General features: G+C 37.8%; 2 protein-coding genes, 1 long non-coding RNA gene and 1 other non-coding gene across 8 annotated transcripts; 2 read left to right on the forward strand and 2 right to left on the reverse strand.

The window, feature by feature from the left end:
• Positions 1-5,479: 5,479 nt before the first annotated feature.
• KLHL15 (kelch like family member 15) lies at positions 5,480-46,972 on the reverse strand. 4 transcript variants are annotated; one of them, XM_073227311.1, is made up of 5 exons: positions 46,521-46,971; positions 46,289-46,344; positions 41,776-41,884; positions 32,027-32,735; positions 5,480-10,766 (listed from the first exon to the last, which is right to left on the reverse strand). In XM_073227311.1, exons 4-5 carry the CDS (start codon positions 32,729-32,731, stop codon positions 9,657-9,659), a joined length of 1,815 nt encoding a protein of 604 aa, XP_073083412.1. In that variant the 5' UTR covers positions 32,732-32,735; positions 41,776-41,884; positions 46,289-46,344; positions 46,521-46,971; the 3' UTR covers positions 5,480-9,656. The 4 variants fall into 4 exon arrangements, with proteins under 4 accessions (XP_073083412.1, XP_036882278.1, XP_036882276.1 ...); XM_037026383.2 differs by lacking the exons at positions 41,776-41,884; positions 46,289-46,344 and having other exon boundaries at positions 5,480-9,372; positions 9,675-10,766; positions 46,521-46,972; XM_037026381.2 differs by lacking the exon at positions 41,776-41,884.
• Positions 46,973-56,127: 9,155 nt separating this feature from the next.
• On the forward strand, positions 56,128-70,148 carry EIF2S3 (eukaryotic translation initiation factor 2 subunit gamma). Its single transcript, XM_037026398.2, has 12 exons — positions 56,128-56,277; positions 56,748-56,811; positions 57,762-57,889; positions 57,974-58,095; positions 59,763-59,857; positions 61,104-61,262; positions 62,278-62,412; positions 63,675-63,769; positions 64,174-64,318; positions 65,612-65,781; positions 66,161-66,333; positions 69,711-70,148. The coding sequence occupies exons 1-12, from the start codon at positions 56,209-56,211 to the stop codon at positions 69,772-69,774; spliced, it is 1,419 nt and encodes a 472-aa protein (XP_036882293.1). The 5' UTR covers positions 56,128-56,208; the 3' UTR covers positions 69,775-70,148.
• A 1,662-nt stretch (positions 70,149-71,810) lies between these two features.
• On the forward strand, positions 71,811-111,024 carry LOC118973893 (uncharacterized). 2 transcript variants are annotated; one of them, XR_005063414.2, is made up of 4 exons: positions 71,811-73,896; positions 106,235-106,337; positions 107,215-107,327; positions 107,869-111,024. It is a non-coding gene; the product is annotated as an uncharacterized lncRNA (long non-coding RNA). The 2 variants fall into 2 exon arrangements; XR_012127431.1 differs by having other exon boundaries at positions 107,215-111,024.
• On the reverse strand, positions 106,624-106,729 carry LOC118973912 (U6 spliceosomal RNA). Its single transcript, XR_005063436.2, has one exon. It is a non-coding gene; the product is annotated as a U6 spliceosomal RNA (small nuclear RNA).
• Positions 111,025-136,518: the final 25,494 nt, after the last annotated feature.

The raw sequence follows: 136,518 nt of genomic DNA on the forward strand, positions 1-136,518 counted from the left end.
TTTCTCTCAGCTGGACCCCTTGGGCCAGAAGTGCTGGGGAGTTAACGTGCCTGACAACAGCCCTAAGCCAATGACAGAGGGCAGTTGGAGGATAAATAGCCCAGATTCCCCATCCTCTGGTGGGATGAGTCTGAGGTAAGTTCTACAGTTTTTCCCAGTTCCCCAGGGAGGGAGAGCAGTGGACCTCAGTCACGCCCAGTGGAAAACTGCTTGATGATGTGCCCTTTGCTGGCTCACCCCCATCCCTCTTACTTTCCCCACTCCTACTGATGCTTTCTGTAATGATCTCCCAAATAAATCACTGGTATTCTCATTCTCATCTTGCCGTGGGCATCCAGGGAACCCAACTTCACACTACAAAGGTCATTGCATAAAGTTTTTGCCATTATCAGTTTTACTGTGTTGATTATTTTTACAGTCTGAATTTTCCATGGTCATTCTTTCAAGTTCTCAGAGTTAAACATTTGTTAATGAGTTAAAATGGGTCTTTAGCCATTATTTTCTTTTGAAACAAATTTTACTAGATACTATTTTATGTTGATTATTTCTACCAGTACGAGAATCTCCTTAAGTAGAAGCCTGATAGATTGAGTCTGGGTGCATGCGTGGGTCAGAACTTTCTGCCCCATGTGACCTTCTGGGTTTTTTTTTTACACATCCTTTCTTGAAAACCCTGTTCTATATTCTCCACTTAAGAGAACTCCTACTTAATCTTCATGACCAAGTAGAGAGGCCAATTCCTCCATGAACCTTTTCCTGATCCTTACCAGTAGTAACTTTGAGCTCCCTTAGCATCCTTTTCCCTCTATTTAGCACCTTTTCTTGCCTAAGGTGATTTTTTGTTGTTTCCTCATTAGATTGAGAACAGAGTGGATCTTGTTTTTTTCACTCCCACCTAACTTTGCTCTAGAACACATAGCAGGTATTCTATAAATGTTGAATGTGTTTCCATTATAGAAGATGGAACCCTACAAAGAAATTTCTCATACCCCAGATCCAAGGAGAATGTTGTTAACTTTTGAATAGGGTTTCTTTTGAATCTATAATGTATACCATGCCTTTTCAATAGCTTTATCAGCTTGTCCTCTCAAATATATTTGATTCGTAGTCATTTTACTTCATCAGTATAATTCCCATCACTTTCGTTTTCTCTAAATTCTTTCATTTGCTTTTCACATTTAATGAAATTTGATATGATTTTTAAAAAAATCACCCCAATAATTAAAGATATCTAGTCATGTTTGGTTTAGTATACTGAAGTGTGACGAAGCATAATTGATGAGAAATCCTTCCAAACCCATAATGAAAAACCAAAATACGGTTGAAAATGCATAAATGACATGAACAGGAATCCACAGAACATATACATATGGCAAATAGATGGGAAAAAATTACTCAACACTCACTATAAATAAAAAATAGAAATTACAGTGTTTACCTATTAGATTGTTAATGATTTCTTAAAGTATAGAGTGTGGTAATAAAACATATTCACTGTGAATGCACATATAATATTGTATAACTTTTCTGGAGCTTAATCTAGCAATATTTGTCAGGGACTTTAAATAGTTCATTTAAAAAATTTTATCTTTAGAAAACTACATTAAGGAAATAATCAGAAGTACATATATATATATATATATATATATATCAAATGAAAGAACTTTGAAAATGTAGTTATATCTCATAGTGGGAGCATGGTTAGGTAAATTATGATATAGCTGTATTATGAAACACTAAGCAATCACTACAAATATTATTCCCAAAGAAATTTTAATGACTTGTGAAATTGCTTCTAATAAAATTTTATGAGAAATGGGATACAAAACTGTAATTATGCTGATTTCCATAACACTCTGATCCCTCAGAGTTTTCTATAGACCCCTTATTTTCCTGGCTATGGGTCACACTTTCCTGTTTCTTTGCATGTCTTGTAATTTTTGGTTGGAAACCTGACATTTTAGATAATATATTGTAGCAATTCTGAACTGTGTGGTTATTTTGCTATTTTTTTGCTTATTGTGTGTTGATTTAGTGATTTGCCTGGATGAATTCTGTGGAGTATATTCCCCACTCACTTCCCTTCTCCCCCAACCCCAGTGTATAGTCTCTGTGTCTTTGCTCAATTTGGGTTTTTAAAAATTTTTTTAAAGCTTGGATACCCAGGGATTGCCCAAGTCAACATAGTTTAGCGGCCAGCTAGCACTGGTCAGAAATACACTTAAACACGTTATGCCAGTAAGGCTTCAACCCTTTGCTAAGGAATCTGTGTGTGAGAGCTGGGGAATCCATTCAAAGTTGGAGCAGTTTTCAGCTTGTATTTTCTGTGTTTGGAAGGCCTCACATCCAGCCAGGGACAAGTAGCTTTCTAGGGCCCTCTTAGTTCTCCCCTTAGGTGCACCAGCCTTGTCCATGAGCACAACCTTCTGGATCACCAGGGATAAAGTAGGCTGTCTCATTCCAAAGATCTGTTAAATTTCTGGCTGTTCTTTCTGCCAGTTTCTTGCTAAACCCAAACACTACTGAGACCTCAGGCTAGCTGCAGTGTTGGTCACAATGACATATGGGATTCTCCACAGTCCACTCCAAATAAGGGCAGGGCCCTCCGACGGCCCTGGTAAAACTCCTGTGTAACAGAGTTGGGTGGGGGGAGGTATTGGGATGGGAGCAGCCCCAGGCTGAAGTGTCATATAGATTCCCAAAGTTCTTAACTGCAGTTCAGTACATTTTGTTGAATAAACACTTTGCAGTTTGTTGTATACCTTTGGTCAATTTCCAGAGTGTCTGCATTTTTTTTTACAAGCTTGTCCAGTTTTATCTTGCTTTTTAGGGAATTTGCTGAGCTCCTTACTTGGCTATTCTGGATGTTCTGCTCCTTAAATACTAGTTGAGTAAATTAATTGTACAAATTCATCCTACTCCTGGGGGGAGAAGGTGGAACCTTATTTGGGGTGTGAAATCCCCGGGGTAATGTCACCTTGGCGAAGTATCAACTTCAGCCTGAAAACTAACTGAACCTGCAGGAGGAAGTCCTATTTTATAGACCAGAGTACCTGAATTAGTGGTACCTCTGTACTTGTTTTACTCCTTAGCCCTGCTTTCTCAAGAGCATTCATGGATCATATATATTCCACAAAAAAACAGAACTCAGTGGTCAAATATTTGGTTTACACTGAGCTATACAAAATCAAATTAACATCAGGACTTCTCAGAGCCTTTATTATGCTGCTTTGTTGAGATTCTCTAAGAAAACGATGTGTAGTGTTCCTCAAGATTATTGTAACCACCTTACATTTTCTCCCCCTCCAGAGCATTTCATGGGATTAATGATCTGCAAAACACCCTTTGGTTTGTTCTACTGAAATTTTCAGCCCGGATCAGAAATACCTGCTGTTAACGGAAGAAGTTTCTGTTGACAACTGATAGCTATATGCATCACCTTCTAGACATGCGAGCAGTGGTAGTGGAAATGGAGGGAAATTCCTCAGGGAGGTCAATTTTGGCAGACAATCAAGCTAATACAGCTGCCCCTACACACTGGAGAATTTCATTGGTGACCTTCCAAGTTTCTGCATTCTATTTTTATTGAGGAGGACTTACCATGTATCAGACATTAAGTTAGACACTTGGAAAATAAAGATTAAAAGATATAGCATCTGTCCTCAAGGAGTATAGTTAAGGGTAGGAGAAGACAGTTTTAATCAGGGTCAAAGGGGGTGGAGTCTAGGTATCCACAAGGTGATATGGTTAAGACCAAGGGTACAGTTTACCTGGCCTGAGGGCTAAAGAAGACTTGACAGAGGCATGATGTCCGGGTTGGTTCTTGAAGGCTAAGAAAGGCTTAGCCAGGAAAGGAAAAGGGAAAGAGCATGTGCAAAGGCAGAGAGGCTGGAGTAAACATAGTATATGCACAGAACTCCAAGTAGCTTGCATAGCTGGATTATGGAATATAGAAGAGACTGACAGATACAAAGGGAGCATAACACGATGGCCTAGTGTGACATGCTCAGGAGTTTGGGTCTTATTCTCAGGGTGAAGGGAGAATAAAGGCTGTTGAATCTCAGGATCGGATTTACCTTTTAAAAGCTCCCTCTGGAAGCAGTGTAGAAAATGGACTCTGGAGGAAAAAGATCAGAAAGCAAGCTCCAGGAGGCCACCAAGAATGATGAGAGCCTGAACAAGGGAAGAATGGATAGACAGGAGAGAGCAGCTGAGCATTTAACCTGATAGGACTGGATGAACTAAGATGCTCAGGTGAGGAGGTGAGAGGCACTAGGAGACAATTCCCGGGTTGCTGACTTGAACAATCACAGCAGGCAATGGTAGAGCCACATAATACAGAGAATAAGAACAAAGGGTAGGGTTTTTTGGAGGAGATAATGTATTCAGGTTTGCACTTGTTCAGTTTGAAATTCTGATAAACCATGTAAGAGATGTTTACGAGATGGCTGGAACTCTAGGTTGAGATATACAGATTTGGCAGGTATCAGAAGAAAAGTTGTAGGTAAAGGCACAGGTGTGGATGAGATTGGGCAGTGAGTGTGTGGGCTAAGAAAGCAGAGACAAAATCCCTGGGGAACTGTATTATCTCACTCTTTACGCCTATAGCATCTAACTTGTCACATACTACAATAAACATTTAGCTCAGTGCATATTGTGTATAAAAAAGTATCACACTAAATATGGAGGTACGGAGAGGAATGTAAGAAGGTCTTTTCATCGAAGGAGACTATGATGTAGTTGTGGAGTAAAAAGTAGACCCAAATATTATGCAAAATGAGATGAAAAAAGAGCTATAAATGTGTTGAATGTAGAAGCAGCATTTAATTCAATGGAGAAAAGAAAACAGGCTTCAGCAGGAGAAGAGAACATTTGACTTGGGCTTTGTAAAGTAAGTGGACTTTTGCAAGCAGGGAAGGGGAAAGAAAACAAAGTAATTTGAGGCTGGAAGTTGACATACAAAGATCACAACAGAATGGTGTGCAGGAAGTGATGGAGAGAAAGGGCTGGAAAGGTGGCCTGAGGCCAGGATCCAGGGAATCCTGCAGAAGTTTTTCTTAAGAGTTCATTTTTAAAAAGGTACACAAGTTCCTAAGTATATCCAAGATTCATTTTTGCCTATTCCCTAATTTCACAAATGCCTTTAAGAATAATGAATCAAAAATGCTAAAGGAAATCTAAGAATCACCAAACCAAGGCTTGTCAATGCTTTTCCTCAATTCTGTATTTCCATTCTGCAAAAAACTGTGTTAGTGGAACTTCAATTACTTGGCTTCATTATATAATTTCCATTGCATGTAAGTATAAATATTTTCACTCTAATGCTCTCATTTTAATCTGTGGCTGAAAGCATCAGTAGAAATCACCTTTTTGTGGTATTTCTTTGGCACATTGGAAGAAACAAAATGTATGCTGCTAATCAAGTCATGAGTGACTTTGAAAGTGGATTACATAAGATAGTAAGCAATAAGAGATGAAGTATATTTTAAAGATTAAAAATATTTTATTTAAACTTTTCTTCATAAACACTTTTAACATTTTTTTCAATTTAAAAACAGAATGGGTAGCATAAACATGTTTGAATAGATTATATTCACGGCTTGGGAAAAATTACCTGACAAAAATGTAAAGGCTTTCAAAACAGGTATAAAAGGCAAACCTTAAATTATTCTAAGATTTTTAAATCGGTCCTAGGATTATTTGACTACTGGCCCGAAATGTACCTTTAGGTCAAAATATTTTTCTATAGACAAAGTATGCCCAAGACGTATAGGGCATATACAAATTAGGTAGAAAATAACCTCTCCATTTACCTCACTGGAACATTCCTTCAGAAAGTAAAACCTAATCCTGACTGATACTGATTAATAAGGTTTTCAATGTAGTTGTTCCCAAAGATGTAAAAAGAAAATCCAGGGCTTTAGGGGGAACAAAGCTGATGGCATTCTTTCAATATTAGTTGTATAATATTGAAGTTATACTGGTATACTGAAAGGATATGATTTCCATGAGTTTACCTATTCCAGTCTATGTCTACCAAATATTTGACTTTATAAACTCTCAATAAATGAATTTTTCAGGATTTTCATTTTTAAGATAAATCTCTTTTTAGAAGATATTTATTCCCAAACCAACTCTAATCTGATTGAACATATGATCCCTAAAAATGCTCAGAGTACAAAAAAAAATCAAAAACGTATAAACAAGAAAAATGGCACTAGTAGCTTTACTGCCACATAGCCCTCAATTATATCTAATTTACATTATTATCTATGTTGTGTTTTACTTCAGTCTAAAACTTTAAATTATGTATTCTCAAAAGAGCTAGTCTTTTCTGAGAGATAGCTTATAAACTGAAATAACAACTTATATTATAAACTGAAATGTTATGACCTACAACCACATATACATATATAAAAATAGTCCCACTGAACGTTTGACATGATTAGATTATGCAGCTCAAATAATTTGTTATAAAATATTTTAAAGCTTAGTTTCATGTAATTAAGACAAAACTCTCTATTTTTACCACTTCTCCCCACACAAATGTGTGTGTCCTTTACTATGACTCGAGCAGGCTTCCCAGAATGAGGTGTCCAAAGGTGCTGCTTTAGAAAAGATACGTGAAGGGCTCAGTCAGTATTTCACAAATTATAGTAACACTCACACAGAGCGGAGTGACGAGGACACAGAGAAAGCTCTCTAAGAAAAGCTAATAGTTCTACTAATTAAGCTTTGCTTTTTTAAAAACCAGTAGTATTTCTTTCAATACAAAACCTTCAATGTGAGAATCTTGACTTTTATGAAAAGGTTGTAGTGCAAGGTTTTTCTTTAAGCAGATTAAAGTCAAAACTTAGGTCAAAGACATCGAAGAAAACAAACGTTTCTCAATAAGATGCAATTAATGAACATCAGCTATTCTTATAAAGTCTGGCATTTAAAATGGGAAGTGAAAATTACATTAAGATCACAACAATTACACTGTATAGTTTCAAATCTCTTACTGAATTTTTAAAAAACTACTATTTTGAGCACATACAATGTATATAAACAAAAATGGTTCCAAAGGAAGCACACAAAAATAACTTGAAAAAAATTTTACGAAAAATTTTTCCATAGTTTAGTATAACAAAAATAAATCTCTTTCAGCAATTAAACCATAATTTTAAAAGGGAATGTATGTTAATCATGGATTTAAAATAATCTAAATTAGCACTACATATAAACGGAAGAGTTTTCTCATACATTCAGAACCCAAACAATAGCCACTATTCTTAAAGCTCAAAACTGATTACAGCTAACATCAGGTCAGATATGATTTACGTGTGAAGCTAAACTCAGAGTTAGTCAGAGTTAGTTCAAGTTAAGATTTCACAAATTTTCCAAAACACAAACTTTGACCTTGACATTGTGTCTTTAGGAGGAGGAACAAGAATATTCAATTGTTTGCCCAGACCTTACCTTAACTAGGGCTCTGAAATCATATCTAAGCAATTAAAGAGAACCACCACTGGAGTGTAAAAGCCTGATAGGGGTACCCTGTTCTCAGTCTTTTTTAGCACAAGACAACAATGAGTACAATAATGAAGATGTTATTGTTATTTTAAAGTAAGGCAGCACACATAAAAAAACATGAAACCACTACTATACTACAAAAAGATTTAAATGGCTACCCTACGTCCTAATTTTCAAAAGTAAAGTGATTAAAAATGGGTTTTAGGATGTACAGAAAGATTTTTATCCATAGTACCATGGGAAACAAGGTATCGATTTAATTTTTAGAAACTGAAGGTAATTGATAGGACCACTTAATAAAAATTTAAGTCTCGTATACAAAAGAATATTATTAACTGGATTTTTAAAACCACTGCCAATGTTTTTCTTTTTCAGAAATTGTGTGCCTATTCTTAAACTCAATTAATTGACTCTAGTTTTTGAGTTTTAAAATCAGGGTCTTTTTTCCCATTAGTTTTTATTTTTCAATTAGTTGTCTAATTTGATTGCAAAAAACAAAAAGTCTTCACATCTCTATGACTTCACTCTTCCATTTTATGTTCAGTGGTGGCAGCAGCAAACAAACTGAAACTAGAAAATTTATACAACAGCCATATAGAAGGCATTGCAATATTGCACCAATATCATAAGCTCTGGCAGATTTTGCCAGTGTAGATCTAGTCTGTATCAGATATAGACTTTATTCAGGAGAAAATGGCATCAATCTGAATGATCCACCCCCCGGTCATTCTAACTCTTGTCAACTACATGTTTATCCTTTGAGTTTGAAGAGTTGAAATGTGCAGCTAATCCTCAAACACTTACTATAAATGCTTTTAAACAGTCACGCTTGATTCATCCTGAACTTTGAGGTTACTGTCCTTCATGCTAGTAGCTTTAAGTAAATAAAACAAAAGCTGAGGGCTTAGATCCCCAGTGCCACTATTTTGTACTAAACAAGTAGATAGGACTAGTTAAGATTATAATTCTATTCCTTACCTCTAAATCAAAAACTGAGCTCAAATTTTCCACGAGTTGCTACTTCCCATTCAATAACAGATGTAGCAGCCTTATTGAATGTAAAGAATGGGAGTTGCACTTACTTTTAAGGGGCCTTTATTTAGGAGTCTGGTATTACCTAAATTCTCTTTAAAAGTGCTTGCACGCTGCAGGGCCAGGGCTTGTCACACACCACTCCAATTCTCACTAAAACCAGGGTAACATTAAACATACTGCAAAGAAAAACACTTTCAAAAACAAGACATACATTGATAAGGAACACTAAAGGTGTACTTTCAAAAGTAAAATGTAAAATGCTAGTTTTCATAAATCCATACCTGTTTCAGGAATACAAAGAGTTCAAATATTACTGAACAAGTACGGACTAAAGACGGACTACTTGATACCAAATGAGGACTCCAGTTATTTTAACTTCCTAAAAATGTTAGTACATGAAAAGATGTTACATCTAAAATTCAACAAGTATGGCAAACCGTGTGTGTGCAAGTACACTAGCTTAAAAATACAGAATCATAACCACGCATAAAAGGAGATGTGCCTTATATACTCATAAGGTGTACGCAAGTACGGATACGCTATCACTAATACAATGCAGATAAGAGAAGGCAGCTTAGAAATAGTGTTTTGAATATAAAAAAGTTAACTTTGTAGAAAATTTATATTTTTTGCATTTTCAGCAAAAAGCCATGCAAAAAGGTCAAGTTTTAAACGTAAATACAGAAACCAAAAGGTCTAACAGACTGAAATACACTGAAATAAATGTTCAAAAAGATTTCAGCTAGAGATAGGAACTGAAATTACATCCAGTGACACTTACTGGGTCTTCTCTTAGAAGGTGCATGACTCCTACGCTGACATCTGAAAGAAATATTCAAAGCATAAAATCAACTTCTCAGATAAGTGGATGATTTTATTAAACTGCTTCTGGAAGTAGTTTCAAGAGCTAGCGCTTAGAATTAACTTATTGCATGAGTTTGAGGCCACTAAAAAGGAAAAAGGATGCTAGCACAGAATGAAAAATTTTCATGACATTAGACCAATGGCTTTGATAGTATAACTGGTGAGGTTTCTCTTTATGTTTTTTAATTTACTGCTCTGTAATAAATTTTTTGTTTGGCTTTTTTTAAGGGAGAAAGATGTTATTAGTTGCAACGTCTGACCTCGTCCAGTATATACTCCGGAAAATGCAGGTTGCATACTTGCAAACCATCGAGTTTGCAGGGCATCCGCGGGTACTCATCTTCCTTCCATTTGTTTTCTTCCGGGTCAAAGGTAAGAATGGAATCGCTGTAATGACCATTGTAGCAAAGGCCTCCAAGAACCATTATTTGTTTGTCCAGCACAGTCACACCATGGCCACTTCTACCAATTGGCATGGATGCCAAGATAGTCCACTGATCAGTCTCAGGGTTGTACACTTCTGTAGAAGGGCATCCCTGAGATTCAAAAGAGGCCCTCAAGATCACACAGACTCCACCAAAGACATAAAGCTTGCCATTGTAAGAAATCATCTTGTGAAAGCATCTTGCATAATTCATTTTGCTCTTATTCTCCCAACAGTTGGTAACAACTTGGGTTCTCCTGGTCCGCTGCTCTATGGTCCCTTCTTTACTGGGGTCAAACACGCACACTTGTTTGGAGGTGGAAGATGATGTGATTCCACCAGTGATAAACAACTTGTTATTGAGCACTGTCCCCTCATGTCCATATTTGTTAACTGGATAAGGATCCACGAATTCCCATTTATCATTGGTGATGTCATATCTCTCCGTTGAATAGAAAGTCTCATCTCTGGTTCTGCCTGCTACAGCATAAATAAACTTCCCAATAACACCAACTGCAAATTCTGAACGTGGTACAGACATGTCTGCCATTCGGAGCCAAGAGTTTTGTCTCGGGTCATACCTGAACACTTTAGAAGAAGCATGGAATTCACCGTCTGGACCCAGTTCTTCCCCGCCCAGCAAGAACACAAAGTTATTGACGATAGCAAGGCAGTCCGGGCGCAGAGGTACTTGTGGGCCCTCCAGTTCCCACCAGACTCTTGGTTTCTTTAAGAGAAGGATTTTACTGTTAACCATGCTATGTCCAATCATTCCTCGGAATACTGTAGTTTGGGGTTTGGCAGAGCGGATGCGGCTTGATTTCATGTCTAACAAAGGCTGCTGGTGAACGTTCTGAAAGTAATTCAGTGCTTGATCAACTTCATAGCGCAGCTGTCGGGAGTATCTATAAAATTCTGATGTCTTAACCTAAGAATACAAGTAAAAGAATTTAACAAGAACATCAATGGCAAACAAATAGCAAAGCTCACTAAGATGATTAGTCTATGACTGTAAGCTTGCTTTACTAAATGTGCTTTTCCTGTTAAGATCACACACTTTCTTTTTTTTACAAAGCTTTTATCATATTTGCTTTTGTAACTTGTATTTCTAATAGTCTATGCACATTCCCTAGCTTTTTAAGGTAAACAAGTTATTTTCCAGGCACAAGCTAAATTCCTCTAACAAAATGTACTGTCACTTATTATATGTCAGGCCCTTGGCTACAAATGGTAGCCGTGAGCACAAATAGAGGTTTCACAGTAGAGGAAATCATGGCCAAGGTTTTCTTAACCACAAGAACACTGTAAGAACCCTAACTGAGTAACTTGGGGAATTGAGTTAGTGAGTTAGTAAAACTTCAAATATACACAAAATTCACTATTTTTGACATAAAGACTTGGTCTAATATCATCAACTCCCACAGTAATAATTCAGTCAACTTTTTCCTTTTTGTTTTTAGAGCTGGAACTACCTAATATAATGATTACTAAGATCTTATGAAGCACTTTTAATTATTGTGCTAAGTGCTATGGGGAGATATAAAAAAAAGATGTCTGTTTCTTTAAAGAACTTTAAATGAAATGAAATGAAAATACACATTTACCAATGAGTAAACGAGGCAGCTGACAGGGGTGAAGCTACACAGTGTATTTGAGTGCTGTTAGAACTTTAGATATAGAACATACCAATTGGCCTGAAACACTCAAAGGGATACTTTGTGAAAGAGGTAAGACGTTGGAGACCAAGCAGAAAAAGCCTGTATCATGACAAGGATGAGATAAGAGGGTCTTAAATTTAGATGACAGAAACCAGATACTGTAGATATAAAATTGATAGAATTGCTTGACTGACTTGAAGTTGACAGAACTGCTTGACTGATTTGAAGTTGCAAGAGGGTGAAAAAGTTAAGACCCAAATGTGATTTGAGGATTTAGATCTAAGGTCACAGGGAGAGTGGTGTTAATAAGGGACATAGGGAGGCAAGCTGGTTTGGGAGGCATTCTACTTCACTGATGAACTACAATTGCTGGTAGGATGCTGAAGTGGAAATGTCTAGGATCCTGCTGGAAATCTGAAATGACAGCTTGGGAAGGAGTCAAAACCAGGCATAGATGTTATAACCTTTTTTATGACCTTCCTTCCATCTCTTTTCTTCCCTCCTTATCTTCCTCATTCACTCCCCACCATAGTCCAAAAAAACTATTTGAAACAGAAAGCACCACAAGTATTCTTCTTAAGTATTTTAATAACTGTATTTCAATAAAATTGGTTTCCTTTGTATTCCCAGGCATTTTATCTTTTTTTTTATACTGTTTGTAGTCCCTGTTGACCTGATTTATTTATTACAGGCATTTTATCTTATGCATTTAAAATCATTATTCTGAATAAGGGTCCTTCAAGGGATTTTAGACTAGACTAGCAAAGGGGTAAATGGCACAAAAAAGGTTGAGACTTCTTTGTCTATTTCAGAGAGAAAACTGACACTATAACTGCATCAGGTATTTGAAAATAAGAAAAGATACAGAGGCATTAAACAATGGATTAGAACAGATGGACCTAACGGACATCTACGGAACACTCCATCCAAAAGCAGCAGGATGCACATTCTTCTCAAGTGCACATGGAACATTTTCCAGAATAGACCACATAGTAGGCCACAAAAAGAGCCTCAGTAAATTCAAAAAGATAGAAATTGTACCAACCAGCTTCTCAGATCACAAAGGTATGAAACTAGAAATAAATCACCCAAAGAAAATGAAAAAGCCCACAAACACATGGAGGCTTAATAACATGCTCCTAAATAATCAATGAATCAATGGCCAAATAAAAACAGAGATCTAGCAATATATGGAGACAAATGACAACAATAATTCAACACTGTAAAAATCTGTGGGATGCAGCAAAAGCCATGCTAAGAGGGAAATACATTGCAATACAGGCCTACCTCAGGAAAGAACAATCCCATATGAACAGTCTAAACTCACAATTAACAAAACCAGAAAAAGAAGAACAAATGAGACCCAAAGTCAGTAGGAGGGACATAATAAAGATTAGAGCAGAAATAAATAAAATCGAGAAGAATAAAACAATAGAATCAATGAAAGAAGGAACTCATTTTTCAAGAAAATAAAATATATATTTGGTAAAAATTAGTATCTTTTCATATTCCTTTTTTCTATAAATTGCCTAACAGTGTACTTCACCCATTTTTCTCATCTTTTCTTATTGCTTTGTAAGAGCTAAAAGGCAATACCCTGGAAATCAACAAGAAACATACACCTCAAGTTAACAATTTAAGTGCCTACTGTGCACAGCCAGTGGTCTGAGAGCTACAAAGGTTTTGAAGAAATAGGATCTTGTCCAGCATAGTTATTAGGCACCACATCAAACAGCACACTATGGTAATTAAGAATCCAATTTAGGAAATACCCAACTTTGATTCTCACAAGATGTATGATCTTGCGCAAGTAACTGCACATCCTTAAGCCTGTTTCCTCATCTGTATTATTGGGATAACAATATCATCTACACCTCATAACCCTAAGGTAGGAAACAAACAAGATAATCTCCGTGAAAAGGACTTTGTATGGTGCCTGTCATGTGGCAGTGTACAAAAAATACTAGCTGTTATTAGCTATTATTACTGACCAGCAGGCATCTGTGGAAGTGTCACTCAGCTTAAATCAATGCATATGGTGATGTGCTTTCAGTCCGTGTAAAAATTTAGAAAGTACAGGATAAATGAGAGAAACTGTTACTTTGGACTTAATCCTCACCAATAAAACATAATTGGTGGGAGGAAGCTTTAGAGAAAGCAGCCATGTTGTTTTGAGATAAGGAAGGAAGGAAGGAAGGGGATATTGCTGCACATACTGGGTAGGCAGATTTCAAGATTTTCAAAAGAAAATCAGGATCAATTCTAGATCAGAAACAATAAAGAAGTGTGAGAAGGCTTGGGGCTCTCAAAGGCATAAAGCTGACTGTCTAATTGCAAAATAACTGATGAGGGGAAGAAAAGGGGAAAGTATCTAAAAAATCTGATGTGCTGTACTGCACAGAGAGCTTTCTGGAATTTAGATGTTAAAAACCCACTTACAACAGATGGTAAAAGACAGGCTAGTAAAACAACTATTTATAAAGAGTAAAATGAAGCTCTAAGAATATTGTGACCAAGGCTAAAGCCTCAGGATGAACTGTGACTTTACAAAGTGCCAGATACTGAATAAATGGCATTTCAGAGGTTAAAGCGAAATGAAGCAAAGGAAGAAGTGAAGTTCACCCTGGATGGGTTGGTTAATGCAATATTAACAAGGACAAAAAGAAACAGCCCTACTCCTATTTTCTTTCCTTTCTTAGCTAAGAATGTTTTATTCTTTCCAATCTGAAGAACAAATACAATGACTAAGAAACTTAAATCCAAGATGGTTGAGAACATAAAGAAAAATAGCTAGATATTCTCACCAAGTTCAAGTCATTCAATCACACAAATCACATTCCAGGATCCTGAGAGGCTTTGCAGGTAAGTCTGCTTAACTGCTTTCTGTAACCTGTGTAGAATCATGAAGAATGGGAAAGGACAAGAAGCCAGACAGATTCCTGAACTACAGACTGTTTTTAGTTTCAGGCTGATCCCGGATTGCTAAAAAACAGTAACTATTTGCAAATAAGAAATCACTACACACTAGGAAGCAACATAGTCTCACCAAATAATGCCCAGGTTGACCATTTCCGGTTTAATTTTTTGACGATGTAATAGCATGTGTAGAGGATGAGAGAACCTATGACTTCCACAAAGTAATTAACAAAGTCTAATCATAAAGAAATGAGAAACACGGGGGACCCGGGGACCATCTAAAATTGAAGCAACAACTGTTAATGCATTTGGAAGGTAGGGTGAGGTGATGGGAAGTCCACAATCCTTATCAGATGCTCCAGAGATCCATGAACTCCAAATGTAAAGCTTTAACTGACTATCCTCAATATGAACTAACAATGTGATATGGCAGGCTGAAAAGCTAATAACATCATGGCCTAAATTAAAAGAATAGTCAATGCTACCCTCTCCATTCAGATGAAACCACGACTAAGACAGTGTTCAGTTCCATCACTACAATTTGGACATAGACAAAGTAGATCATGACCAGAAGACAGCAAAAGGATCTAATCATAGGAAGAATGGTCAAACAGATGAGAAATGTTTCAACTCAAGAGAAGACTCAGGAGAAAGCAACTGTTTTCAGAACTGACAAATGGAAGCTCAGAGGAAGACTTAGGCCAATATAAGGAAATCAGAACAGTCAAGACAATGATAATGGATGTTTTTTGCATTATTTGCAAGAGCACAATAACTGTAAACTCAAATATCTATCAGTAAGACATTGGTTGAATAAACTCTGGTATATACCATATGCAGTCATTAAAAAAGAATGGGGTTAATTCATAGGTACCAATGCAGATGTTCAAAATGTCAAATGATAAAAACTGTATAAGAGTATATATAATACTCTCAAGAAATAAAAATGGACCGTTTTATACAGTTGGCATAAACAGGGGAGAACATATATATATATATACATACAACATATGGTTATCATTGAGCTTTAGGGGGGGTTTTCTCTTTCTAGGTTCTATATAGCTCGGTATTTGGCTTTTTTACAGGGACTACAGTAAAAAGGGTATGGGTACATATTTTCCCCAAGTCAGGGACTATCTATGTCTGGAATCAGTGAGCATCCCACCACTGGACATAGTCCAGGTGTGACCACCTAGCAGGACCATTGGAGAGGGATTCCTAGCATGAGCACTGGAGAGGCATCCTGCCACTTGACGTAGTCCAGGTGTGGCCACCTAGCAGGAGCACTGTAGAGAGAGAGCATTCTGCCTAGCATCACACAAGAACTAGGCAGAATGCACTAACAGCCTTCCACCTTCCAACCCTAGATTCTTGCAGGCCCCAACAAACTGGGCCAGCCTAACTGCTTCTCAGTCATTTTCCTGCCTTTCATTTTATACCCAATCGTCTTGACCCTTTGTCCTCTTCTCCATTAATTCAACTGCGATCCTTTGAAATCTGGGCTCCAAAGAGTTTACAAGAGTTACTTCAACTCTTAAAATCCAAATAAAAGCTATGTATCTTTATCTTATTTGCTGTACCTCTAAGCCCCCAATAATGGTAGCTGTGCTTTTTGATAGCTGATTATACCATAAAAATATCTACTAACCAAAGAAACTTAATTCCATCTTCCCTTGGCCAAGGCTGGAAGTTCTAGATTTACCTTGCCCTTTTCCCAGAGCTACTTACTGATGCAATTTTCCTCTAAAACCACACAATATCAATAAGCAGAACTAGTTTAATGCCTCTGATAATCCTGGACAAAGTAATTACAATATATTGCTTTTAAACAGAAAGTGTCAGGCTGAAACCTTCTATGTGAATGGAATCACTGAAAATGCATTAATGAAGGGAGCTATCCAAAAAGAAAAGCAGAGCTCATTTTTTCAGAGAAAGCATTTCTCTCATCACTAGCTCCTCATGTAACAGGTTCACTCTGTATATCAGGGGCTCTCAAAAGATATGGACAGAATGACACATTTCTTTCATGTTCTGAACTACTTTCCTTATCCTTTCATAGGATTAAAAAGCTGTCTTGTTTTAACATTTGGAAAGAATATATTCATTATCACTTTTCTTGCTTTGATACTTTAAAAAATTGTATTATGAAAAGTATGTCTTATTCTGAATACAAAATTAAAGCATATATTACCTCTTAAAAACAGTGATCTGAAAATTTTAAGTTAACCATTTCCTCTTCTAACCTTCTTTTAGTTTAACTATGTGTGGCACATATACATGTAGTTAAAGGACAAAATAGGAGAAATTAATTGTAAATGTGACTCCTGTAAATATATATTAAGTCAAAGAAATAATAGCTAGCCATTACCACTGGGGAAAAATTCCATGTTTTTCCCTTCACTGTCAAAATGTTACATAATCCATTTATTAAAATTTTAGCTTTTACAGGTAATTTGTATATACTATTAATTTTGAAAATTAAAATGGAACTGGCAATATAATTAAAATAGGCATTTCTACAGAGCTTATTACCTTTATTTGATTAAAAATCTGCAATTTAAAAATACCCAAAACTGGCTACAGTCTAAAGTTATTTTAGACTTTCAGCCAGCCAATTTAAGCTATCAGCTGTTTCACCTTTCAAAATGATTTTTTAAATGCCCAATATACTAAACCAAAGAAACAAAATGCATTTTATTAGTTTATGGGGTGGGGGTGGGGGAGCATGCTGGGAGTTGGAATGATCCCTGAACTCAAAATCCCAGGTCTGATTATGGAGTAAAGATGGCAGCGTGAGAGGTGAGACACAAACCTCCTCCTAAAACCACATATAATACGAAAATAAAAAACAACTAATCCTGAAAGAACAACAGGAAAGAAAGCTGTGCCAGATTGCATACACCTGGAGAAAAGAACAGACCTCAGGGAACAGGGTAACATGCCAAAGCCCTGACCCAGCAAGACCCAAGCCCTTCCCCCACCCCAGCTCACTGGCAAGAGGAAGAGAAATGGAGTGGGGAGGGAGTGGAGGACTGGGACTGCTGAACACTTAGCCCTAGAGATCTGCTCTGGGAGCACGAACCTATATTGCATGGTGCTCTGGTAATTAGTGGGGTTGGAAAACTAAGGCAGAATACCTGGAGAGACTGACATTCCAGCTGCTTGTGGAAAACAAGGGATCTGTATCTGGCTGCTCTGGGCAGGCAGTGTGAGAGACTTCCTAACAGCAAGAGGGCTGCTAAAGGGGCAAGAACTGACAAAAATGTCTGGGCGCATGCTGCCCAGCAGGTTGGGAAATTTCAGGATCTTCAGGTGCTCAATCCCTGACTGGCTATGCAGCTCCAATGCCCCCCACAGTAATACGCAGCCTGCTGTGCCTTCCTCCCAGCCAGCCAATACCTGGCTAGCAAACCGGCAACCACTGCCCTGGCGTCAGGACAGAGGGAAGCTCTGCCTACAGCAGCTACAAGCACAAAGAATAGAGGCTTATACGTGTGTGTTCGGCCCACTGGTTCTGGCAGTGGAGACAGGCATAGCAGCTGGGAAGCAGGAAACAGCTCTTTCCTCCCCCAGGCACCAGCACTGCTCCCCTAAGAACCCTGACATCACTCCAGGGGCTGAGCAGCTTCAGAGAGTAGAGCTTCTGGGCACTAGAGGGCACCACACACAAATATGAAATGTCAAAGGAACCTGGTTCAAACAAAAATCTTACAAACACCAGAAAAAGGGTCAAGTGAGACTAAACTAATCAATCTTCCTGAAAGAGACTTCAAAATAAATCATAAACATGCTCACGGAGGTACACAAAAATATTCAAGAACTCAGGAACAAATATAGAGGGGAGATCCAATCGTTAAGGAACACAATGGAGGGTTTTAAAAGCAGATTAGATATGGTGAAGGAGACGATAAATGAAATAGAAATTATAGAAGAGGAATACAAAGAAGCTGAGGCACAGAGAGAAAAAAGGATCTCTATGAATGAAAGAATATTAAGAGAACTGTGTGACCAATCCAAATAGAACAATATTCACACTATAGGGGTACCAGAAGAAGAAGACAGAGAATAAAGTATAGAAAGTGTCTATGAGGAGGTAATTGCTGAAAACTTCCCCAATCTGGGATTAGGAGATAGTCTCTCAGGCCATGAAGGTACACAGATCTCCCAACACAAGGGACCCAAGGAAGACAACACCAAGACATATAATAATTAAAATGGCAAAGATCAAGGATAAGGAGAGACTATTAAAAGCAACCAGAAAGAGAAATAAGATCACATACAAAGGAAAGCCCATTAGGCTATCATCAGACTTCTCAGCACAAACCTTACAGGTCAGAAGGAACTGGCATGATGTATTTAATGCAATGAAGCAGAAGGGCCTTGAAACAAGAATACTTTATCTGGCAAGATTATCATTTAAATTTGAAGGAGGGATTAAACAATTTCCAGATAAGCAAAAGCTGACAGAATTTACCTCCCACAAACTGTCCCTACAGTGTATTTTGGAAGGACTGCTATAGATGGAAGTGTTCCTAAGGCTAAAAGCCTGTCACAAGAGGTAATAAAACCACAGTAAAGAAAGTAGAACAGCTGATTACTAAGCAAATGCAAAATTATATCAACTACCCCCAAAGACAGTCAAGGGATCGACAAAGAGTACAGAACATGATACCTAATATATAAAGAATGGAGGAGGAAGAAAAAGGAGAAAAAAAAACACCTTCAGACTGTTTGTAATACCACATTAAGTGAGTTAAGTTAGATTCTTAGATAGTAAGGAAGTTACACTTGAACCTTTAGTAACTGTGAATCTAAAGCCTGCAATGGCAATAAGTAAATACCTATTGATAATCACCCTAAATGTAAATGATCTGAATGTACCAATCAAGAGACATAGAGTCACTGAATGGATAAAAAAACAAGACCCGTCTATATGCTGCCTACAAGGGACCCACCTCAAACCCCAAGACATATACAGACTAAAAGTGAAGGGATTGAAAAAGATATTTCATGCAACTAATAGGGAGGAAAAAGCAGGAGTTGCAGCACTTGTAACAGACAAAATAGACTTCAAAACAAAGAAAATCACAAGAGACAAAGAAGGACATTACATAATGATAAAGGGGTCAATCCAACAAAAGGATATAACCATTATAAATATATATGCACCCAACACAGGAGCACATATGTGAAACAAATACTAACAGAATTAAAGGGGAAACAGAATGCAATGCATTCATTCTAGGAGACTTCAACACTCCACTCACTCCAAAGGACAGACAAACGAGACAGAAAATAAGGAGACAGAGGCACTGAACAACACATTAGAATAGATGGACCTATCAGACATCTACAGAACTCTACAGCCAAATGCAGCAGAATACACATTCTTCTCAAGTGCACATGGAACATGTTCAAGAACAGACCACATACTAGGCCACCAAAAGAGCCTTGGTAAATTCCAAAAGAGCCTTGGTAAATTCAAAAAGATTGAAATTGTGCCAACCAGCTTCTAAGACCACAAGGGTATGAAACTAGAAATAAATTACACAAAGAAAACAAAAAATCCCACAAACACATAGAGGCTTCACAACATGCTCCTAAAAAACCAATGGATCAATGACCAAATAAAAACAGAGATCAAGCAATATATGCAGACAAATGACAACAATAATTCAACACTGCAAAATCTGTGGGACGCAGCGAAGGCCATGCTAAGAGGGAAGTAAATTGCAATACAGGCTTACCTCAGGAAAGAAGAACAACCCCATATAAACAGCCTAAACTCACAATTAATGAAACTAGAAAAAGAAAAACAAATTAGACCCAAAGTAAATAGAAGGAGGGACATAATAAAGATTAGAGCAGAAATAAATAAAATCGAGAAGAATAAAACAATTTAAAGAATCAATGAAAGCAAGAGCTGGTTCTTCAAGAAAATAAACAAAATACATAAACCCCTAGCCAGACTTATCAAGAAAAAAAGAGAGTCTACACACAAACAGAAACAGAAATGAGAAAGGAAAAATCACTACAGACACCACAGAAATACAAAGAATTATTAGAGAATACTATGAAAACTTATATGCTAATGAACTGGATAACCTAGAAGAAACAGACTTCTTAGAAAAATACAACCTTCCAAGGCTGACCCAGAAAGAAACAGAAAATCTGAACAGACCAATTACCAGCAATGAAATTAAATTGGTAATCAAAAAATTACCTAAGAACAAAACCCCTGGGGCAGATGGCTTCGCTGCTGAATTTTATCAAACATTTAGTGAAGACCTAATACTCATCCTCCTTAAAGTTTTCCAAAAAGTACAACAAGAGGGAACATTTCCAAACTCATTCTATGAAGCCAGCATCACTCTAATACAAAAACAAGGCAATGACACCAGAAAAAAAGAAAACTACAGACCAATAACCCTGATGAACATACATGCAAGAATAGTCAAAAAAATATTAGCAAACTGAATTCAAAAATACATCAGAAAGATCATCCACCATGATCATGTAGGATTTATTCCAGGGATAAAAGGATGGTACAATATTAGAAAATTCATCAACATCACCCACTACATCAACAAAAAGGACAAAAACCACACAATCATCTCCATAGATGCCAAAAAAGCATTTCACAAAATTCAACATCCATTCATGACAAAAACTCTCAACAAAATGGGTATAGAGGGCAAGTACCTCAACATAACAAAGGCCATACATGACATACCCACAGCCAACATCATACTTAACAGGGAGAAGCTGAAAGCCTTTCCTTTAAGATCGGGAACAAGACAAGGATGCCCACTCTCACCACTTTTATTCAACATAGTTCTGGAGGTCCTAGCCATGGCAATCAGACAATACAAAGAAATAAAGGGCACCCAGACTGGTAAGGAAGAAGCCAAACTGTCACTGTTTGCAGATGACATGATACTGTACATAAAAAACCCTAAAGACTCCACTCCAATACTACTAGAACTAATATGTGAATTCAGCAAAGCTGCAGAATACAAAATTAATACACAGAAATCTGTTGCATTCCTATACACTAACAATAAAGTTGCAGAAAGAGAAATCAGGAAAACAATTCCAGTCACAATTGCATCAAAAAGAATAAAATACCTAGGAATAAACCTAACCAAAGAAGTGAAAGACCTATACCCTGAAAACTACAAGACACTCTTAAGAGAAATTAAAGAGGACACTAATAAAGGGAAATTCATCCCATGCTCTTAGCTAGGAAGAATTAATATTGTCAAAATGGCCACTCTGCCTGTAGCAATCTACAGATTCAATGTAATCCCTATCAAAATACCAACAGCATTCTTCAATGAACTGGAACAAATAGTTCTAAAATACATACAGAATCACAAAAGGTTCCGAATAGCCAAAGCAATCCTGACGAGGAAGAATAAAGCAAGGGGGATCTTGCTTCCCAACTTCAAGCTCTACGACAAAGCAACAGTAATCAAGACAATTTGGTACTGGCATAAGAACAGACCCACAGACCAGTGGAACAGAACAGAGAGTCCAGATGTTAACCTAAGCATATATGGTCAATTAATATATGATAAAGGAGCCATGGATTTACAATAGGGAAATGACAGCCTTTTCAACTGCTGGTGTTGCCCAAACTGCACAGCTACATGTAAGAGAATGAAACTGGATCATTGTCTAACCCCATACAAAATTTACAATTTACAAAAGTAAATTCAAAATGGATCAAAGACCTAAATGTAAGTCATGAAACCATAAAACACTTAGAAAAAAATACAGGCAAAACTCTCCTGAATATAAACATGAGCGAATTCTTCATGAACATATCTCCCCAGGCAAGGGAAACAAAAGCAAAAATGAACAAGTGGGACTATATCAAACTAAAAAGCTTCTGTACAGCAAAGGACACCATCAGTAGAACAAAAAGGCATCCTACAGTATGGGAAAATATATTCATAAATGACATATCCAATAAGGGGTTGACATCCAAAATATATAAAGAGCTCACACACCTCAACAAACAAAAAGCAAATAATCCAATTAAAAAATGGGCAGAGGATCTGAAAAGACCCTTCTCCAAAGAAGAAATTCAGATGGGAAACAGGCACATGAAAAGATGCTACACATCACTAATTATCAGGGAAATGCAAATAAAAACCACAATGAGATATCACCTCACACCAGTTAGGATGGCCAACATCCAAAAGACAAACAACAACAAATGCTGGTGAGGATGCGGAGAAAGGGGAACCCTCCTACACTGCTGGTGGGAATGTAAGTTAGTTCAACCATTGTGGAAAGCAGTATGGAGGTTCCTCAAAAAACTAAAAATAGAAATACCATTTGACCCAGGAATTCCACTCCTAGGAATTTTCCAAAAAAATATAATTTCTCAGACTCAAAAAGACATATGCACCCCTATGTTTATTGCAGTACTATTTACAATAGCTAAGATATGGAAGCAACCTAAGTGTCCATCAGTAGATGAATGGATAAAGATGTGGTCCATATACACAATGGAATACTATTCAGCCATAAGAAACAAATTCTGCAATTTGCAACAACATGGATGGAGCTGGAGGATATTATGCTCAGTGAAATAAGCCAGGCGGAGAAAGACAAGTACCAAATGATTTCCCTCATTTGTGGAGTATAACAACGAAGCAAAACTGAAGGAACAAAACAGAAATAGACTCACACACTCCAAGAAGGGACTAGCAGTTGCCAAAGGAGGGGTAGGGGAGGGCAGGTGGGGATGGAAGGAGAGGGCAATTGAGGGGTATTATAATTAGCACAGATGGTGTGGGGGTGATCATGAGGAAGACAGTGTAGTACAGAGAAGGCAAGTAGTGACTGCAATGAGGTGTTGGGGGGACACGATAATATGGGGGAATGTAATAACCACATTGTTTCTTCATGTGAAACCTTCATAAGAGTGTATATCAATGATACCTTAGTAAAAAAAAATCCCAGGTCTTAGACTTTGATACTGTCCCCTAGACACTGTGTGACCATGGACCAGCCTCCAGCTTAGATCTTTTCCTTTTATAAAAAGTTAACTGCATGAACAGACACTTCTGTGGCCCTTCCTACATCTAAAAATGCTAACTTAATTTTCAGAATGATGAATGTGAGGTATGTCATGTGGGAGAAAGACAGAGTCCTAGCTATCAGTGTTATCATCCCTTCTCCATGATCCAATCTTCTTAAAAGAATTATCCAGAAACAAAGCAATTACTAACATAGAACTTTAGGGCTAAAACAAATTATATCTTTGGGACCCACAGCTACCATTTGATATTTTTGCTGTTCAATAAAATCTGGAGTAGTCGTTACATGTGGTATATAGGTAAGCATCTACCCTGGTATGAGATATCTATTTATAAAGTCATGCTCAGAATTGAAGTGGTATTATTTGAAACAAAATCATCACAAAAAAATCCAGGGGTAAAAAGCCTTTAATTAATCCCCTTGTCCTGAAAAACTGAGTTAATGACCAGGGATAAGGCTATAAAAAAATCAGTTCCGGCTAAGCACAAATCCTCTTGGTAATACTACAATTGCAGTCGAATACCAGGTGGTAAAGACAAGTTTTAATAAAGATTTACCCATACTCTATTCTCCAAGCAGGCCAAGAGTCTAAAGTGTTGACTAGAATTTCAGAAGTCATGTGACCAGAGTAAATGGGGTTAGGGAGAGCACCCCTCAGGACAATGTTAGAATAACAGTTTCTGCACAATTTGGTCCTCTATCTCCTTCAACTTTTCTAAAGTGAAAAATATTTAACTCAAAATAAATGTACTTAGAAAATCTAATTTCCTTCCAATTTCAGTGCATCAGTAATAGAGCCACCACTAGAAATTACAGTACACAAGCCTAAAAGGTAGAAAATGATGTAATTTTTAAAAAGACTTAAGACCAAGCTAAACAGAAGGAACAAAACAGCAGTGACTCACAGACATTAAGAAGTGACTAGTGGTTACCATGGGGATGGGGGAGGGGGATAAAGGGGCACAAAAATTCTCAATCATAATATAAGTTGGTCACGGGGATAGCAGTAAAGCATGAAGAATATAGTCAAGGATTCTGTAACATCTTTCTCTATTGACAGATAGTAACCGCACTAGTGGAGGTGAGGATTTAATATGGGTACCTGTTAAACCACTGTGTTCTTATATTTGAGACCAACATAAAATTGTATATCAATACTTCAATAAAAAAAGACTTAAGACCATTTAGAGGGCATAAGTAAGTTCTAGAATTCACAATTTAGGAGGAATATTTTCCTATCTGTGGAAACAATCTCAAGTATGTAAACATTCTATTTTCATTTATAAATATGGTAGAGCAGAAGGAAAGCCAAATAAAAGATTTAATCCTAAACTTAACTTTTCAATGAGCAAGACTTACCTATGACACATGTAGCACATCCTGGGTAAATAGTAAACTTGAGAATTTAAACTTTAAAGCCTAAAATCTTAATATTTCCCCTTGTTCTTTTCTGTTAACCTTTTCTGTAGTTTTTTATTTCTCTGATTATTTTCAATTTCCGCTTATCATTTGGAGTCTCTCCCTTTTTTTTTCAATTTATTAATAAAGAGGATTTCTCCTTTTACAAGTTAATATAGCTGTGCCCATTCCATGTCTTCCTTTCCTTTTATTCCAGTTAATTTCCAATTCTATGCTTTTGTTTTCACCTCCGTTTATTAAGGAAAATCAGCAAAATTGAACTTTTTAATTCCCATTTTCAATAGGTTCCTGTCTGCTTAATACCCCCTCTAAGATAATTTCTTCCCCAAGAGATCTAACAGCAGTCAACAATCTGGACTGCCAGCACTCTCCAGGAACCTGGAGTGAATGCAAGTCAAAGGCAGAAAATAAGAGCACTGTATACCTATACATAAAGGCAGAAGACACACAAGAGGGGAAAAACACCTTGGGCAACTTTTAAACTGCAGACATGTCTATGGGGCTGGGGGAAGAGGTCGGCAAAAAGGAGACTGATGCAGAAAAAGACAGTAGGTTAACTGAGAAAGTATGCTTAACCTATTGACCTAGTTTCCAACAGAAAACCTAATCTCTGTGCTTTCACTCCAAGGTGCAAGTGAGCTGATTATTAATTTAAGCAATTTCAAGTGTATAGCTATTTAAGTACTATTTAATATAAAGGAGATATTAAACTTTACAAAAAACTCAAACTTATTGGAAATTCTAATCAAATTTCACATTTGAAATCCAGGTTACTGTCTTTTTAAAAAATATTTTGATTGCCAAATACAGCACTGCTTATGTTTCTCATAGACTTCTAAAATGAGTGTTAGAGGGAAATTTCTGTTTTTTTCCTCTAGATTTGTCTGGCTGTAGCTGAAGTCATTAGAAACAATTACTTCTTCGAGTTTTTGGCTAAACTCTGATAACATTACAACTAATGGTTTGGTTGCTGGACAGTAATTTTGGATCAGTCAAAACATGTCACATAGCCAAAGTGAAGAAATTCTGAAGGGTAGAATGCCTACACTTGACATAGATGCATCCTTGCCCAGTCAATTTCATTACCAAGGGGGTTGTGCCTCTATTAATCAGAATATCATACCACCCAAGCAAAACATTAAGAACACTAAATTTCCTGATGTGTCACAGTCCACTGCTATGCTATATAAATCAACTGCGCTGATACAGAAAGTATTTGGAAAATTATCAGTGTTTTGTGAAGACCAGTTCTGACAGCTACTATGTTCTAAGTATCCACACTAAATTTGTAATCCTTGAATTCTATCAGTTGCAGTCCAGGACACCTTATCCCCATTTTAAAATGTAGCTTTTAAAGCCACAAATTCTGTTCCTTAAAGTAAAAATACTTTTTTTTTAAGTGTTAGAAAGCTCTTCTGAAGCTTTCTTTAAACTCTGATCTGAGGATTAATGTTCACTAGTAATGAAGTTATCTTTCTTCAGCAATTAAAATCATCTCAAAGTTGTAAATATTCTCATAGCAAACTTTTATGAAATACAGATATGATTTGTTAAATCCAAATATATTCTCAGTGAAAGAGAATTAATATTCTTATTAAAACATTAGCTTTGCTCTTATTAGGGAGTCTGAGTATCATGACCTACTTTACAAAACAAAGTATCTGTAATAAAGCAGAGTAAATCTATATAGTCTGCTTCCTTAATAATTAGCCAATGAAAAACAACTGGAAAATCCTAAATACAAGCTAAACAAATGCTAAATACACTTTTCTTTATCTTTACATGATTTAAAACAGATTTTCTTTCCTTTTGAAAACTGAAAGATTTTATGATTACGATTAATGCAAATTTCTAAGGGGTTCACTGGAATGCTGAATCCTACCCTTATGCATATTGATGATACTAAAGATGACCTAGGTTCAAAAATACTAAAATGTCACTGTACTAAAGAATCAACCAGGGGGTATTTTTAATAAATAATTCAACAATTTTGCTAAGAAGATCTTTTCTGTACAAGAAAATCAAGTATAATATGAAGTTTGCCAAATATACATTTACTTCATAAAATGTTTTCGATAAAGCAGTAACTATTTTTTAAAAACCAAAAGACCAGAGAGCAAAGTTTTAACTACTTAAAGCTTCACACCACTGAAATTCAGAATGACAAATGTCAGGCCTTATCTCTGTTAACATGCAAAGACCATCAGAACTAGTAAAAATACATTCTACAGACATTTGCATAGGTAAAAACTGAAATTGAAGTAAAGTTTTAAAACTGGGAACCCACTATAGATAAAAAGAATCATAAGAACTCTTTTTAACAACTATGTCAAAAGGACAAGATCCTTATTTTCAGCTTTCTTTGATTACATAGTCAAAACCCCTGAATTATGCTTTCACATCTTAAAGTTTTCCCACATCTTATACTTTTTTCGGTGCCATTAAATTTCTAAGGATATATTTCATTCATGCAAGCATGTTAGAATTTTCATAACTCTAACAATTTCTGAACGACCTAAGCTGGGCCACAGGGTGAACTGCATGCTTCGTGCAATTCAAGGTCCTCTCCCTGCTCTAGCAGCTGTAATAGGAAGCCATTGGATTAGGAAGTGAGTAAACCTAGTTTCCAGTTTGAACAGAGCCACTTGTCGTGGGATAGGATTCCTAACTCTTTTGAGCCTGTTTTCTTCCCTGTAAAATAGAGATAATCTGTACACTCTACCTATGCATAGAGTACGTGGTGCCTGGCCTGGCATATATAAGGTTTGTGGAATCACTGTCTCTAAGAACTCTGAGAATACTTGGAAGTCTTGCTCTCTTTGGTGATTGGTCCCACAGAGCACTCAGCACAAAAGCAGAGGCAGTCTGTTTTCATCTGGGGAGAAAATCCAGTAGAGGACTAGGAGAAAGGATACTGAAGAAGAATAAACCCAAAGGTTTCAGCACAGCAAGAAAGCACGATTCAGGTCTCTGAAGTAAGCGGGGACTATTCCCTGAGGAGAGGCAAAACACCCCCTTCCCTCACTATAAGCCACTGCTTGTGTCTGATCGTTACCACCAAAGCAAGAATTAAAATTTCCACGGGTTCCTTCAAGCTTTGTTTAATCGCTTTTTATTCTCCTGAAGCCAAGGAAAGGATTCTGACAGAGATGCTACCCTCAAGTTATACTCATCAGCCACTCCACAGAATAGTTAGGTAAGTTCATCTAACACTAAACTGTACAGAACATTCCTGGGAATCCAGGACAGGAGTTAAATATATGAGAAAGGCTGTTTATTGTATGCCCATTCAGAGAGTTTCTAATGAACTCACTTCAACTTCTAGACCAGCACTGTGCAACAGAAATATAATCTGAGCATCGGAGTCACAAATGCAAGCTAAAGATGCAATTTTACAATTTCTAGTAGCCACATTTAAAAAAACAAAAGGGTGAAATTTATTTTAATATATATTTTATTTAACCCAGTATATCCAAAAATATTATTTCAACATGTAATATAAAAATTAGTAGAGGTAATTTATATCCTTTTTGTCTTTTAATCTTTGAAACCTCAATTCAGACTTATCACATTTTAAGTGTTCAATAGCCATAAGCTATGATATTGAACAACATAGTTCTTGAGTCATAGATATACACTTTTTTTAAAAGAAAATAATTTTGACACCTTAGCTAGTTTTAATTCCAATAAATTGAATGGAAGGACTCTAAACTTAAAAAAAAGGGAGGGGAATTCTATGAATCTAAAAGAAAGCTAACACAGAATAGCATGAATAAAATTCTTGATGATTTTAGTCATAAAATAGTGTTACTTAGTCTTTAATACAAAAAACGAATGGTAAATTCTAAGTTTGCCCAGAGTTGCTAAGTGCTTTTCTAAGACTTTCTCTGGCATTACAACAATATTTTACTGTAATTGTCCCTTGAAAAAACACAATGCTAAGAAGTACATGTGTCTTAAGAAGGAATGAATTAACACCAAAACAAGAAAATAACCTGATAAATCCAGAATGTAGGACACTCTTAGACAATTGGTGAGCTTTCTCAAAAAAAGAAAACAAGAAGGTAAGGGGCTTAGTTTAAGAAAGATTAGACTGAAACATGACAACCAAAAACCATGCATAAATCGTGACTGGATTTTAGGACGTCTGGGGGACAACAGGTAAAATTTGAAAATGGACTAGCAGCTATAAGATGACATTTGGGTCTTATTGTTAATTTTCCTAGGTAGAATTGGTATTGAGGAGGAAAAAGTCCTTATTCTTAGGAGAGTCACGTTAAGCATTCATGTTAAGTATTCAGGGATGAGATGTCATGATGTTTTCAACTTACTTTCTAAGGTTCAGCAAAGAAAAAAGAAATTTGTATTAAACAAATATGGTAAAATGTTAACAGTTCTTGAATCTTGGTGATAGCTCTACAGGAATTCATTATGCTACCCTTTCATCTTTTTGTATGTTTGAACATTCTCATCATAAATAGGAAAAGTAGGGACAATTTTAGATTAAGAGACATAATAACCAAATGTGCTGCACGAACCTTGATTAAATCCTAAAGTGGAGTGGATATTACATGATTATTAAGGATTGTTAATTTCAACAATGGTATAATGATTATATAGGAGAATATCCTTACTCTTGAGAGATGAGATGCTTGCTGAAGTAGCTAGAGATGAAGTGTCATAATGTCTACAACTTTCTTTGAAATGGTTTAGCAAAAAAACAAAAATTTTACATAAAGGCATATACACATCCTCTAGATATCTAGCTGCTACCTAAAGCCAACGTAACAAAATGATACTTACTAACCTACAAGATATGTTTATGGGTGATCATCCTACTATGCTTTCAGATTTTCTACATGTTTAGACAAAGTTTTAAAAAATTTAAAGCTAAAAATAAAAAGTACTATCAATATTCCATTTTCCTACATTTGAGCTAATAGGATAAAACCACAAATGAAAACTACCCACACTTTTCCCCATGTAGATTCTCATACTAAAAAGGGACAAGCACAGATACAACATGCCTTTTTTCTGTGCCCTTTCTGGTGCCATGTATATATAATAGATATTAAAATGGCCTTTGAGGCCTGCAGTGTGCTGAGTACAGGAAAAATAGATGGGCCCTATTTTTAAGGAGCTCAAAATAGTATGGTGTAAAATAGTTCAAATTTTTGTTTCCCAACCAAACTGTCCATTTTAGTTTGGTTTCTGAAGTTTTATTTCTAAAGATAAGGTCTCAAATCTAACTAACTTGGTGTTTCTCAACATTTAGAAAGCCACAGATTCCTTTCATGAACATTAACTCACACACACTGCTAAGAAAAGAATCAGTGACTACCTTCCATTTATCTTACCAATATTACTAAAATAAAACTGTAAGATCTATACTGTATAACAGAAAGCTGAAAGATTTCTCTGCAGCCAGGGCCTTATGAAGTTTTCCCCAGAAGTTAATTCAAGAAGAAAGCCTGAATGAACATTTTATTCTGTTGATATTCCCAATACCTAACCAATGGGTAATAACCACCTCTTATGCTATATACTAACAGATCTATCAGAAGGTACAAGTGATGTTTTATAAAATTTACAAAACTACCCAATGGTATTAACTTTCAGCCACTGTCACTATTGACCACTATGGACTGATAATTGGAATATTAAAAAGACTCTGCAGCTCAGCACTTAAAAATCATTTACTGCTATCAATTATCCATCATATTGTCCCACAAGAGAGGAAATTTTATTTTCTATTTTATAGTAAGTACTTCCATCTAGACTGAAGTTGGAGGGTTTTTGTTTTAGTACTGGGAAAGCATTTGCATGTAACATATAAAAGATCAAACAGGATTCCCCAGGGAAAGACAACAATAGAAATATATTAAGAAAAAAATCAAAACATCAGAGACAAATGATTTACATAGTTGATGTGGGCCTGATTATCACCCAGTGAAAAATAATTTTAAAAAGTATTGTTTAGCTTCAATTTCTTCTGCCATATCAGTACATTCTGAGAACAAAATAAAAATCCCATAAATGGGTTCTCTATTAAAAGAGTAAGTTAATGACAGTTCACAGCATTTCAGAGGGGGGATAAAAAAACATGCCAGGCTGCTGAATGTTATTTGAAGGTGCAAATTTGTTTATTTTTCAAATAGTATAAACAGCCCTCTTTTGCAAATATTATATTTTTTATCACCAGGTCTGGTAACTAAAACTGGGGAACTATTTAACATGAAGGGTGTCGACCAAAGCTTTTAAGGGTGCTTTCTAGAAAGAAGATGCAAGATGTAAACAGAGCCCCAGAGGTAACCATGTGATTAGAAACCAATTAAGTTAAGCAATTACTGAAACTGCTTTCTCTCCTCTGGGCAAGAAAGGATCACAAGTGAGACCCTGATATAAAAATGAAAAATGCTTACATGCAAAAAGGCCAAGGCTGGTTTAGAGAAAGACTATTTTTAAGATAGCACAACTATTACGTGGCAAACTGTGCACAGAGATGTTTGATCAATGTAGAAAAGGATTTACAGTCTATTTGTTCAGAAATGCCAAAATGTTAGACATACACATAATGTTTTTGTGGTTAAATTTAGTTAGTATTCTCAGTGTAACAGGAAGAAAAACAGAATGAGGTAAGAGTAAAGAAGAAAAGCACCACTAGGGCCTATTGGTTTTCAAGAGCTATTTTATGTTTCCTTACTACATTGTAGAGGAATATGAAACCATACTAACACACATCATTCAAAGCTACAGAACTCAACTCTAATTCCAGCATGTATTATTTAAGAATAATTTCTAAAATAGAGAGCTAGCCTGACCCAGTTGATTTACTTTGTGAAAAGAAAAACTTAAAGCAAACTTCAATATCTTGGGTTAAATAATAATGCTTCAATTTTAAAAGTACTTTTACAACAAAACTACTCTACTGCCTACATGGTTCATCTCTCACCCACAAAATGTTACTTTAAAGACCCTAAATGCACAAGCTACAACAAATTAAGACTTCTTAGACATGAACTATTCTTATAAACTATTCATTCTCTTTTTGGCTCCTAACCGAGCCTAGGAATATTATCTATCAAGACATACTGTCTTAACTAAATGATGAGTCCTGTCTATTGCTTTCAAATGCACTAACCTTCTCAAAAACACTGGATGAAGTCATCAGACAAAATCTGACGTTCTGAATGATGGTATCGGTATGTCTCCAGCGTCTTCTATCATGCCGCAGCCAAGACTGCACAGCCTCGTACAGCTCTATCTCTGGGAACCTGCTCAGATGATCATTATCCAAATAAGACATAAGTTTCTCAAAGCTCAGGTAAGATAGGAAGTCAGGCCTAGACATAAGTGGAACAAAATTGTCTAGCAGGAAAGTATCCAGTTTCTCCCTGACTCCCTCGATGTTTACACCAAAGTCATCTAGAAGTCTCATAATTTCTGCACAATTTTCTAAGCAGATTTTTGCTAATAGGAAAGAGCAGCAGAACTTCACCACTTCTATAAGTTGAACATACATGGCAGCCTGAAGAATCTCATGAACAGTATTCATACTCAGTTCTATAGTTCCATAGTACATAAATTGAAGGACATGGCTGAAACCAGTAGCAGTTAGACCTTTTAAATGAATTTTGTCCTGATCTCGCTCCCTCATGTCTGCAGTAAACATAATTCGGAAGTAATCACTCTGGGTGGCCAAGAGTGCTTTATGGGCCTGGAACTGATGATCTTCAATAACCAGAGTGACATCAAGAAGCAATCCTTCCTCATACAGTGCTCTGAACCCAGCAGAGACACTGGTGTCATGGATGGAGGAACAGAATCCTTCCACGTCCCCTGCCATGAATCTGGAAAAAAAGTAATCAAAGAAAACTGTGTTAATCATTTCCATGCATTCTCAAGATGTTATTAACTCAGAGCTTAAATTTTATAATTATCTCAATTCCACTGCCTAAGTCCTAAATGTACAAGTCCTTCGGGAGAAGACAACCTGAAGGTTTATTCCAAATAAACCTCTGTTTTGGCTTCCCCACCTGGGGAAAAAATATCTGTTAAATATCTATCAATGGTAAATTGTTAACTTTTAACAATATGCCTATCCCACTGATTTTACGTTTTTCACCAAATATATTTAGTTATGTCTCCAAATTATCAACACAAAATGGATTTCTCAGCCAAATACTAAATTATGAGAGACAAAAAAAAAAGGAATTAAACCAAGAGCACACTGTTGACCCTGAAAACTTCTAGAAACTTACCCAAAGGAAATAATCAGATAAATATGTCAAGTTGTACAAACAAGGTTTTTCTTTCTAGCCGTATTTATAATAGAAAATTGGAAAGCATTCAAAAGTCCAACAATAGATTATTAAATAAATATGGTGCAGTCCTATAATGGATTACTATAATAGCTAAAAATGATGGCAGTAATCTACCTATTCTGACAAAGGATATTTATTAGGTATTGTTCTGTGAAAAAAAGCAGGCAACTACAGTATTCTCAGTATATTTTCAAAAATTAAATACACATGTATATGTTTAGATGAGAAAAAGCCTGGAGGAATAAGTACCAAAATGATGTCCCTGAGTAGTGGGATTTCAAGAAATTTTGAGGTTTACTTTTTTCTTTTTACTTACCCCATTAACCTTATCTTTTAAAAAAAGATTATGTATTGCTTATATATTTAAAATAAAAATATTAACTTGTAGAAGAAATTAAACCACATTTTTGCATATCAGAGAAATGAAGCCAAGATAGTGGAATTATAATTAAATCTCTTAGGTAAAGCAGAATAAACTAATTCAGTGTATTAGACATTTATGAAGCAAATTAACTTTCTCCTTTTCATACACAACCTGCCTAGGCCTTCTAACCTCTCCTGAACTCTCATTCCCATGGTGCTGAGCTTCCTCCCATTCCTCAATTCCCTCTCAAGCTTTTACACTGCACCAGAATCTTGCTTCAATGTAAATAAATTTCCCTACAGCCTCATGCTAGTCACAGAAAAGTTTCCACTGAAATCTGATTTAAATAGGAAAAAATACTCTTCTATATTCTTGTTAGAACAAAATATTCTTCTATAGCTTACAAGCCTACCTTCTAAGGCTTCTCTTAGCTTTCTTTTTTCTAAAACATGGCCTTTTGCTCAGATAAAATCCATTTTCTATTGCTCTCTGTCACTTATCCTATACCCACAGCTGGATCACTCTCCCCCACCCACTTTCACTGACGACTTTGGCACCTAGCTAAGAATCATCTTCTCTACCACTTCAATACTCACATACAATCACTCATCCAAAAACCAAAGTTCCCTGACCACCTCAGCTCCTACAGCCTTCTCCCTTACTCCATTTTAAAACCTTATTCTCAAACCTGTTGGACTCACCACAATCCAGAATGATCTACTTCAAAATCTGTCAACTTCCCACTCTCTGGCTAACCTTCTCTTTCACTTGGTCCATCATCTCCAAACTTTACCTTGGTCCTTCTCCAGCTTAGACCTTCTGGTATCTGACCCAGTCTCCCAAGCCCCTTCCTTTTCCTGGTTGGGTGTTTGGATGGACCACGAGCACTCCAGTGAAGCAACTGGCACCACAGTCACTGCTGTCACCTGCTCTACCTCTTCCTTCAGGGAGGCTGTCACTGCCAATTTTACCACATTATTAGTAATGCCTCCCCCTTTATTTACTAAAAGGAAGAGCACCTCCATGTGCCAGGCATTATGGGGCAGGTGGTGCCTTTCAGGAATCCCCTCTGCACCCTGGATTTTGTGGAGTCCTCAGTAGCTGACAGTGAAAAGGCAGCTTCCATGGACATGCTAAAGGTACTACACTCCACCACTCTTGTGAGTAGGCTATCACTAGATTTTACTACTTTGTTTCATCAATATGTTGTCTATAACACTCTGTACTTAACTGCGTTACCCAATTCGTCATTTACTCATTATTCAATAATTTACTTCCTAGTTACTTCAGTCTGAGATCATCTCAAAAAGAAAAAAAACCTTGTTAATAAATAAGAAAACAACATGGATGGAGCTAGAGGGTACTATGCTCAGTGAAATAAGCCAAGCAGAGAAAGACAAGTACCAAATGATTTCACTCATCTGTGGAGCATAAGAACAAAGCAAAACCTGAAGGAACAAAAGAGCAGCAGACTCGCAAAACCCAAGAATGGACTAACAGTTGCCAAAGGGAAAGGGCCTGAGGGGGCATGGGGAGGGAGGGAGAAGGGGAATAAGGGCATTAGAATTAGCACACATAATGTAGGGGGAAGGCAGTATAGCACAGAGAAGACAAGTAGTGATTCTATAACATCTTACGCTGATGGACAGTGACTGTAATGGGGTATCTGGTGGGGACTTGATAATGGAAGCAATCTAGTAACCACAATGTTGCTCATATAATTGTATATTAATGATACCAAAATAAAAAATAAATAAATAAGAAAAAAATCTGAAAGGATAATATACCACAATGTTAAAAATGGTCATCTTGGGATGGTAGAGTATCAGGCAGTTTCTGCTTTTTTGTTTCCTTTTTGTTAATCTATGTTTTCTAATCTATCTGCATTGAAGGTGTATTAATAAGTTATTTAAAATTTCATTTTAAAAATCTTCCCCCAAAACCCCTAACTGCCAAATCCAGTGGTTACATCCAGTCCTTTTCGCTCAGGATCCTTCTGCAGCATAACTTACTCCCTTGGCTCACCATCTGCTCAGCTTTGTGACACTATTTTCCTGATTCTCTTCGTATTCTTGGGCTGCTTATTTCTCAATATCCTTCCTGGGCTCATTTTTCTTGAGCTACTCCTTAAACATTAGTGTTCCCCAGGATTCTACTCTTGTAGCTTTCTCTTTTCTTCTAAACCCATGGTTTCTACTAATACCTACCTCGACCATCTCTGTCCAACTCTCTCCTTACGGAAGCATGTAGACAGTAAATCACCTAGACACCTCTTCTGGGTGCCCCACAGGGATCTTAAAATCATCAGGTCTAAACAGAATAATTCTAACTCCCCCCCAGTCAGTTCTTTCTTTTGTATTCCCCACTTTATCAAGAGGTATTGTAGGCATTCTTTCTCCCCCTTTACCCTAGATAACCTTTAAGTCTTATTGACTATACCACATACGTTCACTTACATGAGACAGCAAAGTATGCACAAGATGAAATTAACACCAAGTTTTTTATTAGTAGTTCATTATTCCAAAAGCTATATACTTTCATTTGGTCTGTCTATAATTTGGAAAATAGATATAAAATATTTGATACTGTAATCAGTGCTACTTTGAACTACTTTGAAGATTAAAGTTAAGCTATCAGGTTTTTCTCCTGAATTATTTTTAAAGGTAAATTAATGAGCTTAGAATTTTCCCAGTGAAGGAAGGCATATGCACACAAATGTGTACTGGGAACAAAAGGAACACCACACAGTGTAGTGACTGAATAATCAAACATTCTGGATAGTGGAAGGCTATCATCATCATACTAATTATCAGTTTTCAAAATAATAACAAAACACAACAAATTAAACTGGAAGAAAAAAATTGAGATCTACTTATCATTCTCATAATCATATGGATACCAGTTATCACTGACTTGTCCAAATGTACTGGTTACATTTAATGGAGATTTAATAACAGAAGGCTACAGATCAGCATTCATATATTTTGGAGTAAACTGCTTTGTGTTTAATTTACCTATTATTTTGACATTGCCTAAACTACTATGCATTTCATTTCTTATCAAAGTAACCCTCTCTATTCAATAGTTATCACTACCTGATAAGGTCTCAAATAGCTAATATTCACCTTTCTGCAAAAAGTTCCAGCTGAAGGAAATATTTAAAAGAAGATACTACAGTTTTCTCAAAAAAGCAATCTAAGCTCCAGATACAGGAGACTATTAAGGTGTGCAACAAAAGACCCTGAAGATGTAAGGCTACTACCCACTCTCTGGACAGCCAGCCCACTGAGGGAGATTCCTAGTAGGCAGCCTTCTACTCTGTGATTCTGTCTGCAGTCACACATGGTCAAGGGTGGGAAATATGAATCAACATGAACACTCTTTTGTCAAGGATTTAGAAAAAGGAAAAACAGAGATGTGCACTGACTGTGTATGCCTGGAACTAGAACATGTCGAAGGGCAGCTGTGGGCAACAACTTCTGCCTGCCATGTGGGCTGAGCAGCAGAGAAAGCCAGTTAACTGAGAAAGAAGCAGGAAGCCAGGACAAGAGGACAGGGAGTGCTCCCTAATGCCTTCATTTCCTCCAATTCCTAGGCCCAGCTCTAGTCCTGCCCTTGGGTTCTAACAGAAATCTTTACATGCTTAGAATAAATTTTACTAAACTACCTTAAGTGGGTTTTACCTATGTATAACCAAGGTGCCCAACTAACACAGTATTAGAGCAGAAATAGAACTCTAAGTTTCTCAAACTTTCTTGGTCTACACTCTGCATCTGTAAAATGACACCATTCAACATTTCTAAAAAATTTTAGTAATAAAATTCTCATTTATTCTTTTTATATGCATTTACAGATATGTAATGTACTTATACAGATATGCTGAGTAAATAGACTGTAGCTATTTTTTTTTATTTTTTAAAAATTTTATCATTAATCTACAATTACATGAAGGACATTATGTTTACTAGGCTCTCCCCTACCCCAAGTCCTCCCCACAAACCCCATTACAGTCACTGTCCATCAGCATAGCAAGATGCTGTAGAATCACTACTTGTCTTCTGTGCTGCAAAGCCCTCCCCTTTCCCCCACCCCCCACATTATACATGCTAATCATAATACCCCCTTTCTTCTTCCCTGCCCTTATCCCTCCCTACCCTCCCATTCTCCCCAGTCTCTTTCCCTTTGGTAACTGTTAGTCCATTCTTGGGTTCTGTGATTCTGCTGCTGTTTTGTTCCTTCAGTTTTTCTTTCGTTCTTATACTCCACAGATGAGTGAAATCATTTGGTATTTGTCTTTCTCTGCTTGGCTTATTTCACTGAGCATAATACCCTCTTCTCCATCCATGTTGTTGCAAATGATAGATTTGTTTTCTTCTTATGGCTGAATAATATTCCATTGTGTATATGTACCACATATTCTTTATCTATTTATCTACTGATGAACACTTAGGTTGCTTCCATTGCTTGGCTATTGTAAATAGTGCAGTGATAAACATAGGGGTACATCTGTCTTTTTCAAACTGGAGTGCTGCATCCTTAGGGTAAATTCCTAGAAGTGGAATTCCTGGGTCAAATGGTAAGTCTATTTTCAGCATTTTGAGGAACCTCCATATTGCTTTCCACAATGGCTGAACTAATTTACATTCCCACCAGCAGTGTAGGAGGGTTCCCCTTTCTCCACAACCTTGCCAACATTTGTTGTTGTTTGTCTTTTGGATGGTAGCCATCCTTACTGGTGTGAGGTGATATCTCATTGTGGTTTTAATTTGCATTTCTCTGATAACTAGCGATGTGGAGCATCTTTTCATGTGTCTGTTGGCCATCTGAATTTCTTCTTTGGAGAACTGTCTGTTCAGCTCCTCTGCCCATTTTTAATTGGATTATTTGCTTTTTGTTTGTTGAGGTGCGTGAGCTCTTTATATATTTTGGATGTCAAGCCTTTATTGGATCTGTCATTTACGAAAATATTCTCCCATACTGTAGGGTACCTTTTTGTTCTATTGATGGTGTCCTTTGATGTACAGAAGCTTTTCAGCTTGATATAGTCCCACTTGTTCATTTTTGCTTTTGTTTTCCTTGCCTGGGGAGATATGTTCATGAAGAAGTCGCTAATGTTTATGTCCAAGAGATTTCTGCCTATGTTTTTTTCTGAGAGTTTTATGGTTTCATGACTTACATTCAGGTCTTTGATCCATTTCGTATTTACTTTTGTGTATGGGGTTAAACAGTGATCCAGTTTCATTCTCTTACATGTAGCTGTCCAGTTTTGTCAGCACCATCTGTTGAATAGACTGTCATTTCCCCATTGTATGTCCATGGCTCCTTTATAGAATATTAATTGACCATATATGTTTGGGTTAATGTCTGGAGTCTCTAATCTGTTCTAATGGTCTGTGGCTCTGTTCTTGTGCCAGTACCAAATTGTCTTGATTACTATGGCTTTGTAGTAGAGCTTGAAGTTGGGGAGTGAGATCCCCCCCACCTTTATTCTTCTTTCTCAGGATTGCTTTGGCTATTCGGGGTCTTTGGTGTTTCCATATGAATTTTTGAACTATTTGTTCCAGTTCGTTGAAGAATGTTGTTGATTATTTGATAGGGATTGCATCAAATCTGTATATTGCTTTGGGCAGGATGGCCATTTTGACAATATTAATTCTTCCTAGCCAGGAGCATGGGATGAGTTTCCATTCGTTAGTGTCCTCTTTAATTTCTCTTAAGAGTGTCTTATAGTTTTCAGGGTATAGTTCTTTCACTTCTTTGGTTAGGTTTATTCCTAGGTATTTTATTCTTTTTGATGCAATTGTGAATGGAATTGTTTTCCTGATTTCTCTTTCTATTGGCTCATTGTTAGTGTATAGGAAAGCTGACTGTAGCTATTTTTATCTAATCTAAACTGCCTTCTAAAACTAACTTATGATAGTTACTGATATAGTAACTTCTTTTCTACATGAAAAAGCTTGGCACATCTAAAAATAAGATTTAACAGTTTAGAGCAGCAGCATTTTACACTTTTATGGGAAGAAAATAACAAAATACTCAGTGACCAACATGATACAGTCTCTAAATGAAAGTAAGTTAAGAGTATGGGTCTGGAGTCAGATGCCTACATTTGAATCCTGATTTTACCTCTTATTAACTCTGTGACCCTGGGGCAAGCTACTTAGCCTCTTTGTGCTCTACCCTTATCTGCAAAAAGGGGTTACTAATATTAATGGGACCTACTTCATAGGTTGAGTGAAGATTAAATGAGTTCATATATGTAAAGACTTAGAACAGTAATTGGCCCTTAAGTATACCATAATATTAGGGATTATTATTATGTCCCTTCACTTGGTGCTATTAGAACCAATATACTAAACCTGACCCGTTAGTAGTCCAGTCAACTCTGGAGAAATTCTTCTCCCTAGCAACAGCACTTGGAACCCCAGCCCACCTTCTCAGTAACATCTCTCAGGACCCAGGCTAACTCTGCTAAATTGATAAATGAAGACACTAAGGGCCATGGATGAAATTTTTCTCCAAGGTCATACAACTAGTTAAAGAGCTAAGACTAGAATCTGATTTACAAAAAATACAAAATAGTATGTTTAGAAGGAGCAAAACCTTTGAAATCAGAGTGCTTACTAGTACTTACCATCTGTGGACCTGGAGAAATTTAACTTCCTGACCTCAGTTTGCAGCCATATGTTAGGAATCATCATCATCATCACCTTATTATGGAGTTGGAATGCCCAGAGCAAGGCTCCCCACCAGAGGTTGATTAATGGTGACTTCTCTTGTCCAACTCTTGCCTAATGCTCCTTTATCACCCATAAAACCATAGGAACTTGACACCTCTCAAACTCCCCTCTAAAGACCCCATACCTCCTCTGGGTTTGTTACAATGCAAATTTGGAAGAGATCAGGAGATGTACTGGTAGTCAAAACACTGGGCCTCATTTTACAATGGCATTGTTCTCCATTTTATTCTTACCACCCAAGTCTAATTTTCTAGCTTTTCTGGACTCCTTTGGTGTGTCTGCCCTGACCAGAGTAGCTACTCTCTATTATATCTGCACTGTTCAATTTGGAAGCCACTAGCTATGGGGCTATTGAGCACCTGAAGTGCAGCTAGTCCAAATTGAGATGTGCTATAAATGTAAAATGAGCACCAGATTTTGAAAGCTTGTACAATTTCAAAAAAGAAGACTTGAAAAAAGTACAAAAATGTAAAAAAAAGTTTTAAATATTGTGTATAAATTTTTATACTGATTATATGTTGAAATGTTTTGGATTTATTGGGTTAAGGAATATATTAAAATTAATCTCATTTTTTTCACTCTTTTTTAAACTGTGGCTTTAAGAAAACTTAAAATCACTATTTGTTTTGCATTGTATTCTATTGGACAGCATGGATCTACAACATCCATGTTTAAGGCACCCAACAACCAAACTTACAAACGAACACGAGAAACAAAATCAAGTTGTTCACAATCCATACCCTGGAAACTACAGAGGAAAGAAAAAAAAGCAAAGCTTAAAGTAAAATAAAAACAACACAGAAACACATGTATAAGCAAATAAAAAATAATAACCAGAAAAAGGAAAGTATAAGAATACAGAGAAAAATACACAAGGTATAAGAATTGTCTAAATAAAGAATTATGGCAGTTTAGGGAATAAATTAATAATTATAAGAACTAATTATTGTAAATTAAACTGAAGTAAGAATTCTACAAATCAATGGGTGCTGATGAAAAAAATCCATTAAGGGACTTAGAGAGAAAAGTTATTTACCGACATACAAAATGTTCAAAGTACAGAAATTCTGTATCCTCACTTTTCAAAAGGACCATTAGATTAAGAGAAATCATGGTTTATAAACCCATATATGTATTTCACACTTGGCCTTCAGAATTTCAAATGGTAGGTTTTTCCAAAAGGGGAATCAAATGAAACAAGGCATACTTATACTTTTAGGAAAGAAATATTGAAGAATTTGTCTTGTTTCATAAACTTGGCATTGAAAAGAAAAAAGAAAGCCTTATATTTTCTGTGCAGAAGAATTAGTATAGCCATTCTCAAAGTGTGGTCCAGGACAACTGGGGTCCTAGTCCCCTAAAAGGACTTCACAAGGTCAAAACTATTTTCTTTTTTTTCTTTTTATTAAAGTATCATTGATATAAAACTACTTTCATAATAATAATTTAACAAGTTATTTACCTTCTTCACTGTGTGTTTTCCAGAGGCTGCATGTGTGATATCAGAACAGACCAAATGCGAAAGCCGAAAAGAAGCTATTGTCTTTCATTAAGCCAGACATTAAAGAGATCTGCAAAAATGTAAAACAATGCCACTCCTCACCTTGTTTTCTGTTTCGTAAAATTTTTTCATAAAAAATGTTATTTAATGTGTCATTTAAAAATGAATTACAATGTATTTTTAAAATTTCCCAGTTTTCATTTCTATTATGGTAAATATAAACAAAAGCTATTCAGGATCCCAATAAGTTTTAAGAGTATAACGAGAACCTGAGACCAAAAAGTTTGGGTACCACTGTACAATAAGAAATAAGTGCTCACACACACACACACACACACACACACACACACACACACACACACACACACACTGTACAATAAGAAATAAGTGCTCACACACACACACACACACACACACACACACACACACACACACACACACACACGCTCACACACACACACACACACACACACACACACACACACACACACACACACACACACACACACACACACACACACACACACACACACACACACACACACCCCTCTTCCTACCTCTGCCTTTGAAAACTATTACTGCTATTTATATCACAGAAATTTCTAACAGTTGAAACTCTCTAGTGACCAGTAAAGAAAAAAGTCTGGTGGGGATAAAATTGACAGGAAATTAAAGGAAAAGAAATTAAATGCTTCCTTTTCAGTTAGAAGGCTGCCATTATGATTTGAGGGCAAGATTCTAGGCAATTAAATAGAAGATGTTTCAAAATTAACCTCCATATTTATTCCATAAGCAATAATTTAATGTTTTCACATTCTTCCCATAGCTGCTTGAAAATTCATACAAAAAAACTGAAGGTATTCACCAGACAAGCTAGATTCCCAGGTTTACATACTTCGACGAAAATTTTAAATAATTTCATACTACCTTTATCCTTAAACTGTTAGCCCACCAGTTGATGCATATGCAGAAAATGCCATACTTGCATACTAGAAAGAAAATGGAAGGCTTACTATGGATAAAAATAGAATTAATTTCTGAGTCATAATATTTCTTATGATTTCTGTAATCTATAAAGTAAAAATCTTAAATTCCAACAATCTCAAGGTGGCCAACTTCTCAATCTAAAAGGAAAGAAATGTTGAAAACAAACTAACTTTATTATCAGTCATTTTACCCTTAGAGGAAGGGCTGCGTAAGTCAACCTGAATTTGTTTAATACTGGAAATTCTTTCTTGTCCATCAAAAAGTTTTTATAACTCAGTACCAAATTGCAAATGACAGCTTTTAGGAAGGCTCTGGTCTTCCAGCCTCCAGGTTGGCACCTATTATCCAAATTACTTCACTTTTCAGGTATGTTTAGCATTTAGTCAACCTATAATACAAGAAACAAGAGCACTCCTGCTTCAATGCCATTTTTTCATCAGAAGATTTTAATTTAATGCTCCTCTGCTTATTTCTCACTACAAGTAGAAGTAGTCCAAGAGTGATGTCATGGAAAGCAGATTCCCTAGCCTTCAGAGATTGGATACAGTGAGAATTCTAGGAAAATCCTCTATTGGGGAATAAAGCCCCAAATCTTCTAAGTTACATCCTACCATGAAATCACTGATACTGTAGTGTTCACATTTTAGTTATCCACAAGAATTATACAACTAAATATTTTGAAAGGTGTTGATGTTATACAGATTTCCTACAAATCTTCAAATGATGCACAATCACAATCACTAACTAAATTCAATGATCTTATCAGAGACAAAGAATAAATTTCCTATTCAGTCTTATTTGCTTCAATGATTCAACCAGATGAGCTTTAAAGGTCTTATATTAAAGACAGAAAATCTGAGGAAATAGCTTGCCTTTTCAATTTTACTCCAAGATTAAAATTTCTAATTCTCAAAAGGCCTTCCACTTTTGGACCAGCAACAGTACAACATAAACCCACAGCAAAGATAAACTGTGAGAGCCTCTCCACCAATTCCTAAAACAGCAATAATAATTATCTCCTATGACTCTCATTGCTGTTCACCCTTCCCCACATACACTAACCTCTTGCTGTTTCTTGAAAACCAGCCTCACACCCACTGTAAGGCCTCATCACTTGCCTTCCCCTCTGCATGGATCACTCACTCCCGATATATATACGGTTCCCTTCAGTTCTTCACTCCGGTGTCATCTCAGTGACATCTTTCCCAAATCCCCTCTTTAAAACCGAAACCCCCACCAGTGCCATCAACTAGAAAATCCCCCCTTTCTTTAGTGCTTTATTTTTCTCTGTAGTTTATTAAGTGGAGATATGAGCTATTTTCCTTAATTTAGTTTACTTTTTTTTGTTTTCTTCTTTTGGTTTTATTTTATTCCTGGTGTGTTGCCAGAACCTAGAAAGAACAGCACCTGGCACATAATAAGTGCTTAATAAAAATCTGTTGGATAAATAGATCCATTTAGACGTCACAACCCTCCAAGTTCTGTAACCATCCCACATTTAACCATGAGAAAAATCAAAGCTCACAAGGGTTAAGTAACTTGCTCAAGGCTATGATTCTTAGTAAGTCATAGAGTTGGGGTCTGTCTGACTTCAGAACCTTCACGTTTAACCACTACCCTACTGTGCTTCACCAGAGACACTCTCACTTATTTCTCAATAAAACACCCACACGAGCTACAGCATTCCAATTCACAAGAAATATATGCTAATAAATTAACCCAACCCCTCATAAACTAAAGATTCATTCTCCTCACAGTCAATATTATTCACTCTCAAAACATTTCCAACTGGGAAAGGGCAAGCTTGACAACAGGTCAGCTACATAATTTTCAGGATCAAGGGCAAAATAAAAATGGGGGACCCCTTGTTCAAAAGCAGGAAAAAATTGTCACTAAAGGTGCTAAAATATAAAGCTTTCTCCTTTCTTCTGAGGTTTCTCTAGACATGTAGTGTTTTCTATTTGCTGTTTAATGTGTTCTAGGTAAAGAAAAATTAAAAATTTAAATTAGCATGAATTTTACCATTCACCTTTATAATGTACAATGCCAGTTTTACACACCACCTATTAAACCAAGTTCCGGCCCTTTTGAACACCCATGATGCCAAATCAGCCCTGGTTCCAAGATTTTTAGCCCCAGACAACCCAAATCAAAGCAGAGAAAAGGTCAAACCTTGAAATTCCCAATAAAACAGTGATTTGCCAAAATTTCATCTTCAGGACAAGTGATAAACCCAAGAACACATTAAAGTAGGTTCTTCCTTTTGCTAATTTAATCCTGCCCGCCTTTTATTATTATTCCTTTTTATAAAATACAAAAGCATATTTTGAAAGGCAACTGGTATTGGATTATAAATTTAATAGGACATCTCAAGAAAAAATTCAGAAAACCATGTTAGCTAAAAATAATATACTAAAAAAAAATGCTTCTCTTTCACTTTTTGTGGGCCATTTTTCTTAAGCCAAACCACACTAGTTTTTTGATGTGCCGAATAAGAATGATTCCATACTGATGTTACACATATGTATAAATTCCGACAGATTAATTTTCAAACCACAAATATTTACTATCCTATTATTACCCCCAAGTCAACAAATTAATATCCTTTACCACTGAAAAGCTGGTCCCAAGCACCTACTAAGTGTTGTGATAAAAAAGAGAATTAAATTACATAAATATTATTAGATTGAGTTAAAAAGTTGAAATTTTCTATACATTTCTAGATCTATGAGGATGAGGATTTACAGAAATCTGAATGCATGTATAAGCTCCTCATCAACAATTTTCAAATTAGTAGAGATATTCAGGCATTTTGTTCCCTAGATATGAAAAATAGGCATCAAAATTAGGGTATATGTCTTAATAGCATTCCCTAAATTACAATTTAATCAGATTAACATGAGAACATAAATTCGGAAAATATAAAAGACTAAACATAAGGTGTTAACCATTTAACTCCAAGTAAGAAAAAGGGCATAAGCGGCCTAGAAAAATGAAAAGCAAACCATTAACGTTAAATTTGAATTAAATACCGTTATTTAAATAAGCAGTTAGCATTTCGTAGGAAGGCCAAGCAACGTGACTATTATACATCTAGTTGATTCAGAGCACTGCTTCGCTATTTCGTACTTATTGCTTATACTTACATTATAGAAATAAAGAGGCAGCAACAGTTAGCCACTACAGCATTAACCATTCCAGCAAAGGTTACTTAAAAAATCGCCTTGCATTTTTACAACACTTTCCAGCTATAGACTTTCACATATATGACCTCATATAGTCCTCACTACCCTCTGATGTGGCTATTACTAACTAGATTTTATAGATAAGAAACCGAGGCTCGGTACGCGATTTTTTTCGGTCACCCAGTCTAACCCAGACCACCTGATTCCGCGTTTTATGCCTCGCATTTCGCATAGTTCTATTTCAGGCAGAAATATAATTTTTAAAGGGAAGGGACGGGTTCGGAAGAAAATAATCATGGTACCTGCAGTTGTGTGCTGCAAAAAATGGCTGAATTATGCTTCTTCCTTTTTTTTCCTCCTTGAAAAAATTAAATTTTAAACAATTTAAGTAAACTCAAAGACAAATTAGGTCCCAGCGCCTACCAAATGTTTGACTCGGCGCTGTGCAAAAAGGGCTACCGAATCCGTGCCTAGCGCGGGATCGCGGACGAAGCCCGGGCCCTGCAGGACAGAGGGCCAGGGGCGGCTACGCACCTCGGGGGTCTGTCCAGCCTCTAGTGGACGGCAGTCTGCATCAGGAAGAAGCGGGCCGGTGGGCCAAGAAGTGGGCGGTCGGGCACCGGGACGGCACTCGGCAGGCTCTCGAAACGTCTACAAGGGGCCGCTCCCGGGCCGGGCCGGGGCGCTCCGGCGGGGGGCGAGTCTGCGCGCCTGCGGCCCCCTCAGAACCAGTCCTGGGAAAGAAGACAGCGCCGAGTCGCAAGTCGAGACAGTCGGGCTTGGCGCGAGGCGGCGCGGCGTCGGGGCCCGGCCCGGCCTTGCCAACGCCAGGGGCGTCACAGCGCCCGGCGGGGCTCGGCGGGAGGCCCGACTGGGGCCGCGAGCGGGGGAAGGGGCTGGGGGGCCTCGGGCAACGGCAGAAGCACCGATTGTGACGGCGTCGACGACGGCGTCTCGGAGATTCTACCCCGAAGCGCGCCGAGCCTCAGGATCACCCACGCCGGGGGTGGAGGAAGGCGGGCAAGGGGCGGGCAAGGGGCGGGGTCTGCGGGGCCACGAGCCAGGGGCCGCTCCGGGCCGTGCGCCCCCTGCGGGCCGCGGGAGCCGCCCGGGGCCCGCCCAGGGAGGCGGGGCCCGCCGGCAAGGGGCCCCGTGCGCTGTCGTCGCAACGCGGAAACCTGACACGCAGGTAGTGCGGTCGAAGTGTGGGAAGCCAAGAGTTGGACAGCAGGCCCGGGAGGCGGCCTTGGCCCCCACTGGCGCCTCGAGGGGGCCCGCACTGGGGCTGCGGCCCTGAGGGTGTTTACCTTCCCCCTGGTCGAGCGCCAATGCCGCCATCTTTCAGTCAGCGCGCGTCACTTCCTGCGCCGCGGGTGTGGGAGTGGGTTGGGGGCAGGGCCGTCCCACGCCCGCGGGGCCCGAAGTTGCGCCTGGCCACGCCACCCGGCCCCACCAAGGGCATAGGGTGCCCGGCGCTGCGGCCGCGAGCTCGGCCCGATGCGGTTTTCCCTCTGGCGCGGCCGTCGGGGCTAGAAACGCTCACTGATGCTAGTCCCCTCCCGGCGGTCCCTCTTAGTCTGCATAAGTGGTGGGCTCGAGCCGCTGCGCTGCTGAGGTTGAGGGTTAGGAAGCCCTGAAAATGTCTTTGCATCTACTCACGGTGGGGGTGGGAGAATTAGGGACGACGTGGAGGAAGCTTTGCCGTTTCTACCTGTGTTATAAAAGTGACCACAACTGCGCCAAATGATATAATTTTTGCGAGGCAACTTTCAGGGCATTATTGCGTCATAGTTCCAGTTGGCTTATTGCCCAACAATTACACGGGTTTCAGAAAGACATTTCCCAAAGGTGGGAAAATTAATAGAAAACGGCATGTCTGCACCACACCGAGAAATGTCGGCTCTAAAAACGCCGTTCTGTTTCTATTTGCGTCAAAATAGGATGCGAAAAAAGCTTTCAGGAGGGCAGTGTTTTGGGGTGGTGGTTCGTTTTTAACAAATCGGCTATACAATTCTAGCTAATGATTTTTAAATATCGCCTTTTCTTGATTTAAGAATATAAAACTACACTGTAGGACTTTTGTAAATTTACTTTTGTGACATCTCTTTGTGATAAAAGTATAGGTGACAGAAATGCACAGTTGGAAGTCAGTGGTTTCACAACTAACCATAAATTAAGTCAGCCATTGCCCAGTTCTGATCCTAAACTGAGGAATTTCTTCTACTCCACCCCCACCTTTACCCCCTGCCGCCATTTTCTCTCTAGACCAATATTCCTATGAACTTACAGTGAGGTGTGTGACTAAAAGCAATCATTATCTCTTTCTAGCAAATTTGACCATGTTTCCCAAGAGGCCAAAATATCACATGGTGTATGTACAGTTTTGCTGAAGTAAACTACTTAATAGGAAAAAACAATCACCCTTTGGAACTAGGTTAAATAAGCTTACCTTTTCCAATTTAAACTATAAAACAATCTTTCAAAAACTGTAAGCTATAAAATAAACTTTAAACTAGCATACATTCAACTTTGAATATTTGAGTTTTCATATATTATTCCTGAACACCTAAAAGCGCTGAATTTTGATTTTTGTTCATTAGCTAACATGTATTTTGAGCTATACATTACATAGTGTGGCACTGACCTGTCTAGAAAGAGACATGTCAGACTTATAGCCTCTTTCACTCTCGTTTTTTAAAAGAGGAGTGTTTTATAGAAAGGTTTAGTACAGTAAGAAGTGTTCTGCTTCTCCAAGACCAAGTAAAACTACGTCATTTAAACTACTACTCCAACTAATTCCTGTCTTCAGTTACTTTTCCCACCAATTACTGGAAAGTAATGGGAGCTCCTAAATAATTTAAGGGCATCCTTTCATACTGGCAGCCCCACGGGGCAAATGGAAGCTGTCTTTTCTTAGCCTTCTAGCTTAAGTACTTGAGAGTAGAGTCCTCAGATCTGCTCTCTAACAGTGGGAGATATCCAGAGGCGTGCTGGAGGCTTGGGACTGGGAGTGGTGGAGGAGTCAGAAGGAAGTTCCTACCCAGGGAATCTGAGGATTTAGGATACTGTATGCTCCCCATCCCCTCGTTTTAAAAAAAGAAGTTCAGCCTTTTCAGAAATCCAGAGTCTACAGTCGTCATTTTGGTAATCACTTTTCATGTAACTACCTCCCACCCCAATCTCTGGGAATCAAATAGTTTTATTTACAGTGAAGTCTAATAAAACTGCATATGCATTCTCTTCCTCTTGAAAAGTGTTCATCAAGCACTCTAGCTGTTCAAGGTCTTACAGGCATCTTGTTGGGTCTAGATCATCTGTCCCTCAGAGTCCACCAGTGTCTCCAAATAAGTACCAACTTCTTATGCAGGTCCACATGAAGACCAGTATGCTGACACATTCCAACAGGATGGTGGCTGTTGACCTAAACATTATTTCCTGGTCTCTATCCCGGTTGGAACCTTCAAAATGCAATCTGAGGGTCCCTAAATTTTCCAGCCGGGTTTTTTAACAGCCAGATACAGTAACTTGAGCCTTTATATTGCATGACTAATAGGAAATCAGTGTCTTGGTGAATGTTGGAAGATTCCTGTCTAATGTTTTCACATCTTGGCCATTGCTGGTCACCTGTCACTTCAGATAGCTCCTCTTAGCTTCTCTCCTACTACCTTTGGCCTTCTGGTCTGTTAACCACTTCTCTGCATTTCTCCAGCTCTCTCTCTGCACTTCCCAACTCACAAACTTGACTCTTTCTCTATACTTCACTAGCAAAGCAAAAACCCTAAAGCTTTCACAAAGAAACTTCAATCTCATGGTTTCTAAAGAGCCCTCCCTACACAGGGATGTCCTCTCTGGTCATCTCTAAATCAGATCTTAGTCAAATCATTTGGTGGGAACCCTTTCCTAAGCATATCAATTGTTTCATCCCATCTTCCCCCACTGCATGAGCCCCCAAACACTAACCAAATCCCTGAACATCCAAAAGGGATGTGGGCACAACAAACAAGCCAAAAAGCCTTCAAAGGGCACTCCCCGCATGAAGCAGTGTGGCAGAAGTATTTTCATTTGTGTTATTTCACCACCGTCGGGAGCTACCTCAAGGAAAATGAATTGATAACCTGTCTTATAGCTGCATGGCCAAGAGGACTCAACAAAAAATGTGATTCTTCCTGGAACAAAATGCTTAGTAAGCAATTCCTTGCTGGAAGTTGTTAGAGTAACTGCTTTGCACTTTCAGCCAGCCAAAAAGGGTTCGGAAACATTCAGGTTTGGTCTGAGTCCCCAGCACATTGTGATAGGTTTAGACCATATGGGGATGCTATGTGAGTGAGTACAAAGTTGGGGGGATGTAATCCAGGCTTGGGAGGGTCAAGCAAGGCTTCTCAGAGAAGTGATCTGTAAGTTCAGGCCAAAGGGAAAAAGGAGAGAGGACAAGGAAGTGTAAAGGACACCCACAGGGCAGTGCGTTACAGGCCTGGGAGAGACAGCAAGGCACCTTTATTTAGAGAACTGCTGATAATTTCGTGGGGTTATAGTATTGGACACATGGAGGGGAGAGGGGAAAGAAGCAAAAATCAGGAAGGCTGCAGAGTATAGACCAAGTATAGACCATGGTATTCAGGGCTTCTCCCCTTCTGTGTTGCCTCTCTCACCTCCAGCTCTTTCAACTACACAATATTATTATACTGGTTAACATATCAAATGTTTTACTCCTACTAATTTCCATTAAGTTTTTCATTTTTAATCTTCCACAATTTAGTTATCCATGCCATAAATATTTATAAGTGCCTACTATGTGTCAAATCCTGTTCTAAGCACTGGGGATCTATCAGTGACCAAAACATGTAAAAATCCTTGCCGTCTTACAGATTAAAGAAGTCAGGTAGTGAACAAAATGAATAAGCAAATTATATGGCCTGTTAGAATGTGAAGAGTACTGTGGAAAATAATAGAGGGGGGCAAAGAGATTCAGAGTGCTGAGGGGGAGAGGTGTTCCAGTTCTAACTGGTATGATCAGGGTGAGAGATGTCATTTGAGCCTTGATTTGAAGGAGATGAAGACTGTGTAAGGCCATTGTAAGGTCTTTGGCCTTTGAGAAATTGGGAACCTTGGAAACTTTTGAAGAGGAGCAAAATGATTAATAGTCAGACTACTGTGTAAATAATAGAATTTAGGCAATGTGATGTACAACATGATGACTATAGCTAACACTGCTATATGGTATATTTGAAAATTGCTAAGAGAGTAAATCCTAAAAATTCTCATCACAAGGAAAAAAACATTTTTCCTTTTTCTCTTCTTTTTTCCCCCTTCTATCTGTATGAGGAGTTTACCACAGTAAATTAAAGTTACTGTGGTAATCATTTAATTATATATATATATGCCCAGTCATTATGCTGTACACCTCTAACTTACACAGTGCTTTATGTCAATTTCAATTACACCTCAATAAAACTGAAGGAAAAAAAACACTGGAAATAAAACACACCAAAAAAGTAAATAACAAAATGGTTTGTTAAAAAATAATTTAGGCAGACAAACGTGGAAGATGGGAGATGGGTAAGGAGACCATTCCAACAATGAAATGGAATGAAGATTACAGTAGAGACAGTGAGAAGTGGCCAGGCTCTGCAACTGTTCTGCAGGTAGAGCCCACAGGGTTTCCGGGATATAGGGATAAAGGAAAGAAAGCAATCAACAATGTCATCAAGGTTTGTGGCTTGAGGGAGTAGAAGGATGGAATTGTCATTTCCTGAGACTGGGAGGACTTCAAGAGGAGCAGGTTTGCACAGAGTGAGGGAGAAAGGAGAAGATGCAAGGCCTGGGCCCTGGGGCATGCCAAGGGGCATGAGTTGACCAGGAAACAAAGGGAACTGGTCTTGGAGACAACAGTGTGGTATGCTACAAGCTTGAGAGACAGGCACTACAAGCTGTTAAACATCCATCCTCAATAAAAGAGGCAGTGAATGTTGCCATTTTAACTGAATATATTTACCTTAAAATACAGTGTAGACAATGCCCTTATGAAAATGTTTAAACATTGTTTTAAGTTAATAATTTTGGTGCTTCTTATGAACTAATGAAAAAATAACACAATACTTCAGAAACCTCAACATGCAGGCCACATATTCATGAGGTGTTTGTGAGATTACCAAGGGGCTGAGTGTGAGTAGGTAAGGCAAGGACTGGGTCCTGGTCATGCCAACGTTAGGGAGTCATCCGGGAGAAGATAGAGAACTGCGGGGCTACAGAGGAACAGCCAGTGAGATAAGAGTGAAACCAGGAGTGTGGTTAAGCCGGTTAGAAAACTAATGTAAGTTGTTAAACGTCCACTATCAGCACAAGATGAAACTAAGATCACCATTTTAATGGGATATATTTATTTACTTTGATACACTATGCAGACAATGCCCTCTTGTAAATGAAAATGTTATAAAGAGCAAATACCTTTCAAAGTTAGTAATTTTTATGTTCTTTATGAACCAATGAAAAGCAACACTATACTTTAGTTGCCTCAAGATACAAGCCACATATTCATAAGCACTGCATTTCAGTAGATGTGCATGCAAACACACACACATACTAAGTGTGAGCGCCAGAGCTGAGGTTAGTGGGAGCAGTGAAGAGCTGCTATATGGTGTTTACTCTGTGAAAGAAGTCAAAAAAAGCCTCCAGTAATTACTGTTGCCAGAAGCACAGCCTTAGGGTTTGGGGACTGTGGTTAAGGATAGAGATGGGATTGAATCTGGGCTCTGAGGTTATTTATTAGTTCTAAAACTAAGTCCTTAGAAAAACAGTGATCGCATAGCTCTCTCGGGACAAAATGTCTTTGTTGGTACAGGGCAAAGAGGGTCTGTAGGTAAGTCAGTTCTGGCCGCCTCAGCTTGGGGCAGAGTAGCTGAAGTGGAAGGAGGGGAAGCACACTTGCACACCAGGCTACAGGCCTGGCTGAAAGGACGGCAGAGCTTCACTCTGCCCAGTGGCTTGGAGAAGAGCAGCACTGTTTGGTGAGGGGCGTTAGACTGCAGAGCATAATTGAGGCAGGATGGCCCTCTGGGATTGGAAGTCTCAATATTGTCAAGATGGTGATTGTCCCTAAATTGAACTACAAATTCAAAACAATCCTTATAAAAAAAAACCCAGTTTTTTTTGGCAGAAATTCATAAACTAGCTGATCCTAAAATATATGGAAATGCAAAAACTCTAGAAGATCCAAAACAGTTCTGAAAAAGAACATAGTTAAGGGACTTAGATTTTTCAATTTCCAAATGTACGATAAAACTAAAAAAATTAAGACAGCACAGTACTGGCATAAAGATAGACATACAGATCAATGAAACAGAACTGAGAGTCTAGCAGTAAAGCCTCTTATGGTCAATTTATGTTCTACAAAGATGCCAAGGCAATTCAATAGGGAAAGAATTTTTTTAAACAAATAGTGCTGGGACAATTGGATATCCACATGCAACATGATGTTGTTAAACCCTTACCTCTTACTATACATAAAACTTAACTCAAAATAGATCATAAGCCTCAATATAAGAGCTAAAATGATGAACCTTTAAGAAGAAAACATAGGAGTAAGTCTTTGTGACCCTAGATTGGGCAAAGCATTCTCAAAAGCATGATTCATAAAAAAGAAATAAACTGGACTTCATCAAAATTTAAAACTTGCTTTTCAAAGACACCATTAAGAAAATGAAAAGACAAGCTACAGACTGGGAGAAAACATCTGCAAATCATGTTTCTGATCAAGACTTGTATCCACAATATATAAAGAACTTTTGCAACTCACAAAAAGATAAACAACTCTATTTAAAAATGGGTTTGAATAGCTCTTTTACCAAAGAAGAGAGATGAATGGCTAATAAGTGCATGAAAAGATGAGCAATATCATAGCCATGAGAGAAATACAAATTAAAACCATATCTACTAGAATGTCTATAATAAAAAGAAGAGGCAATATCAAGAATTGGTGAAGCTGTGGAGAAACTGGAGCCCTCATACATTGCTGGTGGGAATGTAAAATGGTGCAGCCACTTTGGAAAAGTCTGGCTGTTCCCCAAAATGTTGAATGTAGATTTACCATAGGAATCAGCGATTGTACAACTAGGTATTTACCAAGAGTACTGAAAACATGTTTTCATAAAAACTTGTACATGAATGTTCACAGCAGCATTATTTACAAGAGCCAAAAAGTGGCAACAGTCCAAATATCCATCAACTGGTGAGTGGATCAACAAAATGTGGTATGTCCATACAATGGAAGTACATTCAGCAATAAAAAGGAATGAACTCCTATTAATAGATGCTACAACATGGATGAACTTCAAAACCATTATGCTAAGGGAAAGAAGCCAGATGTAAAATACTGCATATTTTATGATTCCATTTATATAAAATGTCCAGAAAAGATGAATCTGTAGAGACAGTAAGACCAGTAGTGGTTGCCTGGGACCAGAGATGGAAATGGGGTTTGACTACAAATGGACACAAGGGATCTCTTTGGGGTGATGGAAATACTCAAAATTTGGACTGTGGTGGTGACTGCACAACTCTGTAAATTTATGAAAAATTACTGCATTGTATACTAAAAATGGGTGAATTTTATGGTATGCAAATTTACCTCAATGAAGCTGATTTTCTTCAAAAAATATGCTTGTAATTGTCTATGAATTCCAGCTCTGCTGCTTACTAGCTGTGGAATTGTGGGCATGTTACCTAATCTTTTTAGGACTTACATCACTTGTAAAATGGGAATAATAAGTATATACCTCATCAGATTGTTGTGAGGATTAATACTTACGTTGGTGCCAGTATTTATTAACTACTATTATTTATAACATTACCTGTGACATTTCTACTTCCAATAAGTTTCTGACAGTGAAGCATGTTATGTTCCATTTGTTATCAATGAATTTTTTATTGATATAATTCACAAAGGATCACCCTTTTAAACTGTAGTTCACTGGTTTTTAGTATATTCACAAAGTTGTGCAATCATCACCGCTAATTCCACATTTTAAATAGCAGAGTCGACATTGTATCAGTCTTAGGTGTACAACAGTGATTCAACATTTTTATCATCTCGATGGGTTTTCTGAATTGGTGGGTATAACTAGAAAGATAAATTCTAAATTCATAAACTTACAAATTTACAAGTTCCTAAATTTAGGATTAGCACCTCCACCCAAATACAATATTTTGTAGAGTTTCTACTCTCACTCAACTAATGAATGCATTTAGTGAAACATAACTTCCTGTTTTAGGTAAACTGTTGTACCTAAAACTTGTGTGATAGAAAACATGTTAATTAATCTTAAGTACACAGTGAACACAGATAACCAAAACTCGTGGTTTCGTGTGATTAAAATTAACATGTCTTCCATCACACAAATTTTAGGTACAACAGTTTACCTAAAATAGGAAGTTACGTTTATATTTAGTGGTAATCTTTACATTAAAGCATTGAGTTTGCTCGGGTTGACTTTTTAGAAAAAGTTCTTTGGGCGTTCATGCGACACCTCGCGTCTATCCACTGTGAATGCAGTCTAGCGCCACCACGGACCACCTTCCTGCCTCTAGAAACCTCTCTTCTAGAACAAGTTACTGATTTCGCTCTTGCCATCCCTGGGCTGCTGAGAACTTCACCAAACCTCCGCGGGAGGGCGCCCTCTCCGCCGGCCGCCCGGTGACGCGCCACGCAGTGAGTGCTGCTAGTTCGGCGCGCAGCCTCCTCGGGGTCAAGGGCCCCGTCACAGATGAGCCGGAACCGATCTCGCCTTATTAAATTATGGCAATCGGTAAAGGACATTCCCACTATCTGTCCTCACACTAGGAAAGATCCCCAGGTTCCAGGACACTCTCTGGGCCATCACCAAAGGAAGCGGAAATGACTTTCCCTCGTCAGCGCGCTCCGCGGTTGCATCACCCACCTAGCGAGGGGCCTTTTCTGGGGCTGCCCTCAGCATTGCCTGACCAGTATTCCAATAGGTCTGCGACGAATGGATCCCCAAAGTTTGCCTCGTGTTTTTTAGTCAGCCTGCCTGCAAGCATCGAATAAACCCAAGCGAAGAGCTGTCCGAGTAGTGAGGCCCCTGCTGCACCAGTCATCCTTTCCCGGGCTAAGGCCCTAGTCGGCCTTCCCGCCTCCGCTTCCCTGCCCCCGAGGGGACCTGAGTGTGAACAGGCAGTGACCGGGCCACTTCCTTCCTCTGTGGGCGAGATGGCGGGAGGTGAGGCTGGAGTGACACTGGGGCAGCCGCATCTTTCTCGCCAGGATCTCGCCACCTTGGTAAGGTTTCGCTCTGGTGGACGGAGGGAGAGTGAGCTCCGGAGAGGATGACCGAGCCTTCCCGGGGGGCTTTGAGACGAGGCACTGCCGGGCTGTCACGAGCATGGGTTAGGAGCCCGCTCGCGCCGCCGCATGCAGCGGGAAGTCACGGTGTTAAATGTCATTAAGGCTTTCGTGTCTTCAGGCCTGGCGAGGGAGTGTCTACGCTGTCCTCAGCACTAATGCTGTCAATGTTAGGGGGCCTCGGGCCTCCATATCTCCCATAGTGAGTTGGAGATGTAGTCTTGTGTAACGATGAAGGACTCTTAGGGTTTCCCAGTCATCAGAGTCTAAGGTTGCGTATACAGGAAAAACCCTTTAGAAGTAGAAGAGAACTGTTCAGATGGTGGTGAGCTGTATGTAGCAAATATAAAGTCGAAGATGTGGTTTAATGTATAGCGATTTAAAATAAAAACAATATTTGATTGCAGGATGTTACCAAGTTGACTCCACTTTCACACGAAGTTATCAGCAGACAAGCCACAATTAATATAGGTAAGATAAGAATAACTTGGAAACCTGACTTCTTTGATCTCAAGCAAGTAATTTTAATCTCTCCTGTTGTGTGATTACCTGAATTATATGAGGATGCAGATATTCAAGAAATAGACGTTGAGCCTTTGTGAGCAAAGCACCTGCTAGGTTTTTTGGGAAGCACATGTTGTCCATAGGTAGCTTATAGATTAGGTGAAGAGGAAAGGTGGAGATATATGAAAAGTTTAATAGCATAAGGCAATATGTAGTCACATGTAGTTGAGGTGAAAATGCGGCTGTATTTGCCATACAAGGTTATTGCAAGGGCAGAATTTTTGAAAGTTTTATTTTGATAGATAAACTGTTAAGTAGGGTATATTACTTTTCTTAATTGACACCTAGAACTCTAGCGAAATTATGTTGATGGAGTGTAAATTTTGGATATTTAGGAGTCTGTACAAACAGCACAATAAGGCCTAGTTAAAAGTAAGTCTCTACTATCAGGCTATTAAAAAGCTGTAAAATAACATGCTACCCTTGACAGCATTACCATAATTAAACCTCGGTTTTCCTGTTTTCAGGGATTCCTTTTGGGTGTGTCAGGGTTCATCATACCCATATTCTTCACTCTGGATATGGTGGGAAGTTTCTCAATACACCAGAGTTTATATGCTTTTTATTGAGTGCTTACTTTAAGTGAAGTCAGTCTTTTCTGTGGTTAAAAACATAAGATGAATAGCTTTTAGTACACAATTTTTTTTTTAACAAGGTAGTCTGTACATGGGAAGATCTCTTAAGTCCTGTGTTAGTTTTTAGTAGGAAGGAAAGCATAGGAGGAAAAATTGTTGAAGCCACTGTTGGTTTTGCATTGATATTGTAGTGAGTTACAGCTTTGGGTTTCTACTCAATTTGAAAAAAATATTTGCTGTAATTGAATGCATATGAATTAATTTTTTGTTCTTTGTCTATAGGTACAATTGGTCATGTAGCCCATGGGAAATCCACAGTTGTAAAAGCTATTTCTGGAGTTCACACTGTCAGGTTCAAAAATGAACTAGAAAGAAATATTACAATCAAGCTTGGATATGCTAATGCCAAGGTGAGCTATGTGCTGTGAAACTAGAAACTAATTGTTGAATGTGCAGATAACAAATCCAAATCTTTTTTTCATTGGAACTTGTAGATTTATAAACTTGACGACCCAAGCTGTCCTCGGCCAGAATGTTACAGATCCTGTGGAAGTAGTACACCTGATGAGTTTCCTACAGACATTCCAGGGACCAAAGGGAACTTCAAATTAGTCAGGTGACTTCATTCACGCTAAAAACACTTTATGCATCATATTCTATTGTCTTCTGATTTATGTTTTGTGAAATATTTAACAAACATTAAACAATGAATTAATGGTTTTATTTTCCCATTATTTATTTATTTATTTGTCTATGATGACAGTAATTTGAAAAGTCAACTATTTAAGCCTAAGTTAGATACTTACATGCAATTTCTCCATAGGAAAAGTATCGTGTAAGCAGAATGGAATGGGGGGAAACACAGTTCATTGGCTTTGGGGGAATTCTTTTTGCCAGGCTTCCCAAATTAATTTTAAACAGTGTTTCTGTCTTTTAGGGGAGGAACAAAGCCATTTTTAATTACCCCTCTTAAATACATGAACTTGTTACCCAGTTATTTCCTGAATATGACTATATAGTCTGGTTCTTTATCAGAGGATACCAACATCTACCTAATGATGTTTATAGGAGTTGGGGATACCCCACAAGGAAATTTTAGATCTGGGCAGGGCTGGGACTTGGGAAAGGTGAGTGAGGCTCTTGGGCCAAAAATTTAAGGGGTGGAGGGATGCTAAAAGAGAAACTCAATAATTAAGATAAATAGTATTTTTAGACAATGTTTTTTTTTAATTAATGCAAAGAAATTGTGATAAAACAACTTTTAAAAATAAAAACAGTCTCAAAGTTACAGATTTTTTTTTTTTTTAGTATCACTGGTGTTTTGCTTTTTGGCTCAGCATAGCATTATTCCTAATCTTGTTTTATTTTAAAATTTTGATAGTTGTTCATCATGGATTTTTTTTTTTTTTTGCAGTTTGGTTTTTTAAACTATTAAATTGAAATATTATTTATCTTGACTACTGAGTTTTTTTGGCACCCCCTTCAGTTTTGCATCTGAGGTGAGTGCCTCACTTGCCACATGCTAGTTCTGGCCCTGATCAGAAATCAGCAAACTTTTTCTACTAAGGACCAGACAGTAAGTATTTTCGGCTTTGCAGGCCATAAGTTCTCTTCTATAGCTGCTCATCTCTGCTCTTGTATATGAAAGCAGACATAAACAATATGTGCATGAGTGGGTATGGGAGAGGGCCAGATTTAGCCTAAGGGCGAGAGTTTGCTAACTCCTGTTTTCTATCATGACAATAAGAGCATACACTTTTTAAAAATAATGGTTCTGAATGAGTAGCATAGTTTTGTTAAGATAGTGCTGCCATCTCCACTTGAGATTGGTGGTTCCAGCCTTTCAAGGTCTAGAGAAATTTTTGGCTGATTAATTTTTCAGATGACAATGCCCATTCTGCTATCAATGTTACTTAGGTTTCAAATCGATGACATTCCCTATATATACTCTATGCCATATTCTATACCATATTCACTTTGATTGCATTTGTGAGTTTCTGTCTCTTCAGTTATTTCCACACATAGCTAATTTCATATGCTTTGTAATGATCTGCAGTGATTCTACTCTTAGCCAGTAGGTAATCTTATTTCCAAGGTCCAGAAACACCAGGTCCTATAACCACTTGACTTTAAGGCAATGAGAATTATTTCCATATTTTTATTCTACATTCATATGTAATATTCATATTCCATATTTAAAGTGATTTAATTTTAGGAAAACTATAACTTCCATGTTGAGGTATGGCTTGATCTTAGAACTGATTGTTATTTCTCAATTGTTAGACATGTTTCCTTTGTTGACTGTCCTGGCCATGATATTTTGATGGCTACTATGCTGAACGGTGCAGCTGTGATGGACGCAGCTCTTCTGTTGATAGGTAAATTTATCAGAATTTGTTTGGACAAACCAATGTAAAACACATCCAGGATGAAATATTTAATGGGGAACTAATGCCTTTGAGGGTCATATGCCAAATTTGTTGACACAAATGGAACCTAACATGTCATCCAGAATGTCATGCCTGCCTACTAGTTATCACAAGACTCTAAACAAGATAGACCTGGGGCTGATGATGTGAGAAATCTCATGGTAGTATATATTTTTTAAAAATCAGTGCACTTTTCCACTTAGAGCATACAAAATGATTTGTTAAATTTTAAATTTATATGTAAACATACATGTATTTTTTGTCTCTGAGCTATCCACTGCAACACTGACATATAATGGTTTTATTTAAATGCAAGTCTCATTCATAATAAGTGTTGAAATGTAGACTGGAATTGGGGTTTTCAAGGCTATAGTCTTCCTTGTGTGAGCTGTTAAGAGACTCCGTTGCTATGGGATATGATTTTTAAAAGCATGCCAAGAAGATAATAGTACAGGACACCTGAATATCACCATTTGGGGAGGATGATCATTGGACTGCCCAACAAAACATGGCTCTTTCTTTATAATGCTCTGTTGGTTATTTTCACATTAAGTGGCCTCCCCTTTGTTAGGGAGTAGCCTCTGATAGTAGTTGAAATACATGGACTGTATTAAGTATCTTCCCCTCTTAATTACTGTCTGCCTCTCAGGAGCTTGACTAGCCCGGAACATCTCTAAAACTGGATAGAGCCTGAGGACTATACCTTGTGCCTGAGGAAAAGCTGAGGGAAAACCCTGAGATGCCAGATTTGTTGATACCAGGCTTCTTGCTTAGGACCAGGAATGGTAGCCAAAAGATTGGGAAGCTCCAGTGAACGCAGGCACAGAGGGTGAGGCAGAGACAAAAAGCAGATACTTGTCAATGATATTCGGGACTTTTGCCTGGAATAAGGCTAGGATATTCAAAAGTTTCCTTTATTAGATGCCAGCTAATTTTTTTTTTTGTAGTAAAATACACATAATATAGAAAATACCATCTTAGCCATTTAAAGTGTAGCTTTGAGTACATTCACAGTGTTGTATTAGCATTACCATTTTTATTGCCACAAAAGGAAACCCCATGCCCATTAAGCAGTCACTCTATCCCCGCTTTCCTCCAGCCTCTAGCAACCTTAATCTGCTTTCTGTCTCTGGATTTACCTATTCTGGACATTTCCAGCTAATTGTCACACACTTTTTATTTTTCTCTCTTCTAGCTGGTAATGAGTCTTGTCCTCAACCTCAGACTTCTGAACACCTGGCTGCTATAGAAATCATGAAACTGAAGCATATTTTGATTCTACAAAATAAAATAGATTTGGTAAAAGAAAGTCAGGCTAAAGAACAGTATGAACAGATTCTTGCGTTTGTACAAGGTAAGAAGCCATAATATCTAATAAGCCTTTGAATAATTTTGAGAGGCATTTAATCCAGATACCAGATGTTAATTTCTAATAGATTATCTAAAACGGTAAATTTGTGGGTCTTAAACCTTATTTCTCTACACCTACTACTTGTTAGCCTACTGATAAAACTAGTAAAATCTGTTTCTGAATTTGATCAACTAAAGTATATTTTTGAAAGCTGAAGTTAGACTTGAAGTTATATTTGAAAACTAAATTCGATTTTTTAAAAATCCTCAGTGATAGTAAAGTGAACAAAAGCATTTTTTTTTAACTTAAGTCTTACACTATTCTTACTGAGTAGTTACTTTGTGAATTAGAACTGACAGTGATTTATTTAATCTTTATAGTGTTGCTCTCTCTAAGAGTATAATGTTTCTCATTTCAGGGAAGACATGATGTGTCTCATTGTTGACATTTGATTCTTTCTTAGCCTTGTTTTTCTTGTTAGAAAAGTTGACTTCCTCCTGTGAACCCAGTTCTACTATAATGAAAAAGAATAAGTCATTTTGATTAAAACCTAATTATGTTTGGTTCATTTCTTTGACCAACCTGTTTAACATATAATTAATAAGGAACAGATATTGTATGTGTCAGCAGTGTTTGAGTAGCAGAGAACCTGTAATTTTACCTTGACGTTTATTGGGAGGTTAATTACATGTTAATAGAAATCTTTGAACTAGTAAAAGTCCCAGGAGTGTTAGCATGTTGTTTGTTTGAACAGTTTTATGAGTTTAATATATCAAAGATATCTGGTGATATAGTTTAACAAATTTTTTCTTAAAGGGAGTAGTACTCATTTTCAGAAGTAAAAATAAACATAGAATACTGCTACCTTTCTAAATAGAATCGTCACTTTTTACCTGTTGCTGGCATTTGTGTGGGGATGTTTAGGCATATATTTTAGTAATCTTAACTGTTTCATGTAACATGTATAGAACAAATTCTATAAAACAGGAATTTTGATCTTCCTGGTATTGTCATGTAGGTACAGTAGCAGAAGGGGCTCCTATCATTCCAATTTCTGCTCAGCTGAAATACAACATTGAAGTTGTCTGTGAGTACATAGTAAAGAAAATTCCAGTACCCCCAAGGGACTTTACTTCAGAGCCCCGACTTATTGGTAAGTGATAGGATTTGTCTTTAACCCTTAATTGATGTTTTTTCACATTGGTGATTCCCCTTTAAGGGCGTTACTAATACTTCCTTTTCTGCAGAGGTGGTAATAAATTACAGTCTCCATAAACTTTTTTAAAAATTAATTCTGAGTTTGTATTGGCAGTGCTAGATCACACTGCTGGATGAGGGACAAATTTCTGAATACAGAAGGAAGTTTTAACCTTCTTGTACTCTGTATACAGTATGTTATGTAATCAGGATGGAGTCATACAGTATTCTCTATGGAATTTTAAAGGTTTAGTCAGGAACAGAATATTAAAACTTCTGTGCAAATGACTTGATTGTACCATTAATGAGGATTGTCATGTTCCTTTATTTTTATTTAAATTCATAGTATCAATATTAGTAAAATCTCCAAGCCTGTAGTTCAGCACAAAGATGTAGGTGCCTTTTCAAAACAGACATTTGAGTCCCTCTGGGCCTCCACCTGAGACCTTCCTGTGTGTTGTGGGAAGTGTTCTCTTGTGTGATTATGATGCATACTCCTTGTTAAGGGTCACAGCTCTTAGGACGTAAGTGTAGCTCACATAGTCCTAGAGTTGTTTTGTAGTTTTAAAACAATTTTTATTTCCAAAGTCACATAATATAGGAGTTTATAAAGAAAAAGTCCACTCCCTGCCTCCCACTTCCAGCCTCTTAGCCCTGAAGTATCCAGACGTAATAGTTGGTGTGTATTATTCCCACACCTTTCTCTTTGTTCATATGGTCGTATATAATGTTTCCTGTTCTCGTTTTTCTTTGTGGAAGAGGGATCATACTATATGTGTTATTTTCATAACTAATTTTCTCCTTAACAGTATATGAGGGTTATCCTTCCAGATCATTATGTATAGATCTAACGTTCTTTTTTGTTAGCTGCATGATATTCCATAGTATGGATGTATCATTACATACAGATCTAACATTCTTTTTTGTTAGCTGCATGAAATTCCACAGTATGGATGTATCATACTAAACCTATCAATGAACTTTCAAGTTATTTCCACTTTTTCCATTATAAAGCAAGGCTGCAGTAAATGTTGGAATAATAATAATAGAGTAGGTAATATAACACCCCTATGTTACAGATTTTAGGTAATATTAGGTAGCACAGCACCCCATGGTATAAATCTTCTGGGGTAACTATTTTAGAAAAGTTAATTTAGAAAAGAATATGTCTTCTCAAGTTAAAATAAACAGAACTGGTTTTAATTTGTTTGCTTTTAGTTATCCGGTCCTTTGATGTCAATAAACCTGGCTGTGAAGTTGATGACCTTAAGGGTGGTGTGGCTGGTGGTAGTATTCTAAAAGGAGTTTTAAAGGTAAGCTGGTTTTGGTTATTGTGTGTTTGTTTTGTTTGTTTTTTCCTTGTCTCAATCATAAGGAGAATAGTATGGACACTCCAAATTGAAAAATAAAATTTTTTTCGTGGTGTCTAGTACTTGATAGAGACTTCTTGAGTGTGTCTGACCTCTAACTTTATAGGCTTGTTTTGAGTATGGAGTACATTTTTTATGGTGATGGATTGTGTGGTAGGTAGTTAGCTATGGTTGGATGGTTCTGGTTTTAAAGTTCTCTTCGACATCTTTTTTTCGTTTTTTAATAGTGATCGTTGAAATAGAGAAAGGGTTGTCTTTTCAGTTTTGTGGTCTTCTTGTTAGGACTTTTGATGTGTAAAATGCTAATCATGTTGTCCTGCAGTAATTAATAATGTTTATATTTACAGGTGGGCCAGGAGATTGAAGTCAGACCTGGCATTGTTTCCAAAGACAGTGAAGGAAAACTCATGTGTAAACCAATCTTTTCCAAAATTGTGTCCCTTTTCGCTGAGCATAATGATCTCCAGTATGCTGCTCCAGGAGGTCTTATTGGTAAAGATTTTCTTCTCATCACTATGCTTCTAATTTGTGGTATTTTTCATGGGAAATTGATTACTCAAAAAGATATATTGTAGATTTTTAATTGGATATTTTAATAATTGAATGGGGCTGGGGACATTTATGTGGTTAAGCTGTTGATTTTAGGTCATAAGATGGTTTCATGTGTTTGTAAAAATTACTTTTAAAGAATACATTTTGGTTGAGTATATAAAGTAACTCCTTTTTAGCAATAATAAAATAAGTTTTGTGACCTAACATTTAAAATACCTAAGTATGCTTTTATTTTGAAGTCCACAAGTTTTTGGGGTAGAGAGTGTTTGTTTTTTATGTGTGTTTTGCAAATGGAAAGTTACTCATAAATGTCAGTTGAATCACATCATATCATATTTACACTGAGGTGAGAATAAAAGGATAACTTCCATTTTGTAGGAATTACTGAGTTAATTTATGGATTTTCTGGTCACTTACACTTTACTGTCTACCAGATACCCAGAGAAAGGCAGGATTTGTTGAAAATTAGAGGTGCTGTACCTTTGGATTAAAGAAGAGAATATTTGGTAAAGAAGGAGTTTTATCTCTTGGTTCTCTGGTTTTAGGCTATATAACATATTTTTCTGTTCTAGCCTGTAATTAAGAGTTTACTATGTATGATTTTATCTGTTTTTGTTGTTTGTTCTTTATAAACAAGGAAATTCCAGAAAAATTGGTAAAATTTACCTTCTGGAATTTTCAAGATAGAAGAATAGTGTAATGATAATCCTCATGTAGCCACCACCCAGCAGCAACTGGCAGTACTTTACCAATCTTGTTTCATTTTTATATCTTCTTCCCTCTCCCCAAAAGTCACACAGGTAAAATGTTTTTAAGTAGATCCCAGGAATTATATAAAAAGCCTTTAAGTTGTCTTTTTGGTCAGCTTTTCAGGGGAGAAATGGCAGACAAATAGTCTATAAACTGCTTATTATGAATTTTGTATCTTTTCAACCTTCATTAAGCATATTCACACTCATTTTTGAGTTAGGCTGTTATCTCATTTTGCCCTTTGCTTAGAATTTAAATCAAGAGAATCTTCTGTTCTCAAATGCACAACTAACCCATGAATTTACAATTCTGTTTCTTCGATTAAAACAGGTATTTTTCATGCCTTTGTAGCTATTACATAAGTATGAGAATATAAATGTGTAATAAAATGTATAAGTGTATGCTGTAATTGTTTAAGTTTTTTGGTAAATAGCCTTATAGGCAATAAAAAGCTGGATTTTGTATATCTTTATTTCATATCAGGAGTTGGAACAAAAATTGACCCCACTTTGTGCCGGGCTGACAGAATGGTAGGGCAGGTACTTGGTGCAGTTGGAGCTTTACCTGAGATCTTCACCGAGTTGGAAATCTCCTATTTCCTACTTAGACGCCTTCTAGGTGTACGCACTGAAGGAGATAAGAAAGCAGCAAAGGTAAGTGCTTTCTATAATTCCTGTTTCCAGAAAATGATAGTGATACTAAGACCAGTTTTGAGGTTTGTTCTTTTATAGCTAACATGGGATTAAGAAAAAAGAAAAGGTGGATAAGTTTGGCTTCTTGAAAGTTGAGAACTTCTATGTGGTAATCAGTTTAAAGTATTAAACAAAATGGGAAAAAGTATGTCACATAGGGCAATGACATGATATTCCTGTAATCCATATGATTTTTTAGAAAGTGTCAGTGAGATTAGGTTGGCAGAGATGGAAAATTGCTGCTATCTGTTGTTGGCAAGGATGCAGAAAAATAAGCAGTCATTTTTGGAAAGCCTTTTCTAGATTTTGGAGTTTATTTTTCCCCAATTTATTTCCCTAGGTGCAAAAGCTGTCTAAGAACGAAGTGCTCATGGTGAACATAGGATCCCTGTCGACAGGAGGAAGAGTTAGTGCAGTCAAGGCTGATTTGGGCAAAATCGTATTGACTAATCCTGTGTGCACCGAAGTGGGAGAAAAAATTGCCCTTAGCCGAAGAGTTGAAAAACACTGGCGGTAAGTTTATTAGCCCTTGTCACTAAAAAAAGACACAGTTTCATTAAGTTCTTAGTGTACATGCGCACACACTTTTTTCCTTAAATTCAGTACTTATTGAGACTTTAAATCTCAAGTATTTATTTGGATGACTTTGAAATGTGTATTTCTAGCCCTGATTTGTGAGAGAGACAGCCTGTGTAAAAACTAATGAATTTAAGTTAGTATTTTCCTTGTTCTGGCTTTTTAAAGCTTTATTTGGAAATAATTTTAAACTTAACAGGAAAATTACAAGAATTGCACACAAAACTCCTGTTTTCCCTTTTCCCAAATACACAGTTCATTTTTATGTGTGTGTGTGTACATATATATATACACAAACTTTTTTCTGAACTATTTGAGGAATAGGTTGTATATATCATGCCCCTTGATTCTTTTTTCTTTTTATTAAGGTATCATTGATATACAATCTTTTAAAGGTTTCACATGAGCAACATCATGGTTACTATATTCACCCATATTATCAAGTTCCCCCCACTCACCCCATTGCAGTCACTGTCCATCAACGTAGTAAAGTGCTATAGAGTCACTACTTCTCTGTGCTGTATTGCCTTCCCCATGACCCACCTACATTATGTATGCTAATCATAATGCCCCATAATCCCCTTTTCCCTCTCTCCCCACCTATCCTCCCTTCCCTTTGGTAACTGCTAGTCCCTTCTTGTCATCTGTGAGTCTGCTCCTGTTTGTTTGTTTTTTTTCTATCCAGGTTTTGTGTGCTCCTGTTTTGTTCCTTCAGTTTTGCTTTGTTGTTATGCTCTACAAATGAGTGAAATCATTTGGTACTTGTCTTTCTCTGCCTGTGCTCCTTATTTCTTAATACTTCGGTGTATATTTCCTAAAAACAAGGATATTCTCTTATATAGCCACTTCATGAAGTTTAACATTGGTAAAATATTGAAATCTACAGTCTATATTCCAGTCTTATAGCTTGTCCCAATCATGTCCTCTACATCCCTCAGTCTAGGATCATGTGTTGCATTTAGTTTTCATGTCTCTTTGATCGCTAATCTAGAACTTCCTTAGCCTTTCTTTTTCTTATTGACATTGACAGTTTTGAAGAATACAAGCTAGTTACTTTATAGATGGTTCCTCAGTTTGAGTTTATCTGATGGTTCCTAAGATTAGATTCAGGTTGTGTATTTATGGCTAGAATACTTTTATAGGTGGTAATGTCTCCTTAGGAAATCAGTCAGAGGCACATGATATCTGACTGCTCTTCCTTGTTGAGGTTAATTTTAATTATGCACTTTAGGTGTTGTCCAGTCTCTCTACTATATAGTTACTTTTTTTATCCTCGTAACTAGTAAGCAGTCTGTTGGGGAGACTCTTTGAGACTATGCAGGTAGCTTTCTGCTCATCAAATCCCCACACTCCGTCCCCACTTCCCCCCCTCATCAATTTGGCATCTGCTGATTGGTCTTGTCTGAAGTGAACTTAACTATAGTGATTGCAGAATGCCCCCCCACCCCAACTCCACTACTCCTCATTTATCATTTGACATTCTTTCTTCCCCATTGTTTACTTATCTAGTATAATATGGCCTCATGGAGTCCTATTTTACTCAGTATGTTATGGTTCATTACTGTCCTTATTTTGATGTCCAAATCGTTCAGGATTCATCCAGTAGAGACCCTTCAAGTTGGCTCCTGTGTCCTTTTGACATGTCCCAGTTGTTCCTTACTTTCTGGCACAAGATGTTCCAGGCGTATGTTGTACCTCCCCTGCTCCAGTTTTAGAATTGGCCATTTCTCCAAGAAACCCTGGTTCCTTTTAGTAGGAGATAGTGTTTAGAAATGAAGATCAGGGTGTTATGTGTGCTTATTGCTCCTAGCATACTATTGCTTCTAGACTTTTTGAGTGGGTAGAGCTAGGAAGTGTACACACGTCTTTGTCTCCTGCTCATTCCCTGGTTAGTTACTGAATCTACCTTTTACATTTCTATTCCATGTAACCTCATCATAGCTCACACCACCATCATTTCCCACTTAAAAGTTATTGCAAAAGATTCCTAGTTTGCCTCTTCCTTTGTTACTGAAGAGCTCAAAGTTAATCTTCCTAAAACCTATTTTTCATGCCTTCCTCAAATTCTAGTACCTTCTCACTACTCTGATATTCAGGACCTTTCTGTCAGACTGCTTCAATGCAATTTAGATTTCCTTCTGCTTTGTCTCATATAAACTCTCTAAATTAGACTATTCTGTATCCAGATTGTCCTCATAATTCTTCAAATCACACTTGGTTCTGTGTTCTTTCCTCACTACCTGCTCCCCTTATTAAGGCTTCCCTGATACTGTGCCTCATAATGGTCTCTGATCACATTTCTCAGAAGATTAATCTGAATTATACTAATCTCTAATTTAGAGAGAGTTAAACTTTCTGTTGTCTTTTAAGTAAATAATCCTGCTTTGTGGTGTTTGTTATTTGACTTTACTCTTTTGTGTGTTTACTATTAACTATATTATAGACATACTGATTTCCACTGTATTATAAAATAAGCTTAAATAATAAACTGTTAAAAACTCACAACAACATGGAATTATTCGCACTTAGAATGATTAGAACAGATTTTATAACAAAAGTTCTTTTTCTGCCTGCCCACTAATATTAAAAGAGTCATCTATCCAAATGAAAATTTAGATTTTGCTTAAAAATTAGTAAATAATGTTAAAATTGTTAAGAGAAATGACAGCATCTGAATGATCCTTGCATTCTTTATAATTGTGGTTCTAACCCATGCTCAAGAGGGTTTTCTTCTAAAAGTTACAGTTAAGGTAGCAATCTGGCCTGGTTATTGATTAAAGCACATGAAAGAGGGAGCATAGGTCCCTCTGCTGTTGAGAGTAATCTGCTTATAGATTATAACTTCCTCTGCTTCTTCTCTTAATTCCCTTTATTGCTAAGGTCATGCTAAATCTGTTGTCATCTATTGAGGTGCTGTGAATGGTAAAAAAGCATTTTTCCAAGGAGAGAAGGAAAAAGAATGAGATTTTTAAAAAAAAAATCAGATTGAGGTTGTTTGTATATCAGCATGGTTCCTTAAGTGGACTGGAAGGGTCCTTGGGAGTTCTGAAGGGATAGGTATATTCTGATAGAGTGAAGACAGACATATTTATAGTAGAAACTTTTTATTTGCTTTTCCTGTCACTCATTCTGGCCAGAGCCCATCTGGGTCTAAGAATCTAAGAAGATAGTGTGAGCTTTCTTTATGGAGGAGCAGGTTTTGGAAACAAATTCAAATTTAGCAGGCAAGTAAAACTAGTTTTGTCATATGATTGTGTGGTAATGATAATGAAAAGGATGCAAAATTCATGATTTCTTTTATTTTCATTTTGCAGTTTAATTGGTTGGGGTCAAATAAGAAGAGGAGTGACAATCAAGCCAACAGTAGATGATGACTGAAGAATTCCTGTTAAATAATACATTTGGATGAATTTTGAATTTCTTTTAACCTAGGGGTATGTATTCATAGCAATATTGAGGAATTAATTTCACAGCTGATTACCTTAGTAGTAGCTATAAGGTTATTCTCATTTTTTGGTGATTAAATTTAACCTTTAGTATTAAAATAGGATCTACAATAAATGTAAATTGTCATAATGTTGGGTTGAATCTACATTTTAGCAGAAATTAAACATTGTCAAATAATGTCTAATTTATATATCAGTTTTGAAATGAAATATGTACAGCAGGTTTGAAATGAAACTGCTATAACCAGCCTTTGCTGTAGTATGCATATCACTGAACCTGTCTGAAATAAAAATTTTCTTCCTATTTTTCATGATTGTCTTTGAGTAGCTCCAGGCTTGAAGAACTGTTATACCAGTAAAAATTTGAAGATACAAATTCTCGAAAATCAGCTTTCCTTGGCCTCACATTTTTATATTGCTTTATCTTTGAAATTTTGAGTGAAAAGTAGATTAATAAACACTATCCTTTAGAGCAAGAGTGCTTGTTCCCATGGACACACCTTTCCCTCCCCTTCCTCTCATTTCTTGGACTAGAATGCAGGAAATTAGACCCAGAAGTGCTCACTCTTTACCTGTGGGGTCCTGTGATTGTTTCTGCATTGGTTTATGTGTGAAACCCAACAAGCTTCCCTCATTGGAAAATACTGTTACACCAGATGATTCTAGATAAGTAACAGATCTTTGTAGGCCTTGTTTTATGTTTTTTCTTAACTGCTTAATGGATACAGTAAATGATGTAAGTTCTAATATTAGTAAACTTTGGACTTTTTAAGAGGTAAATGACATTAGAAAGCAAAGGGAGAGCCCTTTGATTTTTAATTTAATCTCCATGTTCCTGTACTTTACTTGTGTTATGCATTTTAACCTATATTTTTTGTTTCATAAGAGTGTTAGAGCAGTGATTCCCAACTCTGGCTGACCTTAGAATTGCCGGAGAAACTTAAAAAAAATGTCCTGCATGAACATATCTCCCCAGGCAAGGGAAACAAAAGCAAAAATGAACAAGTGGGACTACATCAAACTGAAAAGCTGTACAGCAAAGAACACCACCTATAGAACAAAAAGGCATCCTACAGTATGGGAGAATATATTCGTAAATGACAGATCTGATAAAGGGTTGACATCCAAAATATATAATGAGCTCACACACCTCAACAAACAAAAAGCAAATAATCCAATCAAAAAATGGTCAGAGGAACTGAACAGACAGTTCTCCAAAGAACAAATTCAGATGGCCAACAGACACATGAAAAGATGCTCCACATCACTAGTCATCAAAGAAATGCAAATTAAAACCACAATGAGATATCACCTCACACCAGTAAGCATCGCCACCATCCAAAAGACAAACAACAAATGTTGGTGAGGATGTGGAGAAAGGGGAACCCTCCTACACTGCTGGTGCTAATATAATGTAATACAACCATTGTGGAAAGCAGTATGGAGGTTCCTCAAAAAACTTAGAAATACCATTTGACCCAGGAATTCCACTCCTAGGATTTTACCCAAAGGAAACCAGATCCCTGATTCAAAAAGACATATACACCCCTATGTTTATCGCAGCACTATTTACAATAGCCAAGAAATGGAAGCAACCTAAGTGTCCATCAGTAGATGAATGGATAAAGAAGAAGTTGTACATATATGCAATGGAATATTATTCAGCCATAAGAAAACAAATCCTACCATTTGCAACAACATGGATGGAGTTAGAGGGTCTTATGTTCAGTGAAATAATCCAGGCAGAGAAAGACAAGTATCAAATTATTTCACTCATCTGTGGAGTATAAGAACAAAGAAAAAACTGAAGAAGCGAAACAGCAGAGTCACAGAACCCAAGAATGGACTAACAGTTACCGAAGGGAAAGGGACCAGGGAACATGGGTGGGAAGGGGGGTATAAGGGGGTGGGGTGAGGAAAGGGGGCATTACGATTAGCATGCATAATGTGTGGGGGGGTGGGGGGGCACGGGGAGGGCCGTACAACACAGAGAAGACAAGTAATGATTCTACAGCATCTTACTACGCTGATGGACAGTGACTGCAATGGGGTATGTGGGGGGAACTTGGTGATGGGGACAGTTTAGTAAACATAATGTTCCTCATGTAATTGTAGATTAAGGATACCAAAATAAAAAAAAAATGCCCTGCAGAGATTCAGATTTCATTGGCTTGGGGTGGGGCCCAGGTGTTGATATTTTTATTGAGAAACAAGTTTAGAGAGTGGAGAAGTAGGTGTATCAAATAACATAGAATCAGTGAGTTTTGGTAGTCTTGGTGATACTCTCCAGTTTGCTTTTTCTTAAGTTTGCATTTAATGTGAGACTTGGTGCCGCATTTATAATAATGGTGTTCTTTTGGGCATTGAAGCTGCCTTGTAGAAGTTGAGAAGGTGTGGCTGTGAGTTATTTAAATTTACAAGTTTCTAGGAAGCATATTAATGTTAAATACTTGATTGGCTTTGAAGGATTGTGTTGTAGCCTGAAGAACACATTTAAATAAAGGAAGTTTCTAATCCAAACATTAATTTTACATCTAACATGTCCCCATGTGTTTTGTAAGCACCTTCTACGAGAAGTTCTAGAATAACAAAAGACTCAAAGCTTTGCAATAGTTGACTAATTTATCGTCGGTAATCTTATGTCAAAACTGAAATCAAAGTCTGTTTCAAACATCCACATGGACTTCAACAGATTTGCAAAGCACTCTGCTTAGTGTAAATGGGTATACACAAATATGAAAACTGGGGTTTATTTTCAAAGAACTCGAAGTCAGTGCAGTGATTCTCAGCAAAAATATACCTGGTTGAGAATCTGCCTGTAATGTGATGTTACTGACACAAGTACACTGCACATGTAAATTCTGTTGGCTGTCCTGTCATATTTTCAGAATGTAACCAGTTCTCACCACTTCCCTTGCTATCATCCTAGTTGAAGCTACCAGTGGCTCTTGCCTTGTAACTCCTCCCTGCTTCCACTCTTGCCCTACTGCAGTCTGTTTTCAACACAGCCAGAGTTACCCTTTTTGTAAGAGAGTGCTATGTACAACTCTGAGAAGTTGTAAGGTTAGTCTCACAGAAGTGAGGAGCATGAGGACAGTCTAGCTGGGATGTCATCCAAATGATTTCCAAGCTGATCTAGAAAACTCTCCTCACTATTTCACTCTTTGTATGTAACCTCCAAAGATGGTGTGTGTGTGTTTCTAGTATAAGTGTGCAAATAGCTGCACTCTTGTAAAACTTTTGAAATCCTATTTCTAGAAACTATCATGAAACTTCCAGTGAAATGGGTGCTGTTCTGGAAATACATAAATTTTGTAAAATTTTTAATCAAGTGACGGAGAAGGTTATTAAATTGTCTCTGCAAAAGTTTCCGTAAACTTCAATATACATTCTGCCAAATTTCAAGGAATAGGTAATTTCCCTTAATTTGTTCTAGAATATGGAGAATGGAAAGGGGACCAAAAAAAGAGACATCCTAACTCTTTGTTGAAAATTACTATATCCCTGCTGCCCAAGCATGGAGAGAATACTACCAAAAACAAACTGCTAGGGAACATTTTCACAAAGTTAAGTCCAGCAATATACAAAAGGATAATGTATTCTTGTATAAACACGTTTTCTAGGTTGAAAGAAAAAAGCGTACCCTAAGGATATATTTGGTACAGTTCAAAATAATTTTTAAGACTGAGGTGATGTAGGGAAGGAAATAATTTGATGTAGTGTACTTAGCAGAGAACTATCAGAATCATCGTTTTTAATTATGAAACATTGGCATACAGTAACTTCCTTCCATAATGCCATAGTTGGAGTAAAAAGTTTCAGTTGGGTAAAATGTAGGGTTGTGAGGTTAATGAATAAATAACTAGGGTGAACTTCAGAGGATGGGAAGCAGTCAGTTGCATTGTATCAGAATTAATGTTATTGTTTGGTTTATCTATTTAAGGTCTGGAACAAGTCAAGAATGTCAGCTGCCACTTCAGTCTACAGCATTGTTCTCTGGGGTTTAGCAAATGAGAAATATTAGGAATGGAAGCAACAGAACATTACTTACAAGGTATAAAATTGTCTACTTAGAAAATACAACCCAGAAACTGAAAAACTTGAACTGCTAAGAGAGTTCAGTGAGGTGACATTTCAAGATAAACATGCAAAAATGAGTTTACTAAAAGTTAGTTTACTAATTGGTTTATACAACACACACACAAATCAGAAAAAGAAATGAGTATAAACTACAGAGGTATAAATTTAACAAGAATATGAAAGATATATTTGAATAGAACTAACATTTGCTGAAGGACAAAAAAAGGTAATGAATAATGAGAAAAAAGTATTCTTGGATGAGAATACTCAATATGGATGACTGCTTGTCTTTTTTCTATAAATTCAGTGCAATCCAGATAAAAATTTTACTAAAACTTTTTAAAGAACTTGTCCAGCTGATATTAAACATTTGGAAAAGCAAATTCTCAAGAATAGTAAACTTTTGAAAAAGAATTATGATGGGAGAGTTTACTTACATTTTAGAACATATAAAACTACAATATAGGAAGTGTGATATTCATGCAGAAATAGATCAATCACTGGAACAAACTTTATAGCCAAATATAAAATTTAGTAATACATGAGTGAGAAGGATAGGCTTCTTTAGTCCAAGTGGCTAGCCGTTTCAGGTAAAAAATCTTATACTGAGACAAAATTATGAACACAGAAAATAGGTTATTTTAATAATTCAGACGAGGAAGGCAAAACAAGCCCAAAAGCCATACAGGAAAAGTTGACAGTTATAAAAGTTCAAAACTTACAGCCACAGGTATGACAGATTTGAAAGATGACAGATTGCAAGTACTTGAAACTTACATGACATGAAAGATTAATGTATTGGTAGTAAGATAAAAACTAGAAATGGGACCAAATATATATTGCTTCAGTGTAGGTAAGCTAAAGACTGGCAGGAAGAGAACTCGGGCTCATGAGCGCCCTGAATGCCACTGATTTGATTTGGGCAAAGAGAAGTTAGTGGCAGAGAAGTGATACCACAGGCAGGAGCAGATGTAGCATCTCACCTGCATAAAGTTTTTTATTCCTCAGATCATAGCAGGGAGGGACTGTGCTACTGTCAGTGACTTTCTGGTAAGGCACAGTCTTGCTGGATCATAGAAAATGAGTTTGGCTGGGCCATTCTACTTTTACTCAGAGCTCATATCACTGTTCGGGAAGAACTTAGACGAATATTCTCTTGGATGCTTTCATTTAAGGAAACATTTGCAAACACTGAGCATCAGGGAAATCACACTATTCTGCGGGGGTAAAGCACCACTATTGAATAATATGTCTGACCAGCATTTTGGCAGCAGGGAAAATCTCACAATATGTATATCTCGCAAATAATGTATAGGCTATTTATAGAAGAAATACAAGTACCCAATACACATTTGTAAGTCTGATAATATGAAACATGAAAGCAAACAATTTGATTTAGCTCACTTACTAAAATAGGCAAAAATTAAAAAGATTCATAGCAGTCATTGTTGGTGAGGATATACTGTTGGTGAGAAGTATAAACTAGTACATTATTTAAAGAGGACACTTTGATTATATCTATTAAGACTTAAAATATCTCACCTTTTGATACAGAATTCCATATCTGGGAATGTATCATAGAGAAATATTTGCTTGTGTTCACAAAGATCTATATAGCTTGTTTATTCTATTCCAGCATTGTTTATTAGAGCAACAAGTGTAAGACACCTAAATTTTACTCAAAAGGGAATGATTAAGTACATTTTGTGGTATGTTTTTTATGAAATAAAACTATAAGCCACTTTTGATTCAGCCCTGGTTAAAACTAAAGATGAAAAAGTATTTTATGAAAATCCTTGAGAGGAAATAACCTCTTATATCTAAAGTGCTTTGAGAAGTCATAATATAATATTGGCTGTTGCTCACCTCAGCAAAAAGAATGAAGAGGACTGTTCAAAGGAAAAAGCTCCATGTTGGTGTTACCAGTGAATCTGTTAGAATCACTAGATTATTTTCTCAAACAAGTTTATAAGGAGAAAGCCAAGACCAGGAAGTTAATTCATGCCACTTACACAGTCATGAAATTATATATTGAAGTTTATCACTATCAGGCTGGTATATCCATTACAATCTCTATTACTACAATAAATACTTTTTGTCAAATGTAATTTCCTCTTACAAGCATACAGTAATGTATTTCTTACAACAAATATATAAAAAGACTTAGCAGGAATCATAACTTTAAGTATTACATTCCAAAATAGTGAATAATAAATCTCATAAATAATACACATGTCAAAGTTTTCACACACAATAGGAGCTTCAACTAACCAGGAACACGTTTTAGTGATGTAAAGAGACAGAGTATGTACAGCTCGGACTTAAATGAGACCTTTATCCCTTGTGAATTCTCTTAAATCTTAGGGACTTTATGACTTCTAAATCATCTTTCAACCTTCTCCAAAGGGTTGGAAAAATATACCAAAACCCAGTTAGTCCAGTGGTTTACATTCTCAAAAACATTAATTCAGCAAACTTTTGTTTGTCTAAAAGGTTTGCATCAACTACTATTTGGACTCATGACCTATTTTTTTAAAAATTGTATTACCTTTCAAAAGACCAATTTTTGACCTTTTGGGTATTATACTTATTTCATTGATTTACCTTTATTATTTCCTTTCTTCTACTTTGTATGGACTTACTATCCTGTTCTTCACTAAGTACTTGCTAATTTTCTTTTAGCCTTTCTGCTTTCTAATATGAATATTGAAGGGCAAACATATCCCACTTGGGACTTTCATGGCAGAATTAAACAAGCTTTTATTTGTTTAGATATAATCTACATTCAATAAATTGCACAAATCTTGAGCATTCAGTTTGAGTTTTGATTATTTTCTACATGCATATATTCATCAGCCCAAACAAGATACACATTTCCATCACCCCAGGAAATTCTCTCATGCTCCTACAATAAGTAATCTTTTGAAAATCTGCCACTTAGGATATTTTTGAGATTCATTTGTAGCATGTATCAATAGTTTATTTCTTTTTATTGCTGAGTAGTATTCCACTGTAGAGATATCCCACATTTTGTTTATTCATTTATCAGTTAATGGACATTTGGATTGTTTCTGCTTTTTGTGTATTAGTAATGCTGCTATGAATATTAGTGTTTAAGTGTGTAGAAACTTCATTTCTCTTGAGTAGATTCCTAGGAGTGGAATGTTAAGTTGTATGCTTAGCCTGTGTTCTGCTTTCTAAGAAACTGGCAAATAGTCTTCCAAAGTGGCTGCACCGTTTTTCATTCCCACCAGCAATACATGAGGGTTCCAGTTTCTCTATATCCTTTCCAACACTTTAGGTATTGTCTTTTTTAAATTTATAGCCCTTTTTTTGGATATGTACTGGTATCTCATTGTGGTTTTAGTTTACATTTTCCTAAGGACTAATGATATTAAGCATCTTTTCATGTGCTTATAAGCCATTCATATTTCTTTGGTGAAATGTGTGCTCAGATCTTTTGCCCATTTTTTAGCTGGGTTGTTTGCTTTATTATTGAGCTGTAAGAGTTCTTTATATATTCTTGATACAAGTCCCTTATCAGATAAATGATTTGCAAATATTTTCTATTCTGTGGCTTGTCTTTTCATTTTCTCAATTGGATCTTTTGAAGTGCAGTTTTTAATTTTGATGAAGTCCAATTTATCTTTTCTTTCCCCTTTATGGATTATGCTTTTGGTGTTGTATCTAAGAATTCTTTGCCTACCCCAGGGTTTTACATTTAGATCTATGATTTTTACATTTAGGTCTATGATCTATTTTTTTTCCTTTTTTTCTTTCTGTATTCTTTTTCTATGATCTATTTTGAGTTCATATTTTTATGGTGTGAGATAAAGGTCTAAGTTCATTTTTTCCTGTATGGAAAAATTTGTTGTTCCAAACTATTTGTTGAAAAGACTATCCTTTCTTCAGTGGATTGTCTTGGCACCTATGTTGAAAATCTATCCAACATAGGTATAAAAGTTGATTTCTTAAATTCTTTTCTGTTTATCTTTATACCACAGTATCTTGATTACTGTGGCTTTACAAAAAGTTTTTAAATTGAGTAATGTAAATCCTCCAACTTTGTTTTTTTCTTCTAAATTGTTCCCTATTCTATGTCCTTTGAATTTCCATAGAAATTTTAAGTTCAGTGGCTCAATTTCTACAAAAAATCCTACTGGAATTTTGATAGGGATCACATAAAATTTATAGATCCAGTTTGGAGGGAATTACTCTTGACAGTATTGTTCCAATTCATGAATATGGAATGTCTTTTCATTCCTTTAGATTTTCTTTTATTTCTTTAGTAATGTTTTATTAGTTTTCCATATACTAGTCTTACATTTCTTTTGTTAAGTTAATTCCTAACTGTTTGGTTAATTTTGAGGCTATTACTAATAGAATTGTTTTCTTAATTTCAGTTTTGGATTGTTTGATGCTCATATATAAAAATATAGTTGATTTTCATGTATTGGTCTTATATCCTGTGGCCCTGATAAACTTGTTTATTAGTTCTAGTTGTTTTTTTTTGTGAATTCCTTGGGATTTTCTATATATAGGATCATGACATCTTCAAATAGACAGTTTTACATTGTCCTTTCCAATTTGGTTGCCTTTAATTTTTTTCCTCTTCTTTATTGCACTGGTTAGAACCTCCAGAATGATGTTGAATAGAAGTGTCAATAACAGACATCTTTGTTTTATTTCTAATTTTGAGAGAGAGAGAAAGCATTCAGTCTACTATCATTAAGTATGGTATTAGCTGTGGGTTTTTTAGGTTAAGGAAGTTTCCTTTGATTCTTTGTTGATAGTTTTTATCATGGATGGATGATGGACTTTGTGAACGTATTTTTCTGTATCTATTGAGGTGAGCATGTGTTTTTTGTCACTTACTTTTTTTAAACACAGTATATTATGTTAATTGACTTTGGATGTTACATCAGCCTTGTATCTCCAGGATAAATCCCACTTGGTCATAGTGTATAATCCTATTTACATATGCTTACTTCAGTTGGTTTATATTTTGTTAAGGATTCTTGCATTTATGTTATTGAGGGATATTGAATTTTTTAGTTTTCTTGTGATGGCTTTGCTTGGCATTGGTGTGGGTAATACTAGCCTCATAGAATTAATTGGGCAGTGTTTTCTGTTTTCTGAGAGTCTGTGAAGGATTGGTAATATTTCTTCTTTAAATATTTGATAAAATTTACCAATTTACCAATGAAGCCACCTGGATCTGAGCTGTTTTTGTGGGGGGGAAGTTCTTAAATTACTAATTCAATCTTTTGTTATATAGATGTATTCAGATTTCCCATTGCTTATTAGATGAACATTGATTCAGGAATTTGTCCATTTCATTTAAGTTGTCTAATGTTAGGCATAAAATTGTTCATATAATCCCTTTTAGTCCTTCTTTTGTCTGTAGAGTGTACTGATGTGTCCTCTTTTATTCCTGATTTTGATAATTTGCATCTTCTTTTTTTGTGGTCAATCTAGCTGAAGTTTATCAATTTTAATGATCTTTTCATAGAACCAACTTCTAGTTTCTTCAGTTTTCTCTATTTTTCTGCATTCTGTTTCACTGATTTCAGTTCTGATCTTTACTATGTATTATGCTTGCTTTTTAGTGGAGTTTGCCCTTTTTCTAGTTTCTTAATGTAGAAGTATAGGTTATTGATATTATATTTTCTTTTCTCATATAGGCATTTAAAGCTATAATTTTCTGCCTAAGCACCATTTTTTTCTGTATCTCATCCTATTTTAAAATTAAACAGATTAAGAACAGCCACAGATGCACAGACTCCAGGAAGGTACTATTGGTTACCAAAGGGGAGGGGTGGGGGAGGGTGGGTGGGGAGGGAGGGAGAAGGGGATTGAGGGGTATTATGATTGGTACACATGGTGTGTGGGAGGGTCATGGGGAAGACAGCGTAGCACAGAGAAGACAGTTAGTGACTCTGTGGCATCTTACTACACGGATGGACAGTGACTGCAGCAGGGTATGTGGGGGGACTCGATAATATGGGTGAATGTAGCAACCACAGTGTTGCTCATGTGAAACCTTCATAAGAGTGTATATCAATGATACCTTAATAAAAAAAATAAAATGAAGCAGTTTATTATGACATAATTGTGAGTTCACATGCTGTTCTAAGAAATCAGAGAGATCTCATGTAACCTTTATACAGTATCCCCCAATGATAACATCTTACAAGAATACCATATCCCAGCCAAGATACTGACATTGATTCAGTCAAGATACAGGCCTTTTCTATCACCAAGGATTCCTTGCGTTGCTCCCAAGTAGTCACATCTGCTTTCCTCCTGTTCCCCCTCCCCCCAGTCCTTAACCCTGGCAACCACAATCTATTCTCCATTTACATAATTTTGTCATTTCGAAAATGTTATATAAATGAAATCATACCCCTTGGGACTGGCTTTTTTTCACTCAGCATAATACTCTGGAGATAGAACCAAGTCGCGTGTACTGATAATTCAAAAGCTCATTCCTTTTTTTTTAATTGAAATATCATTGCTATACAATCTTATATTGGTTTCAAATATACAACACAATGGATTAACAGTTACCCACATTATTAAATCCTCACCCCCACTAGTGCAATTACTATCTGTCAACATAGAAAGATCTTACAGTATCATTGTATTCTCCATGCTATACTACTATCCGTGTGACCAACTATTAAGACTGAGAATTTTTGTGTCCCTTTATCCCCCTCCCTCTCCTCACCCACCACCCCAACCTCTCCCCCATGGTCCCCACCAGTCACTTATCCATATCTGTGAGTCTACTGCTGTTTTGTTCATTTTGTTTTGTTTTTATACTCCACAAATAAGTGAAATCATATGGTATTTGTCTTTCTCTGCCTAGCTTATTTCACTGAGCATAATACCCTCTAGCTCCATCCATGTTGTTGCATATGGCAGGATTTCTTTTTTTTATGGCTGAATAATAGTCCATTGTGTATATGTACCACATCTTTTTTATCCATTTATCTACTGATGGATGCTTAGGTTGCTTCCATATCTTGGCTACTGTAAATAATGCAGCTATAAACATAGGGGTGCATATATCTTTTTGAACCAAGGATTTTGTTTTCTTTGCATAAATTCCTAGAAGTGGAATTACTGGGTTGAATGGTATTTCTATTTTTAGTTTTTTTGAAGAACCTCCATACTGCTTTCCACAGTGGTTCTACCAATTTACATTCCCTCCAACAGTATAGGAGAGTTTCCATTTCTTCACAACCTCACCAACACTTGTTACTGAATCTTTTTTTATTAAAATATCATTGATATACAATCTTATGATGGTTTCACATACACAAACAGCACTTGATATTTCTTGTAAAACTCATTCCTTTTTATTTCTGAAGTGTATTCCTTGGTATGGATGCACTGTAGTTTGTTTAACTCTTCACCCATTGGAGGACATCTGGGTTGTTTCCACTTATTGCCTACTATAATTAAAGCTGGTATAAATATTCATGTGGAGGTCTTTGTGTGAACTTGAATTTTCAGTTCTCCAGAATAAGTGCCTAAGAGCATAATTGCTGAGTCGTGTTGTAGTTGCATGTTTAGTTTTTCAAGAAACTACCAAACTGTTTTCCAGAACAGCTGTACTATTTTATATTTCCACCAGCAATGTACCCAGTTTTTCCATATCCTTGTCAGCATTTGATGTCACAGATTTTTATTTTACCCATTCTTGTAGGTGTGTAGATACCTTATTGTAGTTTATTTTTGAGAGGGCATCTCTCATATTTATTGATCAAATGATTGTTAACAACAATAAAATTCTGTATAGGGGACTCAATGCACAACCATGAATCAACCCCAAGCCTATTTCTCAACAGTCTCCAACCTTCTGAAGCATAACGAACAAGTTCTTACATGGTGAACAAGTTCTTACATAGTGAATAAGTTCTTACATGGTGAACAGTGCAAGGGCAGTCATATCACAGAAACTTTCAGTTTTGATCACGCATCATGAACTATAAACAATCAAGTCAGATATGCTTATTCATTTGATTTTTATACTTTATTTATATGTGGATCCCACATTTCTCCCTTATTATTATTATTATTTTATATTTAATAAAATGCTGAAGTGGTAGGTAGATGCAAGATAAAGGTAGAAAACATAGTTTAGTGCTGTAAGAGGGCAAATGTAGATGATCAGGTCTGTGCCTATAGACTAAGTATTAATCCAAGCTAGACAAGGGCAACAAAACATCCACAGATAAAGAAAATTTCTCTCAAAACAGTGGGGGTGGGGGAGGCGGTGAGGTTCTAAACCTCACCTCTGTTGTTCCCCAATTTCTCACCTGATGGCCCCCCTGCGACTGTGTCTGTCTTAGATTGTTCCTCCCTTGAGGAATCTTACCCGTCTCTGGCTAACCAGCCGTCTTCTGGGGCCATACAGGGAAATGTAAAGTTGGTAAGTGAGAGAGAATCAATATTGTTTGAAAAGGTTAGCTTTTTACTTCTTTGCAGATTTATGCCCTGTGGCTTCTATGCCCAGCATTTGTCTTGAGGTATCTTTACCACTTGGAAGAATTATGATACTTGGTAATTTTCGATATGAGGCACGAATTCTACTAAAGGGTTGTAATTAGGTAGGAATAAGAAAAGCTATAGAAGTAGCAGATGGAAGAAAACATGGGAAGATTGATTATTTCTTTGACATAAATTCTTGTAGAGTAACATAAGCATGTATAGGTTTTAACAAACTACTAATTAAATTGTGTACACACATTAACAGAATAGGAATACAGATACATAACCAAAGCAGACCTACAATTACCAGCCATATCCAGTGAAACCAAGAAAACCAGTTAGGCACCCTAGGCATTTGTGAAAACTTATCAATAATATGATGGATATTGTCTAACTGAATTTGAATATTTTGAGAAAAATCAGACAAATTAAAACAACACATTCCTGGGAACTGTTCACATCCCATATGTTCCTTTAACAGTAGATAGTCTATAGTCACACGATTTTGGAGCACTGCAACTTGCACTTCTCCAAATTCTTGGTTGAGTTCCAACAATATAGATCCAGTCAAATTTGTTGTTTTACTGTATGCACAGGCCGGCTTAGATATCTCCTTCTTCATCCCAATGGCAAGTCCAGGAACCGGTGGGATGAATGCAGCTACAACTGCAACAGTGCCAGGATCTTTGTATAAACACAAACAAACCCTTTGCCCTTTTTTTTAAGTTATGCTTTACATAACTTTAATTTTGATCTTTTAAAGGGTGTCAGATGATCAGCTATGGAAGTACATTTTTCTGATAATATTCCTTTCTCTTAAAAAAAAAAGCAGTTCCTGTGTGGTGATCTCCAATAGGTTCTTCACAATGGTATAAAGGTCATATCAAAGTGTGGGCAAAGGGTTTGTTTGTGTTTATACAGAGGATCAAAGCCTAATTTGGCTACGCAGAAAATGAATTAAGATATGATATGAAGAAGAACTGTCAACATCAACATCCTCTGGAAAAGTCATTCCAGAAGATGATCATCAAAAAACTTCAACAAAGATCCTGGTACTGTTGCAGTTGTAGCAATTTGGAGAAGTGCAAGTTGCAGTGCTCCAAAATCGTGTGACTATAGACTATCTACTGTTAAAGGAACATATGGGATGTGAACAGTTCCCAGGAATGTGTTGTTTTAATTTGTCTGATTTTTCTCAAAATATTCAAATTCAGTTAGACAATATCCATCATATTATTGATAAGTTTTCACAAATGCCTAGGGTGCCTAACTGGTTTTCTTGGTTTCACTGGATATGGCTGGTAATTGTAGGTCTGCTTTGGTTATGTATCTGTATTCCTATTCTGTTAATGTGTGTACACAATTTAATTAGTAGTTTGTTAAAACCTATACATGCTTATGTTACTCTACAAGAATTTATGTCAAAGAAATAATCAATCTTCCCATGTTTTCTTCCATCTGCTACTTCTATAGCTTTTCTTATTCCTACCTAATTACAACCCTTTAGTAGAATTCGTGCCTCATATCGAAAATTACCAAGTATCATAATTCTTCCAAGCGGTAAAGATACCTCAAGACAAATGCTGGGCATAGAAGCCACAGGGCATAAATCTGCAAAGAAGTAAAAAGCTAACCTTTTCAAACAATATTGATTCTCTCTCACTTACCAACTTTACATTTCCCTGTATGGCCCCAGAAGACGGCTGGTTAGCCAGAGACGGGTAAGATTCCTCAAGGGAGGAACAATCTAAGACAGACACAGTCGCAGGGGGGCCATCAGGTGAGAAATTGGGGAACAACAGAGGTGAGGTTTAGAACCTCACCACCTCCCCCACCCCCACTGTTTTGAGAGAAATTTTCTTTATCTGTGGATGTTTTGTTGCCCTTGTCTAGCTTGGATTAATACTTAGTCTATAGGCACAGACCTGATCATCTACATTTGCCCTCTTACAGCACTAAACTATGTTTTCTACCTTTATCTTGCATCTACCTACCACTTCCGCATTTTATTAATAATAATAATAATAATGAAGAAATGTGGGATTCACATATAAATTAAATATAAAAATCAATCAAATAGTCATAATTGACCTGATTTTTTATAGTTCATGATGCGTGATCAAAACCGAAAGTTTCTGTGATGACTGCTCTTGCACTGTTCTCCATGTAAGAACTTATTCACTATGTAAGACCTTGTTCACCATGTAAAAACTTGTTCATTATGCTTCAGAAGATTGGATACTGTTGAGAATTTGGCTTTGGGTTGATTAATGATTGTCCATTGAGTCCCCTATACAGAATTTTATTGTTGTTAGCAACCATATGATCAATAAATAGGAGAGGTGCTCTCTCAAAAAATAAAAAAACATCTCTGTCCTAGTTGTTGATCTTTGCCATTTTAATTATTATGTTTCTTGGTGTTGTCCTCCTTGGGTCCTTTCTGTTGGGAGTTCTGTGTATTTCCGTGGCCTGTTCCATTATTTCCTCCCCCAGTTTGGGGAAGTTTTCAGCAATTATTTCTTCAAAGACACTTTCTATCCCTTTTCCTCTCTCTTCTTCTTCTGGTACCCCTATAATATGGATATTGTTCCTTTTGGATTGGTCACACATTTCTCTTAATATTGTTTAATTCCTGGAGATCCTTTTACCTCTCTCTGTGTCAGCTTCTATGCATTCCTGTTCTCTGGTATCTATTCCATCAATGGCCGCTTGCATCTTATCCATTCTGCTTATAAATCCTTCCAGAGTTTGTTTCACGTCTGTTATCTTCCTCCAGACATCTGTAATCTCCCTCTGGACTTCATCCCTTAGCTCTTGTATATTTCTCTGCATCTCCATCTGCGTGTTTATGATTTTTATTTTGAATTCTTTTTCAGGAAGACTGGTTAGGTCTGTCTCCTTCTCAGTTGTTGTCTCTGTGATCTTTGTCTGCCTCAAATTCTGCCTTTTCATGGCGATAGTGATAGTTTGTGGAGCTGGCATGAGTGACGGCTGGGAGAACGTCCCTTCTTGTTGGTTTGCGGCCTTCTTCTCCTGGGAGAACAGCGACTTCTAGTGGCTTGTGCTGTGCAGCTGCCCGCAGACAGGGCTTCTGATTCTTGCTCGGCCACTATGGAGTTTATCTCTGCTGTTGCTGTGGGTGTGGCCTGCCTCAGGCTGCTGCTCCGATATGGCAGAGCCGCAACAGAGGGGAAATGGCCATGAGGCTGTTTATCTCCATGAGGGGCCTCTGAGCTGCCCTGCTATCCAGGGGTTTTGGGTGCTAAGAGTTCCCTGCTGCTGAGCTAAGTGACCTGGGACGCTTCCGTCCAGCTGTGGGGTCCCTGTCCCTTTAAGACTTCCAAAAAGCCCTCATTTTTCTTTGTCCCCAGGGCACCGGCTATGAGGACCCGCTCACAGGTCTTACTGCCTTGTTTCCCTAGTTTTCAGCAGTCCACGCATGCACTGTGTCTGTGGTCTGGTGCAGATGGCTAGGGCTGGCTATTTAGCAGTCCTCAGCTCCCTCTCCCTCCCCGCTCCGACTCCTCTCCTCCTTCCGGGAGCTGGGGTGTGGGGCGCTCGGGTCCTGCCGGGCCGCGGCTTGTATCTTACTCCCTTCACGAGGCGCTGGGTTCTCGCAGGTGTGGATGTAGTCTGGCTGTTGACCTATGTCTTCTGGTCTCTTTTTTAAGAAGAGTTGTCTTTGTTGTATTTTCATAAATATATGTGGTTTTGGGAGGAGATTTCTGCTGCTCTACTCATGCCACCATCTTGGCTGTGCCTCCTATATCATTGTGTTTTTAATTTGCATCTCTAACAGCTGATGATATTAAACATCTGATCATGGGCTTATCTGCTACCTGTGTATCCTCTCTGGTGAAATGTCCGTGTTTTTTTCTCATTTTGTAATTGGATTATTTGATTTTTTATGGTCAAGTTTTGAGGTACTAATGCTTTGTCAGGTAGGTGGTGTGCAAATATTTTCTCCCAATCTGTAGCTTGACTTTTCATCCTCTAAATAGTCTTTCACAGAGCAGAATTTTATATTTTCTTAAGTTTACATATCCATTTTTCCTTGTATGGTGCTTTTGGTGTTAAGTCTATGAACATTTTGCCTGGCCCTAGGTCCTGAGGATTTTCTCCTGCTTTTTCCTTAAAATTTTATAGTTTTATGTTTTGTATTTAAGTCTATGGTCCATTTTGAGGTAATTTATTTACAATGTGTGAGGTTTAGGTTTAGGTTTAGGTTTTTGCCTATGGATATTCTGCTAATCCAGTACCATTTGATGAAAAGGCTCTCTTTCTTCCTTTGAATTACGCTTTGCACCTTTGTCAAAAATCAGGTGGGCATAATTGTGTGGGTCTGTTTTTGGGTTCTCTGTTCTATTCATTGATCTACATCTGTGCCTCTGTGAATATCACACAATCTGGATTACTGTACCTATATAATAAATAATGAAATCAAGTAAACTGATTCCTTCCACTTGATACTTCTATTTAAAAATTAATTTAGCTATTTGTAGTTCCTTGTTATTTCCTCATAAATTTTAGGGTAAGCTTGTCTTACATCTGTAAAAAAATTTTGGTGTTATTTCATAGGAATTGCACTAAGCGTGTATGAATTTGGGGAGAATTGACATCTTTTGTATTTTGAGCCTACCAATCCGTGAACACAAAATGTCTCTCCATTTATGTAGATTTCTTTCATCAGTGGCTTGTATTCAGCATACAAGTCTTACACATGTTCTGTTAGATTTACACCTAAGTATTTAATTTTTTTGACCAATTATAAATAGTATTACTGTATTTTAAAATTCATTGTCTATATGTACATTGCTAATATATAGAAATGCAGTTAATTATATACATTTATATTGTATCCTGTGACCTTGCTGAACTCAATTATTTATTTTAGGAGGTCTTTTACAGATTTTTTAAAATAGATATTCATGTCATCTGCAGATAGGGACAATTTTATTTCTTTCCAATCAAGATGCCTTTTATTAGCACTGGCTAGGACTTTCAGTACTATGTTGAATAAGGTGATGAGAGCAGATATTCTTGTCTTGTCCCTGTTCTTAGTGGGAAAGCTGACTTCCACCAATAAGTATTATATTAACTACAAGTTTTTTTTGTAGATTTTCTTTATCAAGATGAAGAAGTTAACTTCTATCCCATGTTTTCTGAGAATTTTTATTGGGGATGGATGTTGAGTTTTGTCAGATGGTTTTTCTGCATCAATTGATAATGGTTATGTGATTTTTTTTTCTTCTTTAACATATTGTGATTTTTGAATATTGAACTAGATTTACATCTAGGGAATATCATGGTATATGATTCTTTTTTTAAATTCACTGTGATAAAATACACATGGTATAAAATTTACCATTTTAGCCATTTAGAAGTATACAATTGTCACCAAGTATAGTCACAATGTCATGCAACCATCTCCACTATCTAATTCCAGAACATTGTCATCACCCCAAAATGAAACCTCATACTCATTAAGCAATAGCTCCACATTCCCATTCCCCTCAGCCCCTGGCAGCCAATAATCTGCTTTTTGTTTCTATGGATTTGCCAACTCTGCATATTTCATATAAATGGAATTATATAATACATGGCCTTTTGTGTTTGGTTTCTTTCAGTTAGCATAATGTTTTCAGGGCTCATCCGTGCCATAGCATGTATCAGTACTTTATTCCTTTCTTTGACTTAATAATATGCCCTATTTTGTTTATGCATTCATCTGTTGATGGACATTTGGGTTGTTTCCATATTGTGAATAGTGGTGCTATGAACATTTGTGTACAAGTTTTTGTTTGAACACCTGTTTTGAATTCTTTTGGATATGTGTACCTTAAAGTGGAATTACTGGGTTATATGGTAATTTAATGTTTTAACTTTTGGAGGAATTGCCAAACTCTTCCAAAGTTGCTACACCATCTTACATTCCCATCAAGGATGTATGAGGGTTCCAGTTTTCTTTACATCCTCATCAATACTTGTTATACATTTCGTTGTTGTTATGGCCATTTAAGTGGGTGTGAAGTGGTATCTCATTGTGATTTTGATTTGCATTTCTCTAATGATTAATGATGTGTTGAGTGTCTTTTCATGTGCTAGTTGGCCGTCTGTGTATCTTTGGAAAAATGTCAATTCAAGTCCTTTGCTCATTTTTTTAAGTGGGTTTGTTTAGTTGAGTTGTAGAAGGGTTTTTTTTTTTGGTATATTTTGGATACTAGAAACCAAATAATTCTTTTTATGTATTGCTGAATTCTATTTATTAAATTTTGTTAAGGATTTTTTAATCTATATTCATGAGGGATATTGGCTGTACTTCTCATTTTAGGTATCGGCTTTCTGCTTTTTAGTCTGGGAAATCCTAGATTCATGAAATGAATGGGAAGTGTTTCCTCTTGTATTTTCTGGAAGAGATTATTTATAATTGATGTTAATTTTTAAAATTTTGGTACAATTCTCCAGCAGAAGCCATCTGGGCCCGGAGATTTCTTTTTGGGAGGATTTTGAAGATAAAAATCCAATTTCCTTAAGAATTTCAGGGCTATTCAAATAAAGTATTTCATATTGGGTGCATTGTGGTAGTTTGTGTTTTTCTGAGGAATTGGTGCATTTTATCTTAGTTGTCAAGTTTCCATGTGCAGAGTTGTTCATAATACTCTCTTATCTTTTCTATATCTTTAGGATCTATCAGTGATATCCCCTGTTTCATTCCTGATACTGGAAGTTTATGTTCCCTCCCTCTCCCCTCCTTGGCTGATTTCTAGAACACCAAAATGGTTGTATTTGTCAATTATATCCAACTTCATAGTTACTTCTCTGGGAAAGAATTTGCCCTCCACCTTCCCTGGAAGTCTTGCCACTACAAAAAAATTTTTTTTAGTAGATTTATTTTTCTAGGTTAAGGAAGTTTCCTTTTAATTCTAACTATCTTTGGGGTTTTTATTTTGTTTTAAATAATGAATAAGTGTTCATTGTCTTTTCTGTATCTCTTGAAATGATTATATTTTTTCCTTTATAAAATATTATATTGAGATTTTCTGATATTGAACTTGATACATTCCTCAAACAGTTCTATGTTGTCATACCACATTACTTTTTTTAAATATATTGCTTAAATTTGGTTACTTTATTGAGAAGATTTGCACTATCTAAAATGTTATTTTCCTTTGACTTTTCCACTTCTTCCATTTTCTGAAATACATTGTTTAATATAGAGAGATCTTTCCTTTGGAGGTTTGGTAAAACTTTTTAGTAAAACTGTGGGCTTGATATTTCTTATCATGAGAGATATTGGATGACCAGTTCCTATTTTGACGATTTATAGTTTTCTTGTAATCTTTCCATGGCTTCTTAGTTTTCAAATGTACTAGAATTAAGTTGTTCACAGTATCCTCTTAAGTTATTAAAAATCTCTACTGTTTGTTTTATTTCCTTTTCTATTCTTAACATTTTATATTCCCTCTCCTTTCTTTCTGATGATCAGAGGTGCTGGAGTTTTTCTGTTTTAGTACTTCTGTCAGAGAAAAACATTTGGTTTTGTTGATTACTGTTTTGTTTTCTATAATTAACTTCTGCTCTTATATTTTGTATATCCATCTATCCTTCTTTTGAGTTTACATTTTTCACTCTAGGGTCCTGAACTGAATATGAAACTTATTTATTTTCAGTCTTTCATGTTTTTGTTTTTGCAACTTTAAAAAAAAAATCAAGCCCCTTTCACAGAAGTGACCACTTGGGTCCATCCTGTTCCTTGGGGTTCAGGACATTGTTTATTTTTTTAGATAAGTGCACATATTATTAAAGTCACCCATTTAAATTGCATGATTCAGTAGCTCTTACTATGTTCACAAAGTTGCATAACCATCACCACTATCTAATTCCAAAATCTGAAACCCCAAACCCATTAGGCAAGTCATTCCCAACCCCAGCCCCTGGAAACCACTAATTTGCTTTCTGTCTCTATGGATTTGCCTAGTCTAGACATTTCATGTATGTGGAGTCATATAATATCAGGTCTTTTACACTTGGCTTCTTACATTTAGTTTAATGTTTTCAAGGTTCATCCATGTTGTAGCCTGTATCAGGACTAGTGTTTGTCTCCTAGGACTGACATAACAAAGCACCACAAACTGGGTGACTTAAAGAGCAGAAATTATTGTCAGACAGTCTAGAGGCTAGAAGGCTGAGGTCATGGTATTCACAAGGATGGTTTCTCCCGAAGGTTGAGAGAATCTGTTCCAGGCCTCTCACCTAGCTTCTGGTGGTTTGCTGGCAATCTTTGGCATTTCTGGGCTTTTAGAGGGAAAGTGTTTCCTCTTTCTGCATCAAGTACGATGTAAGCTGTGTGTTTTTCATTGATGCTCTCTACACTTGTCCCAGTTTTAATGGGCTAAAATTGGCTACGGGTTCAGGTGTTCTCAGTGTTATCCCTCCATCATAAAATTCAACTTTCACCTCTCATCTAGAGGTTTTAATCTCCACTGATAAGTGTAACCTAAATCCATAACTTCATTAGGGATGGCAAAATATTGGTTTTCTAGTTCTCTCATTCTTTCTGCATTTTTTTTTTTTGTGGTCTGGAATTCTATGAAGAAGAAATTTCCTCCATTAGCTATTTGGTATCCTTGGAGTCCTGCCTAGGAACAGGAATGCCAGGATAAATGCTTGATTCTTTCTCTCTATCAATTTGCAGAGCTATGAGATGGGACTCTAGCATGGTGGGGTTTGTTAAAATTAGCTCTGTGGGCTTATGTATATATTTTATGTATTTCAATCAATTACAGTTATTTTCTGATATAGTATATTTCTGATGTTCAAATTATCCTTTGTTTGGCCAGTGGGGTCCCTTTAAGTTATCTCCTTCTCTCCTGATAGCATCCTTGCAAGCTGTACCAAATTTGTCTCTACATTTCCTGTCTATTTTTGAATGAGCTATTTGAGGGCTTTCATTTTCTTATTTAAAATTAATCTGTTTAAGAATTTAAAAGTCACCCAAAATACTGATTTTGTTATACCCATACATTTTGGTATATAGTACTTAGATTCCAATTCAACTGTAAATACTCTGTAATTTCTTTTTTGATTTCCCTTTCTAAAAATCAGCTTTATTGAGATATAATTCACATACTATATAATTTACCATTTAAGATGTATAATTCAGTTATTTTTAGTATATTCAGATATACTAGATATGTGCAACCATTACCACAATTATAGAACATTTTCAACACCTCAAAAACAAACCCTTCCCCTGAGTACCCCTCCTCCACCCCTAAACAACCACTAATCTACTTTCTGTTTCTATAGATTTCTATATTCTGGACTCTTATATGACAAGAGTCATATAATATGTGGATTATTGTAACTGTCTTCTTTCACTTAACATAATGTTTTCAAGGATCATCCATTTGTAGCATCTATCAGTAGTACTTCATTCATCTTTATTGCTGAATAATATTCTATTGTATGGATATACCACATTTTGTTTATCCATTCATCAGTCGATGAACATACCTTTTGGCCATTATGAATAATGCTGCTTATAAGCATTTGTGTACAAGTTTTTATGTGGACATATGTGCCCATTTTTCATTTCTCTTCAGTAATACCTACAAGTGGAATTACTGTGTCATATAGTAACTTTATATTTAATCATTTGAAGAACTGTCAGACTATGTTCCAAAGTGACAGTACCATTTTGCATTCCCACCGGCAATGTGTGAGGGTTCCTATTTCTCCATGTCTCACCAACATTTGTTATGAGGACTTTTTCTCCTTTGGCTGCATTCTTTTTGCTTTATATTGTTTACAGCAGGCTTTTCTTTTTAAACTAAAGTCTGTGGTTTACAATAGGGTTTACTCTGTTGTACATTCTGTGGGTTTTGACAATTGTATAACTCACATATCCACCATCACACTATCATACAGAATAGTTTCACTGCCCTAAAAATTCCTTTGCTCTACCTACTCTTACCTCCTTTCCTTCTTCCCCTCAAACCCTTGGCAACCACCTATATTTTTACTGTTTCCAATTTTGCCTTTTCCTGAATGTCATATAGTTGGAATCTACAGTGTTGCCTTTTCAGGTTTTAAAGTTCCTCTATGTCATCATGGCGTGAAGGCTCATTTCATTTTATCACTGAATAATACTTAATTGTATGAATGTACCAGTTTGTTTATTTATTCAACTGTTGAAGGATATCTTGATTGTTTTCACATTTTGGCAATTAGGAACAAAGCTGCTATAAACATTCATATCAGATTCTTGTTTGGACATAAGTTTTCAGTTCATTTGGGTAAATACCAAGGAGAGTGATTGCTGGATCATGGTAAGAGTATATTTAGTTTTTTTTAAATTTCTTTATTTTTATCCTTTTGAAGAACATTATGTTTACTAGGCTCTCTCCTACCCCAAGTCCCCCCCCCACAAACCCCATTACAGTCACTGTCCATCAGCATAGTAAGATGTTGTAGAATCACTACTTGTCTTCTCTGTGTTGCAATGCCCTCCCCTTTCCCCCACCCGCACATTATACATTCTAATCATAATATCCCCTTTCTTCTTCCCCGCCCTTATCCCTCCCTACCCTCTCATTCTCCCCAGTCTCTTTCCCTTTGGTAACTGTTAGTCCATTCTTGGGTTCTGTGATTCTGCTGCTGTTTTGTTCCTTCAGTTTTTCTTTTGTTTTTATACTTCACAGATGAGTGAAATCATTTGGTATTTGTTTTTCTCCACTTGGCTTATTTCACTGAGCATAATACCCTCTATCTCCATCCATGTTGTTGCAAATGGTAGGATTTGTTTTCTTCTTATGGCTGAATAATATTCCATTGTGTATATGTACCACATCTTCTTTATCCATTCATCTACTGATGGACACTTAGGTTGCTTCCATTTCTTGGCTATTGTAAATAGTGCAGTGATAAACATAGGGGTGCATCTGTCTTTTTCAAAGTGGAGTGCTGCATCCTTAGGGTAAATTCCTAGAAGTGGAATTCCTGGGTCAAATGGTAAGTCTATTGTGAGCATTTTGAGGAACCTCCATATTGCTTTCCACAATGGTTGAACTAATTTACATTCCCACCAGCAGTGTAGGAGGGTTCCCCTTTCTCCGCAACCTCGCCAACATTTGTTGTTGTTTGTCTTTTGGATGGTAGCCATCCTCACTGGTGTGAGGTGATATCTCATTGTGGTTTTAATTTGCATTTCTCTGATAACTAGCAATGTGGAGCATCTTTTCATGTGTCTGTTGGCCATCTGAATTTCTTTTTTGGAGAACTGTCTGTTCAGCTCCTCTGCCCATTTTTTAATTGGATTATTTGCTTTTTGTTTGTTGAGGAGCATGAGCTCTTGATATAGTTTGGATGTCAAGCCTTTATTGAATCTGTCATTTATGAAAATATTCTCCCATACTGTAGGGTACCTTTTTGTTCTATTGATGGTGTCCTTTAATGTACAGAAGCTTTTCAGCTTGATATAGTCCCACTTGTTAATTTTTGCTTTTGTTTTCCTTGCCTGGGGAGATATGTTCGAGAAGAGGTCACTCATGTTTATGTCTAAGAGGTTTTTGCCTATGTTTTTTTCTAAAAGTTTTATGGTTTCATAACGTACATTCAGGTCTTTGATCCATTTCAAATTTACTTTTGTGTATGGGGTTAGACAATGATCCAGTTTCATTCTCTTACATGTAGCTGTCCAGTTCTGCCAGCACCATCTGTTGAAGAGACTGTCATTTCCCCATTGTATGTTCATGGCTCCTTTATCGAATATTAATTGACCATATATGTTTGGGTTAATGTCTGGAGTCTCTAATCTGTTCCAATGATCTGTGGCTCTGTTCTTGTGCCAGTACCAAACTGTCTTGATTACTATGGCTTTGTAGTAGAGTTTGAAGTTGGGGAGTGAGATCCCCGCCACTTTATTCTTCTTTCTCAGGATTGCTTTGGCTATTCGGGGTCTTTGGTGTTTCCATATGAATTTTTGAACTATTTGTTCCAGTTCATTGAAGCATATTGTTGGTAATTTGATAGGGATTGCATCAAATCTGTATATTGCTTTGGGCAGGATGGCCATTTTGATGATATTAATTCTTCCTAGTCAAGAGCATGGGATGAGTTTCCATTTGTTAGTGTCCTCTTTAACTTCTCTTAAGAATGTCTTATAGTTTTCAGGGTATAGTTCTTTCACTTCTTTGGTTAGGTTTATTCTTAGGTATTTTATTCTTTTTGATGCAATTGTGAATGGAATTGTTTTCCTGATTTCTCTTTCTATTGGCTCATTGTTAGTGTATAGGAAAGCCACAGATTTCTGTGTGTTAATTTTGTATCCTGCAACTTTGCTGAATTCATATATTAGATCTAGTAGTTTTGCGGTGGAGTCTTTAGGGTTTTTTATGTACAATATCATGTCATCAGCAAATAGTGACAGTTTAACTTCTTCTTTACCAATCTGGATTCCTTGTATTTCTTTGTTTTGTCTGATTGCCATGGCTAGGACCTCCAGTACTATGTTAAATAACAGTGGGGAGGGTGGGCATCCCTGTCTAGTTCCCAATCTCAGGGGAAAAGCTTTCAGCTTCTCGCTGTTCAGTATGATGTTGGCTGTGGGTTTATCATATATGGTCTTTATTATGTTGAGGAACTTACCTTCTATACCCATTTTGCTGAGAGTTTTTATCATGAATGGATGTTGAATTTTGTCGAATGCTTTCTCAGCATCTATGGTGATGATCATGTGGTTTTTGTCTTTCTTTTTGTTGATGTGGTGGATGATGTTGATGGATTTTCGAATGTTGTACCATCCTTGCATCCCTGGGTGAATCCCACTTGGTCATGGTGTATGATCCTTTTGATATATTTTTGAATTCGGCTTGCTAATATTTTATTGAGTATTTTTGCATCTATGTTCATCAGGGATATTGGTCTGTAATTTTCTTTTTTGGTGGGGTCTTTGCCTGGTTTTGGTATTAGGGTGATGTTGGCTTCATAGAATGAGTTTGGGAGTATTCCCTCCTCTTCTATTTTTTGGAAAACTTTAAGGAGAATGGGTATTAGATCTTCTCTGTGTTTCTGATAAAATTCCCAGGTAAATCCATGTGGCCCAGGGGTTTTTTTCTTGGGTAGTTTTTTGATTACCACTTCAAGTTCTTTGCTGGTAATTGGTTTGTTTAGATTTTGTGTTTCTTCCTTGGTGAGTCTTGGAAGGTTGTGTTTTTTCTAGGAAGTTGTCCATTTCTTCTAGGTTTTCCAGTTTCTTAGCATATAGCTTTTCATAGTAGTCTCTAATAATTCTTTGTATTTCTGTTGGGTCCATTGTGATGTTGCCTTTCTCATTCTGATTCTATTGATGTGTGTTGATTCTCTTTTTCTCTTAATAAGTCTGGCTAGAGGCTTATCTATTTTGTTTATTTTCTCAAAGAATCAGATCTTGGTTTCATTAATTTTTTCTATTGTTTTATTCTTCTCAATTTTGTTTATTTCTTCTCTGATCTTTATTATGTCCCTCCTTCTGCTGACTTTAGGCCTCATTTGTTCTTCTTTTTCCAATTTTGATAACTGTGATGTTAGACTATTCATTTGGGTTTGTTCTTCCTTCTTTAAATATGCCTAAATTGCTATATACTTTCCTCTTAAGTCTGCTTTTGCTGCGTCCCACAGAAGTTGGGGCTTTGTGTTGTTGTTGTCATTGATTTCCATATGTTGCTGGATCTCCATTTTAATTTGGTCTTTTATCCATTCACTATTTAGAAGCATGTTGTTAAGCCTCCATGTGTTTGTGAGCCTTTTTGCTTTCTTTGTACAATTTATTTCTAGTTTTATACCTTTGTCGTCTGAAAAGTTGGTTGGTAGGATTTCAATCTTTTGGAATTTACTGAGGCTCTTTTTGTGGCCTAGTATGTGGTCTATTCTGGAGAATGTTCCATGTGCACTTGAGAAGAATGTGTATCCTATTGCTTTTGGGTGTAGAGTTCTATAGATGTCTATTAGGTCCATCTGTTCTAATGAGTTGTTCAATGCCTCTGTCCTTACTTATTTTCTGTCTAGTGGATCTGTCCTTTGTAGTGAATGTTGTGTTGAAGTCTCCTAAAATGAATGCATTTCATTCTATTTCCTCCTTTAGTTCTGTTAGTATTTGTTTCACATATGCTGGTGCTCCTTTGTTGGGTGCATAAATATTTATAATGGTTATATCCTCTTGTTGGACTGAGCCCTTTATCATTATGTAATGTCCTTCTTTTTCTCTTGCTACTTTCTTTGTTTTGAAGTCTATTTTGTCTGATACTAGTACTGCAACAACCTACTTTTTTCTCCCTATTGTTTGCATGAAATATCTTTTTCCATCCCTTGACTTTTAGTCTGTGCATGTCTTTGGGTTTGAGGTGAGTCTCTTGTAAGCAGGATATAGATAGGTCTTTTTTTTTTATCCATTCATAGTGACTCTATGTCTTTTGTTTGGTGCATTCAGTCCATTTACATTTAGGGTGATTATTGATAGGTATGTACTTATTGCCATTTCAGGCTTTAGATTCGTGGTTACCAAAGGTTCCAGGTTACTTTCTTTAGTATCTAAGAGTGTAACTTAACTCACTTAGTATGCTGTTACAAACACAATCTAAAGGTTCTTTTCTATTTCTCTTCCTTTTTTTCCCTCCTTCATTCTTTATATATTAGGTATCAGATTCTATACTTTTTCTCTATCCCTTGATTGGCTTTGGGGATAGTCAATTTAATTTTGCATTTGCCTCGCAATCAGCTGCTCCACCCTCCTTACCATAATTTTCCTACCTCTGGTGACAGCTATCCACCCCTAGGAACACTTCCATCTATAGCAGTCCCTCCAAAATAGACTGCAGAGATGGTTTTTGGGAGGTAAACTCTCTCAGCTTTTGCTTATCTGGAAATTATTTAATCCCTCCTTAAATTTAAATGATAATCTCGCCGGATAAAGTAATCTTGGTTCCAGGCCCTTCTGCTTCATGGCATTAAATACGTCATGCCACTCCCTTCTGGCCTGTAAGGTTTCTGCTGAGAAGTCTGTTGTTAGTCTGATGGGTTTTCCTTTGTATGTGATCTAATTTCTGCCTCTGGCTGCTTTTAACAGTCTGTCCTTATCCTTGAGCTTTCCCATTTTAATTACTATGTGTCTTGGTGTTGTCTTCCTTGGATCCCTTGTGTTGGGGGATCTGTGGATCTCCATGGCCTAAGAGACCATCTCCTTCCCCAGATTGGGGAAGTTTTCAGCTGCTACCTCCTTGAAGACACTTTCTATCCCTTTTTCTCTCTATTCTTCTTCTGGTATCCCTATAATGCGAATATTGTTCCACTTGGATTGGTCACACAGTTCTCTCAATATTCTTTCATTTTTAGAGGTCCTTTTTTCTCTCTGTGCCTCAGCTTCTTTGTATTCCTCTTCTCTAGTTTCTATTTCATTTATTGTCTCCTCCACTGTATCCAACCTGCTTTTAATACCCTCCATTGTGTTCTTTAACGATTGTATCTCTGACCTGAATTCATTCCTGAGTTCTTGGATGTCTTTCCATACCTCCATTAAGATGTTGATTATTTTTATTTTGAACTCCCTTTCAGGAAGAGTCATGAAGTCCATATCATTTAAATCTTTCTCAGGAGTTGTATTAACAATTTTACTCTGGACAAGGTTCCTTTGGCGTTTCATGTTTGTATATGGCACCCTCTAGTGTCCAGAAGCTGTAGTCTCTGGAGCTGCTGAGCCCCTGAAGCAATGTTGGGGGTCGCAGGGGAGCGGTACTGGTGCCTGGGGGGAGGAAAGAGCTGTTCCCCGCCTCCTGGCTCCTGTGCCTGTCTCCATTGCCTGAGCCAGTGGGCCAGGCACACAGGCTTTTTTTTAATCCCAGAGCAGCCAGATATGGATCCCTGCTTTCCACAAGCAGCCAGAATCCCAGTCTCCCCAGGAACTCTGCCTGTATTAACTTTCCATATGAGTCTCATGAAAGCACCATGAAATGTAGGTTTGTGCTCCCAGAGCAGATCTCCAGAGCTAGGTATTCAGCATTCCCAAGCCTTCCACTCCCTCCCTGCTCCATTTGTCTTCCTCCCACCAGTGAGCTGGGGTGGAGGGGGGGGGGCTCGGGTCCTGCAGAGCCACAGCTCTGGTACGTTACCCCGTTCGCTGAGGTCTGCTCTTTTCTCCAGGTGTGTGCAGTCTTACACCGTCCTCTTTCCTGTTGCTCTCTCAGGATTAGTTGCACCAATTAAGTTTTCTAATTGTATCCAGTTTTAGGAGGAAGCCTCTGTCTCTCCTCTCACGCCGCCATCTTTAATCCATTTTTTTGGAGAGTATATTTAGTTTTGAATGAAACTGGCAAACTGCGTTCCAGAGTGGCTGTGCATTTTGCATGCTCACCTGCAGTAAATGAGAGTTCATATTGCTTATTATGACTTCTTGATTCCAGCCATCCTAGTGCGCATAAGGTGTATCTCATTATTGCTTTGATTTGCCTTTTTTCCCTGATGGCTAATGATGTTGAACATCGTTTCATGTACTTATTCGCCATTTGGAATGTTTATTCAGATCCTTTGCTTATTTTAGAAATGGTGTTGTCTTTTTATTATTGTTGTTAAAGTTTTTATACTAAATACAAATCTCTTAACAGATTTATAATTTGCAAATATTTTCTCCCATTCTTTGAGTTTTCTGTGTACTCTCTTTATGGTGTTTTTTGAAGCACAAAAGTTTTTCATTTTGCTGAAATCCAATTTATCTGGGTTCTTTTGTTGCTCATGCTTTTGGTATCATATCTAAGAATCCTTTGCCAAATCATGATTTACTCTTAAACCCATGAGTTACTTAGCAGCATTTTAGTGTTCTAAACATTTTTTCAGCATTATTGAAGAATAAATGACTAAACATTTATTTTTTAATATCTTTTTATTCTTTTCTATCAGAGTGAGGTCTGTTTAATATTGATTATTTGAAATTTGTTGAGACTTCCTTTGTCACTTATATTTGGTCATTTTTTATAAACATTTCACATGTAATTGAGAATAATGAAACGTTTTTCTTGTTAGTGAGTTTATCTTGTTTTGGGTTTACAGATCTAGAATATATAGATAGTTATATCTTTCTCCAAATTTGGGAAATTTTTAGTCATTATTTCTTCAAATATTTTTTCTTCATGAATCTGTTCTGATCTCCTAGGACTCCAGTGATACCAATGGCTGACCTTTTGATACTTTTTCACAGGTCTGAGGTTCTGTTAAATTTCTTCAATCTTTTTTTCTGTTCTGTAGATTCAGTAATTTCTGTTGATCTATCTTCAAGCTCATGGACTCTTCTGTCAGCTGTGATGGTTAATTTTATTGGTCAACTTGGCTAGGTTATGGTACCTAGTGTTTGATCAAACACTGTTACAGATATTGTTGTAGAGACATTTTAAATATGTGATTAACATTTAAATGATCAGCAGACTTTGAGTAAAGCAGATTATTTTCTATAATGTGGGGCTGGCCTTATCCAACCTGTCAAAGGCCTTAAGAAAAAATACTGACCTCCCCTGAGGAAGAAAGAATTCTGCCTTGAATTCATATATATATATTTATATATATTTATAAACTTTATCACTGAACTTTTGCAGGTTTACTCCAATGAGTCACACTAAAAAAGGACCCACAAACTTCCAAAGTGCTCCCTAGAGGGCAGTATTGTCCCTATTGAGCCCATCGCTCTTAAGAGACAATTGCTGTTTCTTTTCTTTTTTTTTTTGGTATCATTAATCTACAATTACATGAGGAATATTATGTTTACTAGGCTCCCCCCTTCACCAAGTCCCCCCCACAAACCCCATTACAGTCACTGTCAATCAGCGTTGTAAGATGCTGTAGGTAGAGTCACTACTGAGACAATTGCTGTTTATTTTGACTGAGGTTACATTTTGCCCAGAGACTGGTTGGGTTGCGAAATCTGGGCTGAAGATCTCCAGTTTCTCATGATCTCTAAGACTAGACTAATCCCCTTTTTATAGGCAAAATGACATATTTCAAAATTTTAAAGTAGGGGTTGTATCTGCAGTCCACATAATCCTCCTTTATATATGTATATAAAATGTATAAAATACATAAATATATATTTATATGGTATATAATATATATGATGAGGGTTTTATATATATTATGTATGTGTTTTTGTGTGTGTGAATATATATATATAGTATATATAATCTATTGAGATCATCTGGGAGTTTTTTATTTAATAGACTGTATTTTTAGCCTCTAAAATTTCCATTTGATTATTCTTTATAGGTTTTTTTTCTCTGCTGAGAACTGTTATTTCATTTGTTTAAAGGGTGTGTTTACCTTACAAAGCATAATTATAACAGCTTTAAAGACTTTGTTAATTTTAACATCTGGGTTATCTTGGATTTGGCATCTGTTGAATGTCTTCCTTGGGAATTAGTCACATTTTCTTGATTCTTTGTATGTCAAGTAAATTTGGGATGTGTACTGGATATTTTGAATCTTATCTTGTAAGAATCTATCTGGATCTTGTTAAAGTCCTCTGTGGATATGACTTTTTCTTTTAATTAGGCAATCAACCTGGTTAAGTTCAGACAAGTTCTAGCTCACCTTCTGTGTGCAATGGTCGCAATGTAAGCTCAGTTTTCAAAGCCTTTGCTCTGATGCTTTGGGCTTATCCCACATGGTCCATTCAGATGGTAGTTTGAGTGGTGTTTTATATTGTAGTTCAGTTCTCAAAGTCTTTGCTGTGTTACTTTAGGTTTATCCTATGTATGCTCACCTCAGAGATGAGCCTGGGATCTGTGCTGGTTCATATAGAATTAAAGGATCCCCTTTTCCAGCTTCCTCTCTTTATAATTCCTTTCATACTTTGAAGCTGTCAGGGGTGCATTTTATCAGTCCTCTGACCAGAAATGTAGGGTTCCTTGGAGTGTTTCTCATTCTGCCTACATCAGCTCTGCTGGAGACTTTTCCTTTCAATGTGGTGAAAGAAAGATTAATAAAAGTGGGTAAAAGTCACCCTGGTATGAGCCACTTCTTCTATTTTGAGTTCCCTTCCCAATACACTTGCTTTTGCTTACTTTTCAGAGTTCTCAGGTAGTTGCTTTTCGGGTTTTTTTCCCTGGAAGATTGTAGTTGTTGTAAGTTGGAGAGATAAACTATAGTGGGCTTACTCCATTTTACCTGACATCAGAAATCAGTACATCCATAGTATTTCTTTTAGTGAGAGTCTGTGAGTGATAAACTACTTCTCTATTTGTGAATGTCTCTATTTTGCCTTTACTCTGGAATGGTAATTTACCTAGGTATAAAATTCAATGTTGCTAGTAATTTCCCTTTTTCTTAACACTGAAAATACCATTCCACTGTCTTCTGGCATCAGCTATTGGCTGATGCAGAGTTTGCTGATAATCTAATTTTCATTTCTTAGTGGCAGGGCCTTTTTTCTCTTGTGGCTTTTAAGATTCCCTTTATCACTGATGTTTTGCAGTTTCGCTCCAATGTGCCAAAAAAGTACCCACAAACTTCTAAAATGCTCCCTAGAGGGCATTATTGTCCCTATTGAGCCCAAAGCACTCAGAGACAATAGCTGTCTTTTTGACTGAGGTTGCTTTTTGCACAGAGATGGGCTGGTTGTGCAATCTGGGTTGTAGATCTCCAGTTTCTCATGATCTCTGCAGCTAGAGTAATCCTCTTCTTATAGACAAAATGACATGGATTCCAAAATTTCAGAGTAGGGGTTATACCCACTATCCACATAATCCACATTTCTGGATTTATAGTCTATTAATACCTATTTCTTTCATCCATTCATAGAAATATGCAGCTTTCCCTAAGGTTTAGCTAACTTCCTTAAGTCCTTCATTGCTTTGTGTTTGTTTATTCCTCTTAAGATATTTAAATATATTTCAGAGTAACTTAAAGCTACTTAAGGCTATCACACTGGATCTTTTGGACTCCTACCTTCTTTCCTCCAACATTCATTTACTTAATGTTAATTGAATTGAATATACCAGGTTCTATACTAGACCTGGGGACAAAGAGAGAAATAGAACCCAGACCGTTTTCTCAAGGTTCCAGCAGACTCTTCAATGCATAATTAATCCAGACAAGAGTTTCATGACATAGAATAGAGTTTTAAGGAACATGTGAACATGCCAGAAAAGTCTTTGACTTCAGTAACTTAATCTCTTTTTTACTGGGTATGGTATTTTTGGTCAGGAGAACTTACCCCTTGTTCTTCAAGCTTCCATAAGGCCAACCCTGTTACTTTCTATAAAATATATTACAGTAATGTTTATTGACCCATGTACAAGGTGATTGTGAGATTTCATGATATTTACTGTCAAGTCTCATTCAATAGAGAAATTGTTACTGAAAATAGTACTTTTGGGAAATGTTATTTTGTCAGGCTGAATTATTTGTTCTATAATATCTTGTGCTGAACCTGAAAGTAATAGACAAATATTCAAAATGAATCTGATTATTTTCTTCTTTTACCTGTATTAATAGTATCTTTTCAAGTGGGCATTTGACATTTAATTTTTGAGCAGAAATAATAGAAATCTAAATTTATTTGTGTAATTTAAAAAATTTAATATTTTTACTAAATATTCAGAAAAGAAGTTGTTGGTTTACATTAGGGACATCTTTGTTCATGGTTGTCCTGAGCTTGGGCTTGGAATTTCTATATCATGTGTTTATTAAAATTATGAAGAATCAAGCTACATATTTCACTGTTTTTAAAAAATATTTAAAAAGCAGAAGTGTGCCTTATTTGGGGAAATAAGCATTGTTAATGAGAAGCAAATTATTTCTATGATAATATTTCCTAAATTAAAATTCTGTTAATTGAATGCTATTCTAATATTTATTAGAGAAACTTACACATGAAAAAATTATTTTTAAACCATGAAATACTATACTATTATAATTTGTAATAATAATTTAAAAGAATCTTAAGGCTAAAATTATGAAGTGTTTTCATAGACTTAGTTTACTTAAATGAGCAAGGCTGTAAGAGAAAAAATATAAATGAATAAATGTTCCCCTTCAAAGAGAGGAAGAAAGGAAAAACAGAAAGAACAGGAGATTTTTCAGTTTTAGTTTTTTATTCACAATTTAATGTATGGTCCTCCAGGGGATAGGACCAGAGGTTCCATTATTTGTAAAGATACTAGGATAAAATCCAAGAAATTGAGGAAAACACTACTATTAAAATTGAATTTAAAATATTCATATAAACCCATGATTAAATAGTGTATTAGTTGTCTATTGCTACATAACAATATTACCACAAACTTAGAGGCTTAACAGACACATTTATCTCACACTTCTGTGGCCCAGGAGTTTGGGCATGGCTTAGTTAGATGCTCTGCTTCAGGGACTAACAGAGCTTCAGTCTAGGTGTTGGCCAGGGCTATCATCACATCTGCTTCCCAAGCTCACATAGTTGTTGGCAGCTTTTCATTCCTTGAAGGCTGCTGGACAGAGGGTCTCAGTTCCTTGCCAAGTGGCCCTCTCCATTGGCAGCTCATAGCACAGCAGCTGGCTTCTTTAAAGCCAGCAAGGGAAATAGTCTCCTTCAAGACTGGCCTTAGTCATACATACTATAATCATATATGTAATCATGTGCATCCTGTCACTGTACGCTGCTGAGCAGAAGCAAGTCATGGTTCTCCCCAGGTTTAGGAAGAGAGCACACAGGGGCATGAACACCAGGAGGCAGGAATCATGGGGCCACCCTAGAGCCTGTCTGCCACAGTATGTATTTTTTTCTAGCTCTGTCCATTGAAATGGCCTAAAAGTAGTGTCACCCAAGCAATAATGAACACCCCTAGTCCTCATGTTGTGGTCTCTGAAAACCATTCCTCATTAAAGGGAAGCTGGGCCTTTGGATAAATAGCTTATTCCAGGGCTGGGGCAGAGAAAGTACAAGGAAACCCAGGTTTATTTTGTTGTGCTAGAAATCAGTAAAGTTCTCAAAAATCAATGGGATAATATTCCACTAGCCACAGTCTTGATATTTACAGCATTATAAAGACTAATGGTGGCAGTGAGTGGAAATAGATGGAATCTATGAAAAGTCATTATTTAATAATGATGTTCAAAATAGAGAAAAATCTGAAAAATTTTATTTGTCACCATTTGAGGCAGCTATTAAATCAACTACTTACTATGCAAATTGATAATTAATGGTAAAGAATTAAACTTTTTATCTTGCCTTTTCAGTAGAATCTGTATTTCAGGTAACCAGATATCCCCAGTAGATGAGGGAAAGCTCTACTTCACAGATGAATGCTAATTAGTAACTATAGAAGAGATGATAGGTTTTGAAAAACATCACAAACTTTAATGAAATTACCACGATTATCATTATCATACTGATCATCAACTGCTGTTAACAAGGTTGATGGGAATTGGATATTTTTAAAATTAAAAAGTAATAATGGTCACCTCCTAGTTTCAGGCAAAAAAATATAACTAAAAAATGGGATTAGACAGTCATCACTTTAATCCAGTAATCAATTCTTAGCATCATTAAAGGGCTAACCACATATTATATTTCTTCAGATTGATTCAGCATGAATAACCATTCCCTTTAGAATATTCTAGCCAAATAATAAAAATGTTCCAGTCAATGCAGGAGATAGGAGAACAAACTAAACAGCACCAAGAGGTAACAACTTAACAAACCCAGAAGGTGGCACATTCTTCAGAACAACTGTAGGATCATCTCTTCAATTGTCAGCATCATTTAAAAAGGGACCTAATAATCAAGTGCTATTATATGTGGTCCTTGAACAGATCCTGATTTGCACCAAACCACTATTATAGGCATTTTTGTGTCATTTGGGTAATTTCTAATATAGTCTAGATATTTGTTGAACTGGACAGTGGAGTTCATTGAAAAGTAGGTTATAAAAAGCATGCAAAAAATACACACATAGGAAAAGATCTGGAAGTACGGGTACTAAGGTGTTAACAATGGTGGACCTCTGCAGGAGGGGGACATGTTCATGAATTTCCTATTGTTGCTGTAACAAATTACCATGAATTTAGTGGCTTAAAACAACACAAATTTATCCTCTTACACTTTTGGAGGTCAGAAGTCTGAAATGAATCTTATGGGACTAAATTCAAGGTGTCTGCAGGACTGGTTCATTTTGGAGGCTCTAGGGTAGAATCCATTCTTTGCCTCTTCCAGAAGGCTTCTGGAGGCTGCTGGCATTCCTCGAATCTAGCTGCATCACTCAAATATCTGCTTCTCTCATCTCATCACCTTATCTGCCTTCTGATTCTCCTGCTTCCCTTTTATAAGGACCCTTGTGATTACATTGGGCCCACCTGCATAATCCAGAATAACCTCCCCATCTCAAGATCCTTAAGATAGTCACATCTGCAAAGTCACTTTTGCCACGTAAAAGGTTCTAGGGATTAGGTCGAGGATATCTTTGAGGGTGGCTGTTATTCTGTCTACCACAGAAGGTGATGTTTTTACTTTTTTGTGTGTGTCCATATTTTGTAATTTTATATAATATGTATGTATGTATTTAAATGTATTAGTTAAAAGTAGAAAATGTTGGAGTTTAATATCAAGTGACATGAAATGGGTTATTTACAATTTTATCTGCCTCCATGTGAAGCTTGAGCTTTACATCCAGTTATTTTCTTATATTTATACTAAATCAGAAAATTCAAATTTATAATTGTACATTGCCAAAAATGGCAGCAAGTGTTTGGTAACTGGGTCAGAGACTTATGTATGTTGAATTGAACAAGGACCTATAAATTGAGAAGTCATTTCTTCCATTCAGTGTGCCTCCAGACAATAAGTGGGTGAAGTATCAAACTCAAATTCTGCACCAATGAATGTTTCACCTTGTGAGTGGGCTTCACTGGGAGCAGTACCAATCGGAGGTATGCTTTGAAAACATATGGGGTTATTTTGGTTGTTAGAGTGTTTGACAGGAATCCCTTGGCCAGGGATCTCCTGGCAGTTAGTGGGCAGGAGCCAATAATGTCTTAATGTCCTTCAATGCATGTGACTTTCTTTACAAGGATGAATTTTCCTACATCTTATATAATTTTCCAATGTCCCCCTAGAATTCATGTATATGAAAAACCTATTTGTAATTATCTGAGCCCAAACCTAACCTAATTTTGCATGTAAATTCAAAGTACTTTTTTCTAATACTTACTGTTTAAGATATGGAATGCTTTCACAAATTTGTATGTCATTCTAGTGCAAGAGCCATACTTAACTTTCTCTGTATAATTCCAATTTTAGTATGTTGCTGATGAAGTGAGGAAAAATCAAAGCAGTTTTTGCAGTTTTAATATCCTGGAATTTTCCAGGAATGGAACTACTGTGTAAATTGAAAGGAGTGTATATTGTTCTGTTTGGAACTTTACCAAGAATGGTTTACTGTTTTAGAGAATCACACTGATATCAATGCCATTTATGGACTATGTTGGATATCTTACATTTGTCCTTCCAACTTCACTCCACCCTCTCTACCTGCTCTGTGCCCTGTGAAGGGACTATATCAACAGGTTTGCTTGTGCTCTAGTTTTTGGGTAAGTTCACTTAATGGAAAGTATGGGCAACTCTGGAAGATGAAAGGGTAGTGAGGTATGCCACTTGAAATGACCATCAGGAACTAGGTGTTATCTGATTCATGAAAACATAAAATTGGATGTGACAACAGTATTTCACTAGGAAATGATCACACTATATATACAATTGAGCCCATGGGACTTGCTTCTATTGATTTAATGCTCCCTTATCCTACAGTTATGGCTTCCCAGAGAGTTCCCTATGACTGGTTAACAAAGAAAAAGTACTGGCCTCGTTTATGCACAGTTTGTTGTGGATGGCAGCTGCATTCTAGCTCCTGAAAGCCGATGGTGAATATTCCTAGGGACAAACCTTTGGGTAGTACATCTTATTGTCTGCTTCATGTGGATGGCAGATTTTCTCTCTGGGCATATAATATTGTTGGGAAATGCAATCTGTCACAGTCTGGAACTTCCCTATTTGTTCTTCTTTTATGCAAGGCCCTGACCCCTCTTTACTGGGGTCATTTCTCAGGGCTGAATTTGCAGGGAGCTACCTTGAGTGATGAGTTGATATCTCCTAGGACAAAGAGCAGGCTTGCTATAAAAGATGTGAATTACCTAAGGCAAGTATTTCTCAGCTACTTTACATAGTGTGTCCACCTGGGCCCCTCCACATGGCCCCTGTGGGACTTGGGGACGTGGAGAACCTACAACAAATATTTGTTAAATGATTTGAAGTTAGTTTTACAAGCCTTTTGGATAGTATGTGACTTGTACTTGATTTTGCATTGAGAGGTGTAATTTGGAATTATTCCTCTGCAGTTTTGGTCCCTTAGGGAAAATTTTTGCCATCTGTATGTTTGACTGACTTATTTTTTTCTTTGTTCAGGCAAAAGTCCACTGGCAGAGGTATTGCTGCACATCTGTTGGAAAAAACAAAAGTTCCAAAGACTTCATGAAACCATTTGACAAAGTTTCATAGCAAACAGTACTAAGGACTAGAGGTGAATGGATTGCCAATATAATAAATCAGAAATTCAAATATTCATTGTAAGTTTTTCCTATTCACACTGTAGATGGACAACATTTCATGCTCATATTCCAGTTTATAATTCTATTTTGCCCCTTTCCTTTCCATAGTAAGTTTTAATCTTAGACCAGTCTTCATCTCTTTTAGTTCTCAGTAATGGAATTTGAGCATTTGGTCCGGAAAACCACAGACCCTCCTTACTGCTGGTATAAGAAATTCCAGCAACAGAATAAGATGATTTTCTGTTTTCGTAAAATGCCCTTGAAAATGTTATTTCTAACAAAGGGGTCTTGTAAGACACCTGGAACTCAGAACTTAGAGCATGTTTTGTGAATATAAGCTTGACCTTAAAAAGCCTGTAAATTCTTTTTGTTTGTATTGCTTAATAATGTGTTTCCCTGGTAATATTTAAATTGACATCTCCATGTCCTTTAAGCTGTGAATACCCAAGAGTTTTCTTTAATAGCCAAGTAAATAGAAAATTTGTGTGCACACAATAATTTTTCAGGCAAACGTGATAACTCTAAATTACTGAAACTGCATACAATAACTTGTATGCAAATGTTTATAGCAGCTTTGTTAATCAAAAACTGGAAACAACCAGATGTCCTGCAACAGGTGGGTGGATAAACTGGTATATTCATACAATGAAATAGTAATCAGTGATAAGAAGGAAAGATCTGTTGATTCACTGAACAATGTAAATGAATTGGGTTTTTTAGTGGTAAAATATACAAAACATAAACATAGATGAATCTTAAATGCATTTTGCCAAGTAAAAGAAGCCAGACTCCAAAGACCCCAAAGTCTTGTATGATTCTATTCATGTGACATTCTGAAAAAGGCAAAACTCAGGGGTAAAACTTAGTTTCCTATAGCTGCTATAAAAAATTACCACAGCTTGGTGGCTTACAACACAAATTCATTGTCTTACAGTTCTGGAAGCCAGAAGTCCGAAATCAGTTTCACTAGGCCAAAGTCAAGATGTTGTAGGGCTGGTTCCTTCTGGAGACTCTAGACAAAGTTCATTTTCATGACTTTTCTAGCTTCTGGAGGCTGCTTGTATTCCTTACCCTGTGACTCCATCCTCACATCATTCCAACTCTTGCTTCTATCTTCATGTCTCCTACTACCTCCTCTGACTTTCTTGCTTCTGTCTTGTAAGGACACTTGTGATCACACTTAGAACTCACCCAAATAACCCAGGATCATCTCCCCACCACAAAATTTTTAACCTTTATCACATCTACAAAGTCCTTTTTGCCATATGATGTAACATTCAGTTGGGGGGATTAGGACATGGTTATCTTTCAGGTCATTATTTGGTCTATCACAGGACAGAAAGTAGATCAGTGGTTACCAGGGCTTGAGGGAGAGGGAAGGGTTGAGTACTTAATGGGCTACACAAGTGTGCTTGTGGATATATGACACTACAATTGTCAAAACCCACAAGAAAGAACTTTACTTTACACAAAATTTAAAAAATCAACCTGGTTGTCAATGATCCAGGATGGAATGCAGAATGTGACAAAAAGGTCTAATTGTATTAAAAATGTATGACATAACTTCACTGAAGAGAGTCAGGGAAAAAGTTGCTAAACTTTGAAGAACAGTGTTTTTAAGCTCATAGATAACAGAACAGATTGATGGTTGCCAGAGGTAAGGGGCTGGGGGTGGGTGAAATGGGTGAAGGGAGTCAAAAGGTACAAAAAGTAGGAGACATGAGGATAGAAGCAAGAGTTGGAATGATGTGAGGATGGAGTCATAGTTGTAAATAAGTCATGGGGATGTAATGTACAGCATGGTGATCTAGTTAGTAATACTGTATTGTGTATTTGAAAGTTGCTAACAGAGTAGATCTTAAAAGTTCTTATCACAAGGAAAAAAATTCTGTAACTGTGTATAGTGATGGATGTTAACTAGACATTGTGGTGATCACATTGCAATATATACTAATATCGAATCATTATGTTGTACACATGAAACTAATATAATGTCATATGTCAATTATACCACCATAAAAAAAGAAAAATGGTGTTTTGACTAGCTAATGTAAGGCTAACAACAAAAAGAATTGTACATAAATTCTGTACTCTAGTTGGCAGATATAGAAATATAGATATGTATGTATAAATAGGGTGGTATATTTAGATACATTTCCTGGCTCTGACTGCTGAGATGGTCTTGAAGCAGTGACACCCCACCAGCAATAAGCACACTTATCACTCAGATCTTTGTTTCTAGATACCATTTTCCAATAAACAGGGTCAGGGCTCCTTGAAGAAGTGACTGATTTTAGGGCTGGCACAGGCAAGATATAAGGTAAGTGCAGAAGATCTGCAGGACCAGAATAAGACAGCCCAGAATATGAGCCTGCACCTGACCACTCCAGACTCTTGCTGTGATGTATGTTCTGACTTTCACACTTTTGCTATACTGTGCACTTTTCCTGAAAGAACCTGTACATACTATAATGTCTTGTGAGTCCTCTTTAGCAGTTGAACCCTGTTTAAATGCCACTTTAGTGCAGCTATATATTCAATTTTTGTAAACGATACATGATTCCTAGGGAAAAAAGGTGTATTGTCTAGTATACCTGTTTCTTTTCAGGAAGCTATTAAAGAAGACCTATTAATCATATTACAAAACGATTCTCTATATGTCTTCATACTTTGGCTTTAAAAATTTCACTGCCAGGGAGCCAAGATGGCGGTGTGAGTAGAGCAGTGGAAATCTCCTCCCAAAACCACATATATTTATGAAAATATAACAAAGACAACTCTTCCTAGAATAGAGACCAGAGGGCACAGGACAACATCCAGACCACATCCACACCTGCGAGAACACAGCACCTCGCGAAGGGGGTAAGATACAAGCCCCGGCCTGGGGGGACCCGAGCGCCCCTCCCCCCAGGTCCTGGTGGGAGGAGAGGAGTCAGAGCCGGGAGGGAGAGGGAGCCCAGGACTGCTGAACACCCAACCCCAGCAATCCAGACCAGAGCACAGACACAGTGCATGTGTGGGGCCCTGGATACTAGGGAAACAGGGCAGCAAGGCAGGTGAACGGGTCCCTGAGGGTGGCGCCAGAGAACAAAAAAAATGTGAGCGGCTTTTTTTTTTTTCTTTGGCGAGTGCTTTTTGGAAGACTTAAAGGGACAGGGACCCCAATACTAGGGAAACAGGGCAGCAAGACCGGTGAGCGGGTCCTTGAGGCCAGCGCCTGAGGACAAAGAAAAGAGAGCGGCTTTTTAAAAAATTACTTATTTAATTTAATTTTTTTTTGTTTGTTTTGGTGTGTGCTTTTTGGAAGTCTTAAAGGGACAGGGCGGGACACTTAGTCCAGAGGCAGGGAAACTAGGGATCTCTGGGCACTCTAACCCCCTGGGCAGCAGGGAGCACGGAGGCCCCTCACGGAGATAAATAGCCTCCCGTTCCCCCTCTAATGCAGCTCCACCATTTTGGAGCAGCAGCCTGAGCCAGGCCATGCCCACAGCAACAGTAGAGATAAACTCCATTGCAGCCGGCAGGAAGCAGAAGCCCTTTCTGCACACAGCTGCCCAGCACAAGCCACTAGATGTTGCTGTTCTCCCAGGAAAGGAAGGCCACAAACCAACAAGAAGGGAAATTCTTCCAGCCATCACTCATCCCAGCTCTGCAAACTATTTCTATCACCATGAAAAAGCAAAATTACAGGCAAACCAAGATCACAGAGACAACACCTGAGAAGGAAACAGACCTAACGAGTTTTCCTGAAAAAGAATTCAAAATAAAAATCATAAACATGCTGATGGAGATGCAGAGAAATATGCAAGAGCAATGGGATGAAGTCCAGAGGGAGATCACAGATGCCAAGAAGGAGATTACAGAAGTGAAACAAACTCTGGAATGATTTATAAGCAGAATGGATAAGATGCAAGCGGCCATTGATGGAATAGAAACCAGAGAACAGGAACGCATAGAAGCTGATGTAGAGAGAGATAAAAGGATCTCCAGGAATGAAACAATATTAAGAGAACTATGTGACCAATCCAAAAGGAACAAAATCCATATTATAGGGATACCAGAAGAAGAAGAGAGAGAAAAGGGGATAGAAAGTGTCTTTGAAGAAATAATTGCTGAAAACTTCCCCAAACTGGGGGAGGAAATAATTGAACAGACCACAGAAATACACAGAACTCCCAACAGAAAGGACCCAAGGAGGACAACACCAAGAAACATAATAATGAAAATGGCAAAGATCAAGGACAAGGAAAGAGTTTTAAAGGCAGTTAGAGAGAAAAAGGTCACCTATAAAGGAAAACCCATCAGGCTATCATCAGACTTCTTGACAGAAACCTTACAGGCCAGAAGAGAATGGCATGAGATATTTAATGCAATGAAACAGAAGGGCCTTGAACCAAGGATACTGTATCCAGCACGATTATCATTTAAATATGATGGAGTGATTAAACAATTCCCAGACAAGCAAAAGCTGAGGGAATTTGCCTCCCACAAACCACCTCTACAGGGCATCTTACAGGGACTGCGCTAGATGGGAGCACTCCTAAAAAGAGCACAGAACAAAACACCCAACATATGAAGAATGGAGGAGGAGGAATAAGAAGGGAGAGAAGAAAAGAATCTCCAGACAGTGTATATAACAGCTCAATAAGCGAGCTAAGTTAGGCAGTAAGATACTAAAGAGGCTAACCTTGAACCTTTGGTAACCACGAATTTAAAGCCTGCAATGGCAATAAGTACATATCTTTCAATAGTCACCCTAAATGTAAATGGACTTAATGCACCAATCAAAAGCCATGGCAATCAGACAAAGCAAAGAAATACAAGGAATCCAGACTGGTAAAGAAGAAGTTAAACTGTCACTATTTGCAGATGACATGATATTGTACATAAAAAACCCTAAAGACTCCACTTCAAAACTACTAGAACTGATATCAGAATACAGCAAAGTTGCAGGATACAAAATTAACACACAGAAATCTGTGGCTTTCCTATATACTAACAATGAACCAATAGAAAGAGAAATCAGGAAAACAATTCCATTCACAATTGCATCAAAAAGAATAAAATACCTAGGAATAAACCTAACCAAAGAAGTGAAAGACCTATACCCTGAAAACTACAAGTCACTCTTAAGAGAAATCAAAGGGGACACTAACAAATGGAAACTCATCCCATGCTCGTGGCTAGGAAGAATTAATATAGTCAAAATGGCTATCCTGCCCAAAGCAATATACAGATTTGATGCAATCCTTATCAAATTACCAGCAATATTCTTCAACGAACTGGAACAAAAAATTCAAAAATTCATATGGAAACACCAAAGACCCTGAATAGCCAAAGCAATCCTGAGATAGAAGAATAAAGTAGGGGGGATCTCACTCCCCAACTTCAAGCTCTACTACAAAGCCATAGTAATCAAGACAATTTGGTACTGGCACAAGAGCAGAGCCACAGACCAGTGGAACAGATTAGAGACTCCAGACATTAACCCAAAACATATATGGTCAATTAATATTTGATAAAGGAGCCATGTACATACAATGGTGAAATGACAGTCTCTTCAACAGATGGTGCTGGCAAAACTGGACAGCTACATGTAAGAGAATGAAACTGGACCATTGTCTAACCCCATACACAAAAGTAAATTTGAAATGGATCAAAGACCTGAATGTAAGTCATGAAACCATAAAACACTTAGAAAAAAACATAGGCAAAAATCTCTTAGACATAAATATGTGTGACCTCTTCTTGAACATATCTCCCCGGGCAAGGAAAGCAAAAGCAAAAATGAACAAGTGGGACTATATCAAGCTGAAAAGCTTCTGTACAGCAAAAGACACCATCAATAGAACAAAAAGGTACCCTACAGTATGAGAGAATATATTTGTAAATGACAGATCTGATAAAGGCTTGACGTCCAAAATATATAAAGAGCTCACGCACCTCAACAAACAAAAAACAAATAATCCAATTAAAAAATGGGCAGAGGAACTGAACAGACAGTTCTCCAAAAAAGAAATACAGATGGACAACAGACACATGAAAAGATGCTCCACATTGCTAATTATCAGAGAAATGCAAATTAAAACCACAATGCGATATCACCTCACACCAGTAAGGATGGCTAGCATCCAAAAGACAAACAACAACAAATGTTGGCGAGGTTGTGGAGAAAGGGGAACCCTCCTACACTGCTGGTGGGAATGTAAATTAGTTCAACCATTGTGGAAAGCAATATGGAGGTTCCTCAAAATGCTGAAAATAGACTTACCATTTGACCCAGGAATTCCACTCCTAGGAATTTACCCTAAGAACACAGCACTCAAGTTTGAAAAAGAAAGATGCACCCCTATGTTTATTGCAGCACTATTGACAATAGCCAAGAAATGGAAGCAACCTAAGTGTCCATCAGTAGATGAATGGATAAAGAATATGTGGTACATATACACAATGAAATATTACTCAGCCATAAAAAGAAAACAAATCCTACCATTTGCAACAACCTGGATGGAGCTAGAGGGTATTATGCTCAGTGAAATAAGCCAAGCAGTGAAAGAGAAATACCAAATGATTTCACTCATCTGTGGAGTATAAGAACAAAGGAAAAACTGAAGGAATAAAACAGCAGCAGAATCACAGAACCCAAGAATTGACTAACAGGTACCAAAGGGAAAGGGACTGGGGAGGATGGGTGGGTAGGGAGGGATAAGAGGGGGAGAAGGAAGGGGGTATTATGATTAGCATGCATAATGGGGAGGTGGGAGAAAGGCGAGGGCTGTACAACACAGAGAAGACAACTAGTGATTCTGCAATATTATCCTGTGCTGATGGACAGTGACTGTAAAGGGGTTTGTGGGGGGGGACCTGGTATAGGGGAGAGCCTAGTAAACATAATATTCTTTATATAATTGTAGATTAATGATAACAAAAAAAAAAGGAAAGAAAAGGGGGATTTCTCCTTGATAGGATAAAACTAAGTGTAAATCAATGATTAAAGAATGCTTTAAATATCCTTAATTTTGATCATTTAAAGGGTGTCAGATGATCAGGTATGGAAGTACATTTTTCTGATAATATTCCTTTCTCTTAAAAAAAAAAGCAGTTCCTGTGTGGTGATCTCCAATAAGTTCTTCACAATGATATAAAGGGCATATCAAAGTGTGGGCAAAGGGTTTGTTTGTGTTTATACAGAGGATCAAAGCCTAATTTGGCTACCAGAAAATGAATTAAGATACGATATGAAGAACTTCCAACATCAACATTCTCTGGAAGAGTCATTCCAGAAGATGATCATCAAAAATCTTCAACAAAGATCCTGGTGCTGTTGCAGTTGTAGCTGCATTCATCCCACCGGTTCCTGGACTTGCCATTGGAATGAAGAAGGAGATATCTAAGCTGGCCTGTGCATACAGTAAAACAACAAATTTGACTGGATCTATACTGTTGGAACTCAACCAAGAATTAGGAGAAGTGCAAGTTGCAGCACTCCAAAATCTTGCGACTACAGAATATCTACTGTTAAAAGAACATATGGATGTGAACAGTTACCAGGAATGTGTATTTTAATTTGTCTGATTTTTCTCAAACTATTCAAATTCAGTTAGACAATATCCATCATATCATTGATAAGTTTTCACAAATGCCTAGGGTGCCTAACTGGTTTTCTTGGTTTCACTGGAGATGGCTGGTAGTTGTAGGTCTGCTTTTGTTATGTAGCTGTATTCCTATTATGTTAATGTGTGTGCGCAATTTAGTTAGTAGTTTAAAACCTATACATGCTTATGTTACTCTACAAGAAGATATGTCAAAGAAATAATCAATCTTCCCATGTTTTCTTCCATCTGCTACCTCTATAGCTTTTCTTCTTCCTTCCTAATTACTACCCTTAAGTAGAATTCGTGCCTCATAACGAAATTACTGAGTATCATAATTCTTCCATGTGGTAAAGATACCTCAAGACAAATGCTGGGTATAAAAGCCACAGGGCATAAATCTGCAAAGAAGTAAAAAGCTAACCTTTTCAAACAATATTGCTTCGCTCTCACTTACCAACTTTACATTTCCCTGTATGGCCCCAGAAGATGACTGGTTAGCCAGAGACAGGTAAGATTCCTCAAGGGAGGAACAACCTAAGACAGGCACAGTCGCAGGGGGGCCATCAGGTGAGAAATTGGGGATCAACAGAGGTGAGGCTTAGAACCTCACCCCCCCTGTTTTGAGAGAAATCTTCTGCATCTGTGGATATTTTGTTGCCCTTGTCTAGCTTGGATTACTACTTAGTCTATAGGCACACACCGGATCATCTACATTTGCCCTCTTACAGTACTAAACTATGTTTTCTACCTTTATCTTGCATCTACCTATCACTTCAGCATTTTATTAAATAAAGTAATAATAATAATAATAATAATAAGGGAGAAATGTGGGTTTCACATACAAATCAAGTATAAAAATCAAATGAATAATCATATCTGACTTGATTGTTTATAGTTCATGATGTGTGATCAAAACCGAAACTTTCTGTGATATGACTGCCCTTGCACTGTTCACCATGTAAGAGCTTATTCACTATGTAAGAACTTGTTCACCATGTAAGAACTTGTTCGTTATGCTTCAGACGATTAGAGACTGATGAGAATTAGGCTTGGGGTGGATTAATGATTGTGCACTGAGTCCCCTATACAGAATTTTATTGTTGTTAACAACCATTTGATCAATAAATACGAGAGATGCCCTCTCCAAAAAAAAAAATTTCGCTGTCATTTTTTTAAAGGTCAAGTTCTACTAATGTAAGTATTTTCATCTTTGATTTCTCTTCATTTGCATTATTTTACATATTTCACCTTCCTTTACATTAGTCTTTTTGTTTCATTTTGTTTCATTTAAATAATATAAAATTGAATTCTTAATCCAATTTGTGAATCTTAATTTTTAATAGCAGAGTAGATTTCATTTATATTTATCATGTTTGCTAATACATTTGTTTTATTATTCATGTCATATTTTCTATGCTATTTTGAATGTTTCCTTATCATTTTTTATTTGTTTTATGATTTTTAAATTTGTTATTTCCCTTTGAGCACTTGCTTTTATCTTCTTCATTTCTTTTGAAGGCATATATACTCCTTTTGTGTGACCTTTACGTTTTTCAAAAGCAATCTGTGGATCTGGAGAAGGTAAGGTACACAGTATTTTTATAGCAAGAAAGCTGACATTGACTGTTAGGGTCATGTCAAAAGGACTCAGGAGTCAACTTAAAGAAGTTCCTACTAGCCACAGTTGGGATAATTTTATCATCAATAAAAATAATGGAGTGGACTGAAACACATGGAATATGTTTGAATCACGAGTTTATAATACTATTAAACAAACTTATTTTTCACCTTAAAAAAACAGATAAAGGTTGCAGTATTACAAAATGGTAGGCTAAGGAGGTTGGTAGATACTCTCCCCAGTGAAACACCCATTTAATTGGTGAAACTTTACCCAATCACTTAAAGTCTCTAGAATTTGTCCTAAAGACATACAACAAAGAGGAAACATTAATTCAAGAAAATCTACTATTAAACCTTAGTAAGAATGATGGGAATCTATGGCATTTGGCCATGAATTGCTTCACACCCCCTGGTAGGAGGTGTGTGATCGAAGTTCCACTCTGGGAAGATGTAGTCAAGAAGGTGGGGCTCTCTTTCCTTCCATTTCCCAGTGTGGGGCTGTGGTTTCACTTCAGGCAGGGCCCTCAGCATCTCTCATCACTGCCCACTCTGTGTTGTTGAAGCTGTACCGAGGCAGGTGCAGGGCAGAGGATTGGAGTGCTCATCCCCTGCCTAGCATGTACTGTGGGACAGGAGTTGTACTACACTTGAAAAGGTTATAGTACTGGGACCCGATCTCCCCTGTTCCAACTTGCTCACTGGGCAGTTTCCATATTGGGAGGAGCAAGATGAGAAGATCACTGTCTGCTGTCCCTGAGCCATTACCCTCTTGTAGAGCAGATGTGTCACTCTGGAATAAGTGGGCCATCATCCTACCCTCTCTCCAGTAAGGTGTAGTAGTTCTGTGGCCCTCTTAGAATTTAGAACAGCACCTTTCACATGGCGTGTGTTTAATATTTGTTAGCTATTATTGTGAAAGACAATTTGGCAGAGCGTACAAATCTTTAGTCACAAACCTTTTCTCCAAATAGTGTAGCAGTTGTTCTCTCTTCTTCTGAAAGCTGATGGCTGCAGAGAAGTCTGCAACCAAACTGACTTGTCTTACAGCATGGTAAGCTCTGGTCAGACCGCCGGGTGTGTATCCTGGCTTTTCAACTTACACTAGCTGTGTTGCCTTGGGCGAGGTACTTGACCTCTCTAATCCTTGTGGTCGTCATCTGTAAAGTCAGGCGACACACAGACCTCCCTGTCGTGGACCAAACCATCTTTCCTCTCTTTCATTTGTTGCTTTTATTCTCACTCCAACCTTGCCATTCCAGTGGGACTTCTAATTGTAGCACCCTCGGCCCCTGGCCAGTGACCTTACCCCATCCTCTTGGCCACTGGGATGGCTCCAAAGGCGAGCACAAGGCATGAAGATGACTGGAGTCCGTCTGTGGTGAACCCAGACGAGAGACTCTGTCTCTTTCTTCTGGGGTCACTGAGCGAGGCTGCTGGGGGCCAGAGCTGCGTGTGCCACGTGGACGAGGCCTGTCTGCTGCCACACCGTGCAGAGAGAGCCGAGGGAGCTGGCGAGCAAAGGGCTAACGACAAAATCGCTCAGCTCCTGAACGCAGTCAACCCGAAGGCCAGCATCACCACCTGACTGGAACGCTATGAGGGCTGAAGGAGAGAACTCATGGGAAGCACCAAGCAGTGTGCAGAACATAAGGTGAGCCCTCAGTGACAGATCGTTTCTCCTGCCTGCCGGAGCGTGGGGCTTTGCCCCTTGTCTTTGAAATGGTTGCAAATGTGTGTGTGTGTAGGTAGCTTATTTTCCCTGAAACAAGGTGAGTTCTGTCCGTCTGCAGATCAGATCTTTCTTAAGCTTAGGCAAGTCTTTTTCTAACAGATCTTTTGTCACAGCCCCCCTTGGCTGGGAACGGCCAGTACCTGTGTGTCAGTGTTCAGAGTCATCTCCGAATCTATCGTCTCTCTCATCGTATTCTCACGCCCCCACCTCTGAATGTTGAGGGCCTGGGGGTGTGGATGATGGTATTAATCCCAACAGGCTTGACTCCTTGTTCTTCTCCCCTCCGTCGAGGCCCTAGAAGTCCCAGGGGGGGACGTGGGCCACTGGCTGCCACAAGCCCACGCCTGAGGGTTTCTGAGGGGATGCGTTTCTGCCGGTTCCCCATCCTATTGCCTTCCTGGCGGCAGTGCCGGCAGGTGTTTGTGACCCATGACATCTTGGTGACACACTTCAGGCAAAGTCAGCGGGAAGAGAAACAGGTGTGCAGGACCCCAGACGTTCCCACTGCCCAGCCCCTGCAGCAAAGGCCTCGTCCTGGAGCTTGTTGGAAATGCAGACTCTCAGGCTGCACCCTGGACCCGCTGCATCAGCAGGAGCATGTTCACAACGTCCCGGGCATTTGTGTGAACATCACTGTCTGAGAAGCTCTGCTCCAGAGCCTGGGCTCAGTTTAACCTTTCTATTCACAGTCCTTGTTTTTTTTTTTGTTCATTCACAGAGCCATTCTAGGTGCTGCTTCTTGGGAAGCCAAAACCTTTCCCAACTCCTCCCTCACCAGACCAGATCATGTAATACTCTGAGGTTTTAATTCTTCATGTTCATGTGAATTTCCCCTCAGTATGAAGTTATTGCTGTAAGTGGGGGCTCCACTGCCAGGGCTCCTAGGAGTCTTACATGTGCAGTTCACCCTCTGAGGAAACCTTAATTTTTCTCAGATTCCTGCTGTGTCCTTGGCTTACTTCACCTTTTCGATAATTACGAAACTTTCCGCATTTCTGCCAGCTGCTTCTTCCTGTTTTGTTCTCAATTTGAGGTGTTTGTTTATATTTGCTCAATGTCTGTATGCAAAAACAAGCAAAAGACATTTGTAGTTCATGTAAATACAGAGCACAGTTCAAATTTGTTCCATATGAGATTCTCTGACGGGGAATTCTTATGTCCTATAATTGGTGAGAATATTTTTGCTTTAAACTGTATTGTTGAATGATCACTTCTCTTAGCATATTTATTTAATGTATTTTGGGGTGAAAAGTCATTATGTAATTAAAAAGGAGTCTGTGTTCAAAATGTGGTAGATTTTTCAAGAGCTGCTTTAGCAAATGTTGCTAACTGAAAGATCATTCTGTAAGGTGGTTATGTTCTTGGAAAAAATTAAAAAGTATAAGCACATCAAGAGCCAACCAATGAATGGGGAATTATGAATTCTCTTTTTCTTTTGGAAAGTATGTGTATTAGTATAGTCATGTTGAAGAGTAATACTGAAAATGTGCCATATATACCAATTTTGTTTCTTTATGCTGGAAGAGGAACTCTTATAAATGTGGGCAAAGAGGCATTTACCAGGATGTATTAATATTTCCTTAACTATCATTGGTGGGAGGCTTACTTGTATACATGTCACCTGGACCCCTATTAAACTGCATATTCCTCAGCCCTATCCCATACCTACTAACAATGAGAATTTCTAGGAGTTGAGACCCAGGAATTCCCAAGTTAGCAATGTGCTCCCTTGAAAATTTGAATCATTGCTGCTCTCTTAATCATAAGTGGTCTGGTTTTATTTATTTCATTGCTTCATTGTGTTAATTGTTTCAAAAATAAGTGGTGTTATACAGTCTACAAAAAAGTAAGAAAGGAAGCAACTAATATATTTAATACCTGCCATACTCCAAAGATTCTTTGAAACTTGAAGGTAATTTTTTCTTTGTATGTTGATTTTTGTGTTTCTTAAACTTGCTATGGAAAATTAAAAGTATATACACAAAGAGAATAATGCATTAACCCCCAAGGGCTCATTGTCCAGCTTCAACAATTGTCTGCTGATGGCCAATCTTGTTTCATTTATACACCCCTCCACACACTTCACCCTCAACCTGTGTTCTGCCCTCACCCTCCCATATTATTTTGAAGGCTATCTCTGATAGCATTTCATTTTATCTGTAAGTATTTTGACAGTATCTCCCCAAAAGATAAGAACTGTTTTTAAGATATAATCACAGGATCATGGGAAGATGGTGGCATGGGTAGTTCAGTGGAAATCTCCTCCCCAAAACATATATATTTACAAAAATACAATAAATACTATTATTCCTAAAAGAGACACCAGTGGATGCAGTACAACAGCCAGGATACATCTACATCTGCGAGAACTCAACATCACATGAAGGGGGTAAGATACAAGCTGTGGCCAGGTGGGACCCAAATGCTCCCCCATGGGAAGAACCCAGCAGGAAGAAAGGAGTTGGAACGGGGAGGGAGTGAAAGCCCAGGACTGCTAAACAACCAGCTCTAGAAATCCGCACCCAGAGCGCAGACACAAGGTGCATGGGGTGCTGGATATTAGAGAAATGGAAAAGCAAAACGTTTGCGCAGGTCCCGCAACTGGTACCCCTGAGACAAAAGAAAAGTGAGTGCCTTCTGCAAGTCTTAAAGAGACAGAGACCCCACAAGTGGACAAAGTCGTCCTGGCACACTTAGCAAGCATCTGGGAATCCCGGGGAATTTTAAGTGTCCTAAACCCCAGGGTGGCAGCACAGCTCTAAAGCCTCTCATGGCACTAAGTAGCTTGCCAGTTGTTCCTGCGACTGGCACAGACCCTGACACACCGGCCCAGTAGAGGGGGAGTGGCAGCGCACGCCGGGGGCGGTGGTGCCAGAGGGGACCGGGAGCGGATCACGTGTGCCAGTGGTGACAGAGGGGACCAGGAGCGACTCGTGTGAGCCCGCTGCGGTGGTGACCGAACAGCCTGGGTGCAGCCCGCGCACGCCAGCGGCAGTGGCGCCAGAGGAGCCCGGGAGAGGTCCGTGCGGGAGAGGCTCGCATGCACCTGAAGCTGTACCAGAGTGAGCAGCTGCACTCCCAGAAGCTGACCAGAATCCCAGCTATGACTGGAATGAGACCCAGTCCCGCCTGGGCGAGACCCAAAGGCGGCTGCTGGCATACAGCTGCCCGGCACGGGCGCTGCTATTGCGGAGGAGTGCACCTAGCATGCCTGCCACTCCCTGCAGGGCTCCGGGCTGCTCTGACAGAGACCCCGCCCACAGCAGCTTAGGGGATTAACCCGGTGGCTGCTCGAGGAGTGCGGGTAATTGACACAGGCAGCAGAGAAGGGCAAGGCATCCAGTAAGCAGGAAAGGACTTTCTTCTCCCAGCTGACACACCTGCAACCTGCTTACAGCCACCACTATCAGCATGAAAAGGCAAAAAAATTTAGTCCAGTCCAAGATAGTTCAGACAACACCTGAGAGAGGATCTGCAGAGACAGACCTAACGAGTCTCCCTGAAAAAGAATTCAAAATAAAAATCATAAACATGCTGACATAGCTGCAGAGAAATATACAAGAGCTAAGGGATGAAGTCCAGAGGGAGATTACAGAAGTGAAACAATCTCTGGAAGGATTTATAAGCAGAATGGATAAGATGCAAGAGGCCATTGATGGAATAGAAACCAGAAAACAGGAACGCATAGAAGCTGATGCAGAGAGAGATAAAAGGATCTCCAGGAATGAAACAATATTAAGAGAACTGTGTGACCAATCGAAAAGGAACAATATCCGCATTATAGGGATACCAGAAGAAGAAGAGAGAAAGAAAGGGATAGAAAGTATCTTTGAAGAAATAATTGCTGAGAACTTCCCCAAACTGGGGGAGGAAATAGCTGCTCAGACTACAGAAACACACAGAACTCCCGAGATAAGGGACCCAAAGAGGACAACACCAAGACACATAATAATTAATATGGCAAAGATCAAGGACAAGGACAGAATATAAAAGGCAGCCAGAGAGAGAAAAAAGGTCACCTATGAAGGAAAACCCATCAGGCTATCATCAGACTTCTCAACAGAAACCTTACAGGCCAGAAGAGAATGGTATGATATATTTAATGCAATGAAACAGAAGGGCCTTGAACCAAGGATACTGTATCCAGCACGATTATCATTTAAATATGAAGGAGGGATTAAACAATTCCCAGACAAGCAAAAGTTGAGGGAATTTGCCTCCCATAAACCACCTCTACAGGGTATTTTAAAGGGACTGCTCTAGATGGGAGGATTCCTAAAAAGAGCACAGAACAAAACACCCAATATATGAAGAACGGAGGAGGAGGAATAAGAAGGGAGAGAAATAATAATCAGACTGTGTTTATAATAGCTCAATAAGCGAGTTAAATGAGACAGTAAGGTAGTAAAGAAGCTATCCTTGGACCTTTGGTAACCACAAATCTAAAGCCTGCAATGGCAATAAGTACATATCTTTCAATAATCACCCTAAATGTAAATGGACTGAACGCACCAATCAAAAGACACAGTGTAACAGAATGGATAAAAAAGCAAGACCCGTCTATATGCTGCTTACAAGAGACTCACCTCAAACCCAAAGACACACACAGATTAAAAGTCAAGGGATGGAAAAAGATATTTCATGCAAACAACAGGCAGAAAAAAGCAGGTGTTGCAATACTAGTATCAGACAAAATAGACTTCAAAATAGAGTGACAAGAGATAAAGTAGGACATTACATAAGGATAAAGGGCTCAGTCCAACAAGAGGATATAACCATTATAAACATATATGCACCCAATACAGGAGCACCAATATATGTGAAACAAATACTAACAGAATTAAAGGAGGAAATAGGATGCAATGCATTCATTTTGGGAGACTTTAACACACCACTCACTCCAAAGGACAGATCCACCAGACAGAAAATAAGTAAGGACACAGAGGCACTGAACAACACACTAGAACAGATGGACCTAATAGACATCTATAGAACTCTACACCCAAAAGCAACAGGATACACATTCTTCTCAAGTGCACGTGGATCATTATCCAGAATAGACAACATACTAGGCCACAAAAAGAGCCTCAGTAAATTCCAAAAGATTGAAATCCTACCAACCAACTTCTCAGACCACAAAGGTATAAAACTAGAAATAAATTGTACAAAGAAAGCAAAAAGGCTCACAAACACATGGAGGCTTAACAACATGCTCCTAAATAATCAATGGATCAATGACCAAATGAAAATGGAGATCCAGCAATATATGGAAACACATGACAACAACAGCACAAAGCCCCAACTTCTGTGGGACACAGCAAGAGCAGTCCTAAGAGGAAAGTATACAGCAATCCAGGCATATTTAAAGAAGGAAGAACAATCCCAAATGAGTAGTCTAATGTTGCAATTATTAAAATTGGCAAAAGAAGAACAAATGAGGCCTAAGGTCAGCAGACAGAGGGACATAATAAAGATCAGAGAAGAAATAAATAAAATTGGGAAGAATAAAACAATAGCAAAAATCAATGAAACCAAGAGCTGGTTCTCTGAGAAAATAAAGAAAATAGATAAGCCTCTAGCCAGACTTATTAAGAGAAAAAAGAGAGTCAACACACATCAACAGAATCAGAAATGTGAAAGGAAAAATCACAATGGACCCCACAGAAATACAAAGAATTACTAGAGAATACTCTGAAAACAGATATGCTAAGAAGCTGGAAAACCTAGAAGAAATGGACAACTTCCTAGAAAAATACAACCTTCCAAGACTGACCAAGGAAGAACAGAAAATCTAAACAGACCAATTACCAGCAATGAAATTGAATCAGTAATCAAAAAATTACCCAAAACAAAACCCCCGGGCTGGACGGATGTACCTAGGAATTTTATCAGACACACAGAGAAGACATAATGCCCATTCTCCTTAAAGTTTTCCAAAAAATAGAAGAGGAGGGAATACTCCCAAACTCATTCTATGAAGCCAATATCATCCTAATACCAAAACCAGGCAAAGACCCCACCAAAAAAGAAAACTACGGACCAATATCCCTGATGAACGTAGATGCAAAAATACTCAACAAAATATTAGCAAACCAAATTCAAAAATACATCAAAAGGATCATACACCATGACCAAGTGGGATTCATCCCAGGGATGCAAGGATGGTACAACATTCGAAAATCCATCAACATCATTCACCACATCAACAAAAAGGACAAAAATCACATGATCATCTCCATAGATGCTGAAAAAGCATTTGACAAAATTCAACATCCATTCATGATAAAAACTGTCAACAAAATGGGCATAGAGGGCAAGTACCTCAACATAATGAAGGCCATATATGATAAACCCACAGGTAACATCATAGTGAACAGTGAGAGGCTGAAAGCTTTTCCTCTGAGATCGGGAAGAAGACAGGGATGCCCACTCTCCCCACTATTATTCAACATAGTACTGGAGGTCCTAGCCACGGCAATCAGACAAAGCAAAGAAATACAAGTAATCTAGATTGGTAAAGAAAAGTCAAACTGTCACTATTTGCAGATGACATGATATTGTACATAAAAAACCCTACAGACTCCACTCCAAAACTACTAGAACTAATATTGGAATTCAGCAAAGTTGCAGGATACAAATTACCACACAGAAATCTGTGGCTTTCCTATACACTACCAATGAACCAATAGAAAGAGAAATCAGGAAAACAATTCCATTCACAATTGCATCAAAAAGAATAAAATACCTTGGAATAAACCTAACCAAGGAAGTTAAAGACCTATACCCTGGAAACTACAAGACACTCTTAAGGGAAATTAAAGAGGACACTAACAAATGGAAACTCATCCCATGCTCCTGGCTAGGAAGAATTAATATCATGAAAATGGCCATCCTGCCCAAAGCAATATACAGATTTGATGCAGTCCCTATCAAATTACCAACAGTATTCTTCAATGAACTGGAACAAATAGTTCAAAAATTCATATGGAAACACCAAAGACCCTGAATAGCCAAAGCAATCCTGAGAAGGAAGAATAAAGTGGGGGGGATCTCGCTCCCCAACTTCAAGCTCTACTACAAGCCACAGTAATCAAGACAATTTGGTACTGGCACAAGAACAGAGCTACAGACCAATGGAACAGAATAGAGACTCCAAACATTAACCCAAACATATATGGCCAATTAATATATGATAAAGGAGCCATGAACATGCAATGGGGAAATGACAGTCTCTTCAACAGATGGTGCCAGCAAAACTGGACAGCTACATGTAAGAGAATGAAACTGGATCACTGTCTAACCCCATACACAAAAGTAAATTCGAAATGGATCAAAGACCTGAATGTAAGTCATGAAAACTCTTAGAAAAAAACACTAGGCAAAAATCTCGTGGACATAAACATAAGTGACTTGTTTATAAATATATCTCCCCGGTCAAGGGAAACAAAAGCAAAAATGAACAAGTGGGACTATATCAAGCTAAAAAGCTTCTGTACAGCAAGGACACCATCAATAGAACAAAAAGGTATCCTACAGTATGGGAGAATATATTCATAAATGACATATCTGATAAAGGGTTGACATCCAAAATATATGAAGAACTCACACACCTCAACAAACAAAAAGCAAAGAATCCAATTAAAAAATGGGCAGAGGAGCTGAACAGTTCTCCAAAGAAGAAATTCAGATGGCCAACAGACACATGAAAAGATGCTCCACATCGCTAGTTATCAGAGAAATGCAAATTAAAACCACAACAAGATATCACCTCACACCAGTTAGTATCGCCATCATCAAAAAGACAAACAACAACAAATGTTAGCGAGGTTGTGAAGAAAGGGGAATCCTCCTACACTGCTAGTGGGAATGTAAGTTAGTTCAACCATTGTGGAAAGCAGTATGGAGGTTCCTCAAAATGCTCAAAATAGACTTACCATTTGACCCTGGAATTCCACTTCTAGGAATTTACCCTAAGAATGTAGCACTCCAGTTTGAAAAAGAAAGATGCACCCCTATGTTTATTGCAGCACTATTTACAATAGCCAAGAAATGGAAGCAACCTAAGTGTCCATCAGTAGATGAATGAATAAAGAAGATGTGGTACATATACACAATGGAATATTATTCAGCCATAAGAAGAAAACAAATCCTACCATTTGCAACAACATGGATGGAGCTAGAGGGTATTATGCTCAGTGAAATAAGCCAAGCGGAGAAAGACAAATACCAAATGATTTCCCTCATATGTGGAGTATAAGAACAAAGGAAAACTGAAGGAACAAAACAGCAGCAGAATCACAGAACCCAAGAAAGGACTAACAGTTACCAAAGGGAAAGGGACTGGGGATGATGGGTGGGGAGGGAGGGATAAGGGCGGGGAAAAAGAAAGGGGGGCCTTACAATTAGCATGTATAGTGTGTGTGGGGGCACGGTGAGGGCTGTGCAACACAGAGAAGACAATTAGTGATTCTCCAGCATCTTAGTACGCTGATGGACAGCGACTGTTAAGGGGTATGTGGGGGGGACTTGGTGAAGGGGGGAGCCTAGTAAACATAATGTTCTTCATGTAATTGTAGATTAATGATACCAAAAAAAGATATAATCACAGCATCATTACACCTAAACCAAATTAACAATAGTTTGTTCATGTCAAAATACATCCAGTTACATTGGCAACAATTCAGTGTTACCATTTCTCTAATTGTCTCACCATTTTTTAAATTAAGGAAATACATCCAGTTACATTGACAACAATTCAGTGTTACTATTTCTCTAATTGTCTCACCATTTTTTTATTAAGGTATCATTGATATACACTGTTATGAAAGTTCAGAAGAAAAACAATGTGGTTATTACATTCACCCTTATTATTGAGTGCCCCCTTATACCCCACTGCAGTCACTGTCCATCAGTGTAGTAAGATGCAACAGAGTCCTTACTTGTCTTTTCTGAGCTACACTGTCTTCCGCATGACCCTCACACACCATGTGCACCAATCATGATACCCCACAATCCCCTTCTCCCTCCCTCCCCACTTGCCCTCCCAAAGCCCTTCCCTCTGGTAACCACTAGTCCCTTCTTGGAGTCTGTGAGTCTGCTGTTATTTTGTTCCTTCAGTTTTGCTTCGTTTTTATACTCCACATATGAGGGAAATCATTTGGTATTTGTCTTTCTCTGCCTGACTTATATCACTGAGCACAGTACCCCTAGCTCCATCCATGTTGTTGCAAATGGTAGAGTTTGTTTCTTTCTTATGGCTGAATAGTATTCCATTGTGTATATGTACCACCTCTTCTTTGTCCATTCATCTACTGATGGACACTTAGGTTGCTTCCCTATCTTGGCTATTGTAAATAGTGCTGTGATAAACATAGAGGTGCATATGTCTCTTTGAATCTGAGAAGTTATTTTCTTTGGGTAAATTCCTAGAAGTGGAATTCCCGGGTCAAATGGTATTTCTATTTTTAGTTTTTTGAGGAACCTCCATATTGCTTTCCACAATGGTTGAACTAGTTTACATTCCCACCAGCAGTGTAGGTGGGTTCCCCTTTCTCTGCATCCTCGCCAGCATTTGTTGTTCCTAGTCTTTTCTATGTTGGCCACCCTAACTGGTGTGAGGTGATACCTCATTGTGGTTTTAATTTGCATTTCCCTAATAATCAGTGATGTGAAGCATCTTTTCATGTACCTGTTGGCCATCTGAATTTCTTCTTTGGAGAAGTGTCTGTTCAGCTCCTCTACCAATTTTTTAACAGGGTTATTTGCTTTTTGGGTGTTGAGGCGTGTGAGTTTTTTTATATATTTTTGATGTTAACCCCTTGTCGGATATGTCATGTACAAATATATTCTCCTATATTGGAGGATGCCTTTTTGTTCTGTTGATGGTGTCCTTTGCTGTACAGAAGCTTTTTAGCTTGATGTAGTCCCATTTGTTCATTTTTTATTTTGTTTCCCTTGCCTGAGGAGATGCCTTCAGGAAAAAGTTGCTCATGTTTATATTTAAGAGATTTTTGCCTAAGTTTTCTTCTAAGAGTTTTTCTTTTCTAATCTCCAAATCTTTAATTTAATTATATCTTTCTTCTAAATAAGGTTATAATCACATGTTCTGTGGGGTTAGAACATCAACATATCTTTTTGTGGGTCACCATTCAAACCATTACATGGATCAGTGTGAGTAGAGCTTATATGCAAGAAAAAAAAAGTTACAGAGCAAGGCTAATAATTTCAATCATTTTCATAAGTTAAAGAAGACATTGGCTGTCTCTGGGGGAAGAACTGGACGGCTAGCGCCTGTCACCATATACCCTTGCATACCTGTTGAATTAAAACACTGTTACTGAGTTATCCATGACATACAATTGAATGAAAATATTTAAGGTGAAATGAGCCAAAACTCATTGTTCCAAAACTTAACATGTATGCACCGGCAAAACCATCACCATGGTTATGATAGTGAACATTTCTCTCTCTCCTGAAGGTGTCCTTCTGCCCCTTCATCCCTCCCCTTGAACCTGCCTGGGTGGACCTTTGTGACTAATGCAATCAACAGAATTTGGTAGCTGTAATATGATGCCATTTCTGAGCCTCTTCATAAAAGGTGATACAGATCACTCTGGTTCTCTGTCATGGCGTTTACCCTTGGAACCCAGCTGCCATGCTGTGAGGAAGCAGGAGACACTTGAACTGACTGTTCTGTTCTGTTCTAGTGACAGCCCCAGCTGAGGTCTCACTACCTGCCAGCATATGAAGTAAGAGGAAGCCTTCAAGGTGACTTTGTCCCCAGACACCATCTGACCATAGCTGCATGAGAGACTCTAAGTGAGAACCACCCAGCTGAGCCCAGTCAACCCTTAGAAACATGAGAGAGAATAATACTAAATGATTATTATTGTTTTACACTGCTGCATTAGGGAGTATTTATTATACAACAATGGATGATGGACACACAGTATCTTCCATTAGGATAGGTGGAGCTGGGGCTCAGGAAAGTGTGACAAGGGGTTCTCCTGCATGGTTTCCTTCATTCTGGTTAAGAAGTCACTGGCTGAAAGGGCCTGAGGCTACCAGGAGGTGGGCAGTTTGATTACTGTGTTGGGAAGTCACCTAGTGCCAATTCCTAACAGCTCTGGGGGAAGACTTTGCTCTCCCAAGACCTGGGGTCTGCAAGAGGGATTGGAACCTTTCGTCCAACTGAATTGGCCCCAGTCAGCTCCTCCCTGGCCTCCCCACATCAGAAAATGGTACCACTATCCACCCAGGCTCTGAAGCCATCCTCAACTCCCTTATTGCCTCTACCCCAATAGCCAGTTCATGAGTGTGTGACCCACTGGCTCTAAATATGGCCACTTTTGTCCATCTGCATTCTACTACCTGAATTCCGGCCACCATCACCTCCTTCTCTGGCCTCCCTGAGGTAATTCTTGCCTTCACCCCCTTTCCCCTAAACCAAACCACCTGTAATACCTGCCTCCCAACTCTTTTAAAAATGTTTCATTTTGAAATAATTTCAATGCACAGAAGATTTGTGCTATGAATGGAATGTTTGTGACATCCTCCCCCCAACACCCCCACCCAGTTCCTATGTATATATATATTTTTTTCTTTTTAATATCATTAATCTACAATTACATGAGTAACATAATGTTTACTAGACTCCCCCCATCACCAAGTCCCCCCCACAAACCCCATTACAGTCACTGTCCATCAGCGTAGTAAGATGCTATGGAATCACTACTTGTCTTCTCTGTGTTGCACAGCCCTCCCTGTGCCCCCCCCCCCATTATACATGCTAATCATAATGCCCCCTTTCTTCTTTCCCTGCCCTTATCCCTCCCTTCCCACCCATCCTCCCCAGTTCCTTTCCCTTTGGTAACTGTTAGTCCATTTTGGGTTCTGTGAGTCTTCTGCTGTTTTGCTCCCTCAGTTTTTTCTTTGTTCTTATACTCCACATATGAGTGAAATCGTTTGGTACTTGTCATTCTCTGCCTGGCTTATTTCACTGAGCATAATACCCTCTAGCTCCATCCATGTTGTTGGAAATGGTAGGATTTGTTGTCTTCTTATGGCTGAATAAAATTCCCACAACTTTTGCTTATCTGGAAATTGTTTAATCCCTCCTTCAAATTTAAATGATAATCATGCTGGATACAGTATTCTTGGTTCAAGGCCCTTCTGTTTCATTGCATTAAATATATCATGCCATTCTCTTCTGGCCTGTAAGGTTTCTGTTGGGAAGTCTGATGCTAACCTGATGGGTTTTCCTTTGTAGGTGACCTTTTTTCTCTCTCTGGCTGCTGTTAATACTCTGTCCTTGTCTTTGATCTTTGCCATTTTAATTATTATATGTCTTGGTGTTGTCCTCCTTGGGTCCCTTGTGTTGGGAGATGTGTAGACTTCCATGGTCTGAGAGACTATTTCCTTCCCCAGCTTGGGGAAGTTTTCAGCAATTATTTCTTCAAAGACACTTTCTATCCCTTTTTCTCTCTCTTCTTCTTCTGGTACCCCTATAATGCAAATATTGTTCCATTTGGATTGGTCACACAGTTCTCTTAATATTCTTTCATTTCTGGAGATACTTTTATTTCTCTCTGCCTCAGCTTCTCTGCATTCCTGTTCTCTGTTTTCTATTCCTTTAACAGTCTCTTGCACCTCATCCAGTCTGCTCTTAAATCCTTCCATTGTTTATTTCATTTCTGTTGTCTCCCTCTAGAATTCATCCCTTAGCTCTTGTATATTTCTCTCTACATCCATCAGCATGCTTATGACTTTTATTTTGAAATCTTTTTCAGAAAGATTTGTGCTTTTGGTCTCACCAGGCCCTCTCTGTGGTGTTTGAGGGAGTTTGGACTCAACAAGTTTCTTCTGCCTTTTCATGGTGGTAGAAGTGATCACTGGTGAGTGGCGTGTGTGTCAGCTGGGAGAACAAAGTCCATTCCTGCTTGCTGATCACCTTGCCTGTCTCTGCTGCCTGTTCCAGTCAACTGCAGACAGGGAGCAGCCTCTGAGTTAATCCCCTCCACTGCCGTGTGCGGGGTGGCCCTTTGGATGGCCTCAGGCACTGGCGATGGTTGCAGATGAACAGCACATGTTTGCCTTGAGAACAGAGCCCCTACATGCCTTCCAGACTCTGCTCTGGCTTCCTCTGCCTGTGTTGGTCAACTGGGTGCAGGGGGCATCCTCTGGGTTAATCTCCTGAGCTGCTGTGGGCCGGGAAGCCTTCGAGATGGCCTAGGGAATTGGCGTGGGTTGCAGGTGAGCAGCACATGTTCACTGTGAGAACAGAGCCCCTACGTGCCTTCTGGACTCTGTGCTGGATTCCTCTACCTGTGCCAGCCAACTGGGTGCAGGAGGCAGCCTCTGGGTTAATCCCCTTATCTGCTCTGGCCGTGGCAGCCCTCAGGATGGCCTAGGGCACTGGCAGGGCTTGCAGGCGAGCAGTGCGTGTTTGCTGTGAGAATAAAGCCCCTTTGTGCCTTCCAGATTCTGCATTGGTCTCCGCTGTCTGTGCAGGGCAGCTGCAAGCAAGGGATAGCCTCTGGATCTGGCCTGGTTAGTTGCATGCTGGGAGAAGACTCTGTGTGGTTGCTGTGGGCGGAGCTGCTCCCCTGTTGCTCCGCAGCAATGGTGGGTCAGCCAGTTTCCTTGCAGTGCCAGCAGGGGGAATGAACGGCAGGCTGCTTATCACTGTGTGGGGCTTCAGAGCTGCATTGCCACCCAGGGGGTTAGGCTGCCTGAAGTTCCTTAAAGTTCTCAGCCTGCTGGGCTGAGATTGCCAGGATGACTTTGTCCACCTGTTAAACCCTTATTCCTTTAAGACTTTTAAAGTGCCCACTTTTCTTTTGCCTCAGGGCAGCCGGCTGTGGGTACCTGTTCGCAGTCTTAGTCTCAGATTATGCTTTTTTGTTCCTCTAATATCCCATACAGCATGCAACATGTGTCTGTGCTCTCAGTGGAGATTACTAGGGCTGGTTATTTAGCAGTCTTGTGCTTCCACTCCCTCCCCACTCTGATTCTTTTCCTCCTGCTGGTGAGCTGGGGTCGGGGGAGTGCTTGGTTCCCGCCAGGTCACGGCTTTATATCTTACCCTTTTCCTTGAGATATTCAGTTCTTGCAGATGTAGATGTAGCCTGGCTGTTGTACTGTACCTTCTGGTCTCTCTTTTAGGAATAGTTGTACTTGCTGTATTTTCAAAATACATATGGTTTTGGGAGGAGATTTCCGCCACTCTACTAATGCTGCCATCATGAAAATCTCTGCTCCAGGAACTTTTTCTTAGGTAGTTTTTTGATTATCAATTCAATTTCATTGTTGGTAATTGGTCTATTCAGATTTTCTGTTTCTTCCTGTGTCAGCCTTAGAAGGTTGTATTTTCTAGAAAGTTGTCCATTTCTTCTAGGTTATCCAGTTTGTTAGCATACAATTTTTTATAGTATTATTTCATAAATCTTTGTATATTTGTGGTGTCTGTAGTGATTTTCCCTTTCTCATTTCTGATTCTGTTTATGTGTGTAGACTCTTTTTTTTCTTGATAGGTCTGGCTAGGGGTTTATCTACTTTGTTAATCTTCTCGAAGAACCAGCTCTTGCTTTCATTGATTCTTTCTATTGTTTTATTCTTCTCGATTTTATTTATTTCTGCTCTAATCTTTATTATGTCCCTCCTTCTACTGACTTTGGGCCTCATTTGTTCTTCGTTTTCTAGTTTCATTAATTGTGAGTTTAGACTGTTCATATGGGATTGTTCTTCTTTCCTGAGGTAGGCCTGGATTACAGTATACTTCCCTCTCAGTACGGCCTTCATTGCTTACCACATTTTACAGTGTTGAATTATTGTTGTCATTTGTCTCCATATGTTGCCTGATCTCTGGTTTTATTTGGTCATTAATCCATTTATTATTTAGGAGCATGTTATTTAGCCTCTATGTGTTTGTGGGCTTTTTTTCTTTTCTTTGTATAATTTATTTCTAGTTTCATACCTTTGCGGTCTGAGAAGCTGGTTGGTAGAATTTCAATTGTCTTGAATTTACTGAGGCTCTTTTTGTTGGCTAGTATATGATCTATTCTTGAAAATGCTCCATGCGTACCTGAGAATAATGTGTATCCTATTGCTTTTGGACCACCAGCAGTGTAGGAGGGTTCCCCTTTCTCCATAACTTGCCAACATTTGTTGTTTTTTATCTTTTGGATGGTGGCCATCCTTACTGGTGTGAGGTGATATCTCATTGTGCTTTTAATTTGCATTTCTCTGATGATTAGTGATGTGGAGCATCTTTTCATGTGTCTGTTGTCCATCTGAATGGAATACTCCACAGACAAGTGAAATCATTAGGTACTTGTCTTTCTCTGCCTGGCTTATTTCACTGGGCATAATACCTTCTAGCTCCATCCATGTTGTTGCAAATGGTAGGATTTGTTTTCTTCTTGTGGCTGAATAATATTCCATTGTGTATATGTACCACATCTTCTTTATCCATTCATCTACTGATGGACACTTAGGTTGCTTCCATTTCTTGGCTATTGTCAATAGTGCTGTGATAAATATAGTGGTGCATCTGTCTTTTTCAAACTGGGGTGCTGTATTCTTAGGGTAAATTCCTAGAAGTGGAATTCCTGGGTCAAATGGTAAGTCTATTTTGAGCATTTTGAGGAACCTCCATACTGCTTTCCACAATGGTTGAACTAATTTTCATTCCCACCAGTAGTGTAGGAGGGTTCCCCTTTCTCCACAACCTCGCCAGCATTTGTTGTTGTTTGTCTTTTGGATGGTGGCCATCCTTACTGGTGTGAGGTGATATCTCATTGTGGTTTTAATTTGCATTTCTCTGATAACTAGCAATGTGGAGCATCTTTTCATGTGTCTGTTGGCCATCTGAATTTCTTCTTTGGAGAACTGTCTGCTCATCTCCTCTGCCCATTTTTTAATTGGATTATTTGTTTTTTGTTTGTTGAGGTGCATGAGCTCTTTATATATTTTGTATGTCAAGCCTTGATTGGATCTGTCGTTTACAAATATATTCTCCCATACTGTAGGGCACCTTTTTGTTCTATTGATGGTGTCCTTTGCTGTATAGAAGGTTTTCAGCTTTATGTAGTCCCCCTAGTGGATCATTTTTAAAAGTCTCATTATAAACTCACCAACATACTTAATGCATTTCAAGCCATAGGAATTATTCTTTTGACAAATTTTTTCATCTTTAGCCAGCTGGAGCTTCTTTAAACTGGACCTTGAGTCCTTTTGATATACCCCCAGTAAACTTTGGCACTTTCTTTTTTTCTCTTTCTTCCTGGTTCATCTTGTGCTTTTCTGCTCCAACCCAGGACTCACTCATTTCTCCTAGAAACCCTGTTTCTCTTAGTGAAAAATTTTACATAGAGGCCCAAATCTGGGCATCCAGGGTGCTCATTATTACTGGTCATTGTTTGTAGGCCCCACATATTGATTTTCAACTCTTCAGTGGATTTAGTTTGTTTGCTGTTTTTTTGTGATTTACAATCCCCAAGGTAGAATTGACTATTGGTGGTTTTCAGGAATTAAGTAATGTTTTACTCAACTAAAAACCTGTGTGAAACTCCTGTTTGAAAAACACCTAATTGATGCCGGGGTTCTTGTTCACGAAGCCCAAGAATGAGCTTCACGAACACTCAAGGTAGGAGAGCAAGGTACAGGCTTTTATTTAGAAATGAAGTGAGAGGAAAGTGCTCCTGGCTCACACCAGGAGGTGGGGACAAGAGAGCCCGTAATGGTGCGTTGTCTAGGGGGTTTTATAGGCAGTTGAGGATTTTTCGAGAACATGAAAAAAACTTAGGGGTGTGGACTTGTTGAGTGTTCCCTAAATATTTAGAATTAACTTAACACAAGCAACTTCCTCTGATGATTTCTCTCTGAGATACCAGCATCTTGATCTGGGGGCATATGAAACAAGGCCACCTGCTCAGCCCCCAAGGTGGGCTGAGGTATTGTTTGCTAAAGAGTAAGTTAAGAATTTCTACTGTCTTAACTTCTTGGGTATTAAAATGCAATCTTATCTTTAAGGTGGAATCCTTCTTGCCTTTTACTGTGTTGTTTATGCCTGGTCTTACTTGCTAAATTAGTTGCCCAGTTTGCAAAATCACTTCATCAGATCTGAAGGAGGAAAGACAGCATATAGGCCTGGGCCTTTTAGTATGCTAAAGTAAACCTTACACATGATTATAAATGGTTAGCATAATAAAACATTGCTACTCTTCTTTATCTGGGGAACATTAACTGATCTCACTGAAGAATGATTCTAGAGCTTAATGTTTAACATAGAGTTTTAGTAAGGGGGTTTCCTTGCATGTAGTTACTTGCTCTGACTGCAAATATCCTGCCCTGCCCCCTCCGGAGGCCCCTCACCCTACTCTGACTACATCCACGGTCCCTGTCTCATAATTGTCAGTCGTTGTTTATTTTAATATTATTTCCCTTGGGGAGTGTGTATGGCTTAAAGACTCAGATTAAAAATTCTTACTTGGCATTAATTACAGCCAGCTGAAATCCTATATGATGTAACTTGCTCATGTTAAGATAACTTAAGTATCAT

The sequence above is a fragment of the Manis javanica genome, chromosome X (genome assembly GCF_040802235.1).
Source record: "Manis javanica isolate MJ-LG chromosome X, MJ_LKY, whole genome shotgun sequence".
NCBI classification, from domain to species: Eukaryota; Metazoa; Chordata; class Mammalia; order Pholidota; family Manidae; genus Manis; species Manis javanica.

What these genes read in the sequence shown, in the direction of transcription:
- KLHL15 (XM_037026381.2), bottom strand. Translation starts at nt 32,731, where the DNA reads ATGGCAGGGGACGTGGAAGGATTCTGTTCCTCCATCCATGACACCAGT. An exon ending in CATCCAGTGTTTTTGAGAAG is followed by an intron (nt 10,767 to 32,026) that starts GTTAGTGCATTT and finishes TTGTATTCTTAG; the next exon opens with GTTAAGACATCAGAATTTTA.
- EIF2S3 (XM_037026398.2), top strand. Translation starts at nt 56,209, where the DNA reads ATGGCGGGAGGTGAGGCTGGAGTGACACTGGGGCAGCCGCATCTTTCT. An exon ending in GATTCTTGCGTTTGTACAAG is followed by an intron (nt 61,263 to 62,277) that starts GTAAGAAGCCAT and finishes ATTGTCATGTAG; the next exon opens with GTACAGTAGCAGAAGGGGCT. An exon ending in AGAGTTGAAAAACACTGGCG is followed by an intron (nt 66,334 to 69,710) that starts GTAAGTTTATTA and finishes TTCATTTTGCAG; the next exon opens with TTTAATTGGTTGGGGTCAAA.